General features: G+C 35.7%; 7 protein-coding genes across 8 annotated transcripts; 3 read left to right on the plus strand and 4 right to left on the minus strand.

Annotated features, from left to right (window-relative positions):
* Positions 1-13,442: 13,442 nt before the first annotated feature.
* LOC116001369 (protein SRC2-like) lies at positions 13,443-13,910 on the minus strand. Its single transcript, XM_031241250.1, has one exon. It carries the CDS (start codon positions 13,908-13,910, stop codon positions 13,443-13,445), a length of 468 nt encoding a protein of 155 aa, XP_031097110.1.
* A 13,100-nt stretch (positions 13,911-27,010) lies between these two features.
* LOC116001370 lies at positions 27,011-28,243 on the minus strand. Its single transcript, XM_031241251.1, has one exon. The coding sequence runs from the start codon at positions 28,241-28,243 to the stop codon at positions 27,011-27,013; it is 1,233 nt and encodes a 410-aa protein (XP_031097111.1).
* A 13,908-nt stretch (positions 28,244-42,151) lies between these two features.
* On the plus strand, positions 42,152-46,037 carry LOC116002999 (ubiquitin-fold modifier 1). Its single transcript, XM_031243183.1, has 4 exons — positions 42,152-42,309; positions 42,426-42,523; positions 42,932-42,964; positions 45,737-46,037. Exons 1-4 carry the CDS (start codon positions 42,239-42,241, stop codon positions 45,805-45,807), a joined length of 273 nt encoding a protein of 90 aa, XP_031099043.1. The 5' UTR covers positions 42,152-42,238; the 3' UTR covers positions 45,808-46,037.
* A 1,785-nt stretch (positions 46,038-47,822) lies between these two features.
* LOC116000835 (O-fucosyltransferase 10-like) lies at positions 47,823-63,872 on the plus strand. Of its 2 annotated transcripts, none has more exons than XM_031240681.1 (10): positions 47,823-48,206; positions 48,347-48,425; positions 48,574-48,644; positions 48,761-48,849; positions 49,431-49,628; positions 50,492-50,696; positions 50,815-50,982; positions 61,733-61,900; positions 62,606-62,796; positions 63,200-63,872. In XM_031240681.1, the coding sequence occupies exons 1-10, from the start codon at positions 47,910-47,912 to the stop codon at positions 63,390-63,392; spliced, it is 1,659 nt and encodes a 552-aa protein (XP_031096541.1). In that variant the 5' UTR covers positions 47,823-47,909; the 3' UTR covers positions 63,393-63,872. The 2 variants fall into 2 exon arrangements, with proteins under 2 accessions (XP_031096541.1, XP_031096542.1); XM_031240682.1 differs by having other exon boundaries at positions 48,583-48,644.
* Positions 63,873-64,667: 795 nt separating this feature from the next.
* Positions 64,668-84,280, minus strand: LOC116001928 (protein PIR). The gene is made up of 30 exons (XM_031241895.1): positions 84,227-84,280; positions 84,043-84,115; positions 83,109-83,173; positions 82,812-82,889; positions 81,427-81,546; positions 81,267-81,337; positions 80,670-80,762; positions 80,055-80,124; positions 79,904-79,968; positions 79,075-79,270; positions 78,569-78,720; positions 77,042-77,135; positions 76,670-76,885; positions 75,812-76,023; positions 75,452-75,599; positions 74,335-74,503; positions 73,945-74,021; positions 72,497-72,667; positions 71,054-71,130; positions 70,849-70,951; positions 70,240-70,359; positions 69,969-70,112; positions 69,515-69,664; positions 69,253-69,396; positions 68,873-68,960; positions 67,894-68,024; positions 67,304-67,511; positions 66,597-66,769; positions 65,866-66,072; positions 64,668-65,187 (listed from the first exon to the last, which is right to left on the minus strand). Exons 1-30 carry the CDS (start codon positions 84,278-84,280, stop codon positions 64,993-64,995), a joined length of 3,864 nt encoding a protein of 1,287 aa, XP_031097755.1. The 3' UTR covers positions 64,668-64,992.
* Positions 84,281-98,772: 14,492 nt separating this feature from the next.
* LOC116002597 (pathogenesis-related thaumatin-like protein 3.5) lies at positions 98,773-100,451 on the minus strand. Its single transcript, XM_031242762.1, has 2 exons — positions 100,377-100,451; positions 98,773-99,677 (listed from the first exon to the last, which is right to left on the minus strand). Exons 1-2 carry the CDS (start codon positions 100,426-100,428, stop codon positions 98,893-98,895), a joined length of 837 nt encoding a protein of 278 aa, XP_031098622.1. The 5' UTR covers positions 100,429-100,451; the 3' UTR covers positions 98,773-98,892.
* Positions 100,452-116,928: 16,477 nt separating this feature from the next.
* Positions 116,929-121,529, plus strand: LOC116000844 (auxin transporter-like protein 3). Its single transcript, XM_031240692.1, has 8 exons — positions 116,929-117,230; positions 117,442-117,627; positions 117,729-117,841; positions 118,364-118,547; positions 118,880-118,977; positions 119,972-120,179; positions 120,360-120,617; positions 121,021-121,529. Exons 1-8 carry the CDS (start codon positions 117,063-117,065, stop codon positions 121,213-121,215), a joined length of 1,410 nt encoding a protein of 469 aa, XP_031096552.1. The 5' UTR covers positions 116,929-117,062; the 3' UTR covers positions 121,216-121,529.
* Positions 121,530-128,826: the final 7,297 nt, after the last annotated feature.

Genomic DNA, 128,826 nt, shown 5'->3' on the forward strand with positions numbered 1-128,826 from the left:
GAGTCGTAGTGCGAGACATGGTTCAGACTGTGAACCATCGAGACATCGCCGTGCCGCGAGACGTCGAGAAGTGCAAGCTTCGAGACATCATGCCGGCAGCGAGACATCGCACTGGTCCTGCGAGACATTGGACGCGCGCGCCAGACCGGGCCGCGCGACATCGCACTCGCACGCGAACGACCTTCGAGAGGTCGACTCCGCTGAGCTTCAAGACATCGAACTACCTCTCGAGGTCAGCTCATTTGATGTCTCGAACGAGAGATCAGTTCGATCTCATGTGGTCTGTGATGGAAAACTCGTTCAGAATTTTGGCATAACTTATGCCCGCAAGGCCAGCCACTTTTCCGAACGACATTCGTGCCCACAGGTGCCGGCGCACACAAGTTCAAGCCTTTCCGAACTCATTTTGGGATTTGATTTGCAACCCCCCCCCCTGCGCGCGAGAGAGAGCCTCTATGCCATACAAGTCAATTAGCCTTAAAAAGGCTCTTGTATTTATAGTGGGGCAAATCTTCATTCCCAACCAATGTGGGACAAAGCTAATAAGCTTTTCCTCACTTAAAATTCCATCTCAAATGAGTCTACTTTGAGAACCAATTTCTCATTCACCCATTATCCATTTTGAGCGTATAATATATCGATCTCTTCGTCTCACTACGAAGAATCCGAATCCACTTTGACCCGACCCAAATCGGATGTGGACCCTACATATATTTATACCACAAAATGGCCACTTAAAATGCCATTTTAGTGCTATTTTTCCAACAATCCCCCACATGAATGAAAATTGATTTTCAAGGGAATTTTGAAATCAGAAACAACTGCGTTCAACGGTTGATTCCTGCATAGCAAAGGTAGGTTTAACCCTTTGAACCTTGCCTCGTGAGATCTATATACTCTACTGGCTGTACGGTAGAACGCGATGTCTTTGAACCGACTGCCGTTTGTGTAGACATTGACAAATCTCACACAGGAACCATCCAACCACGTCTTGTTCTCATGAGTGTGCCCATTTTGGTCGTGGGACACCTGCCTAGTTCTGCAAGAGTTTCTAAAGAATTAAGCCCAATTCAATTCTCCTTTGAAGCGACCCACACTTCTCTCTCACATAGGTGATTCTTTCTCGAGTTTCTCGCAACTCAACACATGTTAATTGACTTTGCGCACTTAGCACAAATCAATTCAACAATCGAATCATTAAAGCACTAATGTGCTAGCCTCTGTCGGGACTCACTGTTTTAACGAGGAGTGGTAGGGAGTCCGGGACCCCCACAGTGACATGCTATTCCATAATTTAGTTGTCCCATTGAACCTAGGTGCCAGCTAGGTTGGGTATCCACTATGGAAGTTTTAGCTCAGGGGCTTTAGACCCATTCCTCGTGCCAACCTCTCGACAACTTCTTTGCTTAACCCTTTGGTTAGCGGATCCGCTATATTGTCTATTGACCTCACGAAGTCAATCGAGACAACACCAATTGCGAGAAGTTGTTTAATGGTGTTATGTCTACGACGCATATGTCTAGACTTACCATTATACATATGACTCTTTACTTTCCCGATTGTTGCTTGACTATCACAATGCACACAAATTGGAGGTACAGGTCTTTCCCAACTAGGAATGTCTTCTAAAAAATGGCGTAGCCATTCAGCCTCTTCACAACATTTGTCCAAGGCAATCATTTCAGATTCCATTGTGGATCTAGCTATTACTGTTTGCTTGGAAGATTTCCACGCAACGGCTGCACCGGCTAGTGTAAACACATAGCCACTCGTGGATTTAGAATCCTTAATGTCAGATATCCAACTTGCGTCGCTATACCCTTCGAGTACAACAGGATATCTTACATAGTGCAGTCCGAAATCACGAGCATACCTTAAGTATCTCATGACTCTCACTATTGCCTTCCAGTGCATTTCACCGGGATTGCTAGTATACCTACTAAGTTTACTAACCGCGAAGGCAATATCCGGCCTTGTACAACTCATAAGATACATCAAACTACCAATAACCCGAGCATACTCTACTTGAGAGATACACTGTCCGTGGTTTTTGGTCAGTTGAAAGTTTGTATCAAATGGTGTTTTAGCCAATTGATTATCATCCTTGTTAAACTTTCCAAGGATTTTATCAACATAATGAGATTGGCTCAACACAAGACCGTCAGGTCTTTTGATGATTTTAACCCCGAGGATTAAATCAGCCAAACCCATATCTTTCATGTCAAATCTTGCATTTAACATGTTCTTGGTAGATTTGATCATTCGATCATTACTACCAACGATGAGTATNTTCCTTAACGTAGATACATTTGTCACTTTCGTTTATTTTAAACCCATTAGTTAACATCGAGTGGTCAAACTTCTTGTGCCATTGCTTAGGCGCTTGTTTCAAACCATAGAGCGATTTAACTAATTTACATACTTTCTTCTCTTGGCCTGGAACCACAAACCCTTCGGGTTGGTCCATGTAGATTTCCTCATCTAACTCACCATTTAAGAAAGCTGTTTTTACATCCATTTGATGAACTTCCAAATTCCGCAATGCGGCTATGTCAAGGATCATCCTAATGGAATTTATTCTCGTCACAGGAGAATACGTATCGAAGTAATCAAGGTCTTCTCGTTGCCTGTAACCCTTGATTACAAGTCTAGCCTTATACTTCTCGATGGAACCAGCTGGTTTCATTTTCCTTTTAAAGACCCACTTGGATCCTAAAGGTTTACAACCCGGAGGAAGATCAACAAGTTCCCAAGTGTGATTCTGTAGGATAGAATCCACTTCACTTTTGATAGCTTCCTTCCACATAGGACCTTCCGTAGAAGTCACAGCTTCTCGATAAGTCCTGGGTTCGTTCTCTATCAAACAAGATAGAAAATCAGGTTCGTTTTCTATCAAACAAGTTAGAGTGTTCGAATCATACTCTAACAAGTAAGTTAGAAAATCTGGACCAAATGATTTTTCAACTCTCGCCCGTTTACTACGTCTCGGCTCGAGCTCGGGTATTTCCTTAGTATGCCCGCCATCATCGTCCATAGTAACATCCACCTCTCGAAGTGATGTACTCAGTCCATCGACCTCTCGAAGTGTATCGATCACTCGAGGTGCATCGATCTCTCGAAGTGTATCGATCTCTCGAAGTGACGTACTTGGTCTCTCACTAGACCTACAAGGAAATACATTTTCAAAGAAACATGCATTCCTTGATTCAATTATAGTGTTCTTATGCACGTTCGGATTTTGGGACTCATGTACTAAGAACCGATAAGCACTACTATTGTGTGCATATCCAATAAAGATACAATCCACCGTCTTTGGACCTATCTTTATTTTCTCTGGTGTTGGAACCAAAACTTTTGCAAGACACCCCCACACTTTGAGGTATTGGTAAGAAGGTTTCCTACCTTTCCACAGCTCATAAGGAGTCTTATCGAGCTTCTTGTGAGGTACCTTATTCAAAAGGTAATTACTTGTCAAAATCGCCTCACCCCACATGCATTGAGGTAGGCCCGAACTTATAAGCATCGCATTCATCATCTCTTTCAATGTACGATTCTTACGTTCGGCGATACCATTCGATTGAGGTGCATAAGGTGCAGTACGCTCGTGTATTATTCCAACACTCGCACAGAAGTCACCGATAGGTACTTCGTACTCACCACCTCTATCGCTTCTAACCTTTTTAATCTTTCGATTAAGTTGGTTTTCCACTTCATCCTTATAAAGAATGAATTTTTCCTTGGCTTCGTCTTTGCTCTTTAGCAAATACACATAGCAAAATCGTGTGCAATCGTCGATAAACGTAATAAAATACTTATTACCACCTCTCGATTGAATCGATCTAAAATCGCACAAATCGCTATGTACCAATTCTAGTGGCTCAGTCTCCCTTTCAACCGATTTGAAGGGAGCTTTCGTTAGTTTTGCCTCAACACAAATTTCGCACTTATTTGTATTAACGTGAAAATTAGGGATATGGTTCATGCTAATTAATCTACGCATATAATTAAAATTAACATGACCTAGTCTACCATGCCACAAATTGGAAGGCTCAAGCAAGTAAACGGAATTAACTTTGCTTTTATTGATAATCGGCATTACATTGAGCTTAAAAAGCCCGTCAATTACATAATCCTTACCAACAAACATCCCTAACTTCGACAAAACTACTTTGTCAAATTCGAAGACCATCTTGAATCCATGCTTGTTCAACAACGAGCTAGAAACAAGATTCTTCCTAAGGTCCGGAACATACAGCACATTGTTCAATGTCAGTTCCTTCCCTGAAGTCATCTTCAAAATCACTTTGCCCACGCCCTCCACAGCGGACTGAGCAGAATTTCCCATCCAAACCTTCTCGCCCTCAACGGCTTCAAAGGTGTTGAACATCTCCCGGTTGCAGCATAAATGCCTCATTGCACCGGTGTCAATGAACCACTCGCGCGGGTTGGAGCCCACCAGGTTCACCTCCGTGACCATAGCCGAAAGGCTAATCTTGGCCACTTTTTGGCTCACATCACCAACTACGTTGGCTTCAGAACCCTTTTTCTTCTTTGGAGCCTTGCACTCCGTAGCCTTGTGGCCAATCTTGCCACAGTTGTAGCATTTCCCTTGGAACTTGCCTTTGAAAATGCCACCTCTCGGACCCAGCTTCTGCTTGCCCTTCTTGGCCTTCTTGGAGCTCTGTCCGTGCTCCACCACGTTGGCCTTGGCACCTCCCACGAGAGGTCCCTTTCCATCACTGTTCCTGTTCCCCTCTTCGACTTGGAGTCGCTGGATCAGGTCCTCCAGGCTCATCTCCTTTCGCTTATGCTTCAGGTAGTTCTTGAAGTCCTTCCATCCTGGAGGCAGCAAGTGGATCATCGATGCCACTTGGAAGGATTCACTAATCACCATGCCCTCGTCACGGATCTCATCGAAGAGCAACTACAAGTCTTCGGCCTGACTAAGCACAGTCTTTGAATCCACCATTTTAAAGTCGAGGAACCGGCCAACCACAAATTTCTTTTGCCCGGCATCCTCACTTTGGTACTTGTGGTCCAAAGCTGCCCACAGCGCCTTGGCTGTGTCAATTTTACGATAAACATCGTAAAGGGAATCAACCAACCCGTTCAGAATGTAGTTGCGGCAAAGGAAGTCAGAATCCTTCCAAAGCCCAACAGCCATTACCGAGTGAGGGTTTTGTTCCTTAACCACTAGAACCGTCTCGGTCAAGAACCTTGACAAGCCGAGAGTAGCGAGGTAGAACAGCATCTTTTGCTGCCACCTCTTGAAGTATGATCCCGAAAACTTGTCCGGCTTTTCAGCCGAACCACTTGGTATCGTAGGTACCCTCATCGTGGGGATATACCCCTCAGAGCTGACACCCCCTTGTGAACCTACGTTCACTGGTGCCTGGGAAGGTGCAACAGTGTTGCCGTTCCCACCATTGTTGTCACCAACGACATTCGGATTAACACCCTCAGTGTTTTCCATTTCTTTCCAGAAATTCGAGAATCAGAAGGGGAAGAAGCATATAAGGTTTTAAGACTGTTACAAGGTTGATCTCGAAAATATAAGGAAATAACGGAAATACAAACAGAAAATTATCCACGAAGGATAATATTACAGGAAATATCACAACCTACAAAAGGTTGAAAACCTGAACTACGGTTGAGGATGAAATCCGGACGATCTCGGGTGGTTGGAAGCACGAGTCGTGTTGCCACTCTCCTTAAAACCTTATTTACCGCCTCCCGGGGTGCTGGAGCGTTGCGGTCTAGGTTTCACAGGATAAAACATACTACGATCCAATCGTTCGAGCACACGAACTTGGATCCGGCTACTACGATCCAATCGTTCGAGCACACGAACTTGGATCCGGCGAATACGATCCAATCGTTCGAGCACACGAACTTGGATCCGGCGAACTAGGAACAATCGTTCGAGCACACGAACTTGGATCCGGCGAACTAGGAACAATCGTTCGAGCACACGAACTTGGATCCGGCGAACTAGGAACGTGGGTTCAACGCAGGTGGCTAGAAGGAAATGTGAGCAGAGTTTTGAGGAGAAAGTAGTGTATTGCAGTGTGTTCTTGGTGTGTTCCAAACCTACTGCTCACAACGAATATATAGTGGAGGAAATGGATCATAGCATTAATCATGGCATTGATAATCCATTTGTAACCTCCTCCCACTAGCAGAATACTTAATTCTGTCATTAGCACACATTTACACCCACTACTAAGTCCATTATTCACGAAATAACTCTGAAAATAATGATTGGAATTAATCAAATTAATTCCGTAATATCAAGAGTCATTTCTGAACGGACACAGTAGGTGAAACGTCGCGTTCGAGAGGTTACTGGAGTCGTAGTGTGAGACATGGTTCAGACTGTGAACCATCGAGACATCGCCGTGCCGCGAGACGTCGAGAAGTGAAAGCTTCGAGACATCATGCCGGCAACGAGACATCGCACTGGTCCTGCGAGACATTGGACGCGCGCGCCAGCCCAGGCCGCGCGACATCGCACTCGCACGCGAACGACCTTCGAGAGGTCGACTCCGCTGAGCTTCGAGACATCGAACTACCTCTCGAGGTCAGCTCATTTGATGTCTCGAACGAGAGATCAGTTCGATCTCATGTGGTCTGAGATGGAAAACTCGTTCGGAATTTTGGCATAACTTAGCCCGCAAGGCCAGCCACTTTTCCGGCGCACACAAGTTCAAGCCTTTCCGAACTCATTTTGGGATTTGATTTGCACCCCCCCTGCGCGAGAGAGAGCCTCTATGCCATACAAGTCAATTAGCTTTAAAAAGGCTCTTGTATTTATAGTGGGGCAAATCTTCATTCCCAACCAATGTGGGACAAAGCTAATAAGCTTTTCCTCACTTAAAATTCCATCTCAAATGGGTCTACTTTGAGAACCAATTTCTCATTCACCCATTATCCATTTTGAGCGTATAATATATCGATCTCTTCGTCTCACTACGAAGAATCCGAATCCACTTTGACCCGACCCAAATCGGATGTGGACCCTACATATATTTATACCACAAAATGGCCACTTAAAATGCCATTTTAGTGCTATTTTTCCAACAAATACATCCTTTCTCACCACAAGATTACTCTCCAAATCCGTACCCCTCACCCATTCATTACACACCATACGCCCAAGACACTCAACCCCCATATGATCACTACAACCATGCATTCACCAAGTGTGGGGAGCTATGAGATAGATGAGGAGACTTTAGCATTGGCTAGGCGTTGGAGAGTCACTATTGTACCAAATGATGAGGATGAAAGTTCTCCCATGGAACCACAAGCAAGCCAACCTATTGATGAGGAGATGAGGTCCATGATGAATAACATAATTATTCAAATGAACGTGTTACAAGTTCAATTGGATTATCTTAAAGCTCAACAAAAAGGCTTGACAACTCAAGAACCATTCAAAGTTCATTTCCTTATGAAGAGGTTATACATGAGTTTTTCACGCCAAGTGAAGGTAGTGATGAAGAGGAGAGTGAGGACGAAGATGATGATGATGAGAAAGTGGATGAAGAAATTGTTGTTGTTATTATTATTATTATTATTATTATTATTAATTTTTGGTAGGATTTTCCTATTTTACTGGTATCCTTTATTATGACATTTTTTTCTTTTTTTATTTTTGTACAATCTTCCATTTCCTTTTCTATTTTCAATGAATTAAGGATCCTTTTTTATTTTCCTGTTTTACTCCTAACTTTTTTTACTGATTATTATTAATATTAATTAGTGAATTCNCCAATCGTTCGAGCACACGAACTTGGATCCGGCGAACTAGGAACGTGGGTTCAACGCAGGTGGCTAGAAGGAAATGTGAGCAGAGTTTTGAGGAGAAAGTAGTGTATTGCAGTGTGTTCTTGGTGTGTTCCAAACCTACTGCTCACAACGAATATATAGTGGAGGAAATGGATCATAGCATTAATCATGGCATTGATAATCCATTTGTAACCTCCTCCCACTAGCAGAATACTTAATTCTGTCATTAGCACACATTTACACCCACTACTAAGTCCATTATTCACGAAATAACTCTGAAAATAATGATTGGAATTAATCAAATTAATTCCGTAATATCAAGAGTCATTTCTGAACGGACACAGTAGGTGAAACGTCGCGTTCGAGAGGTTACTGGAGTCGTAGTGTGAGACATGGTTCAGACTGTGAACCATCGAGACATCGCCGTGCCGCGAGACGTCGAGAAGTGAAAGCTTCGAGACATCATGCCGGCAACGAGACATCGCACTGGTCCTGCGAGACATTGGACGCGCGCGCCAGCCCAGGCCGCGCGACATCGCACTCGCACGCGAACGACCTTCGAGAGGTCGACTCCGCTGAGCTTCGAGACATCGAACTACCTCTCGAGGTCAGCTCATTTGATGTCTCGAACGAGAGATCAGTTCGATCTCATGTGGTCTGAGATGGAAAACTCGTTCGGAATTTTGGCATAACTTAGCCCGCAAGGCCAGCCACTTTTCCGGCGCACACAAGTTCAAGCCTTTCCGAACTCATTTTGGGATTTGATTTGCACCCCCCCTGCGCGAGAGAGAGCCTCTATGCCATACAAGTCAATTAGCTTTAAAAAGGCTCTTGTATTTATAGTGGGGCAAATCTTCATTCCCAACCAATGTGGGACAAAGCTAATAAGCTTTTCCTCACTTAAAATTCCATCTCAAATGGGTCTACTTTGAGAACCAATTTCTCATTCACCCATTATCCATTTTGAGCGTATAATATATCGATCTCTTCGTCTCACTACGAAGAATCCGAATCCACTTTGACCCGACCCAAATCGGATGTGGACCCTACATATATTTATACCACAAAATGGCCACTTAAAATGCCATTTTAGTGCTATTTTTCCAACAAATACATCCTTTCTCACCACAAGATTACTCTCCAAATCCGTACCCCTCACCCATTCATTACACACCATACGCCCAAGACACTCAACCCCCATATGATCACTACAACCATGCATTCACCAAGTGTGGGGAGCTATGAGATAGATGAGGAGACTTTAGCATTGGCTAGGCGTTGGAGAGTCACTATTGTACCAAATGATGAGGATGAAAGTTCTCCCATGGAACCACAAGCAAGCCAACCTATTGATGAGGAGATGAGGTCCATGATGAATAACATAATTATTCAAATGAACGTGTTACAAGTTCAATTGGATTATCTTAAAGCTCAACAAAAAGGCTTGACAACTCAAGAACCATTCAAAGTTCATTTCCTTATGAAGAGGTTATACATGAGTTTTTCACGCCAAGTGAAGGTAGTGATGAAGAGGAGAGTGAGGACGAAGATGATGATGATGAGAAAGTGGATGAAGAAATTGTTGTTGTTATTATTATTATTATTATTATTATTATTAATTTTTGGTAGGATTTTCCTATTTTACTGGTATCCTTTATTATGACATTTTTTTCTTTTTTTATTTTTGTACAATCTTCCATTTCCTTTTCTATTTTCAATGAATTAAGGATCCTTTTTTATTTTCCTGTTTTACTCCTAACTTTTTTTACTGATTATTATTAATATTAATTAGTGAATTCTGTTTCCTTTTCCATTTTCAGTGATTTAAGAATCCTTTTTTATTTTCCTATTTTACTAATAACTTTTATTATTATTATTAGTATTAATTAATATAGAATTGTATTACGAGGAAAGTATGAAATAATATATTGTATTAGGAATTATATTAACATATTTTAATGTACAATTGTAGTATGAATATAAATTGTAGTATCGATCATATTTTACAATATTATGCAACCCTTAATAGTATAGGAGTGGTTTGGACAGAAAAGTTAAAATGGAGAATTTTATTTTTATTAATAGTATAGATATAGATTAAGATCACCGAAATCCATCCATTATTAATTTATTACAATTAATCCTAATAAGCTCACATTTTCCGCAAATTATATCGTGGACCGCGGTCCCAAAACGACGTCGTTTTGATTAATGAAAACAGACGGATGAATTCGCGCCACTCACTTTCTTTTCATATATACTGCACTTTCTTTTCATATATACTGCAGTTACATTTCAACACAACTGCAGTTACTTTTTGATATAACTACAGTTTCATTCGATAATATAAAAACACAAAAGTGAAACTGTTATTCAGTATCTGTTCATATACACTGCAGTTACATTTCAACACAACTACAGTTACATTTTGATATAACTACAGTTTCATTCGATAATATCAAACACAAATGTGAAACTGTTATTCAGTATCTTTTCATATACACTGCACTTTCTTTTCAACACAACTACAGTTACTTTTTGATATAACTACAGTTTCATTCGATAATATCAAAACAAATGTAAGGTAGTATCTTTTGGAATGAACTGTAGTGTCAATTACGGGGCTCCGTCTCCCACTTACTAAAACGACGTTGTTTTGGGACCGCTGTCCACAATGCATTGTACTGTGGACCGCGGTCCACGATATAAGAACTGCACATTTTCGGCTTATTAATGTATTATTCCCAACAAACGTGCATTAAATTAAATTAGTATGCTTAATAATGTTTTAGAATTTTTAGAAAAATTAATTATCCCAAAAAAGGTGAAAATTGTGAAACTCCATGGCCATACTAAGGAAGCTTCGAGATAGAGAGCCTATCACTTGCCCTTGCTCCAGTTTGCCAATGGCGTTTGTTGCTCTGTCGTTGGTGATTGTAATTGGTGCCTTAACATTTGTTATTATTATATTATTATATATATTTGTATATTCATAGAAATTATAATGATTTTTTTATTGTTTAATTCTCTTCAACGCTACAAGCCTACAACTTGACAATTTTTTTTAAATAAATATATGTGTTTTCAACGGAGAAAAACTAAGCATATATTATTTAATTGCGTAGTAGCATATGATAAGAGAAGATCAGAAAGAAAGAATTGGATAGACTATTTATCATTGTGAGGGAATTGAAGGCTTCGACTTTGCCGTATAATAACTCTCAAAAGGGTAATTAAGGAAGTGTAGTATGATTTTTGTATATGAAAGTTAAGAGTTTGATTTTTAGTAATTGATGTGGTAAATACTCTTGGGTATCCGGATATGAGTAGAGATTATAATATATAGTAGCTCGAGTAATTAAGACTGAAGGTCGGAGGGTTCTAAGTTGATTATTGTTAAGTGAAAAGGCCTAAAAAGTCCCCTCCCTCCTTGCAATAAATGCTCTATTTATAGGGGAATGGAGGAGAACACATGCCAGACGTCCAACATATCCATCACGTGTTCTACATGTACTGATTTGGTCGGCGGCCTTATAAATTAATACACGTGTGTTTCGATTCCTGGCATACCCATCCTCTAGAATAGGAAGTGTTTCTGTTCGAAATGCCCGGTTCAAGCCTAGAGGTCGGGACTGAGTTGACAATCAATGTGGGGCAAAAGACCAAGCCTTACCCAAACTATTATTCCAAACTTTATGGCATATATATTCAGAATCAATTTCTTTTTTTATGTAACATTTTCAAGTGTTTAGGGGACAAATAAGTTAGGCTTGTTGAGCTAATAATTACATTTACACCAAGACTTTTAGCAACTAATAAATAATATTTATTGGAGAAACTAATTAATAACTTTTATTTAATTTAGTAGTATATATAATTTAAAAAGACTTGGCACGTTCATGCATGGAGCTTCCACGGTGGAGGAAGTCTTTATTTAACAATGAAAAATTGAGACGTTTGAGAATAAAATGACAAAAATACATACCATTCATCAAGTTTGGTGTTAATTGACTTTAGCTACCAAATGCGTATAAAAAATCTACTATACTAATAAGAGCCAAACAACGATATGATAAGTCTATAATGGGTAAAAAAAAAAAAAAACGACGGTCAAATTATTAAATCAAATAAATGGTTTAAATTGTTTAGATTTATATTTTTTCTTGAGATTTCCTAATATATCCTTAATTATATTATTATCCGTTAAATTTTCCGTTAAATATTCTCTTATCCGTTAATATTCCATTAACTTTTAACTTACCCATTGAGTGTTATGAGAAAGGTCTTAGATTCGAACCTTGTCCCAATTAAAATTAGACATATTGTTGAACATATACTAAAAATATGTTAATGATATTATTCAAAAGTAAATACTCATTTTATTACTCTTATTAAATTAAATAAATTAGTAGTTAGAAAAAAAAATACATATGCATTTCTTAATTTATGACTCGATGTCTACAATGCATTTATTCAAAAAAAAAATTCATTACCAAAAAAATATTCATTAATTTATAAATACTATTTATTTATACTATCATTTTTAGACTAATTATTTAGATTAGTGTTTTTTACAAAATTGCAAACATTTATTTTAGTGACAATTATAATCAATATCTCATATATTATCTTGCATTCATAAACTTTAAATTACCGATTTAAATGAACAAATTTAACTTTCAATTATATATGCATGAACATCTCCTATATAATATTGCATTGATATACTTTGAAATACTTATTTAAAAATAAACATTGGGCATTATCTCATAAGCCCGTGAAAAACTAGTATATAATGATAGAATTGAATTAGAAGTTTCAAACCATTAGGGATGATAATAGAATTTATCTAATTACAAAATCAGTCACTAAATTAATACTATACTTAAGAGGTTGAAACAAAACTAACTCTCTTTAATATAATGGTTAAATATATATCAAACACATATTTTTTGTTCAATTAAGGAGATTCAAATCATTTAAGCAATCGGTGTACGGTGTACTATAGCGATACACCGCAAATATGTATACGATCAAATGTATTTGTATTATAGTAGAATTAAAATAATACGGAATACTTTAATATTACTTTGTTGAATTTATTGTGTGTATAAAATAAAATTGAATATACTAAAATCATATAGATATGTGTATTATCAAATGAGTTGTTATACCATGGGGCATTAAGAAAGACTCAATCAATTGTAGCAGAAACAAAAGAGTGGAACAAATTGTTGCATGCTTAGCTTTAAACAAAACCAATAATACGCTTTAACATACACCAGTACAAAAAGGGCCTTTTGTATCTACTGTAACAGACAAAAACTTCATTCTAATCAAAAGAAACACCTCCAAAAAAGAAGTATATACAAAAAACAAAACACTAGCAATGCCCACAGGTGTTTCAGAAAATCAAATTAACTTTGATTTTGGGCAATTAACTTTAATGACAAGCCTAATAACCTTCCTGATTGTTAACTATGGGCATAGGCTGGTTTCCTTTACTGACTAATGTCACAAAACAGAATTTACCCGATGCATACCTTTCAGTAGCAACTGCGGGTTTTAATTTCCTCGTCACCCAAAAAAAAAAAAAAGACTTCTAACCTTACAAAACTATGTCAGATTAACTGAAAACAAAAATGGAATAATCAGGGCATACCCCATCCAGCAAGAGTCTCCGCCAAAAGAAGCTTTTCAACCGAAACCCTCTGCCCAAACCTATACGAAAACCGCAAAAAGCCTTGCGAATCCGCGCACCCCTTCCTCACCGGGTAGCTCACCAGGGCGCTACCGCCGCTATTGTAAGCATAGTCGAAGAGATCTTTCAGCGGCGCGTGCACCTCCCCCACGTACCTATCCCCCATCATGCGCTTACAATACAGTTTAATCACAAACATAGTATTCGGGTGCTGAATCATCTCCTCCAAAATAGTGTACTCCATCGAGAAATTCCAGGCCGGATTTATCTCGCCGTGCCGGTCCGCCGGCGATCGCTTCTCCATCCGCGGGTTGCTTCCGATTCTGACCTTGCAGTACACTTCCATCTTGAAAAGCTTCCGGACGTCTTCCAGCTCGTTCGCCGATATCAAGGTCAGCTCGAACTTTCTGCACTCCATTATCCTAGCTTATTGTTTGTGAAGAATATACAAATTGAAATGGCCATTTAACGATTTTGCCTTGTTTAAATAAATACAAGTAGAGAATTATTATTATTATTTGTTTTTTTGGTCGTGGCCCATACGGGAACTTCCGTGTATGACTGATAATAATAACCAAACAAGACCATGGCCTAGAGACTAGAATTAGTCAACTACTATTTATATTCATATTTTCATTCTAAACGCTACAATTAATGTCAATACTTTTATTTATTAACTTCCTTTTAGTTGTCTTTTTCATCTTTAAACAAAAAATTTGTGTGTTTATTTGTAATTTTTGTATTAGAAATAGTTTAAATTGAATTTTGATCCAAAGTCATTATGATTAGTAATTTAAGACCCCAAATGTTCTTTTATAAAATTTACTATCAAATTATCCCATTGGTCCCGGGTAAGCAAAAAGTCTAGAAGGGACGATAGGATTGAATAAACTTTTTAAAAAATTTTATATCGTAAAATACGACCATGAGTCTTTGCAGAGGAAGGTAGGGATCAGATGCCAATCATAATACGAAAATTACATGCTAGTCGAATAAAATCATAATATTATCTGGTTAGGACCAAAAAAATTAACTCATTAAGAAATCAGTTGGCTAATTAGGCTAGCCTAATAGTGTTGTCAAGCTAGTTTTGTTGGCTCGGTCATGTTGTCGAGCTGAGTTGTTAGCCCAATTACCCCCCCCCCCCCCCCCCCCAAAAAAAAAAAAGTAACAGTCTCACACTCTCACTCTATTATATTCTCATTTTGAGATATGATGCAAAAACATAAACTCAACTCATCTAAATATTTTCCTCACACACACACTAAAACACAACATCCTTGGGTACGTATTGTGAAGTTAGTTTTTTCTACTCTCCTATAAAATATAAATTAACAAACACGTGGTGTCATTATAAACATAACTTTAAAAAAAATTACATGTGTTTGATTCTCTTGTTTTATTTTAATTCTTAGGTATAAAAGAAATGTTGCATACTTGTATTATATATGTTTTGAATTAATTGTTACATAATTGCATTATGGTTTTGAGTTGAAGTTTGAAATTGAAGATTTAGATTCATTAAATGATGCTTAAATTTATATTTATTAATGTAAAATGTGATAGTTTGTAAAATTGAAAGTGTAGAATGTTAATTTTAAAATGTTACAAATTTTAGTTATATTTTCTTGATAATTATAGCCTAAGGTTTTAGAGTTATGAGCAAAAATTTTGAACCCAACAAAAAATAAAATGATAAGCCCGAACTAATACGACAGTCCAACGGGGATAGTCCAAAACTGAGCGGGCTAGCGCAATTATACATCCCTAGTGGAAGGCTTAAGTTGACCTAAATTTAATTTGTTTCGTTTGCAGGAGTTAGAAAACAGTGCATGTTTGTTTGAGTTTAAGTTGCAAGCAAAAAAAGGAAAGAGTAAGAGATCGATAAATTGAGGTAATATTTTTATAGTGGTTCGAGAATTTTTTACCCCATTATTATTCTCTTTAATCGTACCCAATAAGGTTTAATTTCACCAGTATGATGTGGATATAAATGAAAGATTAGCCTTTCAGAGTAGTTGCAAACTATGCTAACTAGGTTACTTGCTAAAAATCTATTTACAACAATTATTGGAATGACGTTCTTCACAAAGCAATGTGCTCTCCACTGCCTAATCTTCAATGCAAAGAGTTATCCACCAAGTCACCTTGAGAGAGGATCATCTCCAATGCAACCTTTAAAATGAAGGATAGGATAATGGTTTATCTTTAGAAAACCATTGGACAGAATCTAGATGAATCTTTGAATTGAAACTCTAGAGAGTTTAGAATGTCTATCAAAGTCTTAACTCACAAAATATTTCAACACATTTTGATTAGTAAACTTTTTTCATTACTTTAGGGGTTTGGAGGCTAACGTAGACGCTTACATCGTCAATAGCAAGACTTTATAAATAGTAAGGGTTTGAGAACATCAAGAGCTTTCTAAAGCAGCACAAATCTACAAACGACAATAAGCAATACATGCAGTACACCCTTTTAACCAACATTCTTTGCTAAATTCTTACTACTTTTGGAGCATTGGCACATTATTATTCAAGAAAATAGAAGCTCCTGTCTCAAACTGAGTAGAAAATTGAGTTATTTATCAGTTCACCCCAGAATTGGAAAATCGAGCTTAGTATGTAAGGATAGTTTGTTTTTAACAAATAGAAGTAATAGCGATTAGATTATATTGTTGAACTTATTATATGAAAAAAGAAAAATAAATATAAAAAAAAAGGACATTTTGTATTGAATACAAGCTATCTAGACAATCTATAAAGTTTTTAAAGATTTATATACAAATTAAACTAACTGACATGGTTTTATTTGATGACAGTGATAAACTCAAATCAACTTTAATTTGTATATAAAATATTAAAATTAGAATGTGCAAATAATAATATTAATTTTGTTTTTAATTCTCTTGGATTCAAGATTACAACTCGATCAATAATTTTTACAAACGCTGATTTGTTTCTCAGCGGACAAAAGTAAGCATGAATTACTTGTATAAGTGTATAACATATGATAACAAAAGAAAGAAGGAAATTTACTTGTAAGAATATTCAAAACAATATAATTTGCTGAACCTAACAATAATTATAGTTTATACAGCATTAATGGGTAATATCATTGACTTTTCAGACATGGCAAATTATTGTATGGGTGGTCCACATAGTTGTGTGGATCATGAATGTAATATACATTTTTAATATATTAAAAATATATTATTTGTATTTTAAAAAATACATTATTTGTATACTGAATGTACATTATTTGATAATATATATATATATATATATATAAATCATATACTTTGAAATAATATACTTTATATATACAAACTAGTGTTTTACCCGTGCGATGCATGGAAAAAAATTTGTTATTATGAATTTAAATAAAAAAAATTTAAAAATGAAAATATATTATAATGTACAATATAATAATATAGTTGAATTTTCATATTTTTTGTCAAGTATCTATTATCATAGCATACAAAATTAAAATTTTGTATGATTAATATAATCGTTAAACATGTACATATTTAGATAAATTTACATAATGAAAATGAATTATTTCTAATCGTATTTCATATATATTATAATTCTAACAATATGAATAATAACTAAGAAAATTATACTTAGAAATTAAAAAATGTAAATTTTAAATTTCGTATATTTGTTTTCAAACTCTAATCAGACGCATTTTCTTATATGATTATGCAATATAGTGTATATACAAATAATATTTATGAATATGTATATATGCAAATTCTATAATATAATTTTTGTAATATAATTATCCTTTATATTGATATATTATAATTAAAATAATTAAATTTAGAAATTAAAAAAATAGCATTTTAATTTTGTATGATTAATATATAGTGCATAAGTATATGTATGTATGCATTTTTTAAAATATAAATATTTACGTTATTATTTAATTAGGGAAAACAACACCTTAGTAGATCGACCTTCGGATCGGAGGAAGTGGCAAACATTCTAGAGGATGACAAAAATGGCCTCCCCATTTGGAGACATATATATATTTGAATCGAATTAAATTATTTTAATTTTAACAATTTTTAATTACAATTCAAAAAGTAAAACAAATGAAATTAAAAATATCTATAATACAAAAATACTAAATTGAAGAGAAGATTTCAATTTTATCTTATTAGAATAAATTAAATTCGACATTTCTATTTTGATTTAGAATTTTTTATTTGAATAGAATATATATTTTTCTTTTTTTTTTTTTATAATTTCTATTAGCACTAAATTACCATATTATTATTTAATGACTTTAAAAAAGATAAAGATATATATATATATATATATATATATATATATATATATATATATATATATATATATATATACTAAATTAGAATAAATTAAATTTGACATATCTATGTACTTTTAATATATTAAAAATGTATTCTTTATTTATGGATCACACAAATGTGTGAATCATGGTACATGGAATAATGATCGGTAGAAATGTGCCCAAAAAGTCTACCCACGACGAATTCTTACTAGACGAGTAAAGCATTGACGACAATGGCATTTAACATTTTTGGTTGGATACATTTACTCTTATCAATGGTTTCCCAGCCCCATATCATTTAATTTTTCATACTTTTCCTTTTAGTTTGTCCCAATAGTTTAATGTTGTAAATATACGAACATTTATAGTCATTATCCCTATTATCTTCACGATCACCTTCATCTTTTTTATTTTTCCATTTAATGTGGAATTATGTAATAGTCATTACAAATATGGTTATGTCGATGTATGTATTGAGAAATTGTAATGTTGATTAATGAGAGTTGTGGTCTGCAGTTCCATGAGTTATAATTTATCTTCTTTTCTTCTCCCTTATCTCTCTGATTTCTCCAGGTTCTTAATTTACACATTATTAGCACGAGTGTGGTTGTGTGATTGATCACCACCATCAGGCAGAAGGCCAACGGTAGTTGGCGAATTCTCACAATTCTCTCGAAGCTTCACCAATGGCGGCTTGGGGTCACCAATCATGGTGCGACTGGTTGGGATGCGCTTGGATCATCCTCGCGATTTTATTACGAGGTCTAGTTCGATCATCAGTCTCCAGTGAGTTTTCAAGGCGATGGTGCACAGTCGCACGACTTTCTAGCGTGTAGGGGTGGTGGACAAAGACGCGACTGGCGGCGTTGTTGCCGAGCTGGTTTCCGGTGAGAGGAGATCGGTGATTTTCAACTACTCACAAAGCAATGTGCTCTCCACTGCCTGATTTTCAATGTTAAGAGTTATCCACCAAGTCAGAGAGGATCTCCAACTTTTGTAATAAAGGATGGTGTAGTTTGTCTTTAGAAAACCATTTGACATAATCTATGGCCCGTTTTCTAATTTTTCAATTTTCATTCTCTATTTTTGTTTAGAAAACTTATTTACTAACCGTCATTTTTTCAAATTTAATTTTTAAGATTAATGTTATAAATTTAGCACAATTTTAATTTCAAGTGATTTTTAAACCTTATTTGATGGGTAGCACTTATGTTAGACCGTCTCACGGGTCAGATCTTTGACCTTATTAATCAAAGATCTGACCCGTCTCACGGATTGAGACTCGTGAGACAGTCTCACACAAGTTTATGTATATTTAAAATATTTTTGGGTATGTTTGATTTAAATGGAACAAATATAGTTTTTATTTTTAAGTATAAATAGTATTTTTTTCGCCCATGCGTTGCATAGAATGAATTTGTTATAATATTTTAAGAATATTTGAATCAATATATAATTATATAAATTATAACATAAAATATTATATAGCGCAATTGATAAAATTGGTTGAATCGATTATGTTTTTTGATGTTTTCTTTGCTTGAATTAGAGCAAATAATTGTCCAATTACCCGTGTGATGCACGGATAAGTTATTTTATTATATATTTAGATAATAAAAATAAAGAAAATTATAAAAAAATTCTAATATTGAACGTGTACATTTATTTGATTATAAGATTAATGCAAAAGTATTACTCAATTAATTGAATAATATATGACTTGTTTATCTACAATTATCTTAAAAAGATAAATATGTAATATGACTTATATATAATTATATTATTACTAAAATAAATATTAAAAAATGAGAAATAATTTAATTATAATTATTATAAAAATAAATTCGACGACCAATGTTTAGCTTACTTACCATAATAATTATTAGGCAATTATTGTTAGCTAATTACACTAATATATGTGTAATTATACTTTTATACCTTAAGTATATTCATTTTCACCATATCGCATTTAGTTTTTTCTTCCTCCTCCATATTTGAATGAATTAATTTTAATTATTATAAAAATATAACAACCCATGTTTAATTAATTTTTGTAAAGTTTAAATAATTTAAAGTTTTCAAAAAGAAAGTGTAATTAATATTTTTTAATTTTTAAATAATTTTTAGTCAATTAGTAATATCATTTTCCTTTTCCAATTTGCCTAATTTCCGTTTCCTTTTTCATTAGGATCTTTTTAAATAATGGTTTAATTATTCTCGTAATTTGGTAAATAAAATTTTGTTACCAATTAAATTTTATTAATTTTTTACCAATTAATTAATAATATTAGTTTGTGCGGGAAAGTTGAAGGGCAGAATTTTACTTTTATTAATAGTATTGATACGTGAAAAAATTTACAATATTTAAATTACATTATATTATTAAAAATTATTAGTGTTATTAAATTTCATGTATAAAAAGGATGCATGAGCTTAATTTACTCAGTTATATAGTTTTGCTATTTAATAATTATGTTGATTTGATATGAAAAATTAGGAATATAGATATTTGTAATTAAAATAATAATTAATATTTAAGATGGTAATTAATTAAAATAATGTTTTATTAAATATTTAATACAAAGTATTTAAAATTATAAATTATTAAAAACTTCTTGTAAACTATAATAGTAGTTGAAGTATAATTTCTTTCAGGTCGTCACAAATCAAAATTTTCCACTCATTTTAGACAAAAATATAAATTAATTTGAAATTTGAAATCAGTCAACATGATTACAATACTTAACAAAATTAAATCATAAATGAATAACTTAAATTCGATACATGTATATATAAAACTTATCAAATAAAGTCATTACTGATTTATGTATACACTTTATCTTTATTTTTATTATCTAAATATATAATAAAATAACTTATTTGAAGTTATACTGCGTTTTAAATTTGAAGTTAATATCATATAAAATACTAATAAAGGTAAAACAGTGAAAAAAATATGACTTTTCAGAAATTATTTCACTAAAAAAGTGTTAAAATGACAAACGTAAAGTTGTAAACGTAACTAAAAAAAAATTAACATTAAGTGATTAATTAAAAAACTTTAAACATATTTTCAAAAAAAAAAATTAAACATTGTTTTTTTTTTATTACTTTGGAAGGGGGTTACCCAAACTAAGCTGTACAATCAGTTATACATAATTCGCCATGCAGGCAAACCAACCGTGTCATCATCAATTACGCCTAATAGCTCATCTGGGGGAGCTTGGAGAATATGCATTCCTCTGGAGGCATGAGGGGCCATTTTCGCTAGGGCGTCCGCCGCCTGGTTCTGTTCTCTTGCAATGGATCTCAGCTGCCAGATTTCAAAGCAACGTAGCTCTCTTCGACAGGCTTCTAGGATGTTATGAGCCACTGATGTTGGAGGTATATTGGCATGGATGTATTCAACTATCTTTTTTGCATCACATTCAAATTCCACCTTTTGGAAGCCAAGGAAAGCAGCCAGCTGGATTCCTTTCAAGAGTGCCCAGGCCTCCGCTTCCATGGCGCCACAGGTCCCGATATTGTACACAAAGCCTTGGTTCCACTTGCCATCGCTATCCCGGATTATGCCACCACCACCCGCTATGTTCGTCGCATGGTTTACAGAGCCATCCGTATTGACTTTCACATATCCTTCCTGAGGTTTGAACCACCTAAGTTGCTTCCAACTGAGGTATTCACCTTGTCCTTGCAATCCTTTGGCACGAGCAAAGGCCCTGTTGATCTCATTGGTCTGATCATGAATCCACTTCTGTAACACCCCAATTTTCAACTCTTATACTTTATTACAATCAGTAATCAGACGTTGCGGAAGCTTACATCTACTCAACAGAAAACTGGGTGCTACCGCCACACCTAGAGTGAATTCTATCACCTCTTTGACAAACTCCACTCTAAGTGCACAGGCTAAACTTACAACAAACATACCACAACATCATAGTAGACCTCAACCTGCACTTTCCTTCTATTCTGAGCTCATCGGCTACAGAGGTACCACTAAACTGCACTGATAAAAAAACACATTGAAGTGCAGTTAGCGCGACGGCTAAGTAAGGAAATCCATTTGTCACTTCAAAGTAGACAAAGGTTTGAAAACATAGATAATCTAAAAGCTTTATAAAGTTTTACCATGATTTGAAAATCTGCCTGTAACGAAACGATTTATAGATAGTATAATAGCGTATAAACGTTAAATCATATAAAGCTTTTCTCAAATAAGAATAAAGTCATAACTTGCCACTCAAAATAATTTTCATGCCCTTTTCAGACAAGTTTGCAAAATTTCACATTTCCAGGAATTTCATCATTTGCAAATAGAACCGCAGCTCTAATATTTATAATAATCTGAACCGCAGCTCAGAGTAACAACAATTTTCATACTGCATATAGAACCGCAACTCTATAATAATCTGAACCGCAGCCCAGAATAACAATAATTTTCATACTCAAAAATTTTCCACTTAGTTTCCCCTGAGTAAGCACTTTGAACATTTCTCAATTCTCCTTCTCAAACCTTGGGCAGTGGCATTTCCCTGCCTTCCCGTCGGTCTCCTTATCCCAACCTAGGGCCATGGCACTCCAGCCCTCCCATAGGTCCAACCTTATTCCAACCCCGGGTCATGGCGTTTAAGCCTTCCCGAAGGTCCCCACCTTATTCCAGAAACTAAGGGTTTGAAAACATTTTTCTTTTTCTTTCCTGGAATCAAATAGTATTTTCAAAATAATTTATTTCATCCAAATATGGTTGTGACATCCCAAAATTTCGTCACTAGTTTTGTTACAAAAAAATATTTTTGTCAAAATTGATTTTGACAGTTTCTGTCCAGAAATTACAGTTTTGCGCAGTCCGAAAGATTGAGCCGGTAAAAATAGTTCCCGAACTCTTTTTCACTTGAAATTTTTATGGTAGAACCCTAACTCATAGTACATGATGTTCATAAAAAGTTTTGGTCACCTAGGTTCACGAATTTACACAGAAAATTCCATTTTTGCCCTTGGCAGTGTGCTGTCCAGCATTTTTCCTTCTCTGGACCAGTTTTGGGAAAAATTCCGAAAACCATACTTATACTACTCCAAAAATTATGAAAGTTTATATGCGGCTTCTACACTTATAGAACTACCAAAAAAATTGGACCAAAAAAATTTACCGATTTTTCCCAGAAATTCACGGAAGTTACTGACAGAAATCTGACCTGATTTCCTTTCTCTATTTCCACAAGTATAAGCTTATATAGACATAAATACAACATATACAAGCATATCCCCTTTTTCGAGCCACTGCTCAAACGAGGAGGAGTCCGTCTGCACTGGTGTCGAAGGGAAGATGAAGTTCCAGACATCCTTTGCAGCTGGGCATCCGCGAAGCACGTGCTCCATATCCTCCACCTTGTCCACGCATAGCCAGCATTTATCATTATCCGTCAACCTCCGCTTCAGTCCGTTTTGGTTAGTCATCAGTCTGTTGTGTAATACCAACCAGATGAACATCCGAATGCGGTTGGGTACTTTCAATTTCCAGATGCTATTCCATTTAGCAGGCGAGGTAGTTTGATCATCCCCGGTTGAGATCTTATAAGCCGAGCTTACCGAGAAGCATCCTGTATTTTCTTTGGCCCAGCCGACAATATCCTTCGCCTTAGGGTCTTCGATGAGTATTACTGCCGCTAGTTTTGCTGCAATGTGATCCGGCAGGAGATGGTCCAACCGGTTCCAGCACCATCCTTGACTTGGTTGCCAGTAACTGTCCACTGTGCTATTAAAGTCTGATGGAGGAACAAGGCTGCATGATAGTTCTTTGAGAGGTACCTCAGTTAGCCAGGGGTCGTGCCAGAATGAAGTATTAGTGCCATTTCTCACATGTTTTCTCGCCCCTTGAATGAGAATAGGGACGGACTTTAATATCCCTCTCCATGCATTAGACATGGATGCTTTTGCTTTCCAAGATGAGCAATCGTCAGGGTTGATTGCATACTTCTTCTTAAACATATCTACCCATAGACAGTCTTCTTCTTTCAATAACTTCCATCCCAGCTTAGCCATAAAAGCAGCGTTCATGTGCTCCAGTTTTCGAATACCTAGACCCCCTTGAGATTTTGGTCTCGTAATCACATCCCATTTGACAAGGTGGCACTTTCTTTCCGTAGGACTGCTCCCCCAGATGAAATCCCTTATCAACTGTTCAATGGCCTCGATTACTCCTGCTGGTAATAGAGTCGTTTGCATAACAAAGTAGGGTATAGCCGAGAGGACTGACTGCACCATCACCTGTCTACCGGCTAGGGATAGTGTTTTTGAGCTCCACCCTGAGAGTTTTGACTTGATCTTCTCGATTATCCCTGCAAAAGACTCTTTTGACAATCTCCCGTGAATGGATGGTACACCCAAGTATCTTCCCAGATCCTGTACACATGGGATTCCCAGGGTGTTGACGATCTGCTGTTGGAGACCCTGGGCTGTATTTTTGGAAAAGAAAACTGAGGACTTCTGGTAACTGACTTTCTGCCCGGAGCTGTTGGAGAACATATCCAGGCATCTCTTCATTTCAAGGCTCTGCTCCACCGATGCTTCTCCAAAGAGCACTAGATCATCTGCAAAAAAGAGGTGAGAAACATTAGGACCATTCCTGGTGATTCTTATTCCTTTCCAAGTGCCCGCAGTAACTGAACTATGAATAATGTGGCTCAATCTTTCAACACAGATAACAAACAGTAACGGGGAGATTGGGTCTCCCTGTCTGATGCCTCGTTCTGGTTTGAACCATTCGGTTTTTTGACCATTCCATAACACTGCTAGACGTGTGGATGATAAGCACTCCTTGATGTTCCTTCTCCACACTTGGTTGAATCCGATGTCTTCGAGCGTGTCATCGATAAAGCTCCATGCAAGCCTATCGTAAGCCTTTTCCAAATCCACCTTTACTACCATCCATCTTGATGATCCTTTCTTATTTTTAAGTGAATGTAGCACCTCCTGGTAGGCCAAGATGTTGTCTGCTATAGACCTTCCTTGTACAAAGCTTGCTTGGTGTCTGCCAATCAGCTTCGGTGCAATATCCTTGAGTCTGTTCGATAGTACTTTTATCACAAGCTTGTATCGGACGTTGCAAAGGCCAATTGGTCGCAAATGTTTGACTGTTTCCGGATTTGATACTTTAGGGATAAGAGAAATCAACGTATCGTTGCAACCCACAGGTAGAACACCTGTCTCGAAAAACGCCTGCACAAACTGGTGGAGACTACTGCCTACTACCGCCCAAGATTTCTGAAAAAAGCATGCGCTAAAGCCATCGGGCCCTGGGGATTTACATGGTGCCATATCTTGGAGTGCTCTCCTGACTTCTTCAAGATCTATGGGGCTATTGATTTTCCGCCATTTAGATTCGTCTAATGTTGGGAATCGCCCATGTTGCAGATTCTGCCTGCTGATAGCACTTTCCTCTGAGAATACTTTAATGAAATAGTTTCTCACATGCGCTGTCAACTGATCGGACTCTGTAATCCATCTTCCTTCTTCGTCCTTCAGGGCTTTAATTCTCGATGGGGTTCCTTTGGCAGACGTGGCAGCGTGGTAGTATCGAGTATTTCGATCACCAGATGTTATCCAATCTTCCCGTGATCTTTGGTACCAGATGAGTTCCTCCTGATACAGTGTTTCATCGAGCTCTCTCCTCAGTTTCCTTTCCAGCTTGATCAGGTCAGACCGGGGATTTGAAGCTATATTACGTTGAATACCTTCAATCCTTGCTACAAGCCTCTTCTTCCTGTGGAAAATATTGCCGAAAACTTCCCTGTTCCATTTCTTCCTGTGGAAAATATTGCCGAAAACTTCCCTGTTCCATACTTGAAGAGCTTCAGCCATTTTCGAGAGATTATTCTCCAAGCTAATATTTGCATTCCAACTACATTGTAGATTATTCTCCAAGCTAATATTTGCATTCCAACTACATTGTACAAGATCTAGAAAGTTGGTGTGGGCAGTCCATGCTGCATTGAACCGGAAACCTCTGCTGCTGGTTAGTTGGGTTGACGGCATAGTATTAAGGAGAAGGAGGGCATGGTCTGATCCGATAATTGGCAAGTGGTCAACTGATGCATTAGGAAACTCCGTTTTCCATTCTACATTGCTGAGGGCGCGATCAAGGCGAGCTCCTTTGAAAGACTCTGTATTTAATCCTCTCATCCAAGTGAACTTGGTTCCAACGAAACCCAGATCTAGCAATGCTTCCTGAAATATCCATCTGTTGAAATCGGAGCACCTAGCTGCAGAAAATTTTGTTGGATCACTGATTTCATTTTGGCATGTAACCGAGTTGAAGTCCCCAGCTATAAGCCAAGGGGCTTGAGGAGGGAGGTTTTGGTGGGATAACGCCGAAAACAGACGTTTCCGTAGTTGATGTTCCGGACTCCCATACACCACTGTTAAGAACCAGGTGCTGGCTTCCGAGTCCTCTACCTTGAGGGTGATGAACTGTGGGTGTGTCTCAATCACGTGGATAGTCAGCGTGTTTTTCCATAGGATCCAGATGCCTCCCAAAAACCCAACTGCTTCCACCCGAAGCCATTCTTCAAAACCAAAACTAGAACAGATTGAGTTAGCATGAGATCCCGAAACTTTCGTTTCGAGTAAACAAACAATCGAGGGACTGTACACACGGGAAAAATGTTTCAGGGTGCACCTAAACAAGTTGGAGGCCGCACCCTGACAATTCCAAATTAGGCATATCATAATTAACCGGAAAAAAGACAACAAACACCACGCTCAAGAGCGCGGGAAACCCGTTACCGTCTGGCCACCTGGGCCATTCTGCTGATAGTCTTCGTCCATGGTATCACTGGGGGGCATGTGAACATCAGTATGTGGGCGAGTCGTGTCGGGAGGGTTCTCTTTGAATCCATACTCCATTCCCGCTAGTGGGGGATACTCAGCTCTGTCTCCCTCGTGGTGAATGACCGTCGTTGAGATAGCCTTTCCCTTGTTGGAGCCTCTCACGACGGTGTGCTCTATCTCAGCCGCAGCTCTATTGGGGGGTCCGCCTCTGGTCGCACGGTCTCTTCGGTCTCCTCTGCTTGGAGGTTGGCCAGGGTTATGTTGTTGTAGATGGACTCTTTGGCTTGCATTGGCCATCCTTTGTCCCGAAGGTTGTGCTTGGTTACGAGCGTTAGTTCTAATCTGGGGAAGCCTAGGGGTGAATTGTTGGCCTTATGTTGTCTGGGCCATTGATGCCAAGGAAGGGGCAGCTTTATCTTGGTTCAGTTCTGGTTCGCCAAAGTCCTGGAGGGGAGCGAACCTTGATTGGGAGCCAGTGCCATCGAACATCAGATTGTTGAACCTTGTGGAATATTTTGCTGCCACATCCGCATTCTGGTTCTGAGTCCTAGGGCGGTTCCCACGCTTTTGCTTTGTAACTAACATCCAATATCCATATTTCTCCGGCGGCGTTTGATTGATCACCGTTCTTGCCCTCCTGGTTGATTCATTATTGTCTTGGTCTGTTGTGTCACCTTCTGGCCGTGGTTTCTCCGTTTCACACTGCTCATGTCGGTGGCCATACGTTCCACATTTGAAGCACACAAGGTGGAAGCCTTCGTACTCGATCAACCATTCTTTCTCGTCTAGAACGTACTTGGAAAGGAGAGGCTTGGTAATATCCATCTCGATGCACATTCTTGCGAACTTAGCTTTCGATACCAAACTGGTTGTGGTGTCGATCTTGATAGGGCGGCCTATGTCTCTGCCGATCTTCATGAGGAATTCCTCCTCGAAATATTCTACAGGCATGTCCGGAAACCGTATCCAGACGAGAATCTTCCTCGTCTGATCACATCTTGTGTCAAAGTTGGGTTCCCACTCCTGCACGACTAGATAGTGATCGAGGATCATCCAGGGCCCCTCGTATTTAGCATACCCGTAGTCGTGGAGGGATTCGAATTTGGCCAGGAAAAACCCGTTGTTCATTTCGATCAGGTCGAATACCGCCTCTGGTTTCCACATTCGCTGCAATCTCTGAAGGAGGTAGTTGTAGCCTACAGTTCTGCCCAGTACCCGAATAATGAGGGATCTTCGCCATGGTCTTCGTAGTCTCTCTTTTTCTTCCTCTGTGACCAAGAAAATTGGGTAGCCAGAGGAGTTTCTTAGCGTTTCCATTCTTTCTCCATCGGCGACCTCGTCGCGGTCCATCATCTGAGCATTCTTGCTTTGCGCCCATGCCTGGTTGGGAGTCGCCGCCGGGGTCGTCCACTGGCTTGAGTCCGGTGTAGCCCCACCCGATGCTACTGGTGAATCTTGCATATCAACTTCCGTGGGGCGGTGGGGAGATGCCATGGGAGCACCGCGAGCGTGTTTTGGTTTCTTCGTGCTTCTTTCCAGTAAGTCTTGATCTTCCGGCGACCGCTGAGTCGCCGTCGCTGGGGTCTGTTCCGAGAGAGGATTCATTATCTTATTAAACATTGTTTTTATTATTAACTTGGAAGGATGATTACAATTTAAATTATGACAAAAATTAATTATGTTTACACAAATTTCTAAACGACCCATTCATATTTGAAGCGCGAATAACGCTTTCTTTGAATCTCTTGAAATTCTAATAGAAAAGAAATAATTATAAAAAACTGTAGGGTACATTAATACTTTCAACCGTCTTGAAACTCTAAATAGGAAAAAATAAATTATTCAAAAGAAATTCAATGATTTTTCCAGGCAATTTCTGCATAACTTAAAAGACCCTCTAAAATGTGTTTTAGCCATTCAACTCGATCAATAATCTCTACAAATACTGATTTGTTTCTCAGCGGACAAAAAGTAAGCATGAATTACTTGTATAAGTGTATAACATATGATAACAGAAGAAAGAAGGAAATTTACTTGTAAGAATATTCAAAACAATATAATTTGCTGAACCTAAAGATAGTTTAGTTTATACAACATTAATGGGTAATATCATTGACTTTCAATTATTATTGTATGGACCATGGTCCACGCAGCTGTGTGGACCATAAATAAAAAGTACATTTTTAATATATTAAAAATACATTATTGTTGTATATAAAGTACATTATTTTAGAGTACATTATTTAAGTATTGAAAATACATTATTTTATATATACTATCAAACAATATACTTTCAATACAAAAATAATGTACTTTTAGCATAATAAAAATGTATCTTATATTCATGGTCCACACAATAATTTGCCATTGACTATGTAGACGTGTGGGACAAAAAGTCCAAACGAGGAATTCTTACTAGACCGAGTCAACCATAGAAGACAAATGGCATTTAATTAACATTTTTGATTCGATGCATTTACTCTATCAAGTGTTTCCCAGCCCCATATCATTTAAATTTTCATACTTTTCTTTTAGTTTGTCCCAATCATTTTCTTAATTTAAATTTCACTAAACTTTTTATTGTTCCCGATTTACCATTTATTCCTGAGCAAATACCAATTTTGGTTTCACGAGTATTAGCAAAATGACAATTTTGGTCCGCACGTTTAATTCTTATCAATTTTCATTCATGACTATTGTTTTAGCATCAATTTTTATCCACAACTATTGTTTTAGTACCAATTTTCATCTACAACTATTATTTTAATGCAAAAATTCATCGTGTCGGTCACCCCTCCGTTTAAGACATGTTGAAATCTAAAATTTTTAAGGGTATTTTCATCATTTTCAACTTAAGATTCTAATTTGAGCATGAACAAATGAATTTTAGCCCTAAGACAATCGATACCAATTCACAGTTATCCTTCTCAACCTATCTTAATTTGAGGATGAGAATTGCGAATTGAGATTGATCTTAGGGTTTAAATCCCTTTATTCATTCTCAAACTAGGATCTTAATTTGAAAGAATGAAAATACCCTTAACAATTTCATATTTCAGCATGTCTTAAACGAATGGGTAGCCGGCATGATGAATTATGACACTAAAATAATAGTCGTGGATGAAAAGTATTATAAATTAAACATGTTGACCAAAACAGTCATTTTATTAATACTCGTAAGACCAAAATTGATATCTTTCATTTATTCCTTTTAATTTTTCAAAAAGAATATAAAGTTACCTCTTTTTCAAATTATAATTTTTTTTAAAAATATCACTTCCAATTTATTTTCTTTAAAATCGTGCAAAATTAAAGATAAATACCCGACAGAGAAACATATTTTCTCCGTATGTACTAGTCATAATGAGAGAGAAGATGGTGACTTGCTCTAATGGTCATCTAAATCCAATTGTCGTCGTATTCAATTACGTAAGAAAGTTAGTTGCAACTTCGTCATTGACATTTGACACCATTAAGATTCCTTTTTGATGTCGACAAAATAAATTAAATATTATTTGTGGAAAAAACTTATTACATAGATAGATAGATTGAGAAAAAGAATATAATAAAACATTGATATGTTGAGATTATTAATGATGGATGATTAGGTAATAAGATATTTAATATTCACATAAAAATTCATTTATTTAATATTTTTTTGAATACTTGATAATAAAGTAATTTATCAGAATAATATTATTAATATTATGTTTTAATTTACATATAACTTTAATAACGTTTGTAAATTATTGGGTTGACATTTGACAAGTCTACCATGGTGTTCCCTGGAATCCCTAGATCCTTGGGGCACATAATAATTACACTACACAAAAGTTGGTAAAATTAAAGATGTTAATGTTTTGTATGTACAATAACTCCGTATTTTTCTTTTAAAAGAATTACCGTACTATTTTCATGGTTTGTACTTCTCCTTCTCCTTCAAAAGGAGTTTATAATTGGTTTGTCATCGACAAGTACTTTGTCATGCTAAAAAAAAAAAAGAAGGAATAATGGTCAAATAGGCCACTGAACTACACACCAAAATACAATTAGGTCATTGGACTAAAAAATAATGCAATCGGGTCCTTGAACTACACAAACTCATGCAATTTGATCTAAAATAACTTGTTTTACCTGTTTAGCTGGTTACCAATTTTAAAAATAATATTTTAAAATAATTTTAAATAAAATAATTAATTAAAATTAAAATTAAAAATTAAGAATTAATAATTTAAAAAAAAAAAACTTCCAGCCGGACCCAATAGTATTGTTTTTGGGTTCGATGGCCTAATTACATTTTGGTGTGTAGTTCAGTGGCCTATTTGACCCTTATTCCAAAAAAAATAAAATCAATATGATGTAGCAGTTAGGAGTTTACTAACGAAAACGATATAAGTTATTGATTGAATGATTTTACTAAATTCGAATATGTAATTAGAGATTTCTTAAGCTTGATAATTTGATTGTTGTTTTTTAAATACTCATGATTTTTTATTTTAATACTTTCAAAAATACTTTTAATCCAAAGAATATAAGTCTCTCTATCACCGGAGTTTGGGGTCGAATCTATAACCATCCATTTAAAATGGTAACCGGGACATCATCATACTACGTATTAGTTGATAACTTATTTGATGTTTTAATTATTACTATTATTGTTGTTGTTATTAGAAAAAAGACAACTTCGAATCGTACGTCTTCAGTGTTTACTGATACGAGAAAACTTTTCTTCAATTCGTTCTATATATCTTTGGAGACAAATTTCAATGACAAATGAGAATATATGATAGTATAGTGACTTGATTGATTTATTATTATTTTTTTGAGTATTACTGTAACCCCTCGCCTATTCCTACAAGACTAAGGTTCAAAAAATATGTCTTTAGGCTATGAAATTCATAAGATGATCTCCGAATGCTTCAAAGGAATTTTTATAAGGGAGTATAGTTGTTATTAAGTTGCGATCATACGTGCCGGTCACGAACCGTCAAATTTTTAAGGACGAATTTTCAGCTCGGATTCCCCTAGGAAAAGGAACTATTATGCATATTATGACTAAGTATGAACTTCCTGCTTAGTTAAGTTGAAATTGGATGGACTATAAGGGTGAAAATTTATTTTGATCATAGCATCGCTAAATTTCGCGGTGTACCGAACCTAGCCCAATTTTGAGGTTTTGTCTGGGATAAACTTTTTTTGATTTCAAAATTATTCCTATTTAAATTATTTTCCACCGAAACATAATATGTTTGGACCACAACTGATACGTTGGAAGATTTTTATTTTTGGAACCACAAGATTTTGACAAGTGTCACTTTCTCTACCACATTTCTTCATCCATATTTTATTATTATTATTAATATTATTATTATATATATGAATGGATAATCATCCATATATATTATTATTATTATTATTATTATTATTATTATTATTATTATTATTATTATTATTATTATATAATATCACGTATATATATATGTGATAAGAATGTTGAAGTTTCATTCTTGTCATTCCCATTTCCCATTTCGTGTGTGTGTGTGTGTGAGAGAGAGAGAGAGAGAGAGAGAGAGAGAGAGAGAGAGAGAGAGAGAGAGAGAGAGAGAGAGAGAGAGAGAGAGAGAGAGAGAGAGAGAGAGAGGGAGTTTCAAGCTCCAATCGCAATTTGTTCGGTAAATTTCAATTTTAATCGGTTAAAAGTTATGTTTTTTACTCCTAGTTCATAGTTTTGGGTAGAACTTTGTTGAACCATATTTGTATTACCGTGTTTTATCTTAGGGGTTTAAGGTGAAATTGGGGAAAATCAGCTCCAAGAGTCTTCTACGAGACTAGTAACCTGGTTGAGGTAAGGAATCCCTTAAGTCGGTTTAGTCACTTGAAATTGGATAATTGTATGTTTGGTTGAAATATGATGAGATCTAAGTAAAATTGTTATGTACATGTGGTATGTATAATATATATGTAATTGTATTTTACATGATATATATGTACAAAATGTTGTGTTGGTGAGTTCTCATTAATGGTATTGTTAAAGTTGTTATGAATATGGATGTTGGCAAATGGAATATGAGATGGTGATTCTTGGATGACTAATAGCTTATGAGTATATTAACGATGGATTTAAGGGGTACTTAAAGTTTAATGGTGATTTATGGCCAATAATGAATTTTGTTAATTAATGATGGTGGATTAAGGTGATGATTAAGAGTACTTAATGATTAATTATGGTGATTATTGAGTAATAAGAGGATGCTGAGATTATGATATAGATTGGTGATTTGGTTCACGTTGAAGCCTAGTGATGAGGATAATGTTGAACTAAGGACTAAAGATTTATGTTAAGTATAGATGGGTAAGTGGTTGAAGGTGGGAAATTGTGGACTAAATATGAGTTATGGGCATCATAAATAAGTAAGGATTACAATATTGATGGGTTAAGATGATGGTGGTGAGAGTATGATGGAATGGATCAATAGTGGCTTGTAAATGTAATGGCTTTGATTAGTCTATAAGTAATTGATAATTATGGATTATGGTTAATAATGGTGACTTGATAATGATGTTATGATGTTGTTGACTTGTTGTCGAGGATGGATTGCAAGGTTAGTAGTTACTAATGACAATAATTAATGCTTAAGAGTGTTTAAGGTTAATTGTTGGATTATGGGTGACTAAATATCGATTATGGACCATTATGAGAATTATTGGTTATGTTGTGATTAATAATGAGGTTAGATTGATATTAATGATGGATTAACAGTGGAGTTCAGGAGGTAATTAAGCTCTAATTATAGCGATTAAGGACTGCTGATAGTTATTAAGGTTTAATGACTGGATGATTAGATTGAACGGTAATTAGTATACTATCAAGGTGTGCCTAATTATTTGAAGAATTATTCCTTTGGGATTTAGTTGAGAGTTGGAAATCTCTCTATTGGTGAATAAGTTATGGTTTAAAGGAATTTAAGTAATGATAACATTATGATATATACTGAGGAAAGTGTTATATGGAAATATTGAGATAAAGATATGATGAATCTTGGGGAAATAGTTGTTGAACGATTTTGGATTATGGTTAGGCAATGACTTTACCTCAAGTTATGATCTAATGGTGTTGATCATGGTGGAAGTTATTGATGACGATAGTGATAAGAACAACTATCTATTATTAGTTAATGGTGGAACCATGATTATGGATCACCGATGATGATTGGATTGTAAGATGGATTGAAATCCATGATAAGGAGTAAGTATTGGGAATGGACACATGAAGTATTAGTAGAATATATAAGTGTCCGAGGTGTGACCAGCTCGTGTTCAGCTGTGTTTTCTTCCAAATTTTGCTCGTACTTGAGCTATGCTTGAAAAGCCTGTGGGCAAGTAAAAATATTTCTGAAAACTTACGTTGAAGAACGTATGCTATTTTGGTACATCGGTGGTCAAAACCTTATTTTTTTAAAAGGAAAATACCACTTTTAGTGAGTGGGTACTTTACGTGGGAATGATGAGAAAATGATGTCTAAAATGAATAAAACCTTAGTTTCAAGAAGTTACGAGGACCTTGTTGTCTTTTTACCTCGGGCTATAATTACCGAAGGTTGTCATTGAAATATGTACGGTTGTATTCGTACTTAGGCGAAGTCTATTCGCCGAGTCTCTACGTCACTCATGTATGGCTAGACTGTGGGGATGTGCACACTTAAGCGTATAGACTCCCTCGTCTCCGAGTTGGTGTCATTTTAATGGACCTAGGCGGAGCCACACTAGGGGCCATTCTAATGAACCATCGTCCAAGGAACCGAGAAGAGAACTTGGGTAATGACCGCAAGCCCATGTTCCAGGTTCAATCGGTCAACGACAAGGAATATTCAACATTTCCTATAAGGCCTCATACTTTGAAATGAAACTAAATCGAGTTTTCACAAGTAATGGTTGAATCAATGACTATGATGAGATATGTGATACTAGTTCCAAGAAACTAGTCGAGTGATGTCTGAGAAATGGGATATTGTGAAGATGTCAAGTATGGTTGTGAAAATTCACGCGTGTCGTGAAAATGATGAAATTCCTGGAAATGAGAAGGTTTGCAAATTCGTCTGAAAGACATGAAAATGATTTTGAGTGGCAGTTATGCCATTATTCTTATTTGAGAAAAGCTTTACATGATTTAACTTATATACGCTACTATACTATCTGTGAATCATTTGGTTGCAGGTAGGTTTTCAAATCATGGGTAAAAACTTTACGAACTTCTAAATTATTTGTGTTTTCAAACCTTTGTCTACTTTTAAGTGACAATGGATTTCCTTACTTAGCCGTCGCGCTAACTACACTTCAATGTGTTTTTTGTTAACAGATGTTGTCTAGTGTGGGCTCCAGTAGCCCGATGAGCTCTGAACAGGATGGAAGTGGATGTCGATGTTGTAAGTTTAGCCTTAATGTTTGGGTATAGGAGAGATACCTAAGCGTGGCGGTAACACCCAGTTTTCTGCTGGTTAGATGTAAGCTTCCGCGACGTATTATTAGGGATTTTGTAATAAATCCAAGATGTGAAAATTGGGGTGTTACAATTACTGACTCTGTTACAATGTAGTATCTGTCCATAGCTACTTTCTCAACCTACTGAGGCACAAAGAGTCAACAGTTGCCTCCATTGATTGATTTATGATTAGTTGAAAAGAAATATGTTCCTTTCAATTACACTCATTGTAGAAGCCGAAAAATTAATGGTGACAAATGAGTTGATTCATATATTTTGGACTTTGTTTTTATGTAATTAGGATAATTATTGATTTATTTGGATTAATTAAATTGTCTCAATTGTCCGAATTAAATATAATAGGAGGTTGATGGGCTCGAATTATGTTGATTGGACTTGTTAATTATATTGAAGCCCGACAATAATAAGAATAGACTAATCCATATTTGGCCCAACCGAAGAATATTCATATACTTAGGGTGTGTTTGGAAGCCCGAAAAATAATTTCCGTAAATCATTTTTCGGGCTTTTGGTGTTCGGCTACAGCTGAAAAACTCAGCCAACGAAAAATGATTTATGTTGACCGGGGAAAATAAGCCCAAAATGGCGAAAAATTACTTCCGCCTAAGCTGCCCAAACGTTTCCGGCGGAAACCATACCTATAGTTTCTGCCGGAAACCAAAGTGCTATAGTTTCCGCGTGGTTTTTGGCGGAAACCTTGATTTCCACCGGAAACAAGGTTTAAAAAAAACAACTAAAAATATTATTTTTTTAATATTATTATAAATATTTTAATATTTTGCATAAAATAATAATATATATATAATTATACAATTCTACTCATTTTCCATAAAATGAACCAAGCACACAAAGATTGTTTTCCAGAATATATCCAAACACTGGAAATGAACCTATTTTCTGGAAAATGACTCATTTTTCAGAAAATATTTTCCTGCTTTCCAAACACATCCTTAAATTAATTTTTTAATTTAAGTAAGTGATAAGATCATGAATCTGGATGAAATTATGGTTAGATACATTTGGATAAATCATAAATATTCATATTATCCTAAATATTAATTGATCGATAATATAAAGGTAATATTGAAGAGTTTGAGTTCCGACAAAATTCTCCCATATTCTCTACTATAAATAGGGTCCTCCATTCATTACAAAGATCACACTTGAAGAGTTGAAGACATACCTGAGAAGTCATAGAGAAGCTCTGGAAAAATACATATTGAAGATTAAGTCAAGTTAAAGTGGATTAATGATCAAGCCAAGCTAAAAATGGTTTGGATTGAAGATCAAGCCAACCTAAAATGGATTGAAGATCAAGGCAACCTAAAATGGATTAAAGATCAAGCCAAGCTAAAGTGAATTGAAGATCAAACCAAGCTAAAGTGGATTGAAGATCAAACCAAGCTAAAGTGGATTGAAGATCAAGCCAAGTTAAAGTGGATGGAAGATCAAACATCAAAGTGATCAACTAAGCTAAAGTGGATTGAAGATCAAACATTCAAGAGATCAAGCCAATCTAAAGTGGACTAAAGAGTAAACATGTTTTCAAGTAAGCTAAAGTGGACTGAAGATCAAGCCAATTTAAAACTGGAGGCTCTTCAACGAAGATTGAGCAACAAATAAGCCCTTCATTGAAGAACTTCAAGTGTTCAAGCAAGCTAAGTGAAGAATCAAAAGACTTTCTTGATAGAGATTTTGTACCCGCACATTTTGATTTTGAATACATATATAGATTTTCTTGTTTACACACACACACACACACATAGGGTGGAGATCAAGTGATGATAGTGTCTTAGATGAGGAGTGAGGATTATTGGTAACCTTTGGATTAAACAAGTAAAAGTTTGTAATTGCATATTTGCTACAAATTTATTTTCACGAAATTAGGTTGTAATGGGAGTAGTAATTAGTAAGGTGGGGTAAAAGGGTAAATGTAATTGCGGTCATGTGAGTCTAGAATGGCAGCGAAAAACACGATTTTACTATCTAGGGTTCACAACTATGTTTTGAATGAGAATACGTTCGTGCATAGACCATTCACGTAGAGTTTTTCATCCATCTATCAACCAGCCATATCGTAGGCGACTACTTCACAATCGGAATCCATGGCCGACGAAACACAAAGGCAAAGTCAGCATCGTGCATCCGTCGAAGCTGTGAAGAGAATCTGTACGTATCTATTCTTTTTGTGTGCAATTCTGTCGCCGCTGGGCGGGCATACGCCATTTTTGGAGCTTCAAATTGTCTGCAATTTGGTTCCCGAGGCAGTGGGAAGGGTGATTTGTGCAAGAGAGAAGAAACAAACATGGAGACTTAAAAACACTTAATATTAGAACTAACGTTAATGTTGTTTGTTGAATATTAGTTGTTTGTTGTTTGTGCACTACAAGTCAAAGGTTGGAATAATAGATTTGTTTTCAAGAATGTACAGTAGTAGGGGAAGGTGTTAATTTAGTAAAAAAAAAAAAACAATAAAGTCAATGTTGGGATGCACAAAAGGGCGGAAAAGCATATGTTTGGATTCACAAAACATCACGATGAGACATCAATTTAGGTGGGTGTAAGAAAAGTTGGGAGGTGGGATATTGTTAAGCACCGTACTTTATTTTTAATTTTTTTTTTTGTTTTTTTTTTTTGAAAGCTCATCATAGTTGATTAAAAAGTACAAGTAGAGAGTTTGGTTTTGGTGGGGTTGTTTAGTTATTAATCAGTTGGAAAGCAGTAGGGAGGGAACTAGTAACCCAACACAAGCAATTTATATTGGGTGGGAATTGGAGGGAGCGGTAAGTTGTGTGTGTAAGTCGTACAGTGCACTTTTGTAGTAGTACTCTGTGCAGTCATAAATTTCGTGTGTGAACTTATAAGTGTGTGTGTTAAAAGCTTCAATGTGTGCATTTGGGTTGGCTGCAGGTAGTACTGTCAAAGCGGGCCGGCACGCCCCACCGCAGGCTTAATTTTTAACGGGCCGGCTTGCCAGGCCCGCGGGCTAGGATTACATCAACCCTAACCCGCCCCACGCGGGTTGACGGGTCCCGCGGGCTCTTTTGTTTTTGTTTTTTTTTTTAAATTCAAATTTCATAAACTAAGTAAAAAAAAATTAAAATATTAATATATATAAAATGTTACACAGCAAGGTAGAACGCTGCCTTGTTGTGCAACATATACATTTATATTAAAATTCTTTTTTAATAGGGCTTGGCCCGCGACCCATGCGGTTAGCCCGCATGGGCTGCGGGCCTTCCCGGGTTAAGCCCGTTAGGCCTGCTATTTTGCGGGTCATATTTTTTGTGACCCTAACCTGCCCCACCGCGGGACGGGTGCGGGCTAGTCCGCGGGCTTCGACTCACAAAATAGCAGGGAGTCATCCTTGTGCATTAAGTTGGTTGAAGCAAAAAAAAAAAAAAAGGATGATAAGAGGTGGTGTATTGTGAATTAGCATTTTTGGTTAAAAATTAATATTTTAGAGCTTTTGGTTGGTGGAGTTAATAAGTGTGTTTTCAAAATCATATATTCGATTAGTTAGACATAATGCAAAATTGATGGACTGATTTTGATTGGAACCAATCCGTATGTAAAAAGCAAAAAACAATCATATGCAAGAAAGCTAATCTCGTTGAAACCGAGACCGATGATGATTTTGTGAATCCACCAGTGCAACAAGGTAGAAGTGAGAATAACGAAACTAGAGTTGCTCCTCAGATTGCATTGCTGCCCAAAGATGATAAACGCATTAAGACTCGTGCACTTGCTACACATTTTGATCGAGGCAATGATGAAATTTAGAACCCTACAAAAGAGTGCAGTTCGGGACTTGGGTTTTGGTGAGTTGATGCACTTGAAGGTGAAAGACACACCCCTACGAATGGGACAGTGGTTATTAAAAAACTTTAATGCAAGCACAATGACAGTTGACCTAGGAAATGACTGGGTGTTGCCAATAACTAAGGAAGGTGTGCACACAGTCCTATAATTCCCACGAGGACACAAGGTGATTGCAAAAAGAACCAGAAATGCTCAGTCTACCGTGCTAGATGAATGGAGAGGGGAGTTCAAAAAGGGGGGACCACCAGATTACACCCTATATGGTAGCTGAGATATTAAAGGAGTACAAAGACGAAGATATATGGTTCAAGAGACACTTCACAGTTTTAGTGGCCAGCACCTTGATATGCAACCAACAAAATGGGTATGCTAATAAGGACATCATCCAGCACCTCGGTGATGTTAGTCAAATTAGAGAAATCAATTGGTGCAAGTTCGTCATCGACTCATTAGTAGAATGCCAAGGTAAGTGGGCATCAAAACAACACAAGCGGTTTGTTGGGCCACTCCTATTTATCACGGTAAGCACATGATTAGGAAAATGTATACGAACAATTAATTGTGGATTTTTTTAAACCTAGTAGTTGTATATGGTAATTAAATTTATTAGTGCACAAACCTTCTTCCATCGCAGATGTTGTACATGGACCGAGTTGTGAACCACATTAGGTATGTACTGCGAAGCAAACCATCCTTCAAAGGGTGGATGTCAAAGTTGTTAAGGGAGTGTGAAATTGTAAAGATTAAAAATGGAGGTTTTGGAGTATGAAATATTGAATCGGTCGCATATATGGATGAAGGGTTAAATGGGGTAATTTCGGAAAACCACAGAGCACAAATCAGATGTGTAGTACTTGCTCACACAACACTACTTACAAATGCACAATAACCAATTACTCAAACTAACCTTTTCTTTTATTACTATGTAACTAGGAAGGAGAGGATGAGCCCGAAGGAGAGTTAGCAGGCCTGAGGATGACAACCAGGAAGAAGAACAAGTGTAGCCAATTAAAGTAATAGTTGCATGGGGATATATGTTATAAATGCACATGGGATATATTGCACAAACGATATGAAATGATGTGTGAGTAGTGGTAATCCTGAGGTCGTGTATTCAATAATTGACGTTGTTGTTGTTTTTTTTTTATTTTTATTTTAATGACAGGCATTTGAGGAAAGATAATGAATAAATATGTAAGTAGAAAAGATAGAAGATGATGGTAAGTAAAAGAAGATGATAATGAATGTAATCATAGTAATAAATAAATATGTAAGTAGATAATGGTGAGAATGTGGTTATAGTGACATATAGTCTAATAGATGATAGATGATTCTGTTTTCCATTTAGAAAACAGTTTTAATAGTGTTTCAGTTTTCTAGAAAACTGAGAAATTGTTTCCTGTTTTCAAAATAGAAAACCGTGCTAGTAAACATGCTTTTTGTTTTCTGTTCTCCAATTTTCCAAATTTCCAGAAAACTGGAGAAAATTTCCTATTAGTAAACTGGCCCTCAGGCTTCCCCTTTCCATACTTCAGAAGTGTGTATGGGGAAGAACAACCAATGCAAAACAAGATAATGTCATAAATAATACATAAAAGAGAAATGAATAGAAGGTAAGGGACTCCCTCAAATGAATCGATGGAAGGAAGTCAACCCCCATGACCAAACCTTATCCCTTGCCACAATACAACAAAATAATCAAAGGTAATTAGTAAAGAATAAGAATGAAAGGAAATGATAAGAGCTATTGAGTAGAAAAGGGACACTTAGGGAAAACTAATATTGCAATGCAAAACGACATTAAAGCAAAATGAAATAGTAGAGCAACCACTCTTGTCGAATGAAGTCTTGCATTTGTTGTAGCAACTCCAAGTAAAGTTGGTACTGGAATGCATGTAGGCCACCCAGTTTTGGACTGTAGCATACTGAGGTGGCACCTAAGGAAATGTAGAGTGGTGGTGCCTCATCCTCCTCGGCAAGGGGTACCGTCAAGGGCACTCTGAATCGCACAATATCATCCACACTAAGTGATTGCATCACCCCTACATATTGCTCTCCCGCTAACTTCCCTTCAAGCTTGTATCCTTTACACAGCCTCGCCACGGGGAGACCTACAAAGATTGCCTCCACCAAGTGGTCTGCTTGGGTGTACAATAATCAGTTGCATATAAAAACCCCATATGAATGAGGTTACTAGTCACCATACTCCATAGACATAAGAGGTCAAAGTTGTATACCTTACTTGCATTGGACCTCCTTCCCACAAAAAAAAATTAAAAAAAATAAAATAAAATAGAAAAAATAAAATAAAATAAAATAAAAGTAAGGACACTTTGAAGTAGTCCAAGCTCGGGCCACACAATGTCTATTGAATGAGACCTACTTGCCTACCATGGTACCTCGGGCCTAGCAATCTCAACTGTTCATTTATCTAAATGGATGCACCAAATTAGTTCTCACTTTTTTACATGAGAGCATGTTCTCACTTGAAAAAAACACACACACACACACACACTATATATATATATATATATATATATATATATATATATATATATATATATATATATATATATATATATATATATATATATTATTGATAAAATAGATTAATTGTAGAAAATAATTTTTTATGTGATGTAAAAAGTAAAAGTGAGACCATTTTTTAACGTCGAAAAAGAATTGTATGAATTGAAAGTGAATTGCGATAATTACAAATATAATGATATGATATTTTAAAAATGAGAAAGGTTAGCCTAATTGTCAGATACCCATATATCGAAGTAGAATTTACTAATATAATAATAGGAAGGGTCACATTTGTGTGTTAGGTCTGATCAATATGGAATTGTAATACTTATACTGAAAAATGTGTAATAATAAGAAATAAAGTGTTTGTTACTTTTGATGAAAAATGTAATACTCTTAAATCAAATGTGAAAACATTACATTTTTCCTCGAAGTATTATACTCTCTTTATAAATAATGTTGACAAGTATTTGTTACTTAGGAAAAATATAATACTAATGTAAAAGTATTATTTTTTTTTAAATATTACACTTTCTTTTACAAGTAATAAACACTTTATTTATAATTTGTATTACATTTTTTTAGTATAAATATATTTATTCTTAAGATAAGTATTTGTGAGATGGTCTAAGTAGGAATGGTAAGTTTCAAATCCTGGTTTAACCAAACAAGCCACAATATAAACAATTATAAATTGCCCAGACCTTCGACGACAAAGCTGCGCCCAACTCGTAAAGGAGGAAGAAGACATGGCTAGCGCTGGAGGCAAGGTTTCGTTCAAGGTCACCCTCACTTCCGATCCCAAACTGCCCTTCAAAGTGTGAGTATCCACGCTTTTGCCCTTCCATTTTTCTTGATCATTTTTCTTTTCTGAATTTCATCTTGCGAATCTGTTTAACATCCGTTCAAAATCACCCTCGTTCTACTCTACTTCAGTTTCAGCGTCCCGGAGGCCGCCCCTTTCACCGCCGTTCTTAAATTCGCCGCCGAGGAATTCAAAGTACCTCCCCAAACCAGCGCTATCATCACTAATGGTATTTGATTTTCGTATATGCGTACGCATACAAATATATGTATATGTTTTGTCTGTGTCTATATTTATGAACAAATTTCAATTCTGTTGTGGCTGGTGGTTTTTGTAAATAAAAATTTAAAAAGTTCAATGTTGAAGCGTGTCTAACATATTGTACTACGTTTTGATTTCTACCTTGCCTCATGATGAATTGCAGAAATTCTTGTTGCACTTTTTTCTTCTCTTAGGCTGTTGAATAAAATCCCAATTGAAAAATAAAGGAAAATTAAATATTATAACAAATTTTCATTTACAGAATTAAAATGTGTAGTAAAATTTGTTTACTACTGCTTGTTAGTGGTGGTTTTTTTTAATATATAGGGTTTTCTTGATGAAAATTGACTTGATCTATTTGGTTTTCTTTGTTTAGATGGAGTAGGAATCAACCCTCAACAAAGTGCAGGTACCTTTATTCTTCTCAACTTTATTCTGTATTAGTACCTTGTGTCCTTGTGAAGTGCTTGGAATTATTTTTCGCTTAGTATTTAAGGCATCTTGCAATGTGTGGAAGTAATGTTACTACTGATGCATAAGCTAACAGTCCCGGAGAAGTAATACAGCTTTGTCAGGGAAAGGGATGATATTAAAAGAACCCATGCAATATAAAAGGATAGAAGCTTCTCTAAGGAACAGCATTTTTGCTTTTGTCTTGTTAGTTGTTACTAACTTATTTTGCTCTAGGAGCAATTCCTGGCTGACCATTCAATATGTGCATTTTTCTTTGTTATTTGTGGTATCTTTATTATAACCAAGTGATTTTAGCAAGTTCAAAATCCAGGTCAGACAAGTATTTGATATCTATGCATTTTTCTCTTTCCACTCTCATTTCCTTAAGTCTATAAATGGGCACACTTCCAAGTTTGGTAGTGTGCCTTCCAAGGTCTATAAATGCCACCAATCTGCTTTTTGTTTTCTAGCCTGTTAGGCTCATGTTGGTGGTACTTATGGTGCCCACTTCCCATTTGGTTATTATCTATTGTGCTATGTGTGATGCAAGCACACTTGACATTCTTAGGTGCCACCCTGTTACTTATGGTTTATTAATGCTGTCATCATCAACACGGCATGAAATACCCAAGAACCTATTGAACTTTTTAATGTGATCTTGTATGGGAGTGTAGAACTCCCATTGACATAGTCCAGTCACATAACTTACAGGGGAAAAGAAACAAAATGTAGAGGCTCAAACGGTGTGAAGTGAAGGAATTTTATATTTTAATTAGATGAAATAATGATAATAATGCACTATGCACTATGAGCAAGTTGCCAAGTTGGATTGCATAGTGCCCTTGGAATGAATATAGGCTGATTGATCCCCACTATAAGATGCATGTTTGAGGTTCTTGGAACATTTTTCAGTCCTTACATCTTAATGGTTCCATGATGGTTCCTACAATGATTTTCTTCATCACATAATGGTCTTGTTGGCTCTCCTAAATATAGAGTAAACTAAATGGTTAATTGGACCCTGGACATTAAAGATTGTAAGTTAAACTAGATCTTGGCTCCTTGGTTTTCCTGCATCTTTTAGTTGGAGCAAATAGTTTTCCTTTATTTTGTTTTGTGTAGGTGTGTGTTTATTTAAATAAATACACACACACTTACACACATATATGCCCACATCTATGTATGCATATCTACATATATATATCAGAGTGGAATAAGTGGATGGCTATCACAGGTGACTCACATTATAATTGGTAAGCTATTATGGTTCAAGGAATGATAAATAAATAAGTAAATAAATACAAGATCAAAGAGCTATGAAATGTAGGTGTAAGCAAAAGGAAAAGACTTTCTGTGTGTATTGTATTTCACATTGTTGAAAAGGGATAGATAGCCCTAGATATGAAGATTAAATGACAAAGATATTACTTAGCAAGCAGCAAAGCAATTTGATTAATTTCATGGGTATTATGTAGAAATTTAGTTAAGTTCAGAGGTTGTCATGATGGCAACCTCTAGCTATTGTAGGTGTTTACAGTGTGGTGCCTTAATTTTGAATGAGAATTATCCATATTCTTGCAAGTATTCTTGAGTAGATGGAAGGAGTAACGTGTAATATTGCTGCAAGTTAGTGGCATAAGTTGACTATAATTACTGCATTAATTCTTTGTTGGACTTATCCTTTTTCTATTAGTCCTACATCCGTGCTTTGTCTCTCTCTATTTTCTGTTTTCTACAGATCTCTTATGTCACACTGTCTGTCTGTAAATTTATCCTCTAAAAGTTGTACTAAAAGTTATCAATTCTGATGTGGGGTGGATAAGACAGAGATAAACTATTTGTATTCCATTTGTCATTTCATTGTGTGTACGTTTGTGTTTTTCTTAACATTACTGGTTCAACATAAGCCTGATAACCAACGCAAATAAACATGCATAAATGTTGGTGCTATAGAGTTTGTGCTTGTGTTGACTATGGAGCTGAAGGATTAGAGATAATATCCCTTTTGTGGAGCTAAGAGAGAATATTTGTTTATGGAGTTGTCCCACTCTCAATGGATTTTGTAATAGAGGATAAGTATCCCTAGGAGATGCAAGAAAGGGCTCCTTTGATGATGTAGAGTTCTTTCGGCACGAAGAAGTGAACGAGGAAGGCATGCATGACTTGGCTTCTCCAATGTCCTATTCCTTTAGGTCTTTTCCTCCCAGGCTGTTGAGTTTGCTAGAGATTCTTACTCCTTTAGGTTAACTTTGTATTCCATGATTACTAGGAGTATAGTATTTCCTTCTTGTCTTTGGTCAATCAGTATACCATGGACCATGGTCTACCTTACAAAATGGATCGTTGACATTTAATATACTAAAAATGAGCATTTATCTGTGATCCACATTGCGATGTGGGCCATGGTCCATAGTATAATTTGCGGTCTCTGGTGGGTCGGGGATGAGGTCTAGTGAGCATGAAGATGTCTTCTTTCAACTAAGTGCCACTGTAGGACTTAAAATTTTTACAGTAAACATAACTCTGAGAAGATAGATAGATTGATGGTTTTGTGTTTTGCCAGACCAAGGAGATTTAATGTTGCCAATAATGAAATTTATGTGACACATTTGAATGCTTTATCATTCATATGATCAACATTCAATTTCGTTGCTTGTTAATATTGTCTTGTTGTGCATTGATTCCATGATTTAGTAGATGAATTAAAACTTTTTTTGCTTTATTTCAGGAAATGTTTTCCTCAAACATGGATCGGAATTGCGCCTGATTCCTCGTGATAGGGTAGGAGGTGCTGCCTAGATGGATAGAAAAGGTGTCCTCTTGAGCTAGTCAAGAGACTAAGCCCTGCTTATTTAACTTTGTATCTTATCTTCCAGAGTCATTTTACTTTTGGCAAGTAATTTGTTGTCAAGTTCCTATGTTACAATGTTATACTCAGACTACTGGGAAGTTAAGCTGAATAAATGTCCTAAACTTTGAACTGAAGTACATTTAAAGTTTAAAACATAGCATGGAACTTTTAAGCTAAACATGGATGAGGGTTCATCTTATACTGTGTAGACCTTGGTTCAAAATGACATTTAGATTATGTATTTGTATTTAACATACTATTATTTTTACTCGTGCGATGCACGGAATAAATTTGTTATAATATATATTAAGAATAGTTGGATTGATATATAATTATATAAATTATAACATCAAATATTATTTATTTTTTAGTACTAGTATGCAATTAAAGATATGTTTTGGCCCGATTACTAGTAAAGCAAGGAGATTAAACAATCGTCGGAGTTGGCTAAAATTCTTGTTAACCTGCAATTATAGGTCACAAATAAGTTAAAGTGTTTATTTGCTTCAAAATAACAAGTTTAAGGGCCTAATTGGAGTTTTTTGAAGTTCAAGGGCCCAATGGCACATTTCGGTATAGTTTGAGGGTCTATTTGACCCTTATCTATGCTATCAATGAATGTATGATCAAGTGAGGAGTGTGGTTTACCTCGTTAATCCAAAAATGAATGTATGATCAATGCAGGGCCGACCCTCAGGGGGGTTCAGGGTGGGCACCTGCCCAGGGCCATCTCTATAGGGAACCCATACGCCATAAGATATACGGAGTATTATATATAATCTATATTACTTATTATATATTAAAAAAATATGGTTAATCGTTTCTGAAAGTCGAGAACTGAACTCACAAAGACTGAAGTTGACGTACGTTGCCGCACACCCACCGCTCACGCCGCCCAGGAGTATAAGGGTCGCCGATCGCGCCTACGCCACACCAACCACTCAAATACTTAGATTTTCGATTGACTAATTCGGATTGATTGATTCATATAAGTGTCAGTTGCTTTTGTTCCTTTTTTTTGTTAAGATCGATTTTATAATAATTTTGTTATACAATGTTACCTAAAAAACATTCATCCCAAAGTGGAAAAAAAAAATTAAGTAAACAAATAGATCATTCAGAAACAATTTTTTTTTTATTATATATATAGGGCCTTTTTTTTTTTTTTAAATTTTGCCTAGAGGCCTATAAAACCTTTGGATCGGCCCTAGATCAATGTATATGTTTTTTTGGAAGATGTAGAACCTTTTGTATTGTTCTATTACCAAGAAAATGTCATTTAAACATATTTATTGACGTAAAACAAAAAAAAATAGTGATGCTACAATAATGCTATGACCAAAGGAGATGTTCTGAAAAAAAAATGATTAAAAATGGACTGCCATCTATAAATATAGGACAAAAAATGGAATTAACTCTTAACAAAACTATAATAAATAGTTTACAAGAAATAATATTACTAGGCAAAATTTCTTATGAGATTGTCTCACAAATACTCATCCGTGAAACTGGTCGAATTTTTTAATAAGTACTTCGTTTTACATTTTCTATCATAAATATTACAATTTTGTTCATAAGTAACTTTTTAACTCTTAATATTACATTTGATTTAAAAATATTACAATTTTAATCACAAGTATTACATATTCTCTCATAAGTAAAAATCAATCAATTTATTAATAATTAGCATTATAATTTTCTCATAAGTAATTGCTCAACCTCTACATATTACGGAATATATCTTAATATTATATGTTTAAAAAAAACATGTAATAAACAATATTAACATTATTACCTTTTTCACTATAATTACGGAGTATTATGTTTACATCTTGAAGTGACTTGTCTCATTTTGTGAGATAGTCTCACTGGTAACTTACCCATAAATTAATGATGTTGGAAAAAGAAAAAAGCCAAAAAAAAAAGAAAAAAGAAGAAGCTGACGAACACTTAACGTCACTCTATTACAGTGTACTTTACCTTGTATAAATTTCTGTCAATTAATTTAAATTTTCCGATCTATTCTCTGACAGCGCACAGTCTGTATTGCATGGCCTCAAAAATCGGCATTGATTACGGGGCTACCACCGACGCTCATACTCCCACCTCGCCGCCCCACCGCCACTCTCGCCGGAAGCTACAGCTCCACTACCGCAGGCGCCGGGTTCTTCTCCGGTGCTCACTGCTTCTCCTCCCACTCCTCTACTTCTCCGGCCTCATCAGCTGCCTGCGTCCCCTGTTCTCCCTCTTTCACACTCCTTCACCGCAGGCTGCCGTCTACCGCAGCCACGAGATCTTCCGGAGGCTATGGACCGACATTGATGCCGACAATTCTTCTACTCTTGAGGTTTGATTAGTTCCTTTTTATCGTCTGCTCTCTCATTTTCTCTGATTTTTATCTTTTTTTTTTTCGTATAAAATATTTTATATTTAACGAATTAATTGATCTTTTGGTAATAAGTGGAAATTATGCATCACATTATGCAGTTGTCACATGTCTGGATATACAAAAGGAAGCTAAGAGAGCAAAAGCATTGCTCAAACACTTCTGCTGCTCTGCGTCTAGGTATTTCATTCTTCAGACTTTTTATATTGTTTTCTGACCTTGTTCATTGTAAGATGGATTGCTTCAGAAAATGGTTCGTTTTTAAGTGGCTATTCTTCATAGATGAAGATATTTGCATTATGAAGGAGACCTGATGTGAAATGTTTAGTGTCTTCAGAGTCATCCAATCTTTACATAATTATTGAGGCTAATGGTGGCCTTAATCAGCAAAGATCATCGGTGCGTGATTTGTATATACTATATAGTCAACCAGCAGATTTTCTACTTTGGTTTCACCTTTCTCCAAAGTGTATGCCGAACACATCATGTCTCCATCATAATTGCTTAATCTGCAGATCTGCAATGCAGTGGCAGTTGCTGGATTATTGAACGCAACACTGGTCATCCCTCATCTTGAATTTCACAATGTTTGGAGGGACTCCAGGTGAGTTTGCGAGATTTTCATCCTTGTTTTTATATTGATCCCCTTAAGGTTCGCTCCTTGTGCTAGATTTTCACATTTTGAGATTGATGTCTTTGTCATCTCTTTAAAAATTTGTCCAAGTTCTTTTGGGAGTTTGTTATTTCTGCAAGCTTGAGAGTTGAGGGTGTACTTCTGTGACTACTATGCCTGGGAAAGAAATTAAACAAATTATTCCATGTGGAACATAGCATTTTCTTATACATGTGTGTAACATTATGTGTAAAACACCATTTCATAATGAGCTGTTCCTCTTTCCTTTTTCTTTCTATCAAATCAAGTCAAATTTTGTACTCTAACGTTTAGATTTCTTATCATTCTTATATGCTAATATATTTAACTGTCTAACTGCATTTAACATGTGATTTTATGTCACTGGATTCCAAAAGCGGGACCCTACTTTCTAAGCAAGACCTGTATCTCTTGGCATCACTATCCATGATTCATTTGTCTCTACGCGTATTTGATATTTACCACATATATTTAACAGAAGCTTTATTTTTACTACATTTTTCATGAGCATTCTTTCATTTTGTACAATTCAGTGAGTTTGCTGATATCTATAATGAAGACCATTTCATTTCCACCCTTAAAGACTATGTCGAAGTGGTCAAAGAATTGCCTGCAGAATTGATGGCAATATATGGATACAACATCAGCAATATCCCAAACATTCATGTCCAGGCTTGGGCACCTGCCAATTACTACTTGGAAGAGGTCTATCCTTTCTTGCTTGAGGAACGGTAACTACTTATCACTGTCTCTGTCCATTTGCATTTGATTAAATATTTCCTGTTCAATTAAGAATTTGAAAAATCTATGTTGTCAATCATTAGAATCACCTACCAAGAAGCACTGCATTCTCATGCTCCTTTCTTTCAAATTTTCTTTTACAGTGATTGAATTAATTAGACCACTTCGTAGTGTGTGAGAGCAGTGCTATGTACAGATACATTAACCTTGCATATTACCGTGCAATAATATTTATTCTGAACTAACTAGATGCACATTAATATCACCTCTTTTTTATTGTAAATACACATGCAAAAAAGCCAAAAAGCACCAAAATCTATTAATTCCCCTGATGCACATTATTTACTGATGCTTTCCCATCTTTTCTTTGGCTGAAAAGCCCAAAGGTATAGCTTCAAGGAAAGTTTGTGTGTAGAACCAAAATGTTCAATGTGCTTTTGGGTTACTTCTTTGACATGGTTTGAAGCTTGTACATTTTGTTGAAATATGATATAATCATCTTCTAGGAAAAGCAAAGGAAAAAAGTTGCGTTGCCCATAATCAATAAGCTAGTTATCATTAATGTAGTTTCTTTTACATAAATGCAGAGGAATTACATCCCACTTTCAAGTTGAGTATTCTGTGTGTGTGTGCGTGTTGTTTATGAAACCACATATCAATTTCATTTTTTTAATGATCAGAAGAAAATGAAATAGGACCCTATTGCGCTCAGAAAAAGAATGGTACAACATTATATCTTATTGGATAATTGTGTTTCATAATACAGGGTTCCGTATTTCTCCTTTTGCAAATAGATTGGCAATGAATGTGTACAACATTATATCTTATTGGATAATTGTGTTTCGTAATACAGGGTTGTTCGTATTTCTCCTTTTGCAAATAGATTGGCAGTGAATGTGCCATCTCATATTCAGTTCTTGAGATGCCTAGCTAACTATGAAGCTTTGAAATTCTCTTCTGCTATATCAATCCTTGCAAAGAAGTTAGTCAGCCGAATGATTGAGAAGAGCTCCAGTTTTCAAGGGAACTATGTGTCCATTCATCTTCGATTTGAGGAGGTATAATCATATCTCTCTATGTCCCCCATAGTTCTACTTTGTTGAAATGTTCTTTTCTTGTAACATTTAATATCTGATATCATGGTCAAAAGTTGTTCTTCATTCTCTTATTCTGTAGGATATGGTTGCCTTCTCATGTTGTGTGTATGATGGTGGAGAGGCTGAAAAAGCTGAAATGGATGCATTACGTGAAAAAGGATGGGGAAACAAGTTCAAGCAAAGAGGTCGTGTAGATTCACCTGGTCTGAATCGTATAAATGGAAGATGTCCTATGTCCCCCTTAGAGGTTAGATATATTTACACACTCATATTCGACTAATAATTTTCACAATTAACTTCACATATTTAGAGGATTAATATTGAATCAATTTTCTTAATATTAAATATCAAAAGTGTTCCTCCACTGTATGGATAAAAGCCAAAATTATTGTGCCAACTTCAACAGTTTTCTATATTTGCTAAATCAACTTTTTATTAATATCTATAATGCTTTTGTCTTTTTGAAACTCGTAAACTTGCATGTCTTAGCCTCAACATTTGTTTAATATTTATTCACACTTACACTAGTGTAAAATCAGATCATGGTGAAGAAAATTCTATATTTTTATTATTAGCTGATTACATCTATATATATACACATGAGGAAGACAGAGCTCCCTTAAATCCTGCAGTATAATGCTGCACTACTTCCTTAATTTCTTCCACTAAGCCTAATACTGATAACACTACCTAATACTAGCATAAAGGTATAATAATTAAATACCACTAGCATAAAATAATTCTCAACATCCCCCCTCAAGCTGGAGCGTGAATGTCGAAAGCTCCAAGCTTGTTACACAAATATTCAACTCTGGGACCTCTTAAAGCTTTAGTGAAGATGTCAGCCAACTGATCGTTTGTACCTACAAATGAGGTAACAATTTCCCCGGATGCAATCTTTTCACGAACAAAATGACAATCAATCTCGATGTGTTTTGTTCTCTCATGAAAGACAGGATTGGATGCAATATGTAAAGCTGCTTGATTGTCGCACAACAATTTAATTGGTCCTTTTGTGGAGAATTTCAATTCAGATAGGAGATGCTTTAACCAGATTAGTTCACACGTCCCCAAAGCTATTGACCGATATTCTGCCTCTGCACTTGATCGAGCCACCACATTTTGCTTCTTACTTTTCCAAGATATTAGGTTGCCTCCAAGAAAAACACAGTATCCTGATGTTGATTTTCTATCCCAAGGGCATCCAGCCCAATCTGCATCAGTATAACCAATAATCTCTGTGTTTCCATGATCTTTATATAACACTCCGGTTCCGGGAGACTTCTTGATGTATCGTAGAATCCTTATGACAGCATCCCAATGGCTGTCACATGGTGAGGCCAAAAATTGACTCACGATACTTATTGCAAAAGAAATGTCAGGACGGGTGACTGTTAAGTACAACAGTTTTCCAACCAACCTTCGATATCTTCCTGGATCTGAAAAAAGCTTCCCTTGTTCTGGTACAAGCTTAATATTAGGATCCATGGGAGTATCAATTGGTCTGCAATCAAGCATACCTGTTTCCTCTAATATGTCTAAAGCATATTTACGTTGAGATATACAAATCCCTTGCTTTGATTGGGCAACTTCTATCCCTAAGAAGTACTTCAATTTTCCAAGATCTTTTGTCTCAAAGTGTTCGAAAAGATGTTGCTTTAATTGAACCATTCCTTCCGCATCATCTCTTGTGATAACAATATCATCGACATAAACAACAAGATAAATACTTTTACTTTGTTGATGCCGATAGAACACAGAATGATCCACTTTGCTCTGAATTAACCCAAAATCTTGTAGAACTGTGCTAAAACGTCCAAACCAGGCACGTGGAGACTGTTTCAATCCATAAAGAGAGCGTTTTAATTTGCAAACAAAGCTATTCTTCCCCCCTTGAGCAACAAAACCAGGAGGTTGTTCCATATATACTTCCTCTTTGAGATCCCCATGTAAGAATGCATTCTTGATGTCTAACTGGTAAAGAGGCCAATGATGTATAGCTGCAATAGAGAGAAAAATCCTGATGGAAGAGATCTTGGCCACAGGTGAGAATGTATCGGTGTAATCAACGCCAAACACTTGAGTGTACCCCTTTGCTACTAGTCGAGCTTTGAATCTGTCTACCTGTCCATCCGGTCCAACTTTGACGTTATAGACCCATCGACAACCAACAACTGTTTTGCCAGGAGGTAATGGAACCAAGTCCCAAGTTCCTGATGAATGTAAGGCCGCCATTTCATCAACCATAGCTTGTTGCCAATCAGGATGAGAGAGAGCCTCCTTAACCGATTTTGGAACAGAAACAGATGATAAACTGGAGATGAAGGCATTATAAACAGGGGAAAAACGGTGATAAGAGACAAAATTATATATAGGATAGGGATTGCGGGTAGACCTGTTACCTACCCGACTAGCAATGGGAGGACTGGAAACTGGAGCAGGAACCGGATCCAAGGGAAGAGACAGCTCAGGAGATGAATCAGCAGGTTCAATGTCTGCAGCAGTAGTGGTCGGTGGTAGTGTTGACCGACGATGATAGGTGAACTGGAAAGGAGAAACAGTTTGGGTTTGTGATGGAGTTTGGGTTTGTGATGGAGTGGGAGGTAGGACACTAGGAAGTGGTATTTCTATCCCCCCTTCAAACGAGGGAACCGGTAAGACATCAGAAAAAGGATCCACAACCCCTGTAGAGTCAGATGAAAAGAATGGAGTGTTCTCAAAGAAGGTAACATTTGGTGATACATAGAATCGTCGTGTGTCAGGGCAATAACATCTGAACCCTTTTTGAACCCTAGAGTATCCCACAAAAATACATTTCAAAGACTTGGGTGCGAGTTTATCACGGCCAGGAGTAATATCCTGAACAAAGCAAGTGCAACCAAAAACCTTGAGTGGAAGCTTGTGTAATGGCTCTTGAGGAAACAACAAGTGGTAAGGTATTTTGCCGTGTAAAACAGACGATGGCATACGGTTAATAAGATAACATGAATGAAGGATAGCATCTCCCCAGAAACAAGAAGGGACCTTATAGTGAAGAAGCATAGTCCGAGCAGTCTCCACTAGATGTCTATTTTTTCGTTCAGACACACCATTTTGTTGTGGTGTGTCCGGACAAGAAGATTCATGGAGAATACCCTCGGAGTCAAGAAGGGTAGACAAAGGAGTATTGAAATATTCCCTGGCATTATCACTCCGAAGAATTTTAATAGACACTCCAAATTGATTTTTAATTTCATTATGAAACTTTTGAAAGATGTTGAACAATTCAGATCGTCGTTGCATTAGGAAAACCCAAGTACAACGAGAAAAGTCATCAATAAAAGTAACAAAATACTTAAAACCTAACACAGATGTGACACGACTAGGACCCCAAATATCACTGTGAACTAAAGAAAAAGGAGACGAAGACACTTTATTGACCCGTTCAGGAAATGAGGTTCTAGAATGTTTTCCATACTGACAAGATTCACACTCTAGTGAAGACAACTTTGAGAGACTTGGTTCAAGTTGTTGTAGTTTCTTCAAACTTGGATGACCTAGACGACAATGAGTAAGGGAAGGAGAAACAGTAGCATTACAGACAGCGGAAGCAGGAGTGGATAGGCGGTATAGTCCTTTTGATTCATACCCCGAGCCAATCGTCTTCCCCGAACGACGGTCCTGTATAATAACAGAATCAGAAGAAAAGGTGACTAGGCAATCCAAAGAGTGAGTAAGTTGATGAATGGAAATCAAGTTAAAAGGACATGTAGGTATATACAAAACTGATGATAAAGGTAAATTAGGAAGAGGCCTTGCTTTACCAACACCATGAGCAGTACATATGGATCCATTACCAAACACAATGGATGGAAGAGGCTTAGAATCTGTGAAAAGGGTTAATAAAGAAGAATTACCACAGATATGTTCAGAAGCACCTGAATCAAGGACCCATGACCCAAGAGGTCCAGATTGAGAAACAAGGGCTGTGTGAGTCTCTTTGGTGTGAGCTATAGGAGTGACAACAGCAGCTTGGGCACTAGCTTTAAATCGGGCAAACTCTTCATATTCTGCAAGAGAGATAGTTTTAGAACCTGAATCTTCTTGTTTGAGCTGAGCCACATTTGTAGGGGCAGGCACTGGTCTCCCGTGCAGCTTCCAGCATCGATCCCGCGTGTGTCCAGATCTATTGCAGTAATCACAATATCTAGTGTTTTTCTGCCCACTACGGTCTTTATTTCGGTTGCCCAAATTGTTACCTCGACCTCCTTGGATCACAAGAGCAGATTGGCCTGTGGTTGGTGCAGAAGTCTCACTAGGAAAAGAAGTCACTTGAAGAAGACGTTTGAACAATTCTTGGATCCCTGGTACAACATTATCTCCAAGAATCTGGTTTCGAGTATTCTCAAACTCAGGGCCTAGTTTAGATAAAACAAAAACAACAAAAAATTTTTCACGTTGGGCAATCTGTTCTGCAGGTGTCCCTCCAGTTGGTAACAGCTTATTAAACTCAGTTAATAAACCTTGAGTTTTCCCCAGAAAGGCTTCCATACTCATACCATCCTTCTTTAAGTTAACCAAATTATTAACAACTGTGTAACATTGAGAAACATCATTAGTGTATAAGGACTTAGCTTGATTCCATACCTCAACACATGTTTTAAAAACTCTGAACAGTTGAATTAACTCAGGTGAAAGGGATTGCCACAGGAGACTACAAAGTTGGGCATCCACTCTTTTCCAAATTGCCCTCTCATTTTCTGGAACCTTTTCTACCCCCTTTTCCAAATGGTCACTAACACCTTGGCCCATAAACCACATTTCAACTGCATCGGACCAAGAATGGTAGTTTTGTGACCCACATAATTTTTCAGAGGTAATAACTGGATTTCCAGATAAATTAGGTACAAACACTGAGCTAGAAATAACATTCTCAACACTGCCAGAAGTTTCTTCAGTACCAGTTGAAGACATGGTTGACAAAAAAGAATATTAGCAAGTGAGTGAAAGAGGAATCGTCGACTGAACTGGAAGGTTTCACCGGAACAGTACCTCTGACCGGAACAGTGCCGTTGACCGGCGTTGACCGGCGCCGGCGAACAATCTGGAAAATGCTGTTAGCTGCGTCTCCTTGAGACGAAACCAGGGGAGAAAACGGCAGCTTGATCGGAGACCGGAGGAGAGAGATCTGGCCAGAAAACAGTCTGCAATTTCCGGCGATGGTGGTGGCGCGTGGCGGCGCGTGCGTCAGCAGATGATGACGGAATTCCTGGCCTGGCTTCGCGACAAGGTTCCGAGTGAGGCTGTGGTGCTAGTTTCCTCACACACTAGCCGGAAGTAAGTCGGAACGAGATAAATCAGTCGCGGGTTGCCGGAAAAGATGGTGTTTTTCAGAAATGGAAAGAAAATAGCCTAGAATCTTAGGCTCTGATACCATGTAAAATCAGATCATGGTGAAGAAAATTCTATATATTTATTATTAGCTGATTACATCTATATATATACACATGAGGAAGACAGAGCTCCCTTAAATCCTGCAGTATAATGCTGCACTACTTCCTTAATTTCTTCCACTAAGCCTAATACTGATAACACTACCTAATACTAGCATAAAGGTATAATAATTAAATACCACTAGCATAAAATAATTCTCAACATCCCCCCTCAAGCTGGAGCGTGAATGTCGAAAGCTCCAAGCTTGTTACACAAATATTCAACTCTGGGACCTCTTAAAGCTTTAGTGAAGATGTCAGCCAACTGATCGTTTGTACCTACAAATGAGGTAACAATTTCCCCGGATGCAATCTTTTCACGAACAAAATGACAATCAATCTCGATGTGTTTTGTTCTCTCATGAAAGACAGGATTGGATGCAATATGTAAAGCTGCTTGATTGTCGCACAACAATTTAATTGGTCCTTTTGTGGAGAATTTCAATTCAGATAGGAGATGCTTTAACCAGATTAGTTCACACGTCCCCAAAGCTATTGACCGATATTCTGCCTCTGCACTTGATCGAGCCACCACATTTTGCTTCTTACTTTTCCAAGATATTAGGTTGCCTCCAAGAAAAACACAGTATCCTGATGTTGATTTTCTATCCCAAGGGCATCCAGCCCAATCTGCATCAGTATAACCAATAATCTCTGTGTTTCCATGATCTTTATATAACACTCCGGTTCCGGGAGACTTCTTGATGTATCGTAGAATCCTTATGACAGCATCCCAATGGCTGTCACATGGTGAGGCCAAAAATTGACTCACGATACTTATTGCAAAAGAAATGTCAGGACGGGTGACTGTTAAGTACAACAGTTTTCCAACCAACCTTCGATATCTTCCTGGATCTGAAAAAAGCTTCCCTTGTTCTGGTACAAGCTTAATATTAGGATCCATGGGAGTATCAATTGGTCTGCAATCAAGCATACCTGTTTCCTCTAATATGTCTAAAGCATATTTACGTTGAGATATACAAATCCCTTGCTTTGATTGGGCAACTTCTATCCCTAAGAAGTACTTCAATTTTCCAAGATCTTTTGTCTCAAAGTGTTCGAAAAGATGTTGCTTTAATTGAACCATTCCTTCCGCATCATCTCCTGTGATAACAATATCATCGACATAAACAACAAGATAAATACTTTTACTTTGTTGATGCCGATAGAACACAGAATGATCCACTTTGCTCTGAATTAACCCAAAATCTTGTAGAACTGTGCTAAAACGTCCAAACCAGGCACGTGGAGACTGTTTCAATCCATAAAGAGAGCGTTTTAATTTGCAAACAAAGCTATTCTTCCCCCCTTGAGCAACAAAACCAGGAGGTTGTTCCATATATACTTCCTCTTTGAGATCCCCATGTAAGAATGCATTCTTGATGTCTAACTGGTAAAGAGGCCAATGATGTATAGCTGCAATAGAGAGAAAAATCCTGATGGAAGAGATCTTGGCCACAGGTGAGAATGTATCGGTGTAATCAACGCCAAACACTTGAGTGTACCCCTTTGCTACTAGTCGAGCTTTGAATCTGTCTACCTGTCCATCCGGTCCAACTTTGACGTTATAGACCCATCGACAACCAACAACTGTTTTGCCAGGAGGTAATGGAACCAAGTCCCAAGTTCCTGATGAATGTAAGGCCGCCATTTCATCAACCATAGCTTGTTGCCAATCAGGATGAGAGAGAGCCTCCTTAACCGATTTTGGAACAGAAACAGATGATAAACTGGAGATGAAGGCATTATAAACAGGGGAAAAACGGTGATAAGAGACAAAATTATATATAGGATAGGGATTGCGGGTAGACCTGTTACCTACCCGACTAGCAATGGGAGGACTGGAAACTGGAGCAGGAACCGGATCCAAGGGAAGAGACAGCTCAGGAGATGAATCAGCAGGTTCAATGTTTGCAGCAGTAGTGGTCGGTGGTAGTGTTGACCGACGATGATAGGTGAACTGGAAAGGAGAAACAGTTTGGGTTTGTGATGGAGTTTGGGTTTGTGATGGAGTGGGAGGTAGGACACTAGGAAGTGGTATTTCTATCCCCCCTTCAAACGAGGGAACCGGTAAGACATCAGAAAAAGGATCCACAACCCCTGTAGAGTCAGATGAAAAGAATGGAGTGTTCTCAAAGAAGGTAACATTTGGTGATACATAGAATCGTCGTGTGTCAGGGCAATAACATCTGAACCCTTTTTGAACCCTAGAGTATCCCACAAAAATACATTTCAAAGACTTGGGTGCGAGTTTATCACGGCCAGGAGTAATATCCTGAACAAAGCAAGTGCAACCAAAAACCTTGAGTGGAAGCTTGTGTAATGGCTCTTGAGGAAACAACAAGTGGTAAGGTATTTTGCCGTGTAAAACAGACGATGGCATACGGTTAATAAGATAACATGAATGAAGGATAGCATCTCCCCAGAAACAAGAAGGGACCTTATAGTGAAGAAGCATAGTCCGAGCAGTCTCCACTAGATGTCTATTTTTTCGTTCAGACACACCATTTTGTTGTGGTGTGTCCGGACAAGAAGATTCATGGAGAATACCCTCGGAGTCAAGAAGGGTAGACAAAGGAGTATTGAAATATTCCCTGGCATTATCACTCCGAAGAATTTTAATAGACACTCCAAATTGATTTTTAATTTCATTATGAAACTTTTGAAAGATGTTGAACAATTCAGATCGTCGTTGCATTAGGAAAACCCAAGTACAACGAGAAAAGTCATCAATAAAAGTAACAAAATACTTAAAACCTAACACAGATGTGACACGACTAGGACCCCAAATATCACTGTGAACTAAAGAAAAAGGAGACGAAGACACTTTATTGACCCGTTCAGGAAATGAGGTTCTAGAATGTTTTCCATACTGACAAGATTCACACTCTAGTGAAGACAACTTTGAGAGACTTGGTTCAAGTTGTTGTAGTTTCTTCAAACTTGGATGACCTAGACGACAATGAGTAAGGGAAGGAGAAACAGTAGCATTACAGACAGCGGAAGCAGGAGTGGATAGGCGGTATAGTCCTTTTGATTCATACCCCGAGCCAATCGTCTTCCCCGAACGACGGTCCTGTATAATAACAGAATCAGAAGAAAAGGTGACTAGGCAATCCAAAGAGTGAGTAAGTTGATGAATGGAAATCAAGTTAAAAGGACATGTAGGTATATACAAAACTGATGATAAAGGTAAATTAGGAAGAGGCCTTGCTTTACCAACACCATGAGCAATGAGCAGTACATATGGATCCATTACCAAACACAATGGATGGAAGAGGCTTAGAATCTGTGAAAAGGGTTAATAAAGAAGAATTACCACAGATATGTTCAGAAGCACCTGAATCAAGGACCCATGACCCAAGAGGTCCAGATTGAGAAACAAGGGCTGTGTGAGTCTCTTTGGTGTGAGCTATAGGAGTGACAACAGCAGCTTGGGCACTAGCTTTAAATCGGGCAAACTCTTCATATTCTGCAAGAGAGATAGTTTTAGAACCTGAATCTTCTTGTTTGAGCTGAGCCACATTTGTAGGGGCAGGCACTGGTCTCCCGTGCAGCTTCCAGCATCGATCCCGCGTGTGTCCAGATCTATTGCAGTAATCACAATATCTAGTGTTTTTCTGCCCACTACGGTCTTTATTTCGGTTGCCCAAATTGTTACCTCGACCTCCTTGGATCACAAGAGCAGATTGGCCTGTGGTTGGTGCAGAAGTCTCACTAGGAAAAGAAGTCACTTGAAGAAGACGTTTGAACAATTCTTGGATCCCTGGTACAACATTATCTCCAAGAATCTGGTTTCGAGTATTCTCAAACTCAGGGCCTAGTTTAGATAAAACAAAAACAACAAAAAATTTTTCACGTTGGGCAATCTGTTCTGCAGGTGTCCCTCCAGTTGGTAACAGCTTATTAAACTCAGTTAATAAACCTTGAGTTTTCCCCAGAAAGGCTTCCATACTCATACCATCCTTCTTTAAGTTAACCAAATTATTAACAACTGTGTAACATTGAGAAACATCATTAGTGTATAAGGACTTAGCTTGATTCCATACCTCAACACATGTTTTAAAAACTCTGAACAGTTGAATTAACTCAGGTGAAAGGGATTGCCACAGGAGACTACAAAGTTGGGCATCCACTCTTTTCCAAATTGCCCTCTCATTTTCTGGAACCTTTTCTACCCCCTTTTCCAAATGGTCACTAACACCTTGGCCCATAAACCACATTTCAACTGCATCGGACCAAGAATGGTAGTTTTGTGACCCACATAATTTTTCAGAGGTAATAACTGGATTTCCAGATAAATTAGGTACAAACACTGAGCTAGAAATAACATTCTCAACACTGCCAGAAGTTTCTTCAGTACCAGTTGAAGACATGGTTGACAAAAAAGAATATTAGCAAGTGAGTGAAAGAGGAATCGTCGACTGAACTGGAAGGTTTCACCGGAACAGTACCTCTGACCGGAACAGTGCCGTTGACCGGCGCCGGCGAACAATATGGAAAATGCTGTTAGCTGCGTCTCCTTGAGACGAAACCAGGGGAGAAAACGGCAGCTTGATCGGAGACCGGAGGAGAGAGATCTGGCCAGAAAACAGTCTGCAATTTCCGGCGATGGTGGTGGCGCGTGACGGCGCGTGCGTCGGCAGATGATGACGGAATTCCTGGCCTGGCTTCGCGACAAGGTTCCGAGTGAGGCTGTGGTGCTAGTTTCCTCACACACTAGCCGGAAGTAAGTCGGAACGAGATAAATCAGTCGCGGGTTGCCGGAAAAGATGGTGTTTTTCAGAAATGGAAAGAAAATAGCCTAGAATCTTAAGCTCTGATACCATGTAAAATCAGATCATGGTGAAGAAAATTCTATATTTTTATTATTAGCTGATTACATCTATATATATACACATGAGGAAGACAGAGCTCCCTTAAATCCTGCAGTATAATGCTGCACTACTTCCTTAATTTCTTCCACTAAGCCTAATACTGATAACACTACCTAATACTTGTGAGCATAAATATAATATAATATGTGCAATCCAACTATAAGCTTAGGCTTTTAGTTGAGATGGAGCACATGCTTTAATTTGGTATCAGAGCCATGCAAAAGATCATGGGTTCGAATCTCCGCGTCACCCTCAAAAAGAGACTTCCACGTGTTGCGCTCGGAAATCCACCGCACACGTTGAGGGGGCGTGTGAGCATAAATATAATATAATATGTGCAGTCCAACTATAAGCTTAGGCTTTTAGTTGAGATGGAGCACATGCTTTAATTATACTAGCATAAAGGTATAATAATTAAATACCACTAGCATAAAATAATTCTCAACACTAGAAACTAGAAAAGTTAGGATATTTATTTGCTTGCTCTCAGTTTCTAATGTGTGATTCACATGAATTATACTTATTTGAATTTTTTCCAATATTTGTTTCCTAATACTTGGAAGATCTTTGATTCAATTGGATTCAGATGTTCTGTTTGTGTATATCCTAATTACTATTTTGCTTTATATGTTAATTTTTGTCAGGATAGGTAGGAATGATGCTTAGAGGTATGGGATTTGCCAAAGACACTCCAATTTATTTGGCTTCTGGGAAGATTTACCAAACAGCGAGAAATCTAGCCCCTCTTCAAGAGATGTTTCCCCTCCTACAGACAAAGGATACACTTGCAACCACTGAGGAGCTCGCTCCATTACAGGTATTAAATCTTGGCTTAAGAGCTTTACTGCTGTTATATTGTTCACTAGACGAAAGTTATCTATTACATGACTAATAATGGATTCTAGAATGTTAGATGGACTTTCACATTCTAATATGAACATGATGTTAGAAGATCTAAGCATTGTTTCTTGGGGACTTACAAAAACAAAGTGTGAGTGTCCTAGATCAAGAGGATACTTGATTTAGAGGATTTGGGAGGCTGCTATATTAGAAAGGACATGCAATATATTATGCGAAAACTCAATTGGGAAAAATCATGGGCTTATTAGGTTAGCCAGCCTAATTTAACTATGTATGTAAAGAGGGGTTTGAGTACCGATCTTGGTGGCTTTGGATGAGCTCTGGAGTTATGCTGTGCCTTGAACTCCCCTAAGAAGAGCAAAGTGGTTGTGCTCAGACTTGGTCTCTTTATTAAGATCTTGGACTCCTAGCTGAGCGTAAATCCTTCTTGAAGCAGAGAAGCTCTATTCTTGACTTGTTTTATGTTGATTGGGCTTTGGCCTCCCCTCCCTTCGGGCAGCCAAGAGTGCCTTGATCTGAGTGCTGAGATGCGGCTACTCCTATACTTTGCCTTATATATAGAGCACTGTGTGTACGATTTTTACACAGATATATGAAAGTCATCTCTTTTCTCAGCATCCCACTTGTGATTAACTAAGCATTTCATTTTTTGGTTTTCTAGAATTACTCATCAAGATTAGCTGCTCTGGACTATATGGTATGCTTGTTTAGCGAAGTGTTTGTCACTACTCAAGGAGGAAACTTCCCTCATTTTTTGATTGGCCATCGGAGTTATCTCTATAATGGGCATGCCAAAACTATTAAACCAGACAAAATCAAGCTTGTCGCTTTACTACAGAACACAAGCATAAGGTGATAAATATCATTTCCTATAATTTTGCATAAACTTGATTTCCTTTTTCTTTATTTTTTCCACCACTAAACATTAATGGTTATAATCTCCAATGCTATAATCTTTGCCTTGTTGAGGTTATAAGTGTAATCCCATTACCCACAGAAGATATAAAAAGCGGTGAATTTAAAAAGATTAAATATATTTTAGAACTCTGCTAAACAAGGAGATGAAAAAGGATTAATTAAACAGAGATGATAATAAACATTAGGCATCTAGCTCTCACATTAGCAAATATCTCAATGAAATCATGGGTTCTGTGGCTTTCTAGAATTCTGTATCTTTTTATGTTTTGTCCTTTTTCTGTTAATTCCTTGTCCACTTTGCTGAAGATCCTGAAAATTAGTCATTATTGCTACACAGTTGGAATGATTTCAAAGATGAAATGGGATCAATGCTAGCTGAGAGTGATCGCAATAGCATCATAGTACCGAGAGTGAAGAAGTCTTCAAGAAAGGATTCAATCTACTCAAATCCTCTGCCCGAATGCAGTTGTCTCTGGGAATCACACAGGTCAAACGCTCTAAAGGGTTCATACCTCATGGTAAATCGATGATTCCTCATCCTATGAAAATCAGCATTTGTTTATTTATGCTTTCTCTAGGTAGTGTTAATTGCTATCTCGTGTGTCTCTGTTGAAAGTCATGAACACAATACACAGATAACTGTTTGGGTGTGACTGACACATAGTGCAAGGCGATTCTCCGGGCACTAATTTAAGATAAGATCTATGAAACATACCCCCTGCTTATAGGTTTTCTAAAATTAGAGATATCGGTTCGTCTCAATAGATGAGAATATGATATTTCCCCTAGTGAAGATTCTAGAGGGAGGAATATTTCAAGGCCTGAACATTTGTATTTCATTCACTGCAAAGCTTTGTGCAGTTTAAGAATTTGAAATGCGGGTAGATTTTATTATTAGAAGTTTTTACTCTTTTCTTTTCTTTTTATTTAGTACTCCGTAGTATATTTTGAATAGTGTTTGTTCATGAATTGTGTAAGTGATTTTTGTTACTTTGAATAGTGTTTGTTCATGAATTGTGTAAGTGATTTTTGTTACTTTTCAAGCCAACGGCAATGACTACATATTTTGGTTTATCATTGATTTTGGTGATTTGACATTGGGAATATATTCAAGTTTTGGTATTACTACTGCTCATTCCTCCATCATCTGATGGAGGTGAAATAGCGATATCATTTTCATTTGTTTTGGTATTTTAATTGGCTAAGCTGAAATAAGCAAATTTTGAAATCTTGAGAATATTAGAACCCTATTACAGTTTTTCAGGAAAAAAAAACACCCAAAGATGCATATTATTCGACTATGTGTTTGGCAACTGAAAAGTTAGCTAACTGGCAAATTATACAATGAATCAGGGTCTACATTGCATTGTAGATTATAGTCCAAAAATAACTTTTAAATTCTGTGTTTGCAATTGACAATGTAATATAAAACTGCAGTTGACAATGCAGTCCATGGTATAAGAATTAAACATAACCCTAATATGCTCAATTTTTTGGGCCAATTGCAATCATTTCAATACTTGATAAGATCATGAATAAATGTTCATTTTTAATATATTAAATGTACATTGTGTGAGTTTGCTAAATACTGACGAGTTTCTTACCATCCTCGGGTCGGGTCAATAATATAGTAGATTCTTTGTTTGAGTTAATTCATTCTAATGGGTCCATGTCATGTTACACAGCAAAGAGTTGTTTCAAATATTTTGCAACCTTTCTGGATGATTTTTCTAAATATTTTCTAGCTGTTTAGCCCTTCAACACTTGAAATAGTGCACATAAAGATTGATCCTGAATCAAGAATATAAATATTTAGATGGAATGCCATCCTTCATAAAATTTGAGGTGCATATATCCCACATGAACGAACCTTTTGGTGAGAGTATCAAATTAGTAAACATTCTATTACCACTGGAGACAAAGGCATCAAAGTAAGCACAACACTAATATGTCTTCTATAACAAAATAGGTGAGGTTGCAACAGAAGTTTTGAAAGCCACAGAAACTAATTAATGAGCTGACCCAAAATCAAAGTGTACCAATCCTCAGGCTGTGCCATCTATGGAGAAGTGCAGAAAAACAGAAGATATACACAGGAATATGTAATTTAGAGCAACCAAGCATTCAATCTCAAGCACCTTTTTGAGGCAGAGTTTCAAAAGCAGATACAGTGTTCTCGAATTTGATACGATGCAGTGGTGCACCACTCTGTTTGATAGCACAGGCTTGCTTGTCTTCAAGTGGGCAACGAGCTTTCAACATTGAAAATACATGATTGTTTAATCTCCTTGCTTTCTTCATAGCCTCTAATAAGCTATCCAATCCCTTATATAGTCAAATACAGATTTGTCAGAAAACAACATACTGCTACAACTACAACTTTTTGTTATAATCTAAGGCTGAACATGCTCTGATACCATGTTATAATGACACATGGGCCAAACCACACTAAAAAAACTAAATTATATCAATTAGCTAGTCTAACCCATGGTCTTATGAACCCATATATTCTCTCTTAATCAGTTAATCATACAGTTACAAAAAAGAAAAGAAAAGGAACAAGTGTCAAATAAGTCATTGAACTTATTACTTTTGTGCAATTGGGTTAGTGAACTTAAAATGTATACAATCAAACCATCAAACAAGCAAAATATATGCAATTAGGATATTTTTATGATTTCTTTTAACACAATTTAAGTTGAAAACATTTCAATTTTTTTACCCAACTAGTATGACAGAGGAAATGGCAATTCTTAGTACATCTCATGTAAATAATATGATTGGATTCTATCGGGAAAAATTGGAAAAATGTCCCAATTGCATATATTTTACTTGTTTCATGGTTTAATTGCACACTTTTTAAGTTCAATGATCCAATTGCAATTGCACAAAAGCTATAAGTTTAGTGACCTATTTGATACTTTTTCCAAAAGGAGAGTATATTGGTATCAATTGCAGTACCATATCCATAACAGGACAAACCACCAGAAGGAAAACTTATACCTGAACAAATGGAGGACCTTTTTGCGGTGATATGATTGCAACTGCTTCTACCTCTGCAACATTGAGGACTTGATGTGAAAAATCAAAAAGTTCGAAGTGGAGTTGCTGACCAAGCAAGTAGATTATTGTGCATCCACCCCAGGCAACCGAATCGCCCAACATTTCATGGCTGCTTGATTGCAATAATACGGATTCCTCCAAGTATTCCTGAATTTAGGAACTCCATCAGATATGCCCATCACCACTACAGCTACTAAAAAAAAAGATGGCATATAGCTAAATTTAACACCATCAATCAGTTTTTAGATAAACTTATTTTCAAAGTTCCAGATATGTAATGAGGTGAAATGTTTTGACTTTCACCAGGACCAATTGTCAAACGACTATGACTGCACAAACATTGATTTACTTATGTCATGCATAATATTCATCGGGTCTGAAATAGCAGTGCAATATAGTCTCCAAATCATCCAAAAGAAGCTCTTTATTTCATTATCTTAGAGTTTATCTTCAGTGTTACTAGTATTTTTAAAAGTATAAAATTTGTCGACAAAAGGAGGCACAAAGCTGGTGCTTTACAAATAGAACCTGAAATTGTACTCATTAAACAACCAACACAATAATGAAGCAGCAAATAAGGACACAGGCAAAGAAAGATTTCAAAAACTTTTCAGATTTAAAATGAATATTTTATGAAGAGTAGCAATTGAAATAGAGAAAGTATCTCTTACAATTTGCAGGCCACTAAATATTCGGTAGAAGTCCTTCGAAGTTGTGATATCAATGAATCCTGTCTTTGGGGCTGCACTCCATTTAGTACAGTATTTATCTAAAGCTGCACTGGTGAAAGCAAGGGCATATTCCAGAACACTTCCAGTGTTAATATTTGCCTTATACAAGAGATCTGCATTAACATATATAGATTAAATATATGGGTTATGAACTCGTACTAGCAACTTGTAAGCGGATCAGAAATATGAACCAAACAATTTTTTGAAGCTATCTGAACACAAAATTAGCCATTAAGAAAGATGACCAGGAAAACTTTAAATAGTCTAGGAACTTTATCTTTGGGGGATAGTGTTATTTCTTCTCTTTTGTTTTGTTTTGTTTTTGTTTTTTCTTTTTTCCAACTAATAAATCAGAAATACTCAATTTATTGCCACAGGAAGCAAGCTTATTTTTATCTAAATAGAAAAAGAGGATAAACCAACTCTGCAGTATCAACTGATATATATTCACTAGTCGATCGGTTAAAATATAGTGCTTTGATTTTATTATTTATTATTATCTAATATAGGTTTCCTGCTAGCTTAGTTTCATAGTGTACGAAACCAGTGATGCTTAACCATGAAAGATTTTCATTATACCAGTGCTGGAGTCATTATAAAGAACAATAACGAGTGGTTGGTAGATTTAACAGTAGGTAAATATATACCAGCAGCTTCTGCCTGTTTCGATATCGTGCTGAATGAGGTAGGGCTTAAGCAGCTAGGGGTGGACACAGTTGCAGCTGTTGCTGATTTAAAAAGCATAACCATAGGGCTATCTCCCCCTTCTTGAGATTGCAGTATCTGCCCATCTGTGCCCGGGATTAAGCCTAACCAAGGGGCTGTTTGCATGAAATGACAGGTATCTACTTCTCTCTGCAAAGCACAATATACAAGTTTTAACAAAATATTTAGCTTTCACGAATCTAAGATACTTTATAGAGAAAGAAATTAAGAACATAAATTCAGTTTGAAATGTAGAAGAAAACATTTGAAAAACATTAGAGCAGCTCAAGATTAGAACATCCTCTGATGCTAAACTGATGGTTGGTGTTTTAAATGAAGACAGAGATGGATGTCAGATGAAGAATGCTTAGCATATAAGTTAGGTAATAAAGTTTGAAAGACTGATTAGAAGGAAAATTGGAGAAGCAGCGGCTAAGTATCACTAGACTATTATTTGAAGGAGCTGCTTCCTTCTACCCATCCTAAGGATTACTCCATACTATAGAGAAAGCAAGGAAATTGGTAAACTAACCAACACAATATCGAGAAGTCCCATCCAGTACAGGACGCTCCCAATCTCTTTGATTCCACAAAGAATCTCAGCTTTGAGTTCAGATTTTGACTGCCAGCAGTTGAGTAGATCCTTAACAATCCTCATACAACCTAAAATCATACAAGAAAGTACTTAACACTGTAAATAACAACATAGATACCACTAGGCTGCAAACAAGTGTAGAAGACCAATAAATTATAGTAATGAGCTTTAATTTAGAGTAACTAAAAGCTTAGGCAAAACATTTAATCATCCATTCCTCAAAAAGAAAGGAATCAAATAATGCCTTAAGATGAACATCATCAATCAAAGTTTATGTGGTGAAATCAAACTTTTCCAAAACTGCAGCTCTGTCCAGCAATTAACTCATACATACCAAATAAAACCTAACAAGATGGAAAGATGAAATCTAAATGCAACAAAGTTACTGCTTGTGAGCATAACCCTTTAATTAAGAATGTCAAGTTATAATTCTCATTTAAATGAAGAAAAAATGAATTGTTACTGCTTTCCACAGCTTGGTTATATGACCACTTCATTCAAATATAGTTAAAGTATATGTTTGCTTGACGTTTCTATAAGATTTTCTTGGTTCCTATACTATTATATATTTGGGCTTTGGTTCAAGAAAAACAATCAGATAGAAAAGATCCAGCCTTAGCTAGCATTTAGAACACTGACAAACAGTGAAGTTACATTTGATAATTACAGATGAAGTTTTCAGACAATGGAGGGCTACATGTTAATGAGATGCCAAAATCATTGCTTCTGCTGTCCTGCATGAATACAGGGAAGTGGCGAAGCTTGAAGCTTCAAATAGAGTTAACTGTCCCCTTTATGCCACAAATAATGATTTTCACAGTTAACTATACAAAAAGGCAGTGGATGTGACAAACTTATACAGTAATTGCAGTATAGAATACTAAACAGCAAGTGCCAATAGTTGCCTGCTATATACCTGCCACACCTCCATCGAAAGGAAGCAATCCAATAGACTTCGGCAAAGCTTCTTGTAAGCCAATAATCATTGGCTCAATTGTAGTTATCTAAATCAAATGTGTAAAATATTAGTATCTAATTAGTAGTTATTTCCAATAACTCATAACTTAGCTACATGATGCAGTTAAAGACTATGACTTGATCCACAAACTACTAGGATGAGCACATCAAGGAGTCCATGATAAGCAAATAAAAGAGCTGAACAAAATGTGATGTTTTTTATCTCGTTAAAGTAGATACTTTAATATCATTAGAGGTACTAGCTTTGCCATAAATTATAGCCAGAGTACGATTTCCAAGACAAAATGAGCAAAAATGCATTTAAACTCCATTTCTTACCTTATTTGACACGTGATCCAAGAGGGCTCTGATAAGCCAGGGCAATGATCTAGACCCCAAAAGCTTCACAATGGAATACATGTGAGGGATTCCAAAAAATCCACAATACAATCGAGCAAAGCTCTGGTAAGCAGAGTTTAGATCCTAGGACAAGAATTGAGACAAGATTGACAAACTTAATGATGAGAACAACGAGAGCATGGAAAATACATGAATTCGCACTCAAATCAAGCCATTCATAAAAAGTTTGGTAACTTCTTACTGGGTTACCACAATAGAAGTTTGGCTTTGCATATGGAACAGAAGGTTTCTGCACAGGAGCAGAAGGAACTCTTGATGATCTAACAAAACGCTGAGTCGTATTGCAGAGTATAAAGTTTGGCAAAAAGTCATTTTGCATCTCTGTCCAAATCTAGCAAACACAATAAAAATCACAATAAGCAATCTTTGTAACATTATTGCTATAGTGTAATCTTAATTAGTGGCTTTCCATGTCAAACAATTGCGCAAAACATATTAATAACAAAATCCCTACATTAAAAGAGGATAAAGAAATGCTGAATAGTAACACATTGCCCTTTAGAAAAGATAAGAAACTTAAACAAATGTGATGGTCAACAGACAACTATTTAATGAGTAGGAAAAAAGAATGTTCTGTCAATCATGCTTCAGGGTGTAATCCAAAGGATATTGAGTACTTGAGGTTACTGACAAACCTGAGAAGCAAGCCGGCTAGAATATGAAACGAGAGATATATTCTCCTGCATTTCATTTATCATAAGATTGAAAGAATCTAGTGCAAGGTCTTTGGACAACAATTCATGAGCATATTGCAAGATGTCAAGAAGCTTTTCCAGTTCCTGAAAGTAAAATGGCACAAAGAATAAGAAACAAATAAATTTTGCTCCTTATTAAAAGAAGTCCTTATTGACAGAGTCCAACAAATCCTGCATGGGAAAAAATAAAAATCAAAGTATTGTTAATTACCACAATGGCACACATATCTTGAGATTCAAAACGATCGAACAAAAACTCAATGTTGTCTCGAAACACTTTGTTCATCCTCTCAGCAATCAAACTCCTCAAGTTGATGGTCCTTCCCAAAAGCTATGCATCAGAAGGAAATCATGTTGGCTGAGTAAACATACCACAGATGTAGAAAATGAAGGTGAAGTAGAAACAATATTTTACTACTCCATGAGAAAGCAAGGCACTGTCTCCCCCTCACTCTCTCTATACACACACAGACACACACACAGAAGAAACCTAAAGAGCTACCTAGGGAGCTACAAGGTCACACCTACATTTTGCACCAGCTAATACTAAGAGTGGATATTTTTAAGAAGAAAAAATTTAGTCGTAAAGCAGGTCTCACTAGGTAGATGTTATCACAACATATTTTCTTACAATGAACATCAAAGACTAGACTGAGAAATGAGAATAAATTGCCAACACATAAACTTGATAATTTTGGCAACTTGAAAGATGTTACTAGACTTTAAATTGTACATATGCACACTATGGATGGATATTATAAAGTCAAAAGTGAGACAACTTTCAGAATATGTAACAAAGAGCATAAATATGTATCCTCACCTTCACTCTAGTGATCTTTAATAGAGAATTGAACTTCATTGGCTGGAAAGAAAATTTTTCTCCAGCATCTATGGCAAAAAGGAATGTTGGATCAAGTAGCTCACTGCACCAATGGAATGACAAATATAATTAAGATACTTCATTGGTAAAATCATAGTAAGTTATACTAAAAATTATAAAGCTAAAAGAACCTGAAACTGCATACCTAGCAGCCCAACTTTTATAATATGTGAAAATAGTGTCGCACAACTTCGAGACAAATATATCAAAACAATTGTCCACCTAAAAGAGAACACAAATGGAGTTATTGTTAGAACACCTTTATAGCATGTTTGGTTCATGGAATAGGTTATAACATCCTACAACATCCTACAAATAGACTTATTCCATTTTTCGGGAGAATAGCCATTCCCAAGAGATCCCCTAGTATATGTAGATAAAAATTTATAAATAAATACACATTTTCGTTATTATCTAAGTTGTCCTTAATTAATAGCTTAGTAGTAGTAGTAGTAGTAGTACGATTTACGAGTCTACCTACCTAAATCCCTAAGACTGCCAAATCTATAGAACTTCCATATATTAAATATATTCCATAACACTCACCAAACACTAGAATACAAATCCCGAAGCCTATTCCTTCAACAAACCAAACAATGGAATAGAACTCTATTCTATTTCTTGTCTATTCCATTCTCTTGGAATAGCATTTCTATTCCCCCAAAATCCATTCTTGAACCACACATGTTATTTGGGGAGAAGCCACCCCTCCAACAACTATAAAGAAATGTGATCCTTCAAGATAAATACATCAAAACAGTTGTCCACCGAAAAGAGAACAAAAATGGAATTGCTGTTAGAACTCTTTCATTGGAGAGAAAGCTTCCCCCTCCAATCACTATACAGAAATATCATTCTGGGAAAGATAATTTTACATAGAAAAGATCAATAGAACTTTGTTTAAAGAATGGTTGAAATATGACCTAGATTAGAAACAGTATGCTCCAAAAAGCATAGAACTCAAAACAAGTCTTACCAGCACCAGAAAGGAGACATTAGCCTTGAATATTAGGCTGGCAGACATTCATAGATAACAATGATCTTCGATAAGGACAAATTAAAACTGCCTAACAGTGTACATATAAATTACAAGATAGCAGTAGAGAAGCATCCACATAGGAGTAGTTCTCAGACAGATTTCGACCTATGAACACTTCCCTCAAGAAGCTCTGTTTACCTTTCTTCTATCTCAAGTGATTTGAGTTGTGTTTTCTTCTTTCTCATTTTCCATTTATCTTATATGGGGAGTGGAGAGAATTTCTCATGTAACCTGATCTAGTTATACAAATAAATTGAACATAAAAGAGTGGAACTTTGCAGTCTGAACTTGCCCCTATAGTCAACTAGAGCAACAAATGGGTCAGACACTAGCAAAAAGATAGAAGTAGAAGTAAAAGAAGTGGTGAATGGAGGTCCGACACAAATAATACAATAAGGTAGTGTTTCCTAAAATAAGACATCTAAGAATCCACACAAAGTGCAGAACTTAGCCCTTGCAGAGCATTTAATGTATTCCTTTGTTTGTTTCTGGTGCTACACAATCATAAATCCCTACACCCTATGTCAAAATGCTTCAATGTTTTATTACCTCAGCTTCGATTTCATCATAGAGGAAGCGTTGCTTGAGGACCACTAATGCTTGCTGAGCAGCATCATTATAGATGTCAAATGGCATCAAAATACTCTCAAGAAGACCTGCATTTTGTGACTCGATGACATAATCCACCAGCATCCATGGAAGGGAACATTCAATAGGAAACTGCAAATGAAATACAAATATATTCGCATGAAAACATAGGAAATGGTTCATAAGAGAAAAGTATGGAAATGGATATTGAAAACTGTGGACTGAAAGTTCACAAATTATAATACCTTTTTTTTTTGTAGCAATTTTACCCAATACCGAATTTGTGGCAAAACTGATCCAAGCCAACTTCCTAATATATGTTGTTTTTTACTATTATCTTCTAAAAATCTTTCAATAATCAATCAATTTCTAGAGAACTCCAAAATGACACCCCCACTACATTAGTCTCATGGATGTTGTAAACTGAGTTACAAGAAAACAAAGAGTAGGTAGTATGGTACAACCAATGAAAAACTTTCACAAATTTTCAAAAAATCTGAAAGCTTAATTATTCATAAACATAGTAGTTAGGTACTAATTATACATGTACCTTGGATATCAATAATTTTATACGGAGTACATCATACATGCACACATCAAAATTTAAGAATTTGATTAGTTAATTTTATATTAGAATTAGGATTTAAAAATATAATTGTTAGAATACAGAGTCATGTCCTATATGAATAGTAATGTCTTTACATTTTAGGTTCCTTGTATAGATACTTGTTATGTGCTCCCGTCATGGGCATGAAAAAATAAGGAAAAAGGAAGAAAGAATAATAGTTGGAAAAGGAAAAGAAAAAAACATTGGGTTTGCTTGAGACCCAAAACTCCCTTAGATCCTTTTTGGGATTGAATTTCTGCTTGTTCTATTATTCCAAATAACACTTCCTTTTATAGGGTTGATTACAAAGGTTCCTAAACTAAGAATAATTATTTGGTAGTTTCTAAATAATTAATCTACCTAAACTAATTTGAAGACTAAGAGTAATAAGTTAAATAACTATTTAGTAATTTCTAAATAATTATTTAGTAGCTTCTTAGTATCTAAACTATGTAAAAATAGTAATAAAATAAGACTTCCTCATCATGTATCAATACTCTGTTGTACCAATCATTTGAATCCATCAAATTCAAGTATCTTTCTTTGCATGCCTTTCTGTTCACCACAACACTCACTTCCATATTCATGCATCAAAGCATCAAATATGCAGAAATATGTCAAAGCTTTGTATTTTAGTGCTAGGTTTTGTAACCTTATTTTGAGAACTTCTGATGAAATTTTGAAAAAATTAAAAAAGGAAAACAGAAAATTGACAAAACCTAGAAAGTACCATGCATATTGATTCACAGTTAACCACTCTCAAAACAGCTTAGTGGGCATATATTCAAAGATCTATATATACCTGAATAACACGGGACGATTCCAAATAAAATTCCCGGAACCATAAGAAACCAAGATCTGTAATAGCTCCAAGCGTCACTGCAAAAATTAATTTCATAATGAATTTTGTTTAGAGGAAAAACAAAAAGTGTATTTTCATTATTTATTACAAGGGGAGTCAACAAATTTATAAATAGTTATGTGAAAGATAACTAACAAGAAAAAAAAAAAAAGGAAAATAATCATAAAGAGAACTTCAAAAATAAAAAAAATAAAAAATATATCATTGAAGGAATTTAGAGAACATAGATACAAATGAAGAGGTGTAACTATATGCAAAATTTTAAGCCCAAGATCATCATTAACAGAATAACAGTAATGAGAAGAAAAGAAGGAACAGTATCTGATGAACCTGTGTAGTCCAGTACATGAAGGAAAAAGCCAAGCTTGTAAAAGAATGTCTCTAACTGTTTCAAGTCATTGACAGGAATCTCTGAACCACTGTTTCCAAAAAGACCACCTGGCTTCCGCATATTTCCTCCTGAAACCACCTCATATATGAGGAATTGCAGACAGTGTACCTGCAAGAGAGTAGAACATTCAAGTACAAATGTAAAATGAACAATGCAGACTATCTTGAGCTAAGGTAATTGATCCAATAATTAAAACAACCACAACTGTGCACCTAAGCAAAATATGAGGATGCAAAAAGTGTACCTGCAAGAGAGTAGAACATTCTAGTATATATTGTGCATCTTTCCGTTGTTTTCAACAGTGCATAATGGTACACAGGTTCACATTTGAAACTATATATATATATATATATATATATATATGTATGTGGCTTAGTTGGAAAGAATATTAGATTATTAGCTATTTAATTATAAGGTTAAATGTTAGAAATATACAAAAAAATTTATAAATTAAATTAAAAAAATAAATTTCAGGCCAACCCATGTGTATTGGCCAGGCCAATCCTGGCCCCTCTAAGGAGTCCTAGGCCCAGGGCTGGACCGGCTCAAGCTCAAGATGTGGCCACCTCTACGTGCCAGCAGCACCAATGGTGGTTCGACTCTTCTTCAGACATTACCCCACTATTCCAACCTCAACCCAGTACCTCACACTCACTCACAAGCTCTAATACTTACAAGCTCCAACTTGAACCGGTGCAACATAAGTTGGTTTACCTCATTGTAGTTTTTTGCTGGCTAGGGTCACAAGATAGGGATTACCCAGTGCACACCCTCGGGTAGTGGCTGCTAGTTACTCTCGTCACCCCAAAAAAAAAAATCTCTATAGGAAAGACACGAAAATATTGCAAAATCATCTGTATAAAGCCCACCTATCCCTTTGCAAAGGGTACTCCCCCAAATTATCAGTTGGTTTAGTGATGCCAAAAGCACCAGATTTACCCCTAAAAGATGCCTACAAGAGATGTTTTATCACATCAAAGAATCCAATCATAGATGTATAAGAGAAATATGGGGTTTTATGTAATAATAGTAAAACAGGGATTTAGTGAGTGAAACCTGTGCGGCAGTTGGTGCTACTGGCCTTGGATAGAAGAAGTTCCCTCTGCTTTCTTCACCAGCATGCTGGAATGAGTGAACATCAGACTCAGGCCTGCTAGTATTTGCCATCCAATCTGCTGAAAGTGTCCTCATGTCAGAAAGAATCCTGAAAACATAAATATTGAAAAAACATACACAACGGTCAGAAAGTTCAAAAAAAAAAAAATAATAATAATAATAATAATAATAATAATAATAATCAATATCTTCAAAGCCAGGCACAACTGCACAACTTTCTAATCAGCATCTCTGGGCAACAGTGTATAACCAACCATTGCTATTATGCAGAAATGATGCAAAATCTCCCAAATTCAGCACCTGGAAAGATCCTTCTTTTTTCGGAAGGTAGTTCTCAACATTGTGGCCAAAGTATTTTGGACAAAATCTTGAACCTCTGCGTGTATAGTCTCCCATAAGGCATCAACAACTAATGTGTCAGCCTTCTGCATCATTGATCCAATACTTTTGATGTAGCTTACAAGTTCAGTCAGAGCTTTCCTTTCCTCAGCACTATAATTATATCGAACCACCTAAGGCATTCAACAAACTTATAATACTGTTCATAAAATCAAGTAAAAGCATTCATAAAAAGTTGGAGGAAACAACAGCGGTAATGACGGTGATGTTGTAACTAGAGAAACTAGGTCATAGAAGATCACCGCTCCCCCAAAGGCTGGTAGTGAAAAACAGAATAATTATTTCAAATGGCTGAAAAAAGGAGACTCCCAATGAATGAAACAATATTAAATAAGTTATCAAGTCAAGAGAGCATCTTCACTGGATAAATGGTGGAGATTGGTAAACGAAGAACTATTAAATTGCACTTTGTATCCCACAAAGCAGAGACCTAGGAATGCAATTTGAGTCAGATATTTTATAAAAATAAAAATAAATAAATAAATAAAGTGGGTACAGAGATTGTGTGGATTGGGGAATGGAAACATAACAGAACCATAAGTTATCCTTCTCTGGATCCCAAAATAAAAACATTTTCCTTTCCTTCCCTTTGTGAACATTCATAAGAAAAACCTATAAACTTGGAGTTTGGGAGTTGAAGCTGTGGAAGAAGAGCATATTGTAGGATTTTAGGGAGGTGGGTACACTACATGTTTAGCCAATACTGTCTCGCTGCAGTTCCAAATTTAACTAGGAATAATATTAAATATAAAATTAAACCTTTTCATAGTCAGAAAATGATCCAGCTGGTTCATGCAACTCTGTTGGAACAGGATCCTTGCATGGGCGTGAAAATTTCCAAGCAGATTGTTCCCAAATACGTGCAGTCCATCTGCTTAACAACTGCAAACCTTCAACAACCATGTCATACATGTTTCCTTTGACCTCCTTCACCCATTCAATATCAGCACCTTCTATTGATTTCAGCAGGACAAGCTACACAAGGAGAATATAAACTTCTTTTAATACCACATACTTTGAGAGAATTTATTTTAATCTTTTTAATTTTACAATGCTAAAAGTTCTAATTTATTGATATATGTTACACATATACAAACAGCGAGGCATACTAAGAAACATAGAAAAGAGCACCTGATTCATGGCTGAAGCAAAGCGTATAGTGAAGTCATCATGCTCTGCACGGATTGCCACAATATGATTGACAATCAAATACTGACGCTGATAAGTGGACTATGTCAAGGGATTGCTTCAGGTAATTCACTAGAAAACTTTTCATGGAAGAGTAGAGGGCAAGCGTATCTTGCTGATTATGAACAATCAAAAAAACTGAAATGAAACTGCAAAGAAACATCTTGTGCGATCTACATGTTTCAGTGGCAGTATGTTTATTGGCAATTAATAAGCCTTGCTGACCAAAATGAAAACAATAAATACTTTGTGTATATTATATAATTTTCACGCACTGCATTTAAGAGCTCCTATTGCTAGAGAACATGAAAAGCTTTCTTCTAAGAGGCCATAGAGTTCTAGTGCTTTTGTACTGAAATAAGCACCCACCAAAATTCATAAGAACATACTATTTTGTCATCAGAATTATCAATATGCTTTTAGACTAAGTAATATGCAAAATATATAATTCCATAATAAGATGAATCCTATCTACCAAAAATAATACGAAGTAATAAATGGATCCTTCCTACTACTCTCTAGTTATTGAGCACCATCTTTTAATAATTTATCATTGACCCATGTTGGCAGCTTCTTTTAATTCTGGGAACTGTGTGCTGATTCCTTGTGTTTAGGGATTTGATGTGTGCTGTTACCATACTCCCTGATTTAGGGATTTGATTTTAGGCCATTCTTGGTTAGGAGCCTATTCCCCAATTCCCTGATTTCATTCTCTGATTTATTTTCTAGCTTAGGCTGTTTAGCTAACACAGCTGTATATATATATATATATATATATATAGCCACGTGTAAAAAATCAGGAAAATAGAAAATACATATTTTTCAGCAAACCAAATTATTAACCTGATAAATATAAAATCATATCACAAGGACCCATGTCAGTAGTCCCCACACTATTGTCAAGCCATAAATTAGGAGGCAACCACCATTTATATGAGTTTCTCTTCTTTTCCTTGATAAGTAGGAGACTAGGAGCATATCATTGAAAGGCACCCAAGGGCTTCTTCCTAATATGTCCTATACTACTAAGGAAAGAATAAGTTGTGCCTAACAGTGAGGATTTGGCCACACCTCATACTATTAAATGGATCATGTTTTATAACATCGTGACTTATGGGGGATTACAAGGCTTCTCAAATTTCTTAAAAAAATTTAAGTTGCATAGATTTAACTTTACTATCGAAATTAATTCAGACCATATGGATAAAATGAGTTCTTTGAGAAGAAGAATGTGGAACAGTAATGAACACTATAATTAAAGAAAAAAATTAGCCAAGGGTTTTCTATTAAACAGGAATCATGATTTCATGCAAAGGAAAGCCCTTTCGAAATTACATCAGTAATACTTCTGGTATATATATGTATGTGTGTGTGTGTGTGTGTGTGTGACACGAAAGAATATTCCAAAGTTGATAATGGCATTTAAAACAGCAGAACCAAAATCAAGAATAAAAGCAATGAAAAGGATATTCTTGTGCCTCACGAGGAGGCAACTCATGAGTTGAAGGGAGAGTGAGAAGACGAGTTTGGGCAGAGAACTTTGGGAAGTATGTTGACAACTCCTTTAAAATTGCTGCTGGTGACAGATGCAAATCTGGGAAAGCAGGAATGACGGGATCATTCTGCATACAAGATAAAGTTAACAAGGATCATTTTTTTTTTACAGCTTTTAATTACAAGATAAAGTTACAAAGGTACATACTTAAAACTTTCCAAATATGAACATCAAAATTCCATTAAAATAAAAACAATAGAAGAACACATAGCACAACTATAGACGTACGGTTTCAAAAAAAAAACTATAGACGTACAACATGCAGTTGACGTGTATTCTTGAACTCAGTAACACCATTATTTTTGCAGTTGAAGTGTACTCATGAACTCAGTAACACCGATATTTCTTGCAGTTGGAATGTATTCTTGAACTGAGTGGCACCATTATTTTTTTTTAATTGATAATAGAACCGAGTACATACCTTAAATATATTTATCAATCTGTTGATTTTCACTCTTTTGTACAATGATTCGCTGTCTTTTTCTGATGATGCTGCTAAGACAACTAGCACTGGCAAAACACGAAGTAGAACGTGCCTTTCCGGAAACAAAAGGGCAAAATTCAATTCCAATGACTCAACTATGAAAACAATGAGAATTTGAAGAATGTCTTCAACACTGTAGCAAATCAAGGAGCTCAAAGAGGAAATGAATAGATTGGAAAATAGACAATATTTGAGAAAGATATTTAAATAACTAAAAATGTCTTATTTCAAGCATAGGAATGAGCATGGTGTATTATGTAAATAATTTCTTTCACTACTAAAATATAATATGGCAGTATAGATAAAGATGAACAGTAGTTTACAATAAACTTTAGTTCACGAATAAAAAATAATAAAACTTTTTTATGCAGCTGATTGCGTCATCTTCAGTAATTACAAAATAGGTAATACTTCAGTCTATTCAATTAGTTAATGCATGTACAAGCAAAACAATATCAAACATGTTATAACAGATACCAATATTATCATTTTATAATAACACTCCAGGTTTTTATTATTGTATTCAGAAACCATCCTAGAGAAGTACACTCGTTCATGGGTACTTGGTATGTAGGAACTAACAGCACTACTAGTTTACAACCAACAGTTTATTATTCTTCCGGTAATAACAAGTCAAATTTTATTGAGGAAGCATCCCAGGTAATGCAACCAAAAATGCCCACCCTTCTGCAACAGAATTTACACTTATTCCCAATTGTCATTAAAACTTTGACTAAGGTTAAACGAAGAACTACATTAAGGATACTTGTTTACACGGAACATCTCAACATGCAAGTTCAACAGAATTGTCCATCTTGTGCTCAAAAAGATCTGCAAGTATATCCAATATTAATGGTCAGTGTATAAAATCTAATCGCTAGACAAGTACACCACAAACAGGAAAAGAGGATACAAACTTGTAAATCATCCAACTCTTCCCTCATTGAATCAGTATCTTGCCACTGCACGCTGACTTGAGTAAATGTCCTGAAAAGATGGATATAATCAAGAAGCAAATGGGTGTAACAATAAAAGCATCAAGGCATTATCACTTGGAAGGTACTGTGCATTAAATGCATTCCAAGAGAAAGTAGATGGTCTGTTAAAGCTAAAATGAGAAAGAAACATTTGCATGAGGTTGAGCTCCAACCTAATTGTGGTATGCTGTTCATGAGAGTGCTCAACGCACTTGGAGGGAATTCACATCTCAACGTGACTGGGACCTAAATTACTGTTTTTTATTGAGCTGGTCATCTGGAGATTATTCTAGATCTTTCCATTTCACCCCAGGCCTTTTAAGGTGGAACCTCTAATTTTCCTTTGTAATGATTTCCTTTATGCATATAAGAAACATAGAGCTTTTTAAATAATTCATTAGAAGGCCAAGTTTTACCACAAACCCAAAAAAAGAAAAACCTTGTCCCCACCCACCCCCCAAAATATTACAAATGCAGAGAGGAAAGCATATTAAAATAACTACTATGCCACTATGACTGAAGAATGAAGATTAAATAATAAATGGATAATCTTACCTCTTATACCAAGAAAAGTCATTGGGTATGCTAGCTTTCGCATTTTTTAGATGATCAAGTTGGATAAGAATATCAAGTAATTTCAACATGGACCTGTAAGTAATTCAGAATCATTTTCACATCACCAATTTAGAAGCTGACAGAAAAAGACTGGGCAATTGCCAAATAGAGTAAATCTACAGAACACACTCATATAATTTTAGTTTATAACTACTGATAAAATTCTATGGAAGATAGGTAATTATGAAATTTTATAACATGTTGTGAAGATCCTTTCCATATCTTCTTTTATACATATACAAACTTATGGATAAGAAGGAGAGACATCAAAATCTATAGGAGAAGTCCTTCTGAATAGCATCTAAATTATAAAACTAAAATGTCATCTTAACAAAGATCTCCAATAGGAGATCAGAAAATGCCACAGTCAAAGCCAGGAAAACCACTCCCCAATACTTGAGATGCCCAAAATCCAACTTATTGAATCATCTAGATCAATTTTAGCACATTGATATGGCTATCCAAATACAGTTTTCACTTTTCAGATGTGGTTACTAGATAGGGGAAACTAAGCAAAGACTAGAAGGGAATAAGCACCATAAATGCGTTATAGTGGGCCCATTTATTCGTCTTTCAGGCCTTGAAAAACGCTGCATATCAGCTGCCAACTGCAATAAATAGGTCAAGCACAATATCTGAGATAACTCCAACAATAGTTTAACTTTTAGTTGAGATAAACAGAAACAAGAGTTCACACCTTAGACGCTGCTGATGCCTGCCATCGCTGAATTTCACGCAGACGGCTCATTTCCAAATCCAAAACTTGATAAGTTTCTAGATATAAGTCAGCCTGACTTTGCTTCATAGAATCTGGTAGCTGCAACAGACCCAAACAAGTTCATTGTAAAAGTTAAAGTCCAAAAAAATAAGGTGCTAAAATGAAAAAATGGGAGCAGATAACAAAGGAACTAATAAAATCAAGCTTATAATTTGAAGTAAGCTATTTCAGTAACTCACACCAGCATCTTTCAAGCCCCAAGCAATTAAATTAATCATGAGATTTATGGGGACATTACCAAGTTGCTAAAATAAAAAGGCAGATCAGTACTTAATTGCTTGAATGACTATATCTTATTACTTGTTAAGAAAAAGTGCTAAGGACTCCTCCATATCATGAAAACTTTAGCAGAATAGCAGATTCTGTTCAACAGAATCTACCTTCCACTTTTCCATTTTGTATATACAATGAACTGTTTTTTAAAACCATCCATTTATCTTTCACAACTAACAAAAGAAAGAGTCTGCTCAAAATTGGAACAAGATTAAGAGAAGCAAGATTACATGGATGAGCATTATAGATACTGACTAAACATTTTAACCAATATACACAGCACAAACAGGAAGCTATGGGAACAAAAATACTAGACATTGATGAAAGTCTATGAAAACCAATCTAGACAAATGCATGCGCTGACCCTCATGTGTTCTAAAATTCTGCCTGTCAATGTTTCAGTGAGTATGACAGCATAATTATATGAGCAATAGAAGACATGTCTGTATCAAACAGTTAGGAACTTAATGACGAGTTGATTTTATATTTAGTCAGGAAGCAAATTAATATGTTAACACAGACAGGTCTTCTTTTGTAATGTAATTGGGTTGCATCCTTTGATGTTTAGAATATAAATAATTATAAAAAATAAAAAATAAAAAAAAAATAGTGGCATCCAGAATATGTCAAAGAACTTGAAATAAATTCAAAATTGTAGGTAAGCCACTGAACCAAATATCTTCATTTGCTCTATCCATATCAGTAAAGAGAGCATAATGTGAAAATAGAAGTAAAATTGCATGCATATTCCTTCTTTTCATAAACATCCTTAGTATTTCCTTCTAGACATCCACAACATTTATCACCGAATTTCACCAGCTATTCTTTTGCATTATAGTCTTTAAGCATTTCAATCATAGCACATACACCACCAAAAAGCATCATGCCAAATTGATACAAATACAAATATGAATTTCATTTACATATGCTGCCATCATTTTATTGAGAACCATTTAATGAAAAATGAGTACATCCACATTACTTTCATAAAATCCTATGTGAAATTGACAAAATGAGGCCTTGTAACTAACCTGAGGAAGAGCTTTTACACAACTCCGATATGTATAGAGCACAGATGTGATTTCCTTTCCTTCTTGAATAAGTGCATCCTACATGTAATTCAAACACTAGTAGTGGCAACAAACTGAAACTGTAATAAAAATAAATAAATATACACACACACACACACACTCCCCCCCCCCCCCCAGAAAAAAAAAAACCACTGAATGAAATCTACATAGAAAGAAAAACAGAACTTTAGAATGCAAATACATAGATAGGTACAATTACAATATCAATGTACATCAAGAGAAGAAAGAAACACATACCAGCTGATTAATAGCTTTAGTGTCTTCAGACAGAGACAGCCGATATGCAGACACATCGCTATACTCTACATAAGATATTGCGAAAATATCAAATGAAGTTAAAATTGACACTCACAATTAACTATGAAAAAAATGAAGAAATAAGGGGAAAATGCCTTTTTAGTCTCTCAATTGTTCCTTGCTAGTTGTTTTAGTCCTTAACTTTTTATCGTTGCAATATACTAACCTTACTCTTCAAAAAAGTTGCAGTTTTAACCCATGAATGAACAAAAAACTATTAAACTCTATTAAAATTTTACTCATGGGTATTTTAAAATTTTATTATCTTTATTCTTTATAACTTTTCAATTTTGATATTTCATCTGCAAAATAGAAAATTGACAACCCTCTTTCCTAAATTTTTCCTCTTCAATTGCAGTACATCATCCTTATTTTCCTTACACGAACTGAATAAATCAAGTTTTTTATTTTACAAATAAAACATCGAGATTAAAGAAAATTATAATTAAAGAAAAAATGTTAAAACGTAGTTAAATGCCTATTTACTAAGCAAACTTTTAATAGAGTTTAATAGTTTTGTTGCTTTAAATTTCAACTTTGAAAAGTTAGAGGAGTATATTGCAACGGTAAAAAGGTAGGGACTAAAACAAACAATTGAGGGACTAAAAATGCATTTTTCCCAATAAATAATATTCAAAAGTTACAATTATGTTTAACTTTTTTTTTTTTAAACAAAACAAAACAAAACTGACATAAAATTTGATCGTTACAAATGCCAAGAAAAAGAAAAACCGCTCCATACAAGAAAAGAAAGAAAATCAGATTAATACTGAAATGCAAGTATTTCAAATCTGGGTATTTTATTTTAAAAATATATACTCCGTATATAATAATCACAGAAGAGGAAAATGGCAAAAACACTAATGATACGCACCAATTGGGCTACTGGTAGCGCCTCCTTCAACTGAAACCCAAAACCCTGGTCCTTGAACCTCTGGTTGATCATCCTAGCCAACAATTGAGCAAAAAAACCAAAGTGATAAACTGTGGGGAAGAAGAAATAAAGTAAAAGAGAAAATTTGAAATCAAAATTTTCATAATAAATAACATCCAATCACCTCTAATGAGAATGTGGAGAGAGCAGCAATGGCTTCTTCAATGGGGACTGCCATTGTAATTGTAATTTTGCTTCAGTTCCTCGATCTCTGAGAAAAACCAACTATTTTCTTTAGTATTTTCCGGATCACGAGAAGAAATTATAGCATTTCCTTAGTGTGGGCTGAAATTCAAGACGTTTATGGAGCTAGGCAGCTAGCTGCGTTGAAATGCGAAGGAAGGAGAGTATTCCGCTCTCGGCTCAGTCGGTTGTGTGTCGGGAAGACGAAATGCGGGACAGTTGAAGCCCGTTCAGCCAACGGCGTGTTTGGACTCCCTTCATCTTCCGGACGAAGAATATTTTAATTGGTTTTATTCTTATGTTTTGTAGATCTTATTTTAGATGTTATAGCTTATTTTAAGTCATAAATAAATTGTTAGGTCTAGTAACACCCAATAGCACCTCTACTTGAGAGGGGTGAGTTTGTCACTAAGACTCGATCTCACCTCATTCTATATAACAATGTAATCGAGTATCACTAGACTACAAGAGGAAAACAGATAAATTAAATCCATATGTTATAACTTCATTGCACAACTCTTTTATTATTCTCTTATAGCATTAGTAAGTCTATAATAAACATCTCACTTTCATTATTTTTTTTTTGAAGTTAGATTTTAGTAATTTATCAATAGTACTCAAAATCGCATTAGAGACTTAATTTATTTTAAAATAAAAAGTTGTTATGACATTATTTTTTACTTCCAATTATAACTATTTGCAACAATACGTGTATATATTAATACTTTTATCACAAGGTGAAAATACTCAATTTGATAATATTGGAAATAATTAATTTTATTTTATATTAATTAATTTTCATATTTATAAATTATATTAATTATTTACTTATTCTAGTTTTCATATTGAACATTAGTCTAATTGAGCGCATATTATAACTAGTCAATTTGATAAGTGTCCTAGGACTCTTTACTTTTTTGAGAATACATTTATTATGCATGAATAAGCTTAACTCGCTAGTTCAATATGTAGTATTTAGAATAAAAGAATTCATTGACTATTTAGGAGTAACTATTTTGATGCCAATTTTTCAATGAGATTCACTTTTGATTTAGATTTGGTCAAAATATACTCAAGTTCTCCTATTATAGAGGTTTAATTCAATATATTATACACATGAAATAGATACTAGGTAGATGAGAAATTGACTCTTAAAGTGAACTTATTTGAATTTGGAAAAACAAAATGAGCTTATGAAAGCTTTTAAGTAACATTTGTCTAATATTGAAAAAAGTATATAAATTTATATTAGTATATATACAATTTTACTTTTAAAAGAGTTCGAGTTTATAACATAGATATTATTTCTTACCTTATGTCCCTGGTATGAGGGTCTCGTGTATAATATACTTTGCACTTTTGTTTACCTTATTTTAGGGGATTGCATTCATGTACTAGCCCAATGTACTAGCCCCACACCCCCACAAATTTTTTTTTTGTAGATTCACGGCTGTCACGTTCGCCGAGAGGCACAGGAGCTGGCCTAGGGGGGAATCGGGGAATCCTCACTTATGGGAATTGAACCCGGATTCTTCCGGAATTCTTCCCCACAAAGAGAGTTCACTTGCCACTTGAGCTACCTCATTGGTTTCACACCCCCACAAATTAAGTGTGTTATTCATATTATTTTATTTATTTATAGATTATAATTTAGAATATATTATTTAGTTATTCGACATAGGGTTTAGCGCACCATGACAACAACAGATTGCTTACAATTTACAAAATAAGTAATGGGTATTTTATAGTGGTGTCATAATGACATCTAACGTACTAGGCGAAACTCGGAAGTGGGGGAAATGCAACATTTCTTTGCTTTGAAGTTTACTCAATTTATATGTTACCTGACATTTTTTCCCAAATAAATTAAACGGCCCCAAAAGTCCAAAACACCAGTAATTCTGTAGGCTTTTGAAGGGATGGATCCAAAAAAATTAACTTAGCGGGAGCAAAGTTTAAATGATATTAGAAATATCAATGATAAAATATCAAACATAATAAGGTTAAAATACAAAATACATTATAAATTACAATATAATGTTTTTAATAGATTACATGATAGTTAGGTCGAAGTCAAAAATATACTTGAGTGGTGAAAATATGAAAATATTTATGAAAAAAATATGAAACATAATCAATTAGATAAAATAATTTCCTTTCAAAAAAGAAGATAAAATAATTTGAATTACACTATATTCATAAATACGTTTTAATTTTAAATTCTTTTACTTAGATCAACTTTAAGTTTTTCTAAAGTAATTCGAATACAATGAAATATAATATAAACTTGTATAGTATATTAATTAAAATGATTAATAAAAAGTAGGCTAAAAGAACATGAATTGTTGTAGAGTTATATATGTAGAGTTAGGATAATATGAGATCACTTGTTTAGGTAAGATTGTGAGATCAGATCTTTTGCATTCATGTAATAATTTAATGGTCTAGATTGATTTAAGATTTTAAGTTGAAGTGTGTGCAAACGGTGATAAAAATGTGTGCGAACGGTGATTAAATGTGTGCAAACGGTAATTTTTTTTTTTGAAAGAAACAAACTCAATTAATCAATTAAGAAATACAATGAGGGGGGACACCAAACCAACTATGAAGATCAGTGTACGAACGTGCAGCCCGGGCTAAAGTGTGAGCACACACATTCACTGATCTATTGATATAGCTAAATGAACGTGCAAACGGTAATTAAATGTGTGCAAACGGTGATTAAATGTGTGCGAACAGTTATTACGTGTGTGCGAACGGTGATTTAAAAGTGTGCGAACAGAGTGGGTGTGTCAAACAATCTAGACCATTAAAAAATTTTAGATTGATGTATAAGATTTGATCTCAAAATTTTTTAATAGTCTAGATTGATTAAGATTCCAAGTAGAAGTGTGTGCGAACGGTGATTAAATGTGTGCGAACGGAGTGTGTGCCAACCAATCTAGACCATTAAAAGATATTACATGGATGTACAAGATCTAATCTCACGATCTTACCTAAGCAAGTGATTATATATATATATATATATATATATATATATATATATATATATCACTTGCTTAGGTAAGATCGCGAGACCATATCTTGTGCATCCATTTATCATTATTTAATGGTCATGATTGATTACCAAATGTTGGATAAAATGTATTTAAAGAAGGAGAAAGGGTAAATTAGTAATGTAAGCAATAATCTTTATATAGTTTGAAAATGTAATTAATATTATGTCCATATATAAATGAGAAGATACACATGTAAAAAGAGGATATATGATTTTTTTTTTATGAAGTATTGACATATAATCAAACTTTTTTTTTTATTACAATGTAGTATCTGTTCAATCCCACACCCATCATCCATGTGGGAGTGTTAATTGGGACACTGGATGCCACTTGACTACAAGGTCTTTGGCGATATATGATATTCAAATAAGTTATTCTATGGTAACATGGAGACCATGGTAACAATGGAGTCACCATCTCCAATTGGGAACACAGGTACGATTGCACAAGGTTTTTTTTTTTTTTTTTTTTTAGGGTTTTGTTTTGCTAGGTGTAAAGAGTGAATGATTGATGGTGGTGAGTGCATTCGAGTGTATATTGGTTGCAAACGTATGGTAGTACGAGTTTAAGAAGTAGAACCTGACGTTGAAATTATAGTGTGAGAGAATGGTTACGTAAGGCGTGCGCAAAATGGTGGATAAAACAAATGGGGAAAAAATTGTGATGCGTGTGCAAACTAGAGCCTAACCACATGCAGGAAAATTAGAGTTGTAAGGGATGTTAGTGTTGTGAAATTGCACAGAGGTTATGGTGTATGTGCAAGAAAGAGTTAGGTGTGTGCAAGCAGGTGCATGTGAAGAAGTGTAATAAATAAAAGTAGGTACGATATGAAAATTTGTTCGTGAAAAAGTGTGTAAATTGATAAGGAAAAAAAAAAAAAAAAAAAAAGGAAGACAGGGTAGAAGAAAAAATTAAGACCAATATTGTGCACTAGTATGTTAATAGAGCCGTGTGCATCATCGCGTAACACGTATGCAAATTGATGGAAACAAAGGAGTGTTTACCTGGACAGGGGGCGTTTGCACAAAGAGAACACGGGGTGTGCAAACTGGGGCATGCATAGGAGTGTAATAAATAAGAGTAGTGAGGTGTGTGCATATGTTCATGAAAACGTGTGCAGACGGTTGATGGAAAAAATGTGGGAATTGATGGATACAAAACGAGTGGTTAGCTGGAAGGGGGGGTGTTTGCACAAAGAGGAAACGGTGTGTGCATTTGGTTAATTTTTTGTCCTTTAACGCACATAATTGTAAAAATCAGTTCACAAATTCTCTCTTATTTGCATGTTTGTTTAGCTTATTCTCCATCCTGAGTGGATTTAGTAATTTTAGTTGGGATGCAATATGTATTTGTTGTCAGAAAAACATTCTTGAGTTATATCAGATTGGCAAATAGAAGGACGGATAGACTGCATCATCACCTTGCATAGATTAAAAGAGAAAGAAAAATGTTTCATCCATGAAGACACGGTGTACAAGCCTCAGGTTTAGCAAACTAACTCAGTTCAAGGGTTCTATGATCTAGGGGGACCTTCCACGACGAGAATACACTGCCCAAAAGTGGCCAAGAATAAGGGATCAGGTAAGCGCCTCAAATCAGCTAAAGAGATTGCCGCGGAGAAGAAAACAAAAGGAGAGCGCACGTGCGCCACGTGTGGCAAAAGTGATGGCCACAACAGCCGTAACTGTGCTTTGAGAAAAGAAATGGAAACAGTGGATGATTAATAGACTACAACTACATCCTAGCATTTTATTTTGTTATAGACTACAATAAAGTTGTTGTACCATATATGATTTTTTTTTTATCAAAATAATACAAGGGATATTATAATAATGTGGAAGAGTTTGCATTGTGTGTGCGTAAATGTATAGATATGTTGATCTAAAATGTACAGTTTGAGTTGCAAAAATTTTTACGAAGTCAGCGTGAGCATAACAATGCATGGACGTGTGCAAAGATGGGGTAGCGTTGTGAAATGGCGTGTGCAAACAGAAAGTAAGCGCGTGCAGACATACGTTAAGGTTTTGTGGTGTGTGCATGATATCGCAAAAGCGTGTGCAAACAGTGTGCGAACTGGTCTATGCAAAANAAAAAAAGGAAAGAAGAAGAAGAAGAAGAAGGAAAAAATGAATGATAGATTAAGATGTGAGCAAATTAGTCTAGGCAAACAACTGGGAAAATAAGAGTGATAAAGTGTGTGCATGTTTACTAAGAACACTGTGTAATTGAAATTGAAACGTGTGCAAACATACGACACCAATTGTTGAAAAAAGCAATCCAAGTGCACACAACACTATGAAAGAATAAAACGATAAAGCAAAAATATTGTTATAATTTAGATTGAAAGAACCAACAAGGAATAAGAGCTAAACAGTAAAATCCCACCGTGAAATAGTAGTAGTATGACAAAAAGAAAAACCAAAAAACAAATGCAACACACAATGAAATTAAGCAACAGTGGATGGAAGCATATTGGGTCAAATCATTGTAATTCTTCTTGCGATGCACATTAATATGTGAGAGCATGATCTCCTTCATGAAATACATCCTAAATGACTGCAAAGACTCCACATCCCCTTTCTTAAACCCACATTGCCAGTGCGAGACCAATTGACCAATATACGTCTCCATGTGTCGCATCGCAAAGGCCCCACAATCAACTTGGTTTGTTGTGTCACACCAAGACATACGAAACCGACATGGAACCAACTCCATTACCCCTACTGAAACTATTATGAACTGAAAAACTCAAACAATTAATAATGCTTAAGTTTACTTATGACATATTATTACAAAAAAGTTTTTTTTTTTTTTTAAAAGAACAAAAACTTAATAAGCCTTAATTTTCATACCTAAATAAACCTAAACTAATGAGATCATTAAATTTGCTAAACAAATACAAAAAAATGACTAACTCTAATAGCTAGATTGCAAACGGCAAAAAATAATTATACGTATGCACACACTGCAAACTCAAATGCACACAGAGTCTAACAACAAAAAAAAAAAAAAAACAAATTATGAAAAGAAGACAGCAGCCATAAAAAACACAAACAACTCATTTACAAATCTAATATGAACAACAAATCAACCGCATGTAACTGAGTTGGTAACACATTTATTTTTAATTTATGATGTAAATATTGTTGGTAAACTTTATGAATTTCATGGTGATCATATATTAGTATGTTTTCTCGGAGTAGTTCGCAAAGCTTGCAATTATCTCAACGAATTCGAGGCTTTAACATGTTAGCTAGAGTGGGTAAAAGTCGTCGGACAAGCGGGATAGGTTCAGCATCATCTCTACCATTATCCAAGGTAGAAATTTATTTAAATACTGATTTTGTATTTTTTGATAATGGTGGTGATTTTGATGTTTTGCGGTGGTGGAAAAACCATGACATTTTTTTTTCTTATTTTATCTATTATTGCAAAACAAAATTTTGAAACTTCTACTGTGGCTGTAGAACAAGAATTTAGTGTAGGTGGAAACATGTTGGACGGTTGGGGATTGACAAAACTTAGACAATAGGAAAATGATAAATCTACCATCATTATCGATTTCTTTTTCAATGATACAACAACCATTGCAACTAAAGGGGAACAAACTGACTCTTAAAAAAACACAACTAAAAAAGGTAAGAGAACTACGTGGGCTTTGATTCTTAATGAAATTTCAATAAGATATGTAGAGAACTTAATCTTGAAAAAATTAAGTGCAAGCCCAAAATTATTTTTATTTTTTAGTTTAACATTAAAGTTTAAATATTTGATTAACTATTTTTCAAAAAATTATAGATGAAAAAATTAATTGTTGAATTTGGACAATTTTAAAGCAAAACATAGAATTTTACAAATAACTATGGCTGGAGGTTAGATCCTATATATTTCATATACTTCAGTTTTAATTCTTACAGTTGGTATCAGAGCAAAAATATAATCTCTGCCTAGTTATTTGTTTGAATATGTATGCAGTTGAATATTATTATTCTGTTAAATGCATACATATATTTATGCTTTGCGATTTTTCCGTATGTACATATATATCTGGATTTCATATGTGTATATACATACACGAATTATTTTTTTTTTCGAAATATAAAGAAAAATAATTTTGAAATAAAGTTATAAAAATAAATCTACTGCCTTCCCTTTATCGGAGTGTTCGCCGGATCTTTTGGTTGTTATCGACGTGCCGGCAACCTCTGTAGTCGACGGTGGCTGGAGTCACGAACGGCGACGGCGGATCTGGTTTTGGCGACGAAGTTGCTCTTCGTGGTCGGTGGTGGTGTGCATCGGCAGTGGCGACGGCGGCCTCTTCCTCCGCGTCTCTCTCTCCCTCTTCGCGTTTTCTCTTTCTCTCCATTGTTGAAAGGTTGAAGCTGCTGCGTGTATATATTATTAGGCAGCTAGGTTTATGGCTGAATTGAAGATGGAGAACGAGATATTAAGGTTTATGGGCTTGGGCCAATATTATAATGGCCTATTTTTATGGTTTATTGGCTTGGGCCTATTTATTATTGAACTAAATGAAGAAAATGATGATGGATTATAATTGATTGGGCTTTCTTTTATAATTTTATGGGCCTATTTTGACTATTTATGCTTGTTGTAAATATTGGGCCCATCTAATTTGAGGATTGGATTAATTTTCCCAATTTCTTGGACGAACCCAATTTCTAAAATTCTCATTATAATTTGAGCATGCTTTGTATATTTATTGCAATAATTATTTGATTGTTATAATTATACATTTAGAAAAAACATGTTCTTTAAGGATGAATTTAGAGCCTTTTAGGTCTGAATTAAATGTTTATTATGCATGGTATAGTGCCTTTTAGGTGAATTAGTGCCTTTTAAGGATAGATTAGGCATATTATCAATCTTCAATTGTGTTTAATTATTGGCACATTAAAGAATCCTAAAAGGATAGTATACCCTATTTAAAGCCTTAACTGTAAGTGAATTTACATTCATATAGGACTTCCAAACTATTGTACATTGAATGTGAGAATGCATGAACCAGGGAAAGTTCTTGGGGAGGAACACTAGTTCTATGGCCCTGGCTTAAAACGCCTTGCTGGCTGAAATTACCATAGTATCTTCAGCCATATTGCTACTAGTCCCCTTGCGACCCTACTCTGTCTAAGGAGTTGGTTTTTAAAGGAGCCTTAGCACCTACCAACTTTCCTGGGAGTATACTTGGGAATTGTTTATCATATGTCAGTACAATTTGTTTGTTAGGCTTTAAATAAATCTATGCCGATGTGATAATACGATTTTAGTTAATTAAGGAGTAGCCACAACATCCTTAATTTAATTGAGATTGTATATTAAGTTTTAATAAATCACATAAAGTTTAGGCATAAATTGCGATCAATCATACGTAATATAATAAAATTTCGCCCACAGGCAATTTTGTTACATTTGTATGATTAATTGGAATAAAATACTGAGTTGTGATCATAATTTCGCCCACAGGCAATTATGTATCGGCATACAGTTTGGTAGTTTTGTTATTATGTGTGGAAAATCAAACTATAATCGTACCCATTCCGTTTCCACCATTAAGTTTTGATAGATTCATTATGCGTAAAAATTTAGCCCACAGGTAATTTTTATGGCATTCAAGTCTATCTTATGCATCATTTACATTGGTAATGTATGCAATTCGGTTCTATGTGTGCCTCAAAACTGATATGAACCTTTTGGTCTTTACAGCATCTCAACCCGTTACTCATACTGATTTGACCATTCAAATTCCCCAACTCTGTAGTGACAACTATAAGGTTTGGAAAGAAAGGATTCTCTTGAATTTAGGGTGGAAAGAGTTGGACTATGCTGTCAATAACAATAAACCACAAATCCCTACAAATTCAAGTACACCTGATGAAATTGCACTATATGAGCGATGGGAGAGATCCAATCGGCTCAGTGTAATTTTGATCAAGTCTAATGTTTCGGATTCAGTTCGTGGTATTGTTGACGCATATACAGATGTCAAGCCCTTGCTTGAGGCCCTTGACGCTCAATATGCAAGCTCAGTGAAGTCTTTAACTAGCACCCTTATTATGAAATTTTCTTCCCTTCGTTTAAACACTGTTAAGGGTGTACGTGAGTACATTATGAAGTTTCAGGATATAACAAACCAACTGAAAAAACTCGGGGTAGTTTTGCCGGATACCTTTGTGGTACATCATGTGTTAAATACACTTCCACATCATTATGAGCCATTTAAAATCTCTTATAACACGCATAAGGAAAATTGGTCTATCGTTGATTTAATGACCATGTGTGTTGAAGAGGAGGAAAGGCTTTCAATGGAAATGGGTGAAAGTGTTATGCTTTCCATACCGCAAGGAAAGGGCAAATCTCGTAGTACCACTAAGGCTAAGGGAAAAAGCCAACCTCAAGCTGATATAAAGAAGATGCGAAGGTGTTTTTTCTGTAAAAAGAAAAGACACTTTAAGATAGATTGCATCAAATTCAAGAAATGGCTTGAGAACAAAGGTAATCTATCCTCATTTGTATGTTATGAATCTAATATGTCTGAAGTTAACACTAATACTTGGTGGATTGATTCTGGATCAACAATCCATATTGCAAATTCCTTACAGGGACTTCAAGCCTTAAGGAAGCCAGTGGGAAGTGAGCAGACTATCTTATCCGGAAACAAGATGGGCTCACAAGTTGAAGCGGTTGGAACGTGTGAATTAGTATTAAGTAGTGGCTTTGTTTTAATTTTGGAAAAGACCTTTTATGTACCAAGTTTCTCACGAAACTTGATTTCTGTTTCAAGGCTTGTACCATTAGGATTTTCATTTAAGTTTCAAGACAAGTCTATTGTGATTTTTAATAAATCAACTTGTGTTGGAAATGGTACTTTGTCTGATGGTCTTTATCGCATTAATCTACAAAGCAATTCTACATATAATTCTTTACATGTTCATACTAGCACTAAAAGACCAAGTATTAATGAGAATTCCTATATGTTATGGCATCGGAGATTAGGTCACATCTCTATTGAAAGAATTAAGAAATTAGTAAATGATGGGGGTACTTAGTACTCTTGATTATACTGATTTTGAGACTTGTATAGATTGCATTAAGGGAAAGCAAACAAACAAGTCTAAGAAAGGTGCCACAAGGAGTTCTACCATATTAGAAATCATACATACTGATATATGTTGTCCGGATATGGACATAATAAGCCACAAATATTTTATCACCTTTATTGATGATTATTCACGGTTTACATATATGTATTTGCTTTCTAATAAATATGAAGCATTGGATGCCTTCAAAACTTTTAAGGCTGAAGTTGAGAACCAATGTGGAAAGCGAATACAAATAGTAAGATCAGATAGAGGTGGTGAATATTATGGTAGATACACTGAAAATGGACAAACACCTGGTCCTTTTGCTAAGTTTCTTCAAGAACATGGGATTGTCGCCCAATACACCATGCCTGGTTCTCCGGACCAAAATGGTGTTGCTGAAAGAAGAAACCGAACACTTCTTGACATGGTCAGAAGTATGCTTAGCAACTCAAAACTTCCTAAGTTCTTGTGGTTTGAAGCACTGAAAACGGCTACGTATATATTAAACCGTGTTCCAACTAAGGCTGTCCCAAAGACACCTTTTGAATTGTTTAAAGGTTGGAAACCGAGTTTGCAACATATGCGTGTTTGGGGATGTCCGTCTGAAGTGCGTATATATAACCCACAAGAAAAGAAGTTGGACCCGAGAACTATAAGTGGTTTCTTTGTTGGATACGCACAGTCCTCGAAGGGTTACAGATTTTACTATCCATCTCATTCTACTAGGTTTGTGGAATCAAGAAATGCCAAATTTCTTGAAGATGATTTGATTAGTGGGAGGGATCGGTTCAAGGATTTAATTCCTACTCAAGAACATAATGAACTCCATCCTTCTACATCATTAGATAGGTTGATACTAGATCAAAATACCCCTCAGGATCACACGGGTATTGAACAACCTATTGATGAAATTCCACAAAATGCTGAGATTATTCTAGTAGATCAACCAATTCAGGAAATTCCTGAAGAGGAAGTTGAACCATCAACTCTTCAAAGAGAAGGTAGTCCAGCATTAAGAAGATCTACTCGAATTAGAAAATCGGCAATTCCTAGTGATTATATAGTGTATTTACAAGAAAGCAATGTTGGAGAAACAAATGATCCTGAAACCTTTTCACAAGCCATAAGTTGTAAGGAATCTGATTTATGGTATGAAGCCATGAAAGATGAAATGAGTTCCATGCGGAGCAATGATGTTTGGGACCTTGTAGAGTTGCCTAATGATGCCAAGGCTATTGGCTGTAAATGGGTCTATAAAACCAAAAGAGACTCATTAGGCAACATTGAAAGATACAAGGCTAGACTTGTTGCTAAAGGATTCACTCAGCAAGAAGGAATCGATTACACAGAGACATTTTCTCCTGTGTCAAAGAAAGATTCACTTCGTATCATTTTGGCTTTAGTTGCACACTTCAATTTTGAACTACAACAAATGGATGTGAAAACAGCATTCCTTAACGGTGATATAGAAGAGGAGGTTTATATGAAACAACCTGAAGGTTTCTCTTCTAGTTGCTAAAGGTGAGCATTTGGTTTGCAAGCTCAAGAAGTCCATTTACGGATTAAAACAAGCCTCCCGCCAATGGTATATAAAATTTGATGGGATTATTTCTTCATATGGTTTTGTTGAAAGTCCAATAGATAATTGTATATACCAAAAGGTAAGTGGGAGTAAAATATGTTTTCTTGTTTTATATGTGGACGACATTTTACTTGCAACAAATGATAAAAGGATGCTACATGAGGTAAAGCAATTTCTTTCTAATAATTTTGATATGAAGGATATGGGCGAGGCATCTTATGTCATTGGCATAAAGATCCATAGAGATAGATCACGTGGTGTTTTGGGTCTATCACAAGAAGCCTATATTAACAAAATTTTAGAAAGATTTCGGATGAAGGATTGCTCACCAAGTGTTGCTCCTATTGCGAAGGGAGATAAGTTGAGTTTGGATCAATGTCCAAAGAATGATTTTGAAAGAGAATCCATGAAGGATATTCCATATGCTTCAGTTGTTGGTAGTCTTGGTTATGTCCAAGTCTGTACCAGACCGGACATTGCCTTTGCTGTGGGAATGCTAGGTCGATATCAAAGTAATCCGGGTTTAGACCACTGGAGAGCTGCAAAGAAGGTTATGCGGTATCTTAAGGGTACCAAAGATCATATGCTCGTGTTTAAGCAGACGGATCTATTGGACGTCATTGGGTATTCTGATTCAGACTTTGCCGGTTGTGTTGATTCACGAAAATCAACATCAGGGTACATCTTTATCATGGCCGGTGGGGCTATATCATGGAGAAGTGTTAAACAAACTTTAATTGCCACTTCTACCATGGAAGCCGAGTTTGTTTCATGCTTTGAGGCAACTTCACAAGGTGTATGGCTAAAGAATTTCATCTCTGGGCTTAGAATCATGGATTCTATATCTAAGCCGTTAAAAGTTTGCTGTGATAACTCAGCTGCTGTCTTCCTAGCTAAAAATAATAAAAGTGGAAGTCGAAGTAAACACATCGACATTAAGTTTTTAGCTATCAGGGAGCGCATTAAAGAGAAAGTTGTGGTCATTCAGCATATTAGTACTGAGTTGATGCTAGCAGATCCTTTGACTAAAGGCATGCCTCCATTTAAATTCAAGGATCTTGTTGAAAAAATGGGACTTTCGTCCACTTTGTAATTTGTATATATATACATTCAGTTTTAATGAAATTCTTTTACATATGGAAATTTTCTCAAATGTGTACACTTTAATTTGTTGAGAAATACTTCAGTAGGATTAGAAATAAACATATGGTTTATTTCATGAAGTTTTATTTCCTAATTAAGTGCTTGAAGGCAATTTACATTTGATCATAATGGATACTACTCGCACTAATGAGGACATATCATTATGGTTAGTGTTATCTTGTATTTTGAGTTTGATATTTGCACCAAGTGGGAGAATGTAAGGACATTAATGAAAAGGACAAAAGGGTGGGTTTACTAAACCTATCCGCGCCTTTAATTAGGGATCCACTAACTTCATTATTGCCTTGAATTAGGGATCCATTGTCTCCCCATTATCTGTCATTATTATCCTTATCCAGAAAGTGGTGCAAATAATTAAAGAAGGAAATTTCAGGATTAGTGCATTGATGGAATGCAACTATATAAAGCCATCTAATCCCCTCACTGCTTGACATTAAGTCTCATACACCATCTAAGGGAGTTGAGTCAAGTGAGAGAAAAATAATCAGGAAGCTCAAGCATCTGGAGCAGTTCAGGCAATCATCAAACAAATAACTATGACTGGAGGTTAGATCCTATATATTTCATATACTTCAGTTTTAATTCTTACAAGCATTACACAGGATCGTCACCAAGAATGTAGAACGTTTGTACTGATATGATAACATGTTATAAATTGAGACATTTTCTCATCACATGAAGATCATTACTATATCTAAGGTAATAATTGAATTCACATCTACTTGGACATGAAGTTATTATATTCTATATCAAAGAATAATATATTGGGAAAATGGCACTTTTTCCCCCTATGTTATATGCTTATAGCACTTCTCCCCCCTGTGTTATTAAAGTGGTTGTTTTTCTCCCTCAGTTATTTTAAAAGTAGTAGTTTTCTCCCTTGTAATGTTAAATTGACATTTTTGCCCTTAAAATAACTATTTCATTTATTTTTATTCTCCAGTCAATTGTTACTAATATATATGGAAGATCACGGTTCGATACGAATCTAATCGAATACTGTAGCAATTGAACTTAAATAATATAGACGGTTACGGTTACGATTCAGAACCGAAAAAATAAAATAAAATAATTGTTAAATTTAGACTATTTTTAAATAAGAAATAAAATTATAAAAATAAATAAATAAATACATAAGTTTTGATTGGCGGTTCAAAATCGAAATTGGAACCGAACCGTACCGATTTATCAAAATAAGTGTTTGATCATTTTCACTGTATATGACTGTGGCTAAGTTCCGGTTCACGGTTCAACAATTATTTAATTTTAAATTTTTCGGTTCTGAATCGTAACCAAAACCGTCCATACTATTTCGGTATGATTGTTACAGTGTTTGGTTAGGTTCGAACCGAATCGTGATCATCCATACATATAAATAATAATTTGTTGGAGAATAAAAATAAATGAAATAATTATCTTTAAGGGTAACAATGTCAATTTAACATTTCAGTGGGAAAAATTGTCACTTTAATAACACATGGGGAAAAGTGTTATATGCACATAACATAGAGGGGGAAAGTGCCATTTTCCCTAATATATTTAAATGATAACATCCGGAAAAATAGAAAAATAGATATTGATAAAAAAAAAAAAAGAATAATAATATTGATAAAGAAGAATTCACTTACTCTTCATTACAAGGATACATAGACATATATACTGTATAGTATTTTTCCATTCCTGTGTGAACATGCATATATATTTAAAAAATGAAGCATAAAATAGGTGCAAGAACCATCAAGAATCCGGTGATTAACGATCTGAACCCATTTGATCCACTGCATCCGAGGCGGTGGTCGTGGTACGAGCATACTTGGCGCTTCTTGGAGGTGCAGAAAGCGACAACATAGTCGGCCGAGGAGCAAGTGAAAATGCTGGTAGGATCATCGTACGCGTAACTGTACGCGGTGGGGCAAGCCGTCTTGAATTTCTTGGAGTAATAGGTGGGCTGGCAAGTCGAGGGGTTCCCATAATTGCCCTTACAGCAGTACTCGTCGGTATTGAAAACATCGCACGCGCTCCGGCACGCGATTGTCTTCCCGTCGGCTTTAACGGCGAGCTCCGACGGGCAGTTGGGCCTCAGGTCCGCCACGCACCCGGCCACGCTGCAATTCCCCTTGCCGTTCAGCGGCGTCACCGACATCGGCACGTTGAAGCCGTCGACGAGGCTGACGTCGTAGAAGTCCGGGGCGGCCAGGGTGAATTCCGCCAGCGAGACCGGGGTTTTGCCCGAGCCTGAGCATTTCAGAGTTGTGCCGCAGCTGCCGGTTTGGCACGAACCGTTGCCGGTCCGGTCGAAATTGCACCCGGTTCGGGCCCATATTCTCCCGCTCCACGCCGCCGGGGCCGTGTAAACCACGGACTGGCCGGGTTTTAATGCAAACCCGCCGCCGTTGAAGTTATCCCCCGGGATCACCGCCGGCCAAATCGTTTCTTTGCACCCGTTTACTATTGTGAAAACTCTCGCACCTTCACAAATTCTTGCCCCTAGTTGAAAGCAATAAAGGATAGTTTTAGTAAAATTTTATTAAAATTTAAATTTTTTTTGAAAGATATTAAAATTTAATTTAAGTATAAATGATCTTACATAACAAATATTTAATTGCATTATGAACACTGATACAAAAATTCTGTAGCTTCAGTTAACATACTCTGTAATATGTACATAAACTGTCAACTACATGTACAAATTAAAATGTCTCGACTACAACTACATAAACTGAAAATTATTTTTGAACCAAGGTTTACAATGCAAGATAGAACTGGTCCATGGTATAATTTGCCGCATTTATCTCATGTGTGCTAAATAATTAGCTTGAATGCGATAACAATTATTAAGAAAAAAAAAAGTACAAATTAAAGTATCCACCAATGCTCATATTATTGGAAGGGGTTTTCCTTTCCATAAAAATCAAGGTTAATTTTAATCGATCAATTAATACTCTTTTTATTTTGAGTTTGAAGTTGCCAACGAATGTGTTACTTTTAATATTTATGAAAACTAAATGTGACATATTCTCAAAAAAAAAAAAAAAAAAAAAACTAAATGTGACATATCTAATTTGCAGGGTAGGCTAAATAAAATTGACACATTTTAAATAGTTGAGAAGGAAGCAAATTTTATTGATTTCAAACTTGAAAATTAAAAGCTTATGTAATGTAATAACTGATGAAAATGAAAAATACCTGAAAATATAAAGAAAAAAGTGAAGAAAATTGGGAGATGAAATGCAGCCATAATGTTTGGTAAGAAGAAATTGATTTGGTGATGGAAGAGGGAGGGGGGGAGGAAATAAATTGCATGTTTTGGCGGGGGAATACGTGTGGGAGGAGAGCAAAAGTGGTGTGCAGTTAAAGAAATGATTTCCCATGTCTATAAACTACCTAAGGAGATTCCATTCCATTCTTTAACTGAATTGCATGCCTCTCATCATCTCCAACTCTGATCTTCTTTATTGGGTAATCACTAATCACTTGACAGGTATTCACTTTTAAACCACGTACGGACTATGTATTATATGTATACCAAAACTTGCTAAATACTGCAATTCCGATCCATCAACTTAAATTACATTCATATTCTCATATTTTTAATTGCCATCTATAACATGAAACAAAGTTTAATTTTCTACAAGTAGTTTTATTGGCTATTAACATTATTTGTGCATTAAAAAAGTCAGAAATTAGACAATACAGTTGACTCTAACCCTTAAAACGCTACTTGGGCGTGATTTAAACTCTAGTATTGTCAGTTGACTCTAACCCTTAAGACGCTAGTTGGGCGTGATTTAAACTCTAGTATTGTGATTAGGAGGAGGGTAGAGAAAAGAAAATCATTGGATTACATGTCCCGTTGCTAATTGGATCAATGATGTTAGAAAAGGGCGGGGAGGGGGGTAAGGGCGCACCTATTTATAGTGCTTGCATCCTATGAAACGAGTGGTTGGCATGTCTCAATCAACCATGTCCACTTATGAAATAAGTGGTTATCATATCTCAATCAACCCCGTCCACCCACTTGTTATCACCATAAGTCACCTCTTAATTTACACCCTTCTCCTTAGTCAATTTTTACCACTTTTACTTGATGTGACTGATCTACTATTATGTAAGTATTTATAATGTAAGATTGTTTCTTTCATTAATTCAAAAACTCTTGGAAGTGTTTTTGAATTTCTTACTTATTTAATGGTATGGATTTTCAGTGTCCAAAAGTTGTGCAATAACTTTGGAGTAAACTCAATTGGGCTTATGTGTTTGATGAGTTAGCAAAAGCTAATGTTGACTTAAATGAGGATGTTGTTATGGCTAAAGAACAAGGTATTAATCTTAGCACTGTACCATATATATATAATTTTAATTAGTTTAAATTAAAAGTACAATATACATTTTATAAACCATAGAAACCATTGGTTTTTACCCTAGTGCTTCATGTTAGTTCAAGAACGGTTTATGTATGAACCAATGTAATCTAATCCCTAACTCGATGTCAAATCAACCATCAATATGTAAGTAAAGAGGGTCACACTTGTGTGAGACCGTCTCACGGATCCTTATTCGTGAGACGAGTCGGATCGGGTCAAAACACAATGCAAATGTCATACTTATATGCTCAAATATAACACTAATCAATAATACAATTTTTGTTATTTATAAGAGAAAAAGTAATACATTTTTCATAATAAGTAATGTTGACAAGTGCCCCTTACTTATAAGGGCAAATATGATACTTTTTGTTGCGCCCGCGGAAGTGGGATAGATCAGATTGCAACAATAATTTGAGAAAGAAAAATAAATGAGGCACAGATTTTACGTGGAAAACCCCTAAACAAATTAGAGTAAAAACCACGGGCAAGGGTAGAAGAATTTCACTATGAGAAAATAGGAGTTACAACCACTCTCTAACTAACAAGGAGAAAACAAGGATAATTCTCTCTTGCTAGGAAGGAGAAATACACTCAACAAACTCTCTAATATCTCTAGTATATGAGGGAAGAATAGAATGATTTGGGATGACAAGAATGGCAAATGACCTCCTTATTTATAGTTGAGAAATTGGGGTCATTTTGTAGTTAGCCTAAAATGTAGGGACCAAACAATAAATATTTTTGTTCAAACTTTGTAGGTGCCTAACTCTTGGACTTGCCTAACATTCTTGATCAAACTTTGCAACTTGCCTAACCATTGTGGTTGCTGCCAAATTAATCCATTTGCCGACAATCCCCCACTTGAAGATTAGATTGTAACAATCATATCTTCACACCATTCTTTCTACCTTGCACTTTCCATGTCGCTTACGTCTCTATCAGGCCACAGGAAGATCGACACCAAGTAAACTTATCAACATTGATTACCTTTGTTAGGAAATCTACTACGTTGTCCGTGGTATGGATTTTCTGCAAATGTGTTTCGTCCTTGAATGAAATGCAGGATTCCTTGCTAGATGCAAGGCACTCTGACTGTCACAAAACAAAGAGACAAACTCTTGTTTGTGCCCGAGCTCCTCCAATAGCATTTTCAACCAAATTGCTTCTTTACTGGTTTGTGTAGCTGCTACGTATTCTGCTTCTGTTGTTGACGTAGCCACAACTGCTTGCAGTTTTGAAACCCAGCTTACAGCTCCACCAGCAACTTTGAACACATATCCTGTCGTAGATTTACTTTTATCCAAATCCCCTGCATAGTCAGAATCCACATACCCGTTGATAATAAAGTCTGATCCTCCATAACATAATGCAACATCTGAGGTCCCCTTGATGTATCTTAGGATCCTCTTCACACAGTTCCAATGCTCTCTGCCTGGATTCGCCATGTACCGACTAACTACTCCCACTGCTTGCGCAATGTCTGGTCTTGTACATATCATAGCGAACATTAGACTCCCCACCGCTGATGCATACGGTATTCGAGACATCTCCATCCTCCCTTCTTCATTGCTAGGACTCATACTTGAGGATACTTTGAGATTAATAGGAAGAGGGGTAGAAATTGGCTTACAATCTTGCATGCTGAAACGTGACAAGATTTTCTTTAAATAATTCTTTTGAGAAAGCCAAATCTTCCTATTACCTCTGTCTCGGTGAATTTGCATCCCTAGAATCTTGTTTGCTGGTCCCAAGTCCTTCATTTCGAATTCCCTAGCCAGTTGTGCCTTCAATTCATCAATGTGATTTTTGTTGGGGCCTGCGACCAACATGTCATCTACATACAACAGCAATATAACAAAGTTATCTTTTCCAAACCTCTTGAAATATGCACAAGGGTCTGCATTCAGTCTGTTGTATCCAAGGCACATGATGAAGGAATCAAATCTCTTATACCAACACCTTGGCGCCTGCTTTAAACCGTACAGAGATTTGTTCAACCTGCAAACCAAGTTCTGATTCTCTTTGTCTTCAAATCCTTCAGGCTGGAGCATATATATCTCTTCTTCAAGATCTCCATGAAGAAAAACCGTTTTCACATCTAGCTGCTCTAGATGTAAGTTGAATGTAGCACACATCGCCAGAACTACACGAACTGTTGTCAGTCGAACCACAGGTGAAAATATTTCATTGAAATCAATACCTTTTTTCTGAGCATATCCTTTCACCACCAGTCTTGCACGATACCGCTCCACTTGATCGTCACCATTCCTTTTGATTTTGAAGACCCATTTGTTACCAATTGGCTTCCTTCCTTGTGGTAGTGGCACAAGTTCCCATGTATTATTTTTATGGAGAGCTTCTATTTCTTCCTGCATTGCTGCCGTCCATTGAGAAACATCTGAGCTGTTTATCGCCTCCTGAAAGGTTGATGGCTCACCATCCTCTGTTAGAAGGCAGTATGCAACATTCCCTTCCATAACATAATCTGAGTGCCAAGTGGAACGTCTTCTTTCACGGTCTGATTGACGAGTTGTTGGAGCTCCAGAGCGTTCTGGTTCTGGTTCCTCGTGCGCCGGTTCTGCTTCAGAAGAATCTTGTTCAAATTCCTCCTCTACCTGTATTTGAGTAGTTTCTGGCTTTTCTTTTTCCGTGCTATCATCAACTTCTCCTCTTTGTAGCTTGTCCTCTACAAAGATAACATCCCTGCTGATGACAACTTTGTGGGCAGTGGGATCCCACAAGCGATACCCCTTTACTCCATCAGCATACCCCAAGAATCTACATTTCCTGGACTTCGGATCCAACTTTGTAATTTCCTGGGCATTGTACATTGCATACACAATGCTTCCAAATATATGGAGGTTTGAATAATCAACAGGCTTACCAGTCCACATCTCCATTGGTGTCTTCAGCTCGATTCACCAAATAACAGGCGGTATTGACTGCTTCTGCCCAGAATGTTTTTTCTAAGCCCGCAGCCCTCAACATTGCTCTTGTCCTTTCCAGCAAGGTTCTGTTCATCCGCTCTGCCACTCCATTTTGTTGAGGAGTGTATGCCACCGTGAACTGCCTTTTGATGCCTTCCTTCTTGCAGAAGTCATCAAATTCCTCACTTGTATATTCCCCTCCATTATCTGTCCTGAAACACTTGATCTTCTTCCCGGAATCAAGTTCCACCCGTGCTTTGAAGGCTTTGAAAGTTGCAAACACATCTGACTTTCTCTTGATAGGGTACACCTAGCATCTCCTAGAGTAATCGTCGATGAATGAGACAAAATACTTTGCCCCTCCTAGGGATGGAACCGGTGCTTGCCACACATCAGAGTGAACCAATTCTAGAACAACCTTGCCTCTAGAATTTGATGTGCTAAATTTAAGACGATACTGCTTACTTGTTATACAATGCTCACACAAAGGCAGTGATACCTTTGTTAACCCCGGAAGTAGCTTTTGCTCCACAAGAATCTTCATTCCTTGTTCTGACATGTGCCCAAGTTTCTGATGCCATAGCAGCGTAGAGTCTGGACTACATGCGGCAACCGATGCCTCTACTTCTTGCAAAGTCTCTCCCTTCAGCATGTATAGATTTGCAGCTATCTTCTCCCCTTTCATCACCACAAGCGCTCCTTGGAAAATCTTCATGACTCCTTTCTGTGTTTCAATCTTGGTTGCACTATTATCCAATATTCCATAGGATAATAGATTTTTCTTCAGGCTCTTCACGTGCCGCACATCCAGAACAGTTTGGACTGTTCCATCGTACATCTTCAGCTTGATGGTTCCAATGCCGATAATCTCCAAGGCATGATCGTCGCAGCTGTACACAGATCCTCCTGAGATTGGTTCATAATGATGGAACCATTCTCTTCTTGAGGTCATGTGATATGTGGCTCCCGAGTCTATAAGCCATATATCCGCGAACCTTTTTCTGCCTTCCCTGGCTATTGATGCTTCGCAACAAAGAGCACTTCCATCATCCGAGGTACTTGCAACATTTCCTTGAGGATTGGAATTCTGAGGTAAATTCCAACAATCTTTCTTCAAGTGACCCTTCTTTCCACAGTTGTAACACTTTAAATTCTTCTTACTTGATTTTGATCTACCACAACCACTGCTTTGGCCACGTTCTGTTGACCTTCCTCTCATCACCGTTAATGCCTCTGCCTGTTGCAGATTAACTTGTCTGTCCTCCTTGTTCTTGCGCCGACTTTCTTCTTCAAGAACCGCAGCTGCAACATCATCGAAGACTAGATAGTCTGTAAGGATGTTGTTTGTTAAGTTGATGATGAGTTGATCATACGAATCAGGTAGACTCTGAAGTAGAAGTTCCGCACGCTCCTGTGGCTCTATTTTACAGCTTAGAGATGTAAGCTGGGAAAATAGAGTATTCAGCGTATTTAAGTGTTCCGTCACTGAAGTAGATTCTGACATACGAAGAGTATATAATTTCCTCTTAAGGAAAATTTTGTTGTGCAGTGACTTGGCCTCGTACAACCGGTTGAGGTGATCCCAAATCTCCTTGGCCGTCTTCTTCTCCTCGATGCTTGACAATACGTTCATCTCGCTCCATTTTTTGTCATCAGTAAAATCCACCGGCCTTTCACTGATAGCTGCTAGACAGTTGTCTTTCCTCAGGATAGCCTTCACCTTTAATTTTAGACAGTTGTCTTTCCTCAGGATAGCCTTCACCTTTAATTTCCACAATGAGAAATTTTTCCCATTGAATTTTTCAATCAATTTCCACAATGAGAAATTTTTCCCATTGAATTTTTCAATCTCAAACCACAATGAGAAATTTTTCCCATTGAATTTTTCAATCTCAAATTTCGCTGCCATATTGTTCTTGAAACAAATTCTGAACAATATATCTGAAGGCTCTTATACCAATTGTTGCGCCCGCGGAAGTGGGATAGATCAGATTGCAACAATAATTTGAGAAAGAAAAATAAATGAGGCACAGATTTTACGTGGAAAACCCCTAAACAAATTAGAGTAAAAACCACGGGCAAGGGTAGAAGAATTTCACTATGAGAAAATAGGAGTTACAACCACTCTCTAACTAACAAGGAGAAAACAAGGATAATTCTCTCTTGCTAGGAAGGAGAAATACACTCAACAAACTCTCTAATATCTCTAGTATATGAGGGAAGAATAGAATGATTTGGGATGACAAGAATGGCAAATGACCTCCTTATTTATAGTTGAGAAATTGGGGTCATTTTGTAGTTAGCCTAAAATGTAGGGACCAAACAATAAATATTTTTGTTCAAACTTTGTAGGTGCCTAACTCTTGGACTTGCCTAACATTCTTGATCAAACTTTGCAACTTGCCTAACCATTGTGGTTGCTGCCAAATTAATCCATTTGCCGACACTTTTGAGAAAAAAAGTAATACTTTTAAATCGAAATGTAAAAGTATTGTATTTTCCCTTAAAAGTATTACATTTACCCTTATAAGTAACAAAAAATTTATTCCTGATTAGTATTACATTTGAACATATAAGTATGACATTTGTGCATATAAGTGTTGCATTTGCATCTTGACCCGGCCCGTCTCATGGTGAGACGGTCTCACACAAGTTTTTGTCAAGTAAAGATTATTAATTAATATATTAAGTGTGTGTTTGGTTCGCACATGAGAATCGAAATCGGAATGAGAATCAAATATTTGGTAATAGTAATGGGTTTTGGTGAAAATATTTTGCATGTTTGGTAGTAGGGTGAAATTAGAATGATTGCAAATATTGATGTTTGGTTATGTATGACCCTATAATGGGAATAAAGGTTTTAACAATATAAAATCAAAAAATTAAAGCAATTGATCCTAAAATACTGACATCCAAAGCAACAATATGAACAAAAAATCAAAACAATTGATCCTAAAATACTGATTCCCATGTGCGAACCAAACACACCCTATAGTTTTATCATATACCTAGGGTAGGCTGGTTCGCACATGGGAATCAGAATCGGTATGAGTATCAAATACTGGTAAGGGTAATGGGTTTTGGTAAAAGTATTTTGCATGTTTGGTAGTAGGGTGGAATGAGAATATAATGGTTATTAATAGTTGGGAAAGAAAGGAAGAAGGGAAATGAAACCCTTACAGGGCGTTTGGTTGGGAGCAAGAAATTAGGGGGGAAAAGAATTGTAATTCGGTGGAATTGTAATTCAATGAATAATGTAGGAATTGAAATTACAGTGTTTGGTATGCAGGAATAGGAGTACAGGGAATTGAAAGGTAAGAAGCGACAGAATGACTAAAATGCCCTTATGTCATAGTAGTAGTAGTAATAATAATAATAATAATAATAATAATAATAATAATAATAATAATAATAATAATAATAATAATAATTCTTTTAAAATAATAATAATAATAATATTATTATTATTATTATTATTATAATTTCAAAAAAAAAAAATTTTAAAAAGACAAAGGATTGAGAGGAAGGGCAAAATGGTCTTTACACTCATATAATTGCCCCTCCTCTCCACCGAATTACAATTCATGGGGGGTACCCCATGAATTGTAATTCCCTCCAACCAAATACTGTAATTGTCAAATTCATTGAATTGAAATTCAATGAATTACAACTCCAACCAAATTACACCCAACCAAACAACCCCTTATTTAATAAGGGTATGGGTTTTTCAATTAATGGGGTATTCCAAACCCATAGTAGTATTCTAAAAACCTGTCAACCAAACAATAACAATCACTTTGATACCCATACCTTACACCAAAACCCGTCAACCAAACACACCCCTAATTTTATCATATGTAGGTCTCGCCCTAAGTGAATGTGCTAGTCTCATTAATTCGATTAGTTCTTGTTATGTTTGCTTCCTTTGGTTATTAGCGAGCCAACTTGCTCATACTCTAGTGAAAGCGGTTAACTCCCAATCTAGTGCAGAGGTTTGGAAGTCTACTCTCCAAATGTATTCAAGCACTTTGTGCTCAGATGACATATAGTAACTCTCCCATATGGGAGGTCATGAGATCGAGTCTCCATGGAGATGAATTGATTCTTTCTGCTTTATCAGGTTGAGAAAGTATATATGAACAGATACTACAAAATAGGGTCAGTTGTATTAAAAAAAAAATTATTTTTGGATTGCTTTCAAAAAAAAAATATGGTAGTCTTGTTCTTCTTTAATGGGCCTATGCCCGTTTTGGACTGAGAAATGAGAGACTACGGATGGGCTACAAAACTTTCTGGTACCACCTTTTCTTGTTAAGGTTATTGCCTTACTGGCACTGCCCTAAATCCCTAATAATGCTAAATTGCTAATGGAGCAGATCAGTCGAAACAAATCACGTATGTGATACAGAATATTTTACTTTTTTTTTTTTTGAAAATAAATATTTTACTTTTAATACCACAATTATTGTGGTATTATTACATTATTACATTAATGGTGCGATTGATTCGCAGGATAGGCCAGGAATAGAATAGCATTCACAGTTAGGAAATGTATGCAAATATACACCATCCAATGTTATAAAATGCACAACACAAATATGCACCATTAGGTATGCATTACCAAAACACACACTATTAGGTATGCAAATATACACCACACAGTGTTAAGAAATGCACAATTAGAGACATGAGAGTTATATATGGTGCATTATTTTGAGTGTGTTGTGTGTTTTTTGATGTATTTGTGCATTTTCAATTCATTATTGTGCATTTTTCTAATACTAGTGGTGTATATTTCAAAGCGGCCGCACTGACCGTACCGAAGACGCAATCGCATTTGAGTAGACTTATATATATATATAACGTTGGAAAGTTTGTATATAGTCCCACGCACAACATAGGTTTAAATAGAAGATATCATATTTAACGTGTCTTTCTCTTAGATATACTATAAAGCATATCAATGTAGTGCATGCCTAGGAGTAATGAAGTCAGAGCAAAGTGCATGCTCCCACGAACCAAGTAATTCTTTTCTCATTATAATAAATTTTTTTTAATAAAATGCTATTTGAATCATGCATAAGTCTCTGTACTTTTTTTTTTGCCCCTTTTTTTGTTTTTGTTCTTTTGTTTTTGTTTTTGTTTGTTTGTTTGTTTGTTTTGTTTTTTTTTGTTTTTTGTTTTTTGTTTTTGTGTTTTTAGTTTTTAAAAATTAAACTTGAAAATCCTATTGTATGAATAAGAACTTATGTTGTTTGTACCAGGTAAAGTCAAAAGTTTTGAAACAAACTTTGTTTAGACCAATAAACCTCCGCAACACCTAATACAAATTCAAATATTCACCGTTCAGGTCAGTGGTACATGTTAAGCATATAATATTTAAATATAAATGTGCAATTTAATTATGAGCTTAGTCTTTTAGTTGAGATGGAAGACATACCATGGGTTCGAATCTTTGTCACCTCACGTGTGCGTGGCTTAAACTTTTAGTTGGGATGGATCACATGCTTCAATTGTACCAATTGAAACCTTAATATTTTCATTAAGGGTGTGTTTGGAAACTCGGAAAATGATTTTCAGAAATCATTTTCCGGATTTCCTGTGTTTGGGAACGCATGGAAAATACGGTCAACGGAAAACAATTTCCGTTGACCAAGGAAAATCAAGCAAAAATTCCATAAGACAACTTCCGGAATTTCGGAAAATGATTTTCGGAAATCATTTTCCGGATTTCCTTTGTTTGGGAACGCATGGAAAATACGGTCAACGGAAAACAATTTCCGTTGACCAAGGAAAATCAAGCCAAAATTCCAGAAAATAACTTTCGGAATTTCGGAAAATGATTTTCGAAAATTATTTTTCGGATTTCCTTTGTTTGGGAACGCATGGAAAATACGGTCAACAGAAAACAATTTCCGTTGACCAAGGAAAATCAAGCCAAAATTCCAGAAAATAACTTTCAGAATTTATTTTTTTCCGGAAGTCACTTTCCGAAAATGATTACACGGACAAACCATGGCGTAGCTGGCCGGAAATAGACCAAGGAGGTGGGGAAACAATTGGTTTCAGACGAAAACTTGTATGGTTTCCGTTAGAAATGTGTAGGTTCGTTTTTTTTTTTTTATTTTTTATAATAAATTTTATTTTTTAATAAAGAATATTATTTTAAATATTATTATAATTTTTATATTTTAAATAAAATAATTAAAATATTTAATTATACAATTCTACCCATTTTTCAGAAAATGAACCAAACTCAGAAAGAGAGATTTCCAGTATACATCAAATCACTGAAAATGAAGTCATTCATCTTTCAAAAGTCATTTTTCTGCTTTCCAAACACGACCTAAGTTTGTTTTCTTTTGTTTTATTTTTCCCCTCCTATGTAAAACTACTGCTAGTGTTGCTAGTATGTAGATGATTTAAAATGGAGATTCCAAAGCTGCTCGTAAACACGAGATTAGCATAGCATCATTATTCATTTGGAAGCAAAAGTGATGATGCATCCATGGACCAAATATATAATTATATATAAATAAATAACATTTTTTTTTCTCATAAAGTGGGAAAGGGTGCAAGATTTAGTTTATTTTGTTAAGCCAGTTGGCACACGTGTGACCTTAATGATGTTTAGCACTAATCCCACCTTATCCAGTAATCATTCACCTCATCTTTGACTAATCTTCTGCTCTCATCAACAACATCCCTCAAAAGATGGGGTAGTGGAATATTATAAAATAACAAAATGATGATAAACTTAATTTTTAGTGAGTAATTTCTTTAATAAAATAAGAAAATGATAAAGTTAATTTTTACATAAGATAAAGGTTATTTAAATTGAAAATTTGTGACATTGTAACTAGATTATAAGTTTCAACTCCTAACTAAATTAACCAAGTTATGCAAGTACACATTTAGGTAATAAATAAATAAAAATATAACAACACCTTCTACATATATCAAGCCCTGATCTTTCTAGTTGGTTTACATCTCCAGTGTGATTTGTAAGCTATTAAACAGGAGTAAAGTTTACCCGTATATACTTTCAGTTGTGGCTAGAATTTCCTCGTCATCCAAAATAAAAATTAAAGCATTTAGAAAATTCAAAATTCTTTTCACTCCACATTTTATATATAGTTGCATCTTATAATCCATATCTCCATGCTTGTAGCCATTACATACCAGTTGGTGTGTACAAGGTAAATTAAACTCCACTCCGGTGTAATTAGCTCGCAAACCACAAAGCAAAGGTAAGCCACACTAAAAAAAAAATTATAGATAAATTTAACCGATCGAGAGGATGTTGACAAGTAACCTATGACATACATGTTAGAAACTTCCTGAATCAGTGTATTATAGTGACCATAACTTTAGCTATGATATTTTACTCTCATTTTCATGTGTATAAAAGGTTTTAAAAACGGTTAATTTCTCCCCTTAAAATCACTATATAATACTCATTATTTAAGGTGTCATTATTTATAAGTTTTTAAAAAGAAAATATTTTTATTCTTATTATTTGTCATTGAATTGGTTGATCAGTGTATTGCTACATCTTCACACACAAACCACTCCCTAATATTCATACAAGATATGTAATTATTGCATTATATATATTTTTAATATTTGATTATTGCATGAATTCTTTATTAAGTTATGACAGGGTTAGCCAATTCATTAACTCAGTGAATATTATGTGATGATTTTAGTAGTGTAAAATAATATTTTTTTTATCGATTCTATCATAAATGAATAAAAAAGTATACACAACAATTTATGTAAAAATTCAAAACAAAAATTATAATAATAAATTTTATATAAAAAAATGTAAGATTATTTAAAAAGAGTGTATGTAGTGTATGAATTAGTGTCGTAGATGAGCAGTGGTGAAATATGGTATGCGATGTAGGGTACCCCGCTCGTGCGATCATGAGAGGGTTAGGCCAATTTTGTGACTAGCTGCCCTACAACAAAGTGTTGCACATAAAATAACATTATTTCTACTTTGATTTTTTGAGTAGTCTTTATTATATTTTCCTATTCTTTAAAATACATATATACAAGGCTTTTTTTGAAATGCATTCATTCAATCATTCGTACAAAACAGTGGGCTTTATTTAGCATGCAGTCCACAAATTTTGATACTAGAAGAAAAGATATCACACCAATAGCAAGAGTTACTACTTATAAGTATATAAGTTCACTTCCATAGATATATAAATTCACTGCTATAGATACATAAATTTACTACGGTAAGTATATAAACTCACTACTATAAATATATAAATTCACCACTGTAAATACATAAATTCATTACTATATACACATATATTCATGATACGTACATGGATTTATTATTGAAAGTACATAGATTCACTATTGTTGGTGTCATTTTTATATGCCTGCATTATTATTTTTATGTGCCTAAATATTTTATGTACTTATAATAATATTATTTTTATGTATATGGATCCACCATGTAAAGTAGATAGTGGACCTTGATTCACAATATAATAATTTATCCCTACATGAACCCAGGATATACCCCTAACCCATTGAAATTGACTCAATGGTCTAGGGCATCAAACAACATGGTCTAGTTGAAATATGAACCCTCCAAATTGATGATCAAGCCTAGTTTTGGATCCAACCAATCATCTAGCCCTAGTTCTATCAATTAAGAACTCGATCAACCCATGATTTATGATGCTACAACTTGAGTGACATAACAATAACTAACAAGTCCATAGATCAGCAATCTTATATTTTCACAAGTTGGTTGAGCATTGAAAACCACACATTAGTCAATCATATTCATGTAGTCAATCTTTTACTTGTCAATTGAATAAGTTGAGACTCATGTCACCCCAATGTATATTCTCAATCAAATAATAAAAAAAAAAATATTTTTTGACAAGAACTCAATCTTTTATGATATTAGAAACAAGGGTCACACTTGTGTAAGACCGTCTCACGGATCCTTATTCGTGAGACGGGTCGGGTCGGGTCAAAGCACCATGCAAATGTCATACTTATATGTGCAAATCTCACACTTATATGCTCAAATATAACACTAATCAAAAATACAATTTTTGTTACTTATAAGAGAAAAAGTAATACACATTTCATAATAAGTAATGTTGACAAGTGCATCTCACTTATAAGGACAAATATAATACTTTTGAGGAAAAATATAATACTTTTAAGTCGAAATGTAAAAGTATTGTATTTTCCCTTAAAAGTATTACATTTACCCTAATAAGTAATAAAATTTTTATTACTAATTAGTATTACATTTGAGCATATAAGTATGACACTTGTGCATATAAGTGCCACATTTACATTTTGACCCGAACCCGACCCGACCCGTCTCATGGTGAGACGGTCTCACACAAGTTTTTGCCTAGAAACAATAATGAACTTTTTGAAATTGTAATTGTAATTATACTTGCTATTCGGATTCAAAAGAAACTCAATAAACAATTATCTTGATACGATCCCACATCGGCTCCACAAGAGATTGTGGAGTGGTACTTAAGTTGGGGCCAAACCTCCACTCATGAGCTAGCTTTTGTGGTAGAGTTAGGGTCTTGGCTTGAGTACCGTATCATTGGTGCTCTCGTTGAGAGGCCGGAGTGTGGTGGGAAAGGGCTACCTGGAAGAGGGCTACCCGGTGCTTGATAAGGTTCAAAGGGAACCGAGAAGAGTCCGGAGTGAAAGCTATCCAGAGTGAAGCCATCCACTCTTCCGGTGCCGGCCTAGCGGAGGGGGCGACCTAAAAAACGGCTACCTGGTGCTTGATGAGGTCCAGAGTGAAGCCATCCAAAGGGGAAAAGGGCTAGGGGAGGTCCAGAGTGAAGCCATCCAAAGGGGAAAAGGGCTAGGGGGCGACCTAGAAAACGGCTTCCAAAGGGGAAAAGGGCTAGGGGGCGACCTAGAAAACGGCTACCTGGTGCTTGATAAGGTCCAGAGTGAAGCCATCCAAAGCGGAAAAGGGCTACCACTCTTCCGGTGCCGGCCTAGCGGAGGGGGCGACCTAAAAAACGGCTACCTGGTGCTTGATAAGGTCCAGAGTGAAGCCATCCAAAGGGGAAAAGGGCTAGGGGAGGTCCAGAGTGAAGCCATCCAAAGGGGAAAAGGGCTAGGGGGCGACCTAGAAAACGGCTTCCAAAGGGGAAAAGGGCTAGGGGGCGACCTAGAAAACGGCTACCTGGTGCTTGATAAGGTCCAGAGTGAAGCCATCCAAAGCGGAAAAGGGCTACCACTCTTCCGGTGCCGGCCTAGCGGAGGGGGCGACCTAAAAAACGGCTACCTGGTGCTTGATAAGGTCCAGAGTGAAGCCATCCAAAGGGGAAAAGGGCTAGGGGGCGACCTAGAAAACGGCTACCTGGTGCTTGATAAGGTCCAGAGTGAAGCCATCCAAAGCGGAAAAGGGCTACCTGGTGCCGAGAAGAGTCCGAAGAGAGTCCGAAGTGTGAGCCGTCTAGAGTAAGCCGCCGCGGACGTTGGCTTCTCAAGGGGTGGGCAATGATACGATCCCACATCGGCTCCACAAGAGATTGTGGAGTGGTACTTAAGTTGGGGCCAAACCTCCACTCATGAGCTAGCTTTTGTGGTGGAGTTAGGGTCTTGGCTTGAGTACCGTATCATATCTTTATCTTAACAACATCATATATATTCCTGCAAATTAAATTAAGAAACAATTGTATAGTATAGTAACAGCATAGAGATCATAGGTTCTAAAACTAGCTAGAGTGGATTATTTAATTTTTTTTTTTTTGAGTACTTGGATTATTTAATTTGTTAATGCATGTTTTTCCTTTATATTTTTAAAAAGTAAGGAGTAAAAAGGAAAGAAAGAAAGAGAAATCATTCACTCCATTGAAACCAAGATGAGGAAATTAAAGTGTTTTATCATATTTTAGATGTCCATATGCGTTGGAAACGTTGTTGTTCAATCGCATTCAAAGGGTAACCTAATACGACATTCAAAGGTCACCATTTTAGGTCCCTCCATAGGTTTTCAATCATTGATCAGAAATAAGTAAACCCCCCGACCCTATATGTGCATTTTGCATATCAACCATTTATTGAATTAGCTAATTAAATATCACTCATTACGCGATTCAATAATAAATATTTAATAAAAAGTAGTAAAATTATAATTTAAAAAAGAAGAAGAATAAAGGCGTAGTCAAATAATAACAATAATAAACAAGAAAGTATGGACAGATATTACATTGTAATAGAATCAATAATACTAAAAAAGAGTAAATACCCAAAATAGTTTCTCAATTATAGCATAATTCACAAATAAGTCATCGACTATCAAATTTAGCAAATCAAGTCCTCAACTATTCAATTCTTACTCAATAAAGTCCTCAACTATTCTGTTCGATCTTACTCAATAAAGTTCTCAAGTATTCAATTTTTACTCAATAAGATCCTCAACGAAAGATTGATTTGTGAATTATTGAGTAAAAATTGAATAGTCATGACTTAATTGATAAAATTGATAGTTGAAGATTAATTTGTAAATTATGGCATAGTCGAGGGACCTTACAAGCCATCATTTTCAACCCTCTAGTCTTTGTGGCCAATCATTATTTGAAAGTACATTATTTTGAGTATTGAAAATATATTATTTTATATACTATCAAATAATGTACATTTAGTACACAAATAATGTACTTTTAGTATAATAAAAATGTACCTTATATTCATGGTCCACACAGCTATGTGGATCATCTATGTGGACTATGATCCACACAATAATTTGTCCTACCTTGCATTGTAGACCCTGGTGCAAAAATAACCTTCAGATTTTGTATCTATAGTTAACGGTTTATGTACTTGTAGCTATCATATTATGTGTCGGCAATTATTCTATATCTATAGTTGACACATTCTGTACCTGTAGTTGGCAGTTTCTGCACGGCCTGTAGCTATCATATTATGTGTCAGCAATTATTAAGTTATTTGTTTACATGTACATAAACTATTAACTGTAGGTACAAAATGTGTTAAAAGTACAGAATTTTTGTATCGGGGTTCACAATGCAATATGAACTTCAATCCATGGTATAACAATGTTCTCACAAGAGAGTCACTTATGCAGGAATTGAATTCAACTAACATACATTTTACTTTACGTTGTTTTTTTAGTACTATGACTCTATTATAATGCACTATGCTCATATTTTAGGCTGTTATTATAGGGACTAATTAAGTACGTATTTAATGAAAGAAAAACCTAATTACAAAGTCATGTAAAATGTAGATTCAATAATTAAGAATGATGACATCAGTATAGACGTGTTTTAATTAATGAATTAAAGTGTGGTTGCAACGCCAAATAAAAGGGGAGAACAGAACAGAACAGTTGAGACGAGTGAAGAAGTATATATATATATATATAGAGACGAGTGAAGAAGTATATATATATATATAGGCCAGGCCATCTCTCATCTATCTATTTATCTCTCTCTCTCTATATCTATAAGAATTGAATTATATTGGAAGTTACGTTGTTCATCACTGTACTGTAGGTACTTCATCACACCCCTCAGGCCTATATCATGGCTTCAGAGAAGGTGGAAACCGTTATAGCTGGGAACTACGTAGAGATGGAACACGAAGAAGCCTCCAGCGCTGATAATAATAGGTCTGTTAAGACCAAATTCTCCAAGCTTTTCTGGCATGGCGGCTCTGTCTATGATGCATGGTTTAGTTGTGCTTCTAATCAGGTACGTTACTATACTCTAATTTCATTTCTTTAACATCCAATCCAATCCAATCGACCGCTGAGATGAGATCATCACTATATATTTCATCATCTATCGTACCAGAGGGACAGAGCTGATCGAGCCCCAATATTTGATTTCCTAGTATGTATGTATGTATGTATTTTGTTTTTGAATTATATTGATATATGTATGTATTTGTAATATAATGTAGGTTGCGCAAGTTCTGCTCACATTGCCCTACTCATTTTCGCAACTGGGAATGGTGTCTGGAATTATGTTCCAGCTCTTCTATGGCCTCATGGGGAGCTGGACTGCTTATCTCATAAGTGTGCTTTATGTGGAGTACAGAACCAGAAAGGAAAGAGAAAAAGTTGACTTTAGAAACCATGTCATTCAGGTACAATAATCTAATATTTTTATATCTTCTTCAATTCTTCTCTCTCTCTCTCTCTCTCTCACAAAATTATATTGCTTCCAACTCATATATAATTAATACAGTGGTTTGAAGTTCTTGATGGGCTACTGGGAAAGCACTGGAGAAATATAGGCCTCTTCTTCAACTGCACTTTTCTTCTTTTCGGATCTGTCATTCAGCTCATTGCATGTGCAAGGTAATTTAATTCCCTTGCTAGCTTGCTTAATTGCCATACTCTTACCTTTTAAGTAACTTTTTCAAATCAACTGAATACGGTTTAAGTTAAAATTTCTTAATACAGAAAATGATCAAGTTCAGTGAAAGTAAAATGTTTTAGACATTTTGAACTAAATTTAGTTGATTTGAGAAAAGTTATTAAGTGACAAAAAATGGTCAAATTAACACACTAAAGACTACAAGTAAAAATGCTACTCCAGTGACTCAAAATAGTATTAATTCAATTTTACTCTGGAGCACATGTGTGTGTATAGTAGTACCGTATTGCTATTTGATCTATTAATCCATCTTTTGTTTAATTACTTTTAAATATTAAATGATTGATATATGTCACTTAAAGTAAATTGTAACTTACTTTTTTTTTTTTATATATAACTATCTTTAAATTAAATACACACGTGTTTATTACGCAATATATATATAATTTGATACAAGCATTTACACAATTTCTGATCTTTATATATATAATTTATTGTTGCAGTAATATCTACTACATAAATGACAATCTTGACAAGAGAACTTGGACATACATATTTGGAGCTTGTTGTGCCACTACCGTTTTCATCCCATCATTTCACAACTACAGAATCTGGTCATTCTTAGGCCTTCTCATGACCAGCTACACTGCATGGTACCTAACCATTGCTTCTCTTGTCCACGGACAGGTAACTTTTTAAATATATATAAACATAAATGTGTGTATATATAGACCCATACCCATACTTAGTTTAAAACTCTAAACTTGAGGGTTTGGTGAATCCTGAATATTTGCTGAGTCACTGTACCCACACTCAACATTTTGACCATTGAGCTGAGTTATGTCCCAAGGACATATACGTATACTTTATAGTACTACATCTTATCGATACAGATTAGTATCAACGTAATTATTGCTTGTATATGCTATAAAGTGTGATTTGGATTGATTTAAGTTGTAAAAATGTTTGATTCAATAATTTAAAAGACTATTAATGATGGCTGTTGTGATCACATCAAGATTGAGGGAGTGAAGCACTCAGGGCCAGCCAAAATAGTTCTCTACTTCACTGGGGCTACAAACATTCTTTACACCTTTGGTGGGCATGCAGTGACAGTGTAAGGCTCAACTTTTTTTTTTTTTCTTACAAGTTGGTGATAATATTTTAACATATCTTTATGGCTTGAGACACTTTGCTGCCTCTCTGAATGGGGACATCACACATGAATATATTATACTTTAGCCCTTTCCTTTTCTCTTGACTGGGAACATGCTTCCTTCAAATCTGGTGTCTACCTTTTGTATCTTCTCCTCCTAGATAGATTCTTCACAACATAATATCTTCATTCATTAAATAATATTAGCCTTCTAGCTTGGACCGTAACTACTTAGATCTATTATATATATTTTCTTCTATTATATATTCTTATATTATGATATATATATATAGAAGGGTTCGAGCGAGAACATACCTCCATGTAAAAATTCAAGACTAATATAGTAATATGATCTGTCCATTTGGGTAAATCTTGAACATGGTCCTATGATCCTGTAAAGAATGAAGACTAATTTCATCTGTCCATCCGTGTTTATCAAAAGTTGAGGGCTTTACTAAAAAAAATACAGGGTCAATTTTATAATTGTTATAAAATTTTAAATTTGTAATATTTATAAAACAAACCCCACCCTTTTTTAGACACATGAATCAAATTAGTCCTCACTTTTTTCCTCACCTGAACACACACACACACATATATATAGAAAGTAGTTCAAATGCGGACGTGGCTCCCGCGCGGTCATGCAACTGCATCTATGTCATCCAATTGGATTAATCTAATGGTGTCAATTGCAGTTCGCGTAAGTTAAGTGGAAGGTGTTTTTTTTTTTTTTTTTTTTTGATAATTTTAGTATCGTGAATTGAAATGGTGCGTACATGGTGTGGTGCGTTTTAATACATGTTATGGTGCGCTTTATTACGTATGCTGGTACATTAACTGTGTTGTGGAATGGTGTGTTTTAATTTATCCGCTGGTGCATTTTCATACGTAGAATGATGTGTAACTGTGATATGATTAGTATGGTGAGTAATTATATATATTTGTGGGCATGCAGGGAGATAATGCATGCTATGTGGAAGCCACAGAAGTTCAAGCTTATATACCTGGTGGCAACATTATATGTGTTGACCCTAACCCTGCCATCAGCAAGTGCTGTGTATTGGGCATTTGGTGATATGCTTCTTGACCATTCCAATGCCCTTTCTATGCTTCCTAGAACTGGGTTTAGAGACACTGCTGTCGTCCTCATGCTTATTCATCAGGTAATTTGGATGGGATTAATTAGCTCACCCCCTACCTGGTCCCACTGCTTTTGTACTCTTCCATTTCCCAGGAAACCAATTTCATTTCATTTGGACTTTTCCCATCCATCAATTCTTAATTAATTAGCTCTCATCTCATCATTTTTTTTGTAATTAATAATTGCCATTTGGATTCTACAGTTCATTACGTTTGGATTTGCTTGCACCCCTTTGTATTTTGTGTGGGAGAAGTTCATCGGAGTACACAACACAAACAGTCTGTTCAAGCGTGCATTGGCCAGGCTCCCAGTGGTGATACCAATTTGGTTTCTGGCCATTATTTTCCCATTTTTTGGTCCCATCAACTCCACTGTTGGATCCCTTCTTGTTAGCTTCACTGTCTACATTATCCCTGCTATGGCTCACATGATCACCTTCGCTTCTCCCGCCGCTAGAGAGGTACGAAATTACTTGCTTTAATTTTCCAATCACCACTTTAATTTCATCCATGTATTATCTTCACCTAATACTGCTTAATTATTCAAAAATAATTTCTTACAACAATTGGGTTTAATTTAATTTAACAGAAATGGAAGAAAATAGCCACTTTTAAAATAATTGAGGGGCTAATATGGATAATTTATAGAAAAACATCTATAAGCATATAATTCACAGGAAACATGTTATTTTTTCTTTTCTGAATTTCAGTTCTGGCCAAAAACTGGGTTGGAACATGTTTTGCCCATTGAGAATTACCATCTAACGACTGGTTTTTATTCGTTAGAAATGACAAAAGCTTCAATAGTAATTGTTCTAATAATATTTATGATTAATGATTGTTTTTAATTTTATAATTACACAGAACGCTGTGGAGCAACCACCATCATTCATGGGAGGCTGGGCAGGGTTTTATTGTATGAACATATTTGTGGTGGCATGGGTTTTTATAGTTGGCTTCGGATTTGGAGGGTGGGCAAGCATGGTTAACTTTGTCCGCCAAATTGATACTTTTGGCCTCTTTGCCAAGTGTTACCAATGTCCTAAGCACAAGGCTTGAGCTATACATATATATATATAGCTACATTATTGTTTGTATTTCCATCTTAAATTGACTATATTATGCAACCAACCCAAGTCGAACTTGAAAGACGTACTAAGATACATATTAGAGTGTGTAAAGTGCTTGTTATTATTATTATTTTTTTTTTGAAAACAAGTGCTTGTTATTTAATTTGTAACACTTTTAGTGTTTTTGCCCCTCTTTCTTGTAATAGTAACTATTTGTGTGTTCCCATTGTCTCATCTAAAAATGTAACTCCATTTGTTTTTGTGGAGTTTTTTTTTAATGATATTCGTCGGTCTTGCATATAATGTATTTGTTAAACCTTTGGCTTATTGGAGTTAGAAATCCAAACATGTATGCCTTGTTACAATTATATCAAACACTGTTACAAAATTTGGCCATTTAAAATAGTCATTTTGTGGTATAATTTGTAATGAGATCTACTTTTGATTTGGGTCGGGTGAAAAGTGGATTCGGGTTCTTCTAAGTAGTAATTTGTCTAGAGGTATCAATATTTCTTCGTATCTTGGATATGTTTATGATGATTGTATTAGTTTGTTGGGCTCTTTGCCAAGGCCAAGTGTTAGTTTTATTAAACGGTCAGCGAATTGTACTGCCCACGCTCTTGCCGTGGCGGTAAGTTCCCAATCTGCTCCTCGGGTTTGGGTTGATACCCCGCCTGAGTGTATTGTTCGTTTCTTTACTTAATGGTGATAGGGAATATACCCCGAGCATATTCTCTTCCACATATATACCGTGTACCTGCTAGGTACCTGGTCATGCCGCCGAGAGGCCGGGATCGTTCTCGACCTTGCATTGACTGACCCTTATCTTGGTGGTACCCGACTTCAACTGGATAATTGAGCTAAATAAAGATTGCAGTAGCGCTTCGTTTCTTTGGGACCGGGCCCGACCTATTTAGATAGGGACGATCATCCCAAGCAGAGCTACTTGAGGATTTGAACCTAGATTCTTGGTCTTAACCTAACCCCATCCCAATGGGCGATCAGAAATCTAGGCACACATGGCTATCGTGGCGTTGTTTCCTAGCCCACCGACTGCATGTACAACACGTGTCAGTCACGTTGAGAGCCCGACATGTGTCGCCCTTCTTCCGCTATAAATACCGCATTTAATGCTAGAAGGTGAGGTTTTTGGTATTTTTACCTACCACATCTTAGCTCGGAATGCTTTGGCCCCATGTCATTTCCCGAGCTTGAGACTTAACCCAACAAGTAGATTATAAGAACAACCCAACCCATCAATTTGTACGTATTTTGGACATCACATCGTATTTACATTATCAACGGAATTTCGTTCTTATCTTAAAAAAAATAGAGAAAAATGTTGAGGGAAAAGGAAATGGAATACAATAAAATCAATGGTTTGAGCCTTGATGGGATGGGAAAACTCATCCCCTTCCTTTTTTGGTTCCCATTCTTGAAGGCAAAAAAATCATATACTAAACATCATAATCACTTTCATTCACTCTCGTTAAATTCGTGAACGGCCAAAAGTAATGAACTAGACTTCTTTTATTGATGCGTCAATTAGATTGAATTGTTGTAATCACCGTATAATTAAAAAAAAAAAAAAAAAAAAAACTTAAAACAACTTAAAACAACTCCATAATAAATTAAAAGAATCAATTGTCTTTTGTTCCCTTGAAAAAAAGAGATGATGGTAGGGAATACTGAAAATATTGAGATATACCTAACATATGATGACCATCCACACTAGAAGTCTTTTCACGGTTTTTGAGGATTAAGGCTCTTTTTGGGAACTTATAACTTATTTTAATTTGCTAATAAACTAAACCCTATGTTTGGTAATGTTCAAGAAATAAGGTAAGTAGCTTTTAAAAAATAAGCTAGTTGCTTCTTAACTTTTTCCATCTTTATCCTTATTATTTTAAATAAATGACATCATTTATCCTCCCAATTAAAATCTTTTTGGCCTTTTATCATCAATATGTTTGATTGTAATTTTAATTTGACATTGTGTTTGAACATTAATTTTTTGTATGAACTAATTTTATGAATTATAAACATTTTGTTTTACTTTATATATTTTTAAATATATGTTCTTATTTTATATTTTATTAAAATATATTAATTTTATTATTTTATATTTTAATATCAAAAAGCTAGTTTTACATATGTTATTTAAGCATAACAGCTCTTCAGATTTTAGCTTCGAGCTTATAGCTTTTCAGCTTTCAACTACATTTTCAGCTAGGTTTGCCAAACATGGTATAAATTGCCACATGAAGGAGAGAGAAGGTAGGTGGGAGAAAACAAAGTTACATATGTTATTTATGATTTTTTGGAACAGTGATTTATTGACATTAATTTGCTAGAACATCAGAAGCTGTGCGCGATTCGCGCACAGCGCCCACGGGCGCCTAAATCGTTGTATTTTTTGTGTCAGATCATTTTTTGTTTTGATTTTTTTTCCTTTTTTTCTTATTCTCATTCCTAATCTAGCCAAGTTTTATAGCAAATATTTATTATGGTTGTGATGAATGTGCATCACAAATCCAACCATTTTTGTTCGAGCCTTTGAAATTATATATATACATATAAAGAGAGGACTTTATTTCTATCACAATGAATAAAACAAAGACCGAGGGGTATATAAGCAAGACATGGTCGCGGTTCAATTCTAGTTTTGAATTGCCGGTTCACGGCTCTGAGAAATGATAAACTGGAATCGGCGATTTCGGTTTGAACACTTTTTTCCCTCAGTTCAGATTTGTAATTGACCGGTTTCGAACTAGAACCCGGCGGTTCCGATTCCCGATTTTAATAAACCAGAACCCGAACCTTTTGGGTTCCGGTTCAGTTTGCTAGTTGTAGTAACCCTATTGGCAACTCCAACTAAGTCGGTCAGGTTGTTCATTATAACAAAATATTACAAGTTTGACTTTCAACAAGAGCCACCTTTAGCCTTCTTGGTTTGAGCCGGCCAGCTAGGGTCACAAGGCGAGGTTTATCCATTGCATACCCTTGGGTAGTGATAGGAACAACCTATTGGCCTTCTTGGATTGAGCCAGCTGGTCAGCAAGGGTCACAAGACCAATTTTGTAAAAGGCCTATCTAGGCGCTAATTTGGTGCCCGATGGGCACTTATTAGCGTCTAGGCAAGTAATAATAATAAAAAAAACACAACAGTGTACACATTGCACACTAAAAAAAACTTGGCCTAGTTGGCTGACTTGGGCGCCAAGTTGTCTGAATTGGGCGACTCAGGCATCGAGTTGGCCGCCTTGGGTGCCTAGACCGCCTTGTCTGCCAATAGGCCAACCGACTAATGTCCGCCTGAGAGTAAAATTCCCTCGACCTAGGAGCGCCAAACACCTAATTGGCTTGTAGGCCAATATTTACAACAGTGCACAAGACAAAGGTACGTTTATCCAATGTACAATATCGAATAGTTGCGGGAGGGTTCTCTCGTTGAGAGATGATCATATTCGCCCGCTAGCATCATCATATAAATTAAATCATCACAAGTTGCATACCACAAACTTTAGTTGCAAGGGGCCTTGGAGATGAATTTAAGGCAATAAAATATATGATTGCGGTGTAAATTGCTATTGGAGTAAACACCCATTTGACTTATAAAATTAAAATATAGTCATTGATATATGCATCATGCATGCCCATAAAGCTATATATGGGGTAGACCTTCACCAAATTCTATCAAGATAGGACTAAGTTATTACATGGATCCTAACGAGCTGATCATGAGCTTGGTAGGCTCATCATGTGAATAAAGTCAATTCTAAAATAAAGCACAATATATAGGAGTAGGTTTCCTTCATGAACATGTGGAGAAAAAGGTTGGAAAAGGGAGTGTTTTTTTGCTTTGCAATTTCATCTTTTCAAGCCTTTTTGCACATTTCAGAAAGCAATGTTCAAGGTTCACTTTCCGGACCTAACAAGGAAAGAAACTGCTGAAAATGAAAGACATGATGGAAGAGGAAAACTCAAGATCGAATAAAAGCTAGCTATCCTAGTTAGGCTTATGTAATTGGTTTCTAAAGAAAATTCATTAGAGAAAGGGATTAGACAGCATGTGCGTGGCTGATGGTTCTCAATCATATACACATCTTATAGCTACTCTCATTGCTTTCTCTTGACAAGGGGCTCATCATTAAAAATATAACGATTATGTTCGAAATCATATATCTTTTACATATTTACAATAAATAAGGTCAAATAGACCCTTCAACTATAAGCCAAAGTACTAAATTTAATTTCTTTACCTGCATTATTCAGACTAAATACATGCAGTCTAATACAATCATCATTTTGGTCTAAATTAAATACGCATCCTATACAGAGAGGGTTTGAACTTCTGACCTCTTTTAAGGGACAATAGTGCACAGCCACTCATTCCAACCAAACTGATTATTTATTCTCATGTTAATCATATATATTGTACTTGCTCAAGATCATCTATGGGGCCATCCCAATTTCTTTCTAGTGTTCATAGTATATGTGTAATATGCATATGTGTCTTGTCATTGTAATGGAATATAATGTAATTCAACTATAAATGCAATGCAATAGCTGCATGCCATGCCAACCCCACTCCCAATTAACCCTCACGTACCCATTTGATCTCTCACTAGTTGCGTCTACTTTTGAATGTTTTAGTTCAGATAGATACTAAACATTAAACTAGAGTTAGGAATTGAAGTAAACAAACTAGCATAGTTGCATGATCGATGGATTTGAATTGATTTTATCCGTTAGACTTGATATATCATGGATCCTGGAGCCCATCTTATAGGATGGACATTGATACATTTTCATTTTTAACATACTAAATATTTATTTTTAATGTATTACAACTTTATTTTTTATTATTATTTTTTTTGAAAATAAAAGCTTTCATACAAATCAAATCAAATCAAATCCAACCTCAAACTGTCTAAAATGGCAGAAGGAGGAGTCAAGTTCCAAACATAACAACCAGACATAGAACAAACTGTCGATCGAGCCAACTCGTGAGTTACTTACTTTGTTCACTGATCGTTTGATTAAAGAGAAACATACATTGAAATTTCTAGTTAACAGGTTCATTACATGCATATTTGTAAATTTCTAGACTCGGCTCTTCGAGCCGCCTCCCAACAAGTTTAATGTTTATGTAAATTAAGTTTTATTTTTATCTTTTATCAACAAATCGAAGAAACATTATGAACCACTACAAAGTAAATGGAACTAGATATAATGTACTTGCAATTTAACTATTATTTAGGTATATTAAAGTTTAGGTTTATAATCATACAGAACAAAAATAGCTCTAACGTGAGACTTGTAATGCGTTTTTGCTAAAATATGATACTTTTTACGGGTGCATAGAAAAATATTACATTTTAACTAAAAAGTATTACACGTTTCAAGTGAGACAGTCTTACATAAGACTTACTCATAAAACAAATATTATGAATATAGTACAATATGATGAATGTTATTAAACATAATGCATTTGTAATTAATTTTATATACATTAAATAATTTTGTTTTTATGAACATATAAAATATACATTATGAACCAACTACTACATAGTGAATGGAAACAAATCGATTTGATGTACACACTGTTTAGTTTTTATGTATATTAAAGTTTAAGTTTATAAACATATAGAATAAATATTATGAACATAGTACATGATAAATGTTATTAAACATAATAGACTGATTGACATCATTTTAAACAAAAGTCTACAATATAGTGCAAGGTAAATCATGATCTATTGATATAACTTGTGCATATACAGTATGGTAATTAATTTCATTCTTATGGTAACCAATTCCCAAAAAGTGTTTGTTTTGATAAAAATAAAAAATAAAAATAAAAAGTTCTCTAAAGGTCCCAAACTCCCCAAACACACGTATAATGTAACTTTGTTTGGTTTTATCTAGTTTGGTAGATATAAAGGATGGATATGTAGATTGCAACATTTCAAGGATGTTGGAGATAGAGGTGTCTACATACGCTCAAAATTCTACCCATTACTCTTTTTCTTTTCTCATACACTTCTATTAATTTATGATTTCACAATCAACTCGAGTATTAATAGTCATTGGGCCCAGTTCATATGTAGTCAACCATTCCTCTATGGTCTTGCAGCCTGAAGCATTTACATATCTTAGCGGTGCATCATAGATCACTCATAAGTGCACCACAATCTATCACTTAATGCACCACCGAAATATATAGAGTATAAAAAATTCAAATATCACCATATTTTTTCATTAGTGTACCACAAACCAGCACTTTGTTGTACACCACAATTCACTCAAAAGTGAACCGCAGAGCACTTACAAATACACTACATCCCCGTCACTTAGTGTACCACCAAAATATACATGATGCAAAGAATTATCAAAATGTCACCGCATTTTGTCCCATCTTCATTGATTTTTAATCGTTGATCTGGGCGAATACAATCGTTGATCTGGGCGAATATAATCGGTTGTGAATCAACATTAACTTGCGACATGCGAAGTTCTGAAAGATTTCATCGCTACGGCTCACAAACATGCCTAGAGGACCTTGCAGTGCAATTGTATCCGAGTGCAGTGTAATCATATAGAAAGTGTGCAATCCAAGTGCAGTGTCCCTATATATATAACCTCATACTAGGGGCTTCTTCCAGAATTGAGCCTGGGTAGACGCCTAATCGGCCTGCCTGTCCTTAGTACCGACCTTGGGATAAAAAATCAACAATAATAAGGCTTGCTACCAACAGTAAAGTTGGGATTCGAACCAAAGGGAGGTTGACCAATCAATGTGGACAACACCTCCTGTGTGCAATAATCTACACTAAAAAAGATTGACTTCAAAATACTCCACAAACTCTAGTTGAAAGTCCAAACAAGAAAAGAAAATTAAAAATCAAGATTAAAGAGGGTATACACAAGCATCGTCCATTTTAATTGTTCAAAAAATTTATGATTGCTTTCCTTTATAATTTTCACGTCAAAACTATTGTGTCTATTATGTAATTGATTTTCTTTTTCCACTATGGAGCCACAATTGACTTGGTTTATAAGCTACTATATATATACTATGCATACACCCAAACATACATAATCTGTCCGAAACAAATACAAGGATTTTGCAAGAGAAGTCCAAGGCACATTCAACAACTCCCACTTGAAAATTACAGATGGGCAAAAGTTGTATGGTTAGGAATTGAAAGAGAGAGCACATTGCATACATAATAATATGAAGTGTTGGACAAGGGCAAGTGGGTAGATAAGGGTAGTGGATTGGACCCCTTAGATCTCACACAAATCAGAAATGCAAGAGAGATCAAGTGTGTTGTCCACTTCTTCTTGGACTCTTTTTTGACTTGTAAACAATGATATATGGGAAAGGATTTCAAACAACAGTTGGGATGTTAGTTTTCTTTCAGATAAGGCTGTCCATACTGCTTTGCTTTCTCTGCCAAAATCAACAAAGATAGCTATAGAAGAACATGCAAAGGGACTGTTTGAATTGATTATTGATTGATGCTATTGGGATTGCTGTGCTTTGTGTGCATATCACTGACATCAACGTGCACTTTTTTTTTTTTTTTTTTTT

This window comes from Ipomoea triloba, chromosome 13, assembly GCF_003576645.1.
Source record: "Ipomoea triloba cultivar NCNSP0323 chromosome 13, ASM357664v1".
NCBI classification, from domain to species: Eukaryota; Viridiplantae; Streptophyta; class Magnoliopsida; order Solanales; family Convolvulaceae; genus Ipomoea; species Ipomoea triloba.

Excerpts from the sequence above, each read along its gene's own strand:
- LOC116001369 (XM_031241250.1), bottom strand. The coding sequence starts at position 13,910 with ATGGAGTGCAGAAAGTTCGAGCTGACCTTGATATCGGCGAACGAGCTG.
- LOC116001370 (XM_031241251.1), bottom strand. The coding sequence starts at position 28,243 with ATGAATCCTCTCTCGGAACAGACCCCAGCGACGGCGACTCAGCGGTCG.
- LOC116002999 (XM_031243183.1), top strand. The coding sequence starts at position 42,239 with ATGGCTAGCGCTGGAGGCAAGGTTTCGTTCAAGGTCACCCTCACTTCC. Across the intron at positions 42,524-42,931 it reads CAGCGCTATCATCACTAATG|ATGGAGTAGGAATCAACCCT; the intron begins GTATTTGATTTT and ends TTCTTTGTTTAG. Across the intron at positions 42,965-45,736 it reads CAACCCTCAACAAAGTGCAG|GAAATGTTTTCCTCAAACAT; the intron begins GTACCTTTATTC and ends GCTTTATTTCAG.
- LOC116000835 (XM_031240681.1), top strand. The coding sequence starts at position 47,910 with ATGGCCTCAAAAATCGGCATTGATTACGGGGCTACCACCGACGCTCAT. Across the intron at positions 48,207-48,346 it reads ACAATTCTTCTACTCTTGAG|TTGTCACATGTCTGGATATA; the intron begins GTTTGATTAGTT and ends CACATTATGCAG. Across the intron at positions 48,850-49,430 it reads AATGTTTGGAGGGACTCCAG|TGAGTTTGCTGATATCTATA; the intron begins GTGAGTTTGCGA and ends TGTACAATTCAG.
- LOC116001928 (XM_031241895.1), bottom strand. The coding sequence starts at position 84,280 with ATGGCAGTCCCCATTGAAGAAGCCATTGCTGCTCTCTCCACATTCTCA. Across the intron at positions 77,136-78,568 it reads CCTCCTCGTGAGGCACAAGA|TTATCAGCGTCAGTATTTGA; the intron begins ATATCCTTTTCA and ends GACATAGTCCAC. Across the intron at positions 76,886-77,041 it reads TTGCTTCAGCCATGAATCAG|CTTGTCCTGCTGAAATCAAT; the intron begins GTGCTCTTTTCT and ends CTCCTTGTGTAG.
- LOC116002597 (XM_031242762.1), bottom strand. The coding sequence starts at position 100,428 with ATGGCTGCATTTCATCTCCCAATTTTCTTCACTTTTTTCTTTATATTT. Across the intron at positions 99,678-100,376 it reads TTTTTTCTTTATATTTTCAG|GGGCAAGAATTTGTGAAGGT; the intron begins GTATTTTTCATT and ends GCTTTCAACTAG.
- LOC116000844 (XM_031240692.1), top strand. The coding sequence starts at position 117,063 with ATGGCTTCAGAGAAGGTGGAAACCGTTATAGCTGGGAACTACGTAGAG. Across the intron at positions 117,231-117,441 it reads TTAGTTGTGCTTCTAATCAG|GTTGCGCAAGTTCTGCTCAC; the intron begins GTACGTTACTAT and ends AATATAATGTAG. Across the intron at positions 118,548-118,879 it reads CTTCTCTTGTCCACGGACAG|ATTGAGGGAGTGAAGCACTC; the intron begins GTAACTTTTTAA and ends GATCACATCAAG.